The following is a 144,179-nucleotide window of genomic DNA, read 5'->3' on the forward strand; positions in this document are numbered from 1 at the left end:
CAATTCTGTCTGTCCCTGAGTATGAATTCTGTGGCCCTGAGTAACAATTCTGTCTGTGCGAGTAACAATTCTGTGTCTGTGCAAGTAACAATTTTGTGTCTGTGCGAGTAACAATTCTCTGGCACTCAGTAACAATTCTGTCTGTCCCTGAGTAACAATTCTCTGGCACTCAGTAACAATTCTGTCTGTCCCTGAGTAACAATTCTCTGGCACTCAGTAACAATTCTGTCTGTCCCTGAGTATGAATTCTGTGGCCCTGAGTAACAATTCTGTGTCTGTGCGAGTAACAATTCTGTGTCTGTGCAAGTAACAATTTTGTGTCTGTGCGAGTAACAATTCTCTGGCACTCAGTAACAATTCTGTCTGTCCCTGAGTAACAATTCTCTGGCACTCAGTAACAATTCTGTCTGTCCCTGAGTAACAATTCTCTGGCACTCAGTAACAATTCTGTCTGTCCCTGAGTAACAATTCTCTGGCACTCAGTAACAATTCTGTCTGTCCCTGAGTATGAATTCTGTGGCCCTGAGTAACAATTCTGTCTGTGCGAGTAACAATTCTGTGTCTGTGCAAGTAACAATTTTGTGTCTGTGCGAGTAACAATTCTCTGGCACTCAGTAACAATTCTGTCTGTCCCTGAGTAACAATTCTCTGGCACTCAGTAACAATTCTGTCTGTCCCTGAGTAACAATTCTCTGGCACTCAGTAACAATTCTGTCTGTCCCTGAGTATGAATTCTGTGGCCCTGAGTAACAATTCTGTGTCTGTGCGAGTAACAATTCTGTGTCTGTGCAAGTAACAATTTTGTGTCTGTGCGAGTAACAATTCTCTGGCACTCAGTAACAATTCTGTCTGTCCCTGAGTAACAATTCTCTGGCACTCAGTAACAATTCTGTCTGTCCCTGAGTAACAATTCTCTGGCACTCAGTAACAATTCTGTCTGTCCCTGAGTAACAATTCTCTGGCACTCAGTAACAATTCTGTCTGTCCCTGAGTATGAATTCTGTGGCCCTGAGTAACAATTCTGTCTGTGCGAGTAACAATTCTGTGTCTGTGCAAGTAACAATTTTGTGTCTGTGCGAGTAACAATTCTCTGGCACTCAGTAACAATTCTGTCTGTCCCTGAGTAACAATTCTCTGGCACTCAGTAACAATTCTGTCTGTCCCTGAGTAACAATTCTCTGGCACTCAGTAACAATTCTGTCTGTCCCTGAGTAACAATTCTGTCTGTCCCTGAGTATGAATTCTGTGGCCCTGAGTAAGAATTCTCTGGCACTCAGTAACAATTCTGTCTGTCCCTGAGTAACAATTCTCTGGCACTCAGTAACAATTCTGTCTGTCCCTGAGTAAAAATTCTGTGGCCCTAATAACGTTTCTGTGGCCCTAAGTAACAATTCTCTGGTACTGAGTGAAAATTCTGTCTGTCCCTGAGTATGAATTCTGTGGCCCTAACTAGCGTTTCTTTGTCCCTAAATAACGATTCTGTGGCCCTCATTAACAAGTCTGTGTCCCTGAGTAATGGTTCTCTGTCCCTAAGTAACTTCTCTCTGTCCCCAATTCTCGTTTCTGTGGCCCTAACTCTGTCCCTGTCCCTAGTACAGAGCGGTCTGCCTCTGTTCAATGACTGCAGGCAAATGAAGATTTCCAAAATGGCCGCTATATATACCTCGACCATTACACAGTGCTGGCTGGCTGGCTGCTGATTGGCTGATGCGATCACATGTCGTTGAGGAATGCATTATGGGGCAGCGCGCCTTGTCTGCGCGCCTTCCCCGACATCCCCGCTCCGTCGCCGCACATGTCAGCCGCCATTTTCGGAAAAATTTCGATTCGCGCGTCCGAATTAGGCTGTTTTTCGGATTCGGCACGAATCGAAATTTTTCCGATATTCGACTCGAATTCCACTTCGGATACTTCGATTCGCTCATCTCTAATTCAAAGTATTGAAACAAGTGGCAATTAGCATTCAAAGAATGATTCGCAATGGTAGCATCTTTGTTTTTTTCCAGAAAGGTGTCTTTTAGAAATAAATTCTACAATACAATCTGCTGTCATATTCGTGATACATGCTGATGACACTATGTCTAATAATTGTGGCATACTACAACCGTAATCTAGAATATTTTACTTATCTGCAGAGCCTGGTGGGCAGAATCAACCACTGTCTCATATGTGTCCAGGATACTTTAGCAGGGAGAACTGTAAATCATTCCTGATGTTGTTCATGTCCACTTGTATTTTAGAGACCGCCTTGTTATATTCCACTGTCTCCTGTTACATTCTCCAAAATACAATATAAAATATATAAATAACAAACAATCCAGAGTGAGAACCCATTTTAAGGCAATAGCAGACATGCAGTCCCAGGTACTGAAGCTCAGGTATCACCAAGAGTCCCCAGAAGAGAGAAGAAACTGTCATGTTTCCAACATCTAACTTCTAAAATCTAACATTCCAGCTCTCCAACATCTAACAAAAACTGAAATGACAGTACATGTTTTAAATCCATTTAAAAATAAAATAAAATTGAAGCCATACAATAACAAAAGTCGTTAAAAGTTTCCTTTTTTACCTTTCCTAAATAGCCCTTCAAGCAAAAATTAAACGTGAGAAGACAAAAATCACTTGGGAAAGTTTCCAGATAGGACTGCCTGTGGAAATTGGGGGCAGCTGGTAACTATGACTAAGTGACATTGCCAAGGGTGCTAGAAGGAATGTTTGAATGATAATTCCCAGCATGCTCCTCTTTAAATATTCCTAGCTATGGTTTGCAATTCTGGACTTGCCGCTCTGCAGTAGAGTCCTTAGAAGCCATCATCCTCACAAGCTGTGAAACATACCCAGAGATTAACAGTTTCCCATAGTCCAGGAGGTCACCAGAAAGCATCAATAGTTGGTGTCTCCAAATAGAGCCACACTCGGCATCCTGTGCAAAAGGCAGGCCCTGCCTGAGGTTACTGCAGGGACAGTGATCTGTGCGTGACATTCTCCTTCTGCCTGATTCCTTCCAAAAACAAACTGCATGTTAAGAAAACAAAGGGGAATTAGAAGGACTTTCCAACCCTCTGGGAGAAAGAACTTCTCTTGATATAACCATTTCAGATCCTCAGAGTCACCATGGGACCTGCTTCTAGTTATCTCCAGGGCTATAAATATGGAGGTGTCTGAGATACAGCAGTCATCCTATGTATACAGATGATAAAACATAGACATATAGTGAGGATTGTGAGCTATATAGATTCTGGTATTTTCTATGATACAAACTAGAAGACTTGTGGTCAAAGTAAAAAGCAAAATATTATTTTAAAAAAGCAGTTAATCAATTTACTAAATGCAGCCAATTACCAGCTTTCCATCCTTCCTTGTAAGTAGATGGTGGGTAGCTAAAGTACATATTATCGCTGACTATGTTCACCCTACAAAACAAGTCTTTATGTCTTCATGATGTAATGCAAAGGGCACTGGTTCACTTCCATGGACTCCAGATAGTGTGCCTTATGGCAGGTGCAGTCTGGACTCCTCACTGTTGGTGCCGCTCAACTGAAGCGGCAATACAGAAGGGAAAGGAAGTTGTGAAGAACTTGGTTCCTCTATGACTTCTTGTGGTCACCAGGAGAACAGCTGTTTGATCGGATGTTGGTGCTTCCCATAACCTCTGTGGCCATCTTCAGTGAGGGCAGAGCCTATTTAAGCCTCTGGCCCCCTGATTTGGCACACATTCTGTGAGTGGTTAGTGTAGGGACAGGTTCCCTGCCTGTCAGAGACAGCACTCATTGACAGGGATTGGTTCCAGAGGAGTAAGGAAAGTGTAGGGACTATGCTACCTCCACCCAGGAAGTCCCCCAGTTGGGTCGGACCAGCCAAGCAGCATTCCAGCTCTTCACTGCAGAAGTTTATGGCATCATTTCAGTTACAGAACTGCTTCTTCTGACTGTGTAAGTGGCTCCAGACGGATGTGCTTAGGCCACCAAAGTTTATAATCGTTTCACGGGTGCACACAATAAAGTAGAGGCAAAAACCTAACTAACTCTAAGCCTACTCTCATCCTCATTCCAACCTTATTAATCTAGCCTTGTAAAAATCTCTATACTTACCTGTTCTACAGCCGCTCCAGTCGGTCTCCAGTGGCGTCCTGTGTGCAGGAGAAAGCCGACAATGGTTGGGAAATGCTTGAGCAGTAATGTCACCTACAGAGTTACTATGGGGCTTCCATTGTCGGCTGTCTCTCCTACACACTCCTACACACTGAAGCCACCGCTGACAGCTCAGCCTGGGACCAGACTGGAGCGTAAGTGTATTTCTTTTATGTGTATGTCACATAAAAAATTTGAACTACTACAATTTTATTCTCCAGGGTCTCTGCTATATATTGTTATATATTCAGGCCTAAAATGATTTTTAAATGTGCCAAAAAATGCCAAATATTCTCTGTCAGTGAAAAGGTTAAAAGTCCAGCAAGAAAAGTGAGATTCTTTCCACTGGGGAGTTCTTTTGGCACTTTCAGAATGTGGAGTTGATTGGATCACCTGCATTAATGTTTTGTAAAGATCTATTTGGCACTTTCCATCACTAACTACCATCTGGCATATTAGCGCTTCATTATTGTTTGGTTATGGAAGACTTGTAAGGGGCTTTTCGGCAAGGATTATTAGTATACATTATACAGTATATAGCACTTTTCAAACGGGGACACCTTTTGCTATTGGACTGGGAAATGCTTTAATTTGAAGCATTGGAGTTGTTCTCTCATTTTCCATGCATTTTGTAAATATTTTTTAAGAAGTTTGAATTTAAATTGCTGTATAGCATGGCTGAAAATGTAGTTTAATTGAGGCACACATTTGGTTTATTGCCTGATTGTGTTTTTTTTTAGATAGGTTTAAATCTTTTCATATTGAGTTCAGGAACTGTGAAATTTAGAAATTTGCAAAAATAGAATTGTGGTCCCACGTTCCAGACATGTTTATTTTTATCTTAGCCAAGTGCAGGTTTATTTTTGTTTTTAATGGATTTTCAATCAATTAATTTGCAATTGGCTAGGTTTAAGTAGTTATATATGGTTCTAAGAAGGTGGTGTGGCTGCAACCAGAGATAAAATGTAAATGTTTGTGTGTATATGATAAGATTAAAGCGGTACACAACTCCCTACACCCCCCCCCCTTTTTTTTTCCCAGTTACCTGTAGTGTTGTAATGGTCTTCAAGGCACATACTCACATGCACAGCCAATTCAGCATTGGTCTGCTGTGATCAGCCATTCAGGTGCCACACAGTCAGTCTTGTGCCACCATCTTGGTCCTCTTCAGTTGGCTGCCTCTTATGGGTGCAGGCAGCCAGCTTCAAAGACTTTGCTGGAACTGCCCTCCGGACTATCCCCCCGGCCACTCTTTGCTGATCCTGCAGCCTCCTAGGAGATGTGATGTAAGTATCCCAGGAGTCTGCAGGAGCAGATACAGATCATTATGCTCTAGGTCTCAATGGTAGTGGTGGTCAGGCCTATAAATAAGAAATAGTTACTAAATAGTAAATAGTTACTGTACAGTTTTTCCTAACTTAATGTGCCATTCTAAGTCCTGGTCAAATAAAACCATATGTTAGGCAAGCTCCATTTTGCTCCTTGTAAAGATAGATCTAGTCTAGATTACCCCTTGGAGCTGCCGATGTACCTATGGAAAGACTTAGGAGGACTCCACTAGTGTGCTGCAAGCTGTCCTCTTACCTGGGTGGCCAATCTGTCCCTTTGGTGGTGTTAGAGCTATCAGTAGACACTGGAAGGAGGCATGTCAAAACTGAGGCTGTTTTCCAAGGTCCTAAAGAACCAGGGCCAATACTGACATACTGCGAGAACCAGATCAGGATACCTGTAGAGTTCCCTTTATTGGGAATATGAAGAATCAGCAATATCCTAATTACACCAAAAATTCTCATTCCCAGTGCACAGTAAATAGCACCATTAATGCTGTTTCCTATAACGTTTCATAGTTATACCTTATCAGGGTTGATCATTGTCTAGTTACTCCAGCATTGGCTACAGTCATTTGCAGCAGTAAACTGGATCTGTATTAAGGAAGCTAACGTAAACGTGGCATGTCTGGTCAATTCAAACTGCTAATGATGAACAAAACAGGTAGAAGCAGAGGTTGCCTACAGCTCTAGATTCTTCTTCAGAGGCTAGGAGCAAGGCTTTGTGGGCTGAAATGCTACTGGACCACTTGATTTTTAATAAACTCTGAGGATTCTGAAGATTATGTATGGACTCCATTATGTATGGACTTTTTTGAGCATCAAGTAAATGGGTCTGACAGAAGCCCAAATAGGAGAACAGCACCTTCTGCATGATGATAACAGCCAGGAGGTTGAGCTGAGCTCATTTGTTTGGCGAAACCTCACACGTCTGTTCAATTTTAACTGAGCTAATAATGAACAAAATAGGAATAAGTAGAGGTTACTTCTAGCTCTAGACTCCTCTTTACCACCAATTCTGGTGTTCAATGGCAAATGCCAGTTGAACTCTATGGTGCCGGGCAGTGAGCACAGAGCCCACTAGAGGACGTTGGGCCCTCAGGACACCCTCATGAAGTCTGTTTCTGATTGTTTGGTCAGAGACATTTACACCAGTGGTCTGCTGGAAGTCATTTTGTAGGGCTCTGGCAGTGCTCAGACTGTTCCTGCTTGCAAAAAAGGAGCAGATACTGGTTCCGCTGATGGGTTAAGGACCTTCTACTGCTCTGTCCATCTCTCCTAGAGTAATGGCCTATCTCCTGGAATCTCCTCCATGCTTTTGATACTGTGCTGGGAAACACATCAAACCTTCTGGCAATGGCATGTATTGATGTGCCATCCTGTCGGAGTTGGACTGCCTGTGCAACCTCTGTAGGGTCCAGGTATGGCCTCATGCTATCAGTAGTGACATTGACCCTAGCCAAATGCAAAGCTAGTGAAAAACAGTCAAAAACATGAATAGGGAAAAAAATGTCAGTAGCCTCTACCTGTAAAACCATTTCTGTTTTGGGGGTTGTCCATTGTTGCCCATCTAGTGCACCTCTTGTTAATTTCAGTAATACCAAAGCAGATGAAACTGATTACCAACCCCCACTGCTACTTAACTGACCAGATAAATGTCCAAGGAGTTTAACTGACTTGATGCTATAATCTGATTAAAAAGTATTCCTCTAATTTTTTGAGCAGTTTATAAATATATGTATACATACTGTAGAATACACAGTATATCTATACAATGTAACATTTATATATATATATATATATATATATATATATATATATATATTGCTTACAGAAGCAAAAAAAAAAGGAATTTGTAGATTTGGGAGAGGCTGAGAGAAATAGAAGGAACTTCTGAAAATACATACTTGTTTTTTAAACCAGAGTTTAGTGTCACTTACAAGTCCCTTCCCCAGCCTGTGACTTTACATTGAAAAGAGAAGTAGCTTTATGTCACTCTGCTCTCTCCCGCTATCAGCAAGCTCCTGAATGTACACAGACTCAAAGAGGATGACACTCAGATGCCTATGTGGCTTGTATTTAAAAAAATATATTTAATAATATATATGAATACAAAGCTGCATTAATTTATATCTTTTATATCTACCCGAAGTTCAGGACCTAAATATATAAATGCAATAGATGCAAAACCATTATAATTTCCCTGTACAGCAGAGCTTTCAAGATTTTGAGACACATACTTGTGGTGGCAAGGCAGCAACAATATGTCCCTACTGTACAGTGATAGAACAATGTAGTAGGTTGTATAAACAGATACCTACACATTCAACCTACAAACACATGTCTAGTGCTGTGGGAAATCCATGGGTGTCCTCATTATCTAATCTGAGCCTCCCTTGTGTCTGATGAGACTCTTGTGCAGTGCTGATCTTCTACATCTCTGCAGGAGCAGAATGAGTAAACAGGCACACAATGGCAGCCCAGTCTTCGGATAGACACACACTCAGCATTTGAATTATCCCCGATCCCAGACAGGGAACACTCATTAGAATACTCAGCCTCTGGGGACACTGGGCTTTGTTTTTTGTCTTAATATCCATTTCAATGTGGAATTCACATTTATTTTATATTACCTATTTACAGCCTTAGCAAATCACAGTCAATCAGATTAGGATCATCTCCTTGGTTAACTAGCTTTGTCACCCATTAACAACTCATTAGGAAGCAAGAGTACTGTAAAGAGAAGTATACTATGTCTCTAATAATAGTCTCTCTGTACAAAGAACACACTTCTGTTTGAAGAGACCCGCTCACCAACCTTCAAAACTGCAGGAGAAAGCCCCCCAAAAAAATCAAACATTTAATAGCTTACATGTATTTTTCCCCTTTTCTTAAGGTCCCTTTCAGATTGGCTTTCCGATCAGGTTTGCCTGTCAATTCTTCAGGTGGATCTGATCGGGAGGTCCAGTCATCCCTATGGACAGGTGAGTGTAAACCAGGGGCGGACTGACAACTCATGGGGCCCCCGGGCAATAGGAAATCATGGAGCCCCTGTGTCCTTGCCCACACTCAAACCACACCCAAAAAAGCCTATGAAAGGTACCAGGGGCATCTCATGGGGCCCTCTACTGACCCCGGGCCCTCAGGAAGTGCCCGAGTGGCTAAATGGTCAGTCCGCCCCTGGTGTATACATACTTGTGTCCGTTTACACCCAACTACCTCCAGGTCCGATTAGGCTCGCTAAAAATACAGGTAGAGGACAGTCTACTGGAGGACAGTCTGTTTACTCCAGGCTGCCCATAGAACAGAGCAGACTCTGTCCGTGTCCACTCTGCATAAACTGAGCTAACATAGATGTGTCATCTGCCCTCTCTGCTCCAATCAGCTGGGGATAAGCTTGTGGGGAGATGCAGTGTGGTGTGCAGTAAATACTGCACACTGTAAGTAGATGCAGTAAATACTCAGAGTCCGGTTGCAGTAAAACTTGTAATAAACAGAATGCCAACTTTGCAAACACCCTGGTGGGAGAGCACTGCAAGGGAAAAAACTCATCGTTCAAGGTAGTCAGATGTGGCGGACGAGAGGTGTCTGTTTCAGAGAGTGAAGTGCCGCCTGGCCAATCCGGTCCCGAGAGGGTAAACTCCTTTCCAGGATAGCCAGTAACTAATCTTTCCTACCTCATCAGGAACCTTTCCTTACACTAGCCACATGCAAGAACCGCAACAAAACCTGGGGGCAGGGACGTACACTCACTGGCCACTTTATTAGGTACACCTTTTCAATTGTTTGGTAATACAAATTGCTAATTGGCCAATCACATGGCAGCACATGTACATGCAGGGCACCTCATTGGCTCCTAGTACTGTCCCCTTCCTCAAGTCTGAGCTGTGCTGTACAGGATTTCAAGAGACTGAAATCAAAGTCAAATTCAGGTACTTTTTATATATACTGTGTGTGTATATATGTGTGTGTGTATATATATAAATATATATATATATATATATATATTTACACAGTATATATACACTCATGGCCACTTTATTAGGTGCGCCTGCTTGGTAACACAAATTGCTAATCAGCCAATCCCATGGCAGCAACTCAATGCATTTAGGCATTAAGACATGGTGCAGACAACTTGCTGAAGTTCAAACCGAGAATCAGAATGGGGTAGAAAGGGGATTTAAGTAACATTTAACGTGGCATGGTTGTTGGTTCTAGATGGGCTGGTCTGAGTATTTAAAAAACTGCTGATATACTGAGATTTTCATGCACAACCAGATGGCTGTACTATCTCTCTAGTAATAGTCTCTCTGTACAAAGAACACAACACTTCTGTTTTACATCTAGGTTTACAGAGAATGGTTCGAAAAAGAGAAAATATCCAGTGAGTGGCAGTTGTGTGGACAAAAATGTCTTGCTGATGTCAGAGGTCAGAGGAGAATGGGCAGACTGGTTTGAAATGATAGAATGGCAATAGTAACTCAAATAACCACTCATTACAACCAAGGTATGCAGAATACCATCCCTGAATGCACAACACATTGACCCTTGAAGCAGATGGGCTACAGTAGCAGAAGACCACATAGGGTAGCATTGTGTACCTAATAAGGTGGTCGGTGAGTGTAAATAGACCCTGCTGACCCAAGATGGCCACGGAGGGTCACATGACCACAGCGTAGCCAACTGAAACACTGCTCCATTGACCCATTAAACCATAGAGAAACATTGTTTCCTTTGGACTTTTTCTCCAGACTGTGGTACCACTTGGACTGAGTGCCATCTACAGTGGAGGAAACAGACTACACTTGCCTAGAAGCACACAGATCGTGTGAATGGGGCCTAAAGTGTGACTAAAGGGACAACTTTTTTTTTCATTTTGGATAGAGTAAGGGAAGGTTATAATCCCTGTCAGGTTTTGCCATCTGTGTCCCTTAGAGGAGATTTCCCTTCAGTTCCTGTCCCTTAGAAATATAGGAGGAAACCAGAACTAATGTCCCCTTTGGAAGATTTACCCTCTATTCCTGTTCTGATGTTAACTCAAAATTTGTGATTTTCTTTTTCTTTTACTTTCATGATATCAGTAAACAGGACAAATAGTGAGGGTGAATCTCACTAACAGGGGTACAGACAGCAATCAAATCTGACAGGTGGTCTGGTCCCTCTCCTCTCTGTTCAAAACTAAAAAAAGGTTTTGCTTTTAGTTATACTTGAAATTATTTTTTACTTTCTCATCTTTTAACTTTCTAGCAACTTACAGCACAGATGAACAGAGCTGAGGCTCTCAATCACAGGCTGTGTACTGGAGATCCCTGCCCTGTCAGCATTTTTCTCTTGGTGTCAGGAAAACTTGTCAGAATTGACTCATACAAATAGCAGAGGAATTAAGCAGCAGACAGAAATTACACTTAGTGCTTTTATCTGAGACAAGTTCACACTATAGAGGGATATGCTGATACCGATCACTCATTGTGTTCATTCAGGAAAGGAAAGGGCTGGTAAATGTGACATATTTCCAGGACCCTTCCCCCACTTTCCATCCTGAAGGATCCTATTGTGTGCTTGCAGCTACCGGAGGGAAGGAGAGGAGGGAAGCTGTCAGCACTGCGGGGGTGGGGACACATAGGGGGGCTTAGGCAGCAGGGGGAAAACGTATTGTACACAGGGAGGGTGATGGGTGCAGTAAGGGGGTCAGTTACTGAAATTGATCCTCTGTGTAACTCTGCAGCAGCTGAAAGCCTGCAAGATGGAGAGGAGAAATAGCCAGCTTTCAGCTGCTCCAGAGAGAACCATACAGGGGATTGGTTCCAGTAATTGACCCGCCCACCACCACCATTCCGATCACCCTTCCTGCCCACATCCGATTAACCCAGCTGCCTGGACCCCCCTGCTGGCTGGGCCCCGTACAGGAGGACTGGTGGTACCCCCTTATCCACAGCGCTGGCCACGGGTGCATCAGTACTAGACTACAGACCAATGGAAGAAGGTGGCCTGGTCTGATGAATCCAAGAATGGTTTAAGAGACACAGCAATGAGTTTAAGGTGTTGACTTGGCCAACAAAATCTACAGATCTCAATCCAATTGAGCATTCATGGGATGTGCTGGAAAAACAAGTCCGATTCCTGGAGGCCCCACCTCGCAACTTACAGGACTTAATGTGTAGTAAACCTTTTAAAAAGTAGTATGTATCACTAGTAGGCAATGCACACTGGCACTTCATAGCAAACGTACCTCTTAAACAAAGCATTCCAGCAGCATACTGGCACTACTGCTAGGGCTTTTATTTTCACCCAGTCTTTCATTTAGGTTTATGGACTCCAGCCGCTAGAATGGTCATGCCGTGATGATGTCACTCTCATGCATGCGCATGGGAGTCATGATCATGACACAAAGCTGTGAATTGATGGCACATTCAATGTGCCCTCAATGCAGAGCGTGGTGACGTCACTGAAATTGTGAATATCTCCTACATTTAGGAAATATTCACTGTGCCTATAGGTAAGGTATTATGAAAAAAATAGCGGCATTTACTTCTGCTGTAAAGGATCTTCTGCTACTGACAGCTTGGTGCAATATAGCAGCATGCCTGCAGAGGTCTCAAGGAGTTATGGTGGGTGTTCATAATGTTATGGCTGATCATTGTATGTATGTGTGTGTGTATATACTCAGGGGCTGTTAGAAACCACGGAGCCCCATAGAGCCAACCTGACAGCCCCCACCTAAGAAAAAAAAGAAAATTCCACAGTGCACTATGCTTCAGTTATAAACGAACACAGTGAGTGATAGGTATCGATCACTCATTGTGTTCATTCAGGAAAAGCCCAGTAAATGTGACATTTACCAGACTCTTCCCCCACTCTCCATCCTGAAGGATCCTATTGTGTGCTTGCAGCTGCTGGGGGGAAGGAAAGGAGGAAAGCTGGCAGCACTGTGATGGGATGGGGGCACACAGGGGGGCCTGGGCAATAGGGGGAAACATATGGTGCACAGGGAGGGTGATGAGTGCGATGGGGGGGAGGGGCAGTTACTTGAACCAATCCCCATTATACTGTAGCTCTCTTTGCAGCAGCTGAAACCAAAGGTAGAGAGAGGAAAAGAAGTCAGCTTTCAGCTGCTGCAGAGAGAGCCAGACAGGGGATTGGTTCCAGTAACTGCTCCCCCACCATGCTGATCACCCTCCCTGCCCACATCCGATTTACCCATCTGCCTGGGCCCCCCTGCTGGCCTGGGCCCCGTACAGGAGGACAGGTGGTACCAACTTATCCAGGGCCATATATATACTGTATGTATATATATATATATATATATATATATATACTACTTTTGTAATGAATTTAGGGATACAATAAAAAGTTGCTGTTATTGACCATACTATCTACCTTAGAGACAATGTATCTTTTTTTTTGCTTTGTTCGTTTACCACTTTCACTTTGATAGAATATGATACATGTGTATCTCTGCTGCAGGGAAGTCCCCCTCCTCCTGAGCAATTTTTAGCGTAAGAGGAACAAGAAAGAGCTTTTAGAAAGGAGAGACCTTGCATAAAGCTTACAACCTGCAGGCTGCAATTGGTAATTATGTTTCCGGTTGCAGAACTGAGAACACATTAGTCTATGAAGCTGTCAAAACAACATAAAGATAGTGCTGGGCTTTGTACACAGAAAGCCCAGCATCATACAATGTCATCAGGGCATTATGTTTATTTGTTAATGAAAAGATTTTAAACACATCTTCTTTCAGAAACAAATGAAAGTTCAGAAAAAGAATCAGAAAGTTCAGAAAAAGTTCAGAAATCATTATATTTTCCCCTTAGGAAATAAAAAAATTCACTAAACTCTAAGAAAAAATTATAACAGGCCTATCTTATAGAGCCCTCCAGTGTCACGCTGTCGCTGCTGCTGGTGCTTTCATTTTTACCCAGCCTTCCTTCTGGGTTTATGTCATCTGAAAGGCCAGGGTGTGATGACATCACTCCTGCACATGCTCACAGGAGTCACCATTGTGGCACTGTGCTCTCTGCCATCTGGGCACACTGTGCTTGCCTTAGGTACATCATTGGCTGGAGCTGATGTTCATGTCTACAATATGTCCCATGTTCAAGCCATTTACAAGGTACCTACAGGTAAAACGTTTTATAAGCTTTCCTGTAAGACAGTTTTAAAAATGTGGCTTAAATATCACTTTAACTGGGTTGTAAAGGATTTAGGTTTTTTACCTTCATGTATCCCATGCATGAAGGCAAAAAAAACTTCTCTGTGCAGCATCCCCTCCAGCCACTCCTTATACTCACCTAAGCTTCCGCTCAATCCAGCGATGTGCACTGGAGTCTCGGCTATCCCTCTCCTAATTGGTTGAAACAGCAGCAAGAGCCATTGGCTCCCGCTGTAGTCAATCACAGCCAGTGAGCCAATGAGAAGAGAGAGCTGGTGGGGCCAAACCACAGCTCTGTGCATGAATGGACACACGGAGCAGCGGCTGGGGAGTGCGCATGATTGGGTGTCCCCATAGCAAGCTGCTTGCTGTGGGGGTACCCGACAGGAGGCAGAGGCCAGCAGCGCCAGTGGGGGACTCAAGAAGAGGAGGATCCTAGCTACTCTGTGCAAAACCACTGCCTTTAGAATCACTTTGCCTACTGGCCACTTTTGCCCCCTTCCTGCACAGGCCAATTTTCAGCTTTAAGCGCTGTTGCACTTTGAATGACAATTGCGCGGCCATGCAACACTGTACCCATATGACATTTTTATCATTTTTTTTCACACAAATAGAGCTTTCTGTTTGTGGTATTTAATCGTCACCGGGGGGGTTATCTTTTGCACTATAAACAAAAAAAGAGCAAAAGATGTGGAAGAAAAAAGTTTTTTGTTGTTTCTATTATAAAAATTTGCAAACAGGTACATTTTCTTCTTCACTGATGTGCAATGATGAGGCTGCACTGATAGGCAGCACTGATGGGCTCTGATAGGCAGCACTGATGGGCTCTGAAAGGCTGCACTGATGGGCTCTGAAAGGCTGCACTGATGAGGCAGCACTGGTGGGAATTGGTGAGGAGGCATTGATGATGCTGCACTGATATGCAGCACTGATGGACACTGATAGGCGGCACTGATGGGCACTGATATGTGGCACTGATGGGCGCTGATAGGCAGCACTGATGGGAACTGACTGGCACACTGACTGACAGCAATGACTGGTGGCACTGACGGGCAGCACTGATGGGCACAGATGGGTGGCACGGATGGGTGGCACTGATAGATGGCACTGATGGGTGGCACTAATGTGCACTGATGGGTGCCACTGCTGGGCACTGATGGGTGGCACTGATGGGCGCTGATAGGCAGCACTGATGGGCTATGACTGGTGTCACTGACTGACAGCACTGACTGGTGGCACTGACAAGCGGTACTGACGGGTGGCACAGATAGACAGCACTGATGGGCTTGGATGGGTGGCACTTCTGGGCAGCACTGATGGGTGGCACTGATGTGCACTGATGGGCAGCACTGCTGGGCACTAATGGGTGGCACTGCTGGGCACTTTGGGGTCCTCTGTGACACTTGCCAGTTATTGGCAGTAGGAAGAAGGGTCAGCCGCACACCGGAGGATAGATGAATATAGTGTGTATGTATTAATCTATAGGACACACAAAACACCAGGACATGAATACAGGACTTGTTAACGCGTTTCACACGATCTCATGCTTAATCATAACTACTTTCACAGCGTGAGGAAAGTGCAACTGTATTTACTTTGTGATCAGCTGTGTCATTGGACACAGCTGATCACATGGTAAAAGGCTGCTGTGATTGGCCTTTTACCTTGTTGTGTGATCGGCTGTGCCCGTAATACATAGCAATCACAAAGAGAGCTGGGTGCGCGGTGCTGGGGTAGGAGGGGCGCGTTCTGGGAGGACATCATATGACACCCTCCCACAACTGGACAACCGTGCAGTAGCCATCATTCGACTATAGCCCAGGCTGTCAAGTGGTTAAAATAAATAATTGCCTAAAGGCTAGTTATTGAATCCTGAAACGTTCGCTGGAAGAATGAGCAAATACACATCATTTGAGAAAAAAAATGCTCTAAACGCAACCCTCATTGACACACAAAATGTATCTTGGAGTTATCGGCGTTCGTGATACAACCATTTTTATTGCATTGGTGAAAATGTGCTGAGTGTGTGAAACAGCTGGATTGTGAGTCACACAAAGTCATAGTCAAAGTAAGGAAACTGCATATCACCGAAACTTTATAAGCAGATAACTTGAGATAAAGATGACCTTTTAGAGTGGAGTGGTGAGATCAGCGCACATTAAAGGCTGTGTAGGAAGGCAGAACCACAGGAAGGATTTCAGACAAAGCATCTGACAAAGAATCACACAGACAGGCCGCAGCCCTCCCCGAGTACAAAAGGCCAGAGTCTCCCAGAAACAACTGTGCTCTGATATGTGGCATGTGTGCTTTCCCTTCTCTACAGAGGCCTGACAGAGTTCAAGTAGAGTCATGGTACAGTGTACTATACATCTCCATATGAAGGAAAGATCACTGCTATAGTTCATATCAGGGGCGGACTGACAACTCATGGGGCCCCTGGGCAATAGGGGATCATGGGGCCCCTGTGTCCTTGCCCAAACTCAAAAAAGCCTATGAAAAAGGTACAAGGGGCATCTCATAGGGCCCCCTACTGACCCCGGGCCCTCGGGCAGTGCCTGAGTTTCCAAATGGTCAGTCCGCCCCTGGTTCATATACATTGTTTTATTAGAGCTTTGCATTATGTTATTCCACCGGTGTAGAGAGTAAGGCTTCATGTACATGGTGTACAGTGCGCATGGCGTGTAAAAAGCTGGTATAATATAGTGGCTAAATGGTTAACACTTCCCCCTGGCAGTACTAGGGTTGGTAGTTCGAATCCCAACCACGTCACCACCTGCCTAGATTTTGCATGTTCTCCCTGTGCCTGCGTGGTTTTCCTTCAGTTTCCTCACACACTCCAAAGACATGCTGATAGGTGAATTGGCTCCTGTCTAAATTGGCCCTAGCATGTGTATGTATAAATGTGAGTTAAGGGCCTTAGATTGTACACCCCTTGAGGGTTAGGGACTGATGTGAATGTATAATATATATGTAAAGCACTTCATAAATTAACAGCACTATATAAGAACCTGTAACAAAATAAAAATCATATATATTATTATATGGGCTTTATATTCACACATGCTTGCTCTTTCCTGTATATGGGGTTGTATTAAAGGGACCCTGTCATGAAAATAAACATGCCAATGACCATGGCTTAGTGTTTAAGATTCTCGGTTTGAATCCCAAACAGAGCACAACCAGCATGGAGTTTGCGTGTTCTCCCTGTGCTTGTGTGGGATTCCTAGCACACTCTAATGACATGCTGGTAGGTTAATTGGTTTCTGTCTAAAAATCCCAACCACGGCACCACCTACCTGGAGTTTGCATGTTCTCTCTGTGCTTGAATGGGTTTCCTAACACACTCCAATAAAATGCTGGTAGGTTAATTTGTTTCTGTCTAAAAATCCCAACCACGGCACCACCTACCTGGAGTTTGCATGTTCTCCCTGTGCTTGAATGGGTTTCCTAACACACTCCAATAACATGCTGGTAGGTTAATTTGTTTCTGTCTAAAAATCCCAACCATGGCACCACCTACCTGGAGTTTGCATGTTCTCCCTGTGCCTGCGTGGGTTTCCTCCTACACTCCAAAAACATGCTGGTAGGTGAATTGGTTCCTGTCTAATGGCCCTAGTGTGTGTATGTATGAATGTGAGTTAGATTGTACACCCCTTGAGAGTTAGGGACTGATGTGAATGTACAATACAGTATATATGTAAAATTCTACATAGATTGGCAGCACTATATAAGTACCTGTAATAAATAAATAATAAAGTTAAAGGTGCAGAGTACAGCCTATCCTTGCATTGAATAGCAGTACACTGCTGTACAAGGGTTTTCACCAGTGCGTGCATAAACTCACGCATGCGCAGCAGCTTACAACTGTGGACGTGGGCAGTCTGTGGGCTGAAAAAGAGAAAATCCGTCAATTCCCTCATCCAAGAGAAACAGCATGGATGGATTCATTTCCACTGCCTATTGCATTCACATAGCCACAGCATTCGTGGCTGCCTGAATACCCAGACGATGACTGCCACAGATAGTACGCAGTCACTGTTTGGATGATAATCTTCTACCCGCCTCAGTCAATTTGTACATGAACTTTTTGTGCGCTGCTCAAACTTTAGCCGATTCAGCAGGAATCCAGCTAAATTTGAGCAGTCTATGACCAGCCAGTTTCTTCAAGATAAGCTATAGCATGTACCCAGCTAAGGGGCCAATAAAATAATTATCCCTTGCAGTGGGATTGCACCCACACTGCAAGTGTTAATAGCTTGTTTTGTCTAGGGGAGAGGAGGAAGGAACGTATCTGATCCTCCACTCCTCCAGCAGATGGTGCTCCCCCATGCTCCAGGAATGGACTGTCCTTAAGCATCCTCATGTCCAGTGCAGGGCTATGAACCCTGCTTTGGTCTTGATGACGGCAGGATCCTAGACTGCTGGAACATAGGGGAGAAGAAGCTGTGGTGCCATTCTAGCTGCAAGGGAGGAGCAGAGGATTGAGGAAGCAAATCTTTCTTTTTTGTTTTCCTAGAACAAAATTAGCAATTAACCCTTGCAGTGTAGCCACAGCCCCACTGCAAGAGATCATTTTTTAGTTGCCCGGGATTGGGCTTTAAAGCTGCTTTGCAGGTTTCCAGTGCTGCCATCTTCCACTCCACCTCTAATTAATTGCTGGCATAAAAATACCCAACCTAAACACCCCCTTTACTCAGGTCCCAGGTCTTTCCTCTTCTTGACTTTTGACTTTCCACTTGTTAGTGAGGTCAAATTGATGTTCGTTTTCGACTGCAGTGAGGAGGAAATCAATGGAAATACTGTACATGGTTTTAGTTCAGTAAAGTCTATCCATTCCAAAAGTGATTTTCAAATACCATTCATCATGAAGTCATCAAATGCACAGACAAATTTTATATAAAGGTTGCTATGAATTTTTTGTACGGACGTTCCTTCGAAAATATACTAATGTTCCTTTTCTGTTCCTACTGCAAGCCTTATCTATGCCAATAGAAGGGATGGGGGAGTCAAAGCAGGTACCTTGTCTAGGGAAGGCCATACATAATTCATTTTTTTCATTCAACCAATCGGTTGAACGAAAAAAAAGTGAACCTATTCCCCCGTCCACACATGTGCTGTAGATGGGAGAATCCTTCCTGCTGAGCTATTGTATCCTGACAGCGGGGAGCCTTCCCTACCAACAGAATACAATGATCAGTATTGACGGCTATAGCCGGCGACACTGATCATTCGGTAAAAACCAGACAGGTTGTACACAAGTTAATCGACTTGTGTACAACCAGCTATCCCATACATGTATTAAAATGTGGCTGGTCCTAGCAGAACTGGCTGAATTTCAATCCATCATCATCTCACGCCTTGACTATTGCAATTCCCTTCTCACTGGCCTACCCAAACGAACGCTATCCCCACTCCAGTCGATCCTAAACTCAGCGGCTAGACTCATCCACCTCACCAACCGCTCCACATCTGCCTCCCCCCTCTGCCAATCCCTTCACTGGCTCCCGATTGCCCAACGCATCAAATTCAAACTGCTAACCCTGGCCTACAAAGCCATTCACAACGCCGCCCCAAACTACATAACTGACCTGATACCCAAATACTACCCTACCCGTGCCCTCCGCTCCTCACAGGACTTCCTACTCTCTAGCTCCCTGGTCTCCTCCTCCCACGCCCAATTGCAGGACTTCTCTAGGACTTCCCCCATCCTCTGGAACTCCCTACCCCAATCCATCAGACTGTAACCCACCCTCCTCACCTTCAGGCGCACCCTGAAAACCCTCCTCTTCAGGGAAGCCTACCCCAACCTCACCTAACAACCTCCTCCACTCCTCCCACCACTCCATCCCCCACAGCCATCTCCTCCTGTATCACCTTCCCCTCCCTCCTAGATTGTAAGCTCAAAAGAGCAGGACCTCGAACCCCTCGTGTACTGTTTTGTCACTGTCTTGTCTCATGTTCTGTCCCCCTTGCTACTGTACAGCGCTATATAAATACTGTATAATAATAATAATGTATGTCCGACTTAAGGCCCCATTCTGTCTTAATCTATCACTAGGACAGAAATTAGGGGAAATCCAAAATTTTTAATTATCACTGGAACTGGAATAAAAAGGGACATTCGCTTCAGTGACAATTGTCTGCATAAATACGATTTTCCATTATTTTGGAGAACGGGAGAAGAATCAATGTTAGCTCTGCCAACTCGGACACATATAACAAAAAAAGGAAAAAAAAACGAATGGGTTTCCTTCACTACTCAATCCAAAACTATAAAAAAAATAAACATTTTGGCTTTAAATAATTCTCCCTGCAACTATCAAAAACTATATATACTAACAATTAGAGATGAGCGAATCGAAGTAGGTGAAGTGGAATTCGCTTCGAATATTAGAAAAAAATCGAAATTTTTCCTAAAATGGCGGCGACATGTGCGGCGACGGAGCGGGGATGTCTGGGAAGGCACGCAGACAAGGCGCGCTGACCCATAATGCATTCATTCATGACATGTGATCGCATTAGCCAATCAGCAGCCAGCCAGCCAGCACTGTGTAATGGTCGAGCTATAAATGGCGGCCATTTTAGAATTCTCCATTTGCCTCCAGTCATTCAACAGAGGCAGACCTGGCTGTATTCAGGGAGAGAGTTAGGGACACAGAAACGTTACTTAGGGACATAGAAACGTTAGTTAGGGACACAGAAACGTTACTTAGGGCCACAGAAACGTTACTTAGGGACACAGAAACGTTACTTAGGGACACAGAAACTTTACTTAGGGACACAGAAACGTTACTTAGGGACACAGAAACGTTACTTAGGGACACAGAATCGTTACTTAGGGCCACAGAAATGTTACTTAGGGCCACAGAAACGTTACTTAGGGCCACAGAATCGTTACTTAGGGCCACAGAAACGTTACTTAGGGCCACAGAAACGTTACTTAGGGCCACAGAATTGTTACTTAGGGACAGACACAGAATTGTTACTGAGGGACACAGAATTGTTACTGAGGGCCACAGAACTGTTACTTAGGGCCACAGAAACATTACTTAGGGCCACAGAATTGTTACTTAGGGACAGACACAGAATTGTTACTGAGGGACACAGAATTGTTACTGAGGGCAACAGAACTGTTACTTAGGGCCACAGAAACGTTACTTAGGGCCACAGAATTGTTACTTAGGGACAGACACAGAATTGTTACTGAGGGACACAGAATTGTTACTGAGGGCCACAGAACTGTTACTTAGAGCCACAGAAACGTTACTTAGGGCCACAGAATTGTTACTTAGGGACAGACACAGAATTGTTACTGAGGGACACAGAATTGTTACTGAGGGCCACAGAACTGTTACTTAGGGCCACAGAAACGTTACTTAGGGACACAGAATTGTTACTCAGGGACAGACACAGAATTGTTACTTAGGGACAGACACAGAATTGTTACTGAGGGACACAGAATAGTTACTTAGGGCCACAGAAACGTTACTTAGGGCCACAGAAACGTTACTTAGGGCCACAGAATTGTTACTTAGGGACAGACACAGAATTGTTACTGAGGGACACAGAATTGTTACTGAGGGCCACAGAACTGTTACTTAGGGCCACAGAAACGTTACTTAGGGACACAGAATTGTTACTCAGGGACAGACACAGAATTGTGACTTAGGGACAGACACAGAATTGTTACTGAGGGACACAGAATCGTTACTCAGGGCCACAGAAACGTTACTTAGGGCCACAGAATTGTTACTTAGGGACAGACACAGAATTGTTACTGAGGGACACAGATTTGTTACTGAGGGCCACAGAACCGTTACTTAGGGCCACAGAAACGTTACTTAGGGACACAGAATTGTTACTTAGGGACAGACACAGAATTGTTACTGAGGGACACAGAATTGTTACTGAGGGCCACAGAACTGTTACTTAGGGCCACAGAAACGTTACTTAGGGCCACAGAAACGTTACTTAGGGCTACAGAAACGTTGCTTAGGGCCACAGAATCGTTACTTAGGGCCACAGAAACTTTACTTAGGGCCACAGAAACGTTACTTAGTGCCACAGAATTGTTACTTAGGGACAGACACATAATTGTTACTGAGGGACACAGATTTGTTACTGAGGGCCACAGAATCATTACTTAGGGCCACAGAAACGTTACTTAGGGACACAGAATTGTTACTCAGGGACAGACACAGAATTGTTACTTAGGGACACAGAATTGTTACTCAGGGACAGACACAGAATTGTTACTGAGGGATACAGAATTGTTACTGAGGGACACAGAAACGTTACTTAGGGCCACAGAAACGTTACTTAGGGCCACAGAAACGTTACTTAGGGCTACAGAAACGTTACTTAGGGCCACAGAATCGTTACTTAGGGCCACAGAAACTTTACTTAGGGCCACAGAAACGTTACTTAGTGCCACAGAATTGTTACTTAGGGACAGACACAGAATTGTTACTGAGGGACACAGATTTGTTACTGAGGGCCACAGAACCGTTACTTAGGGCCACAGAAACGTTACTTAGGGACACAGAATTGTTACTCAGGGACAGACACAGAATTGTTACTGAGGGACACAGAATTGTTACTGAGGGACACAGAATTGTTACTCAGGGACACAGAATTGTTACTGAGGGACACAGAATTGTTACTGAGGGACACAGAATTGTTACTCAGCGACAGACACAGAATTGCTACTCAGGGACAGACACAGAATTGTTACTGAGGGACACAGAATTGTTACTGAGGGACACAGAATTGTTACTCAGGGACAGACACAGAATTGTTACTGAGGGACACAGAATTGTTACTGAGGGACACAGAATTGTTACTCAGGGACAGACACAGAATTGTTACTCAGGGACAGACACAGAATTGTTACTGAGGGACACAGAATTGTTACTGAGGGACACAGAATTGTTACTGAGGGACACAGAATTGTTACTCAGGGACACAGAATTGTTACTGAGGGACACAGAATTGTTACTCAGGGACAGACACAGAATTCTTCCTCAGGGACAGACACAGAATTGTTACTGAGGGACACAGAATTGTTACTGAGGGACACAGAATAGTTACTCAGCGACAGACACAGAATTGTTACTCAGGGACAGACACAGAATTGTTACTGAGGGACACAGAATTGTTACTGAGGGACACAGAATTGTTACTCAGGGACACATAATTGTTACTCAGGGACACAGAATTGTTACTGAGGGACACAGAATTGTTACTGAGGGACACAGAATTGTTACTCAGGGACAGACACAGAATTGTTACTGAGGGACACAGAATTGTTACTGAGGGACACAGAATTGTTACTCAGCGACAGACACAGAATTGTTACTCAGGGACAGACACAGAATTGTTACTGAGGGACACAGAATTGTTACTGAGGGACACAGAATTGTTACTCAGGGACACATAATTGTTACTCAGGGACACAGAATTGTTACTGAGGGACACAGAATTGTTACTGAGGGACACAGAATTGTTACTCAGGGACAGACACAGAATTGTTACTCAGGGACAGACACAGAATTGTTACTGAGGGACACAGAATTGTTACTCAGGGACAGACACAGAATTGTTACTCAGGGACAGACACAGAATTGTTACTGAGGGACACAGAATTGTTACTGAGGGACACAGAATTGTTACTCAGCGACAGACACAGAATTGTTACTCAGGGACAGACACAGAATTGTTACTGAGGGACACAGAATTGTTACTGAGGGACACAGAATTGTTACTCAGGGACACAGAATTGTTACTCAGGGACACAGAATTGTTACTGAGGGACACAGAATTTTTACTGAGGGACACAGAATTGTTACTGAAGGACACAGAATTGTTACTGAGGGACACAGAATTGTTACTCAGGGACACAGAATTGTTACTCAGGGACAGACACAGAATTTTTACTGAGGGACACAGAATTGTTACTGAGGGACACAGAATTGTTACTGAGGGACACAGAATTGTTACTGAGGGACACAGAATTGTTACTGAGGGACACAGAATTGTTACTCAGGGAAAGACACAGAATTGTTACTGAGGGACACAGAATTGTTACTGAGGGACACAGAATTGTTACTCAGCGACAGACACAGAATTGTTACTCAGGGACAGACACAGAATTGTTACTGAGGGACACAGAATTGTTACTGAGGGACACAGAATTGTTACTCAGGGACACATAATTGTTACTCAGGGACACAGAATTGTTACTGAGGGACACAGAATTGTTACTGAGGGACACAGAATTGTTACTCAGGGACAGACACAGAATTGTTACTCAGGGACAGACACAGAATTGTTACTGAGGGACACAGAATTGTTACTGAGGGACACAGAATTGTTACTCAGCGACAGACACAGAATTGTTACTCAGGGACAGACACAGAATTGTTACTGAGGGACACAGAATTGTTACTGAGGGACACAGAATTGTTACTCAGGGACACAGAATTGTTACTCAGGGACACAGAATTGTTACTGAGGGACACAGAATTGTTACTGAGGGACACAGAATTTTTACTGAGGGACACAGAATTGTTACTGAAGGACACAGAATTGTTACTGAGGGACACAGAATTGTTACTCAGGGACACAGAATTGTTACTCAGGGACAGACACAGAATTTTTACTGAGGGACACAGAATTGTTACTGAGGGACACAGAATTGTTACTGAGGGACACAGAACTTTTACTGAGGGACACAGAATTGTTACTGAGGGACACAGAATTGTTACTGAGGGACACAGAATTGTTACTCAGGGACACAGAATTGTTACTCAGGGACAGACACAGAATTGTTACTCAGGGACAGACACAGAATTGTTACTGAGGGACACAGAATTGTTACTGAGGGACACAGAATTGTTACTGAGGGACACAGAATTGTTACTGAGGGACACAGAATTGTTACTCAGGGACAGACACAGAATTGTTACTCAGGGACACAGAATCGTTTAATTAAAGAGTATGTCAGACAACATGCATAGGAGTGGCAGAGGAGGCAATGTTTTAGGAGCGAGCAGACGTGGCAGCAGAGGAAGGGGTCGAGGCAGCACTAGTCGCAGCCAGAGGCCAGTGCTCCCGGTGTCATCCAGCGGTCGTGTCTCCACCGACAACCCTGCCGTCATCGATTGGTTGGCTCGGTCGTCTTCCTCTTCCCAGGTCACCTCTGACACCTACAGCCAACGGTCGGTGGGTACGTCAGACACAACCGTTAGTTGGCATGGCCCGGGAGCAAGCCCACTGAAATCACGTGTCCTCGACCTGCCCCTCTCCTTTGGTGTTCCCTCACCAAGCGAAGTATCGTATGCTGTGGGCTCAGCCCCACTGTACAGTGAGGAAGAGCGACCAGAGGGCGGTCAGGAACGGGGGGAGACATCCGCCTCTTCAGCAGCCAGGCGAAGAAGTAGTGGCGAGGAGAGTGGCTCGGTAGCCGGTCTAGAGACAGGTCTGTCTCCTGACCCACACGCAGCCGAGGGGGCTAGTAGTGAGGCGGAGACCCTAATTGATGATGATGAGGCTGATCGCACTTGGCAGCCTCGTCGTCATCATGCTATTGCTTCCGCATCATCAGGAGAAGAGGGTGGCAGCTTGGCAGCGAGCAAAACAGTCGGTGGGTTGCCCAGGAGGCAGCAGGGTCGCAGCAGTGTCAGTGGAGGCAAACGGCCACGGAGTACAGCACCAGCTCCACTGCAGCCTACCACCACGGCCAGTAGTGGTGCCGGTGTGCACGGAGGAAGCAGCAGTCAGCCAGTGAGGAGTATCGGGGGCAAAGTTTCCTACTCGGCGGTGGTGGCCTGGGAAAACCGTGATAAAGATACGGCGGTTCTGCCCGCCCCAGCCCCCACTCCATCACCTGCTCCGTTACTTGCTCCGTCACCCGACGTCAATCGCCCTCTATCAGCCAGTCAAGGCTCCAACACCTCTGCTGAGGGGAGTTCTCGCTCGTTGGCATCTTCCGCTCGTTCTGATGCTCCTTCTCCTGCTACTCCTCTTCACGGATTCCGTCAGCAGTCTTTCTTGGAATCCGTTTCCAAGAGACAACAGTTTGCGAGCACGCACCCGACGGTGCAAAAGCTGAACGTCCTCCTGTCCAAGTTGCTGGTGCTGCAGTCCCTCCCTTTCCAAGTGGTGGACTCAGCACCTTTCCGAGAAATGATGGCTTGTGTCGCGCCGCGGTGGAGAGTGCCAAGCCGTCATTTCTTCGCCAAAAAGGCAGTGCCAGCCCTGCATTCACATGTAGAAGAGATGGTGGGCCAGTCTTTGAGCATGTCGGTCTCTGCCAAAGTGCACGGCAGCGCCGACGTATGGAGCTGTAACTACGGTCAGGGACAGTACATGTCATTTACGGCCCACTGGGTGAACGTGGTGCCGTCACAGCCACACCAGCAACTTGGACAGGTCACGCCGCTTTTGCCTCCACGTTTGTACGTCCTTGGTCCGGCAAAGATGTCCGCCTCTACCACCTCTTCTTCCGCCGTGTCCTCAGCCGCCACCCCCGTGCCAAGTCCCATTACCCGACCGGCATATCACATGTGCAGGGCGCAACGGTGTCACGCTGTGCTGCACCTGGTATGCCTTGGCGAACGTAGTCACACAGGGGAGGAATTTCTCAGTGTAATGAACAGAGAAATCGACAGATGGCTGTCTCCGCGCAAACTTAAAATCGGAACCATGTTGACCGACAACGGAAAGAACATGGTGTCTGCTCTGCGTCAAGGAAGGTTGTGCCATGCGCCATGCATGGCTCACGTGTTCAATCTGGTTGTCAAGCGGTTCCTAAAATCCACCATCCCACTGCAAGACATCCTTAAAATGTCACGTAAACTTTGCATGCATTTCAGCCATTCCTACACCGCAAAGCACACCCTCCTTGAGCTGCAGCGGCAGAACGGAATTCCACAGCATCGCCTGATCTGCGACGTTGCAACAAGGTGGAATTCAACCCTACACATGTTAGACCGCCTTTACGAACAGCGAAAGGCCATCACCGATTTCCTGATGTTACAAGCGGATAAAGGTACTCCCCTGTGTAACTTTGATGTCAGCCATTGGCAGCTCATGCGTGACACCTGCCGCTTGCTCAGGCCCTTTGAGGAGGCCACGCTATTCGTGAGTCGGCAGGACTATGGGATGAACGATGTCATTCCTCTGTTGCACGTCCTGGAACAAATGCTGTTAACAATGGCTGGTCAGGGTGCGGTAGACGTGGCGCACAGATCTCAACGCCACATGACCCCTGTGGGGGCAGGACAGGAAGAAGAGGAGGAGGTAGAGGAGGACATTTGTGCTCAGGAATTATTGAGTGAAATGGGTGGTTTTTCCACTCAGCAGACAGGAGTGGAGGAGCAGGAGCATCTGGTAGAGGAGGAGGAGGAGGAGACAGAGGACCCAGATGCACCGTGGCAGCATGCTGTGGAGATGGAGGCAGGGAGTCCCTCGCATTCCTTGGCACAAATGGCCCATAGCATGCTCGGTTGCTTGCGTAGCGACAGCCGAATAATAACCATCAGACAGAGGGATGACTTTTGGCTGTCCACCTTGTTGGACCCTCGCTACCGTTCAAAAATGGTGGCCTTTTTCACACCTGCTGAGAGGGAGGCCAAAATAACGTACTATAAAAACCACCTATGTAGTCAGTTGGTCTCTGCCTTTCTGCGCCAACGTCCATCCTCAGACACTGTGGGCCCTGTGCGCTCTCGTTCCGCTGCCATGGCAGCAGGGGAGGGGTGGGGTGGTAGGAGCAGTGGCAGCTCCACCAGCAGCGGCTGCCTCAGTCTGCAGTCGATGATGAGTAGCTTTCTTCACCAGCGCAGTGAGGAAACTACTAACCAGCCACAGCAGCAGCAGCAGCATCAGGTGGACCTGGAGCAGGACCTCAAACAACAGGCTTGGGCCTACTTGGACAGCACCCTGCCAACCGAGGTAGACAATCCCCTTGACTACTGGGCAACGAAACTTGACCTTTGGCCCCAACTAGCTGAATTTGCCCTTGAAAGGCTGTCATGCCCGGCCAGTAGCGTGGCATCGGAGCGCGTGTTTAGTGCGGCAGGAGGTATTGTAACTCCGCGGAGGACACGACTGTCCACCCAAAGTGTGGAGAGACTCACGTTTGTGAAAATGAATCAGGCGTGGATTAGTCTGGATTTCAAACCACCAGTTCCTGACACAACTGACTAAATCCGCCATGAATCATGCCCCAAACATGTGCCACTTTCAGGTCTCCTCACACTGCTGGTGTGTCCCATTTTTTGTCATAGGGTGCTGGCAGATTACGGGCCTCCCATAGCTGCTGCCAGGCTCCTAATCTGCCATGGGCCCCTGTACCACCTCCTCATGCTGCTGCAAGGTCCAGAGTCTCTCATGGGTCCCTGTACGGCCTCCCATTGCTGCTGTCTCCATCGCCACACTCTGCCATGTGCCACTTTCAGGTCTCCTCACACTGCTGGTGTGTTCCATTTTTTGTCATAGGGTGCTGGCAGATTACGGGCCTCCTATAGCTGCTGCCAGGCCCCTAATCTGCCATGGGCCCCTATACCACCTCCTCATGCTGCTGCCAAGTCCAGAGTCTCTCATGGGTCCCTGTACGGCCTCCCATTGCTGCTGTCTCCATCGCCACACTCTGCCATGTGCCACTTTCAGGTCTCCTCACACTGCTGGTGTGTTCCATTTTTTGTCAGAGGGTGCTGGCAGATTACGGGCCTCCCATAGCTGCTGCCAGGCCCCTAATCTGCCATGGGCCCCTATACCACCTCCTCATGCTGCTGCCAGGTCCAGAGTCTCTCATGGGTCCCTGTACGGCCTCCCATTGCTGCTGTCTCCATCGCCACACTCTGCCATGTGCCACTTTCAGGTCTCCTCACACTGCTGGTGTGTTCCATTTTTTGTCATAGGGTGCTGGCAGATTACGGGCCTCCCATAGCTGCTGCCAGGCCCCTAATCTGCCATGGGCCCCTGTACCGCCTCCTCATGCTGCTGCCAGGTCCACAGTGTCTCATGCCATGTGCCACTTTCAGGTCTCCTCACACTGCTGGTGTGTTCCATTTTTTGTCATAGGGTGCTGGCAGATTACGGGCCTCCCATAGCTGCTGCCAGGCCCCTAATCTGCCATGGGCCCCTATACCGCCTCCTCATGCTGCTGCCAGGTCCAGAGTCTCTCATGGGTCCCTGTACGGCCTCCCATTGCTGCTGTCTCCATCGCCACACTCTGCCATGTGCCACTTTCAGGTCTCCTCACACTGCTGGTGTGTTCCATTTTTTGTCATAGGGTGCTGGCAGATTACGGGCCTCCCATAGCTGCTGCCAGGCCCCTAATCTGCCATGGGCCCCTGTACCGCCTCCTCATGCTGCTGCCAGGTCCACAGTGTCTCATGCCATGTGCCACTTTCAGGTCTCCTCACACTGCTGGTGTGTTCCATTTTTTGTCATAGGGTGCTGGCAGATTACGGGCCTCCTATAGCTGCTGCCAGGCCCCTAATCTGCCATGGGCCCCTATACCGCCTCCTCATGCTGCTGCCAGGTCCAGAGTCTCTCATGGGTCCCTGTACGGCCTCTCATTGCTGCTGTCTCCATCGCCACACTCTGCCATGTGCCACTTTCAGGTCTCCTCACACTGCTGGTGTGTTCCATTTTTTGTCATAGGGTGCTGGCAGATTACGGGCCTCCCATAGCTGCTGCCAGGCCCCTAATCTGCCATGGGCCCCTATACCGCCTCTTCATGCTGCTGCCAGGTCCAGAGTCTCTCATGGGTCCCTGTACGGCCTCCCATTGCTGCTGTCTCCATCGCCACACTCTGCCATGTGCCACTTTCAGGTCTCCTCACACTGCTGGTGTGTTCCATTTTTTGTCATAGGGTGCTGGCAGATTACGGGCCTCCCATAGCTGCTGCCAGGCCCCTAATCTGCCATGGGCCCCTGTACCGCCTCCTCATGCTGCTGCCAGGTCCACAGTGTCTCATGCCATGTGCCACTTTCAGGTCTCCTCACACTGCTGGTGTGTTCCATTTTTTGTCATAGGGTGCTGGCAGATTACGGGCCTCCCATAGCTGCTGCCAGGCCCCTAATCTGCCATGGGCCCCTATACCGCCTCCTCATGCTGCTGCCAGGTCCAGAGTCTCTCATGGGTCCCTGTACGGCCTCCCATTGCTGCTGTCTCCATCGCCACACTCTGCCATGTGCCACTTTCAGGTCTCCTCACACTGCTGGTGTGTTCCATTTTTTGTCATAGGGTGCTGGCAGATTACGGGCCTCCCATAGCTGCTGCCAGGCCCCTAATCTGCCATGGGCCCCTGTACCGCCTCCTCATGCTGCTGCCAGGTCCACAGTGTCTCATGCCATGTGCCACTTTCAGGTCTCCTCACACTGCTGGTGTGTTCCATTTTTTGTCATAGGGTGCTGGCAGATTACGGGCCTCCTATAGCTGCTGCCAGGCCCCTAATCTGCCATGGGCCCCTATACCGCCTCCTCATGCTGCTGCCAGGTCCAGAGTCTCTCATGGGTCCCTGTACGGCCTCCCATTGCTGCTGTCTCCATCGCCACACTCTGCCATGTGCCACTTTCAGGTCTCCTCACACTGCTGGTGTGTTCCATTTTTTGTCATAGGGTGCTGGCAGATTACGGGCCTCCCATAGCTGCTGCCAGGCCCCTAATCTGCCATGGGCCCCTATACCGCCTCCTCATGCTGCTCCCAGGTCCAGAGTCTCTCATGGGTCCCTGTACAGCCTCCCATTGCTGCTGTCTCCATCGCCACACTCTGCCATGTGCCACTTTCAGGTCTCCTCACACTGCTGGTGTGTTCCATTTTTTGTCATAGGGTGCTGGCAGATTACGGGCCTCCCATAGCTGCTGCCAGGCCCCTAACCTGCCATGGGCCCCTGTACCGCCTCCTCATGCTGCTGCCAGGTCCACAGTGTCTCATGCCATGTGCCACTTTCAGGTCTCCTCACACTGCTGGTGTGTTCCATTTTTTGTCATAGGGTGCTGGCAGATTACGGGCCTCCTATAGCTGCTGCCAGGCCCCTAATCTGCCATGGGCCCCTATACCGCCTCCTCATGCTGCTGCCAGGTCCAGAGTCTCTCATGGGTCCCTGTACGGCCTCCCATTGCTGCTGTCTACATCACCACACTCTGCCATGTGCCACTTTCAGATCTCCTCACACTGCTGGTGTGTTACATTTTTTGTCATAGGGTGCTGGCAGATTACGGGCCTCCCATTGCTGCTGCCAGGCCCGTAATCTGCCATGGGCCCCCGTACCGACTCCTCATGCTTTGACGTTGCAACAAGGTGGAATTCAACCCTACATATGTTAGACCGCCTTTACGAACAGCGAAAGGCCATCACAGATTTCCTGATGTTAAAAGCGGATAAAGGTACTCCCTGTGTAACTTAGATGTCAGCCATTGGCAGCTCATGCGTGACACCTGCGCTTGCTCAGGCCCTTTGAGGAGGCCACGCTATTCGTGAGTCGGCAGGACTATGGGATGAACGACGTCATTCCTCTGTTGCACGTCCTGGAACAAATGCTGTTAACAATGGCTGGTCAGGGTGCGGTAGACGTGGCGCACAGATCTCAACGCCACATGACCCCTGTGGGGGCAGGACAGGAAGAAGAGGAGGAGGTAGAGAAGGACATTGGTGCTCAGGAATTATTGAGTGAAATGGGTGGTTTTTCCACTCAGCGGACAGGAGTGGAGGAGCAGGAGCATCTGGTAGAGGAGGAGGAGGAGGAGACAGAGGACCCAGACGCACCGTGGCAGTATGCTGTGGAGATGGAGGCAGGGAGTCCCTCGCATTCCTTGGCACAAATGGCCCATAGCATGCTCGCTTGCTTGCGTAGCGACAGCCGAATAATAACCATCAGACAGAGGGATGACTTTTGGCTGTCCACCTTGTTGGACCCTCGCTACCGTTCAAAAATGGTGGCCTTTTTCACACCTGCTGAGAGGGAGGCCAAAATAACGTACTATAAAAACCACCTATGTAGTCAGCTGGTCTCTGCCTTTCTGCGCCAACGTCCATCCTCAGACACTGTGGGCCCTGTGCGCTCTCGTTCCGCTGCCATGGCAGCAGGGGAGGGGTTGGGTGGTAGGAGCAGTGGCAGCTCCACCAGCAGCAGCTGCCTCAGTCTGCAGTCGATGATGAGTAGCTTTCTTCACCAGCGCAGTGAGGAAACTACTAACCAGCCGCAGCCGCAGCAGCAGCAGCATCAGGTGGACCTGGAGCAGGACCTCAAACAACAGGCTTAGGCCTACTTGGACAGCACCCTGCCAACCGAGGTAGACAATCCCCTTGACTACTGGGCAACGAAACTTAAACTTTGGCCCCAACTAGCTGAATTTGCCCTTGAAAGGCTGTCATGCCCGGCCAGTAGCGTGGCATCGGAGTGCGTGTTTAGTGCGGCAGGAGGTATTGTAACTCCGCGGAGGACACGACTGTCCACCCAAAGTGTGGAGAGACTCACGTTTGTGAAAATGAATCAGGCGTGGATTAGTCTGGATTTCAAACCACCAGTTCCTGACACAACTGACTAAATCCGCCATGAATCATGCCCCAAACATGTGCCACTTTCAGGTCTCCTCACACTGCTGGTGTGTTCCATTTTTTGGCATAGGGTGCTGGCAGATTACGGGCCTCCCATTGCTGCTGCCAGGCCCGTAATCTGCCATGGGCCCCTGTACCGCCTCCTCATGCTGCTGCCAGGTCCAGAGTGTGTCATGGTTCCCTGTACGGCCTCCCATTGCTGCTGTCTCCATCGCCACACTCTGCCATGTGCCACTTTCAGGTCTCCTCACACACTGCTGGTGTGTTCCATTTTTTGTCATAGGGTGCTGGCAGATTATGGGCCTCCCATAGCTGCTGCCAGGCCCCTAATCTGCCATGGGCCCCTGTACCGCCTCCTCATGCTGCTGCCAGGTCCACAGTGTCTCATGCCATGTGCCACTTTCAGGTCTCCTCACACACTGCTGGTGTGTTCCATTTTTTGTCATAGGGTGCTGGCAGATTACGGGCCTCCCATTGCTGCTGCCAGGCCCGTAATCTGCCATGGGCCCCAGTACCGCCTCCTCATGCTGCTGCCAGGTCCACAGTCTCTCATGGGTCCCTGTACGGCCTCCCATTGCTGCTGTCTCCATCGCCACACTCTGCCATGTGCCACTTTCAGGTCTCCTCACACTGCTGGTGTGTTCCATTTTTTGTCATAGGGTGCTGGCAGATTACGGGCCTCCCATAGCTGCTGCCAGGCCCCTAATCTGCCATGGGCCCCTGTACCGCCTCCTCATGCTGCTGCCAGGTCCAGAGTCTCTCATGGGTCCCTGTACGGCCTCCCATTGCTGCTGTCTCCATCGCCACACTCTGCCATGTGCCACTTTCAGGTCTCCTCACACACTGCTGGTGTGTTCCATTTTTTGTCATAGGGTGCTGGCAGATTACGGGCCTCCCATTGCTGCTGCCAGGCCCCTAATCTGCCATGGGCCCCAGTACCGCCTCCTCATGCTGCTGCCAGGTCCACAGTCTTTCATGGGTCCCTGTACGGCCTCCCATTGCTGCTGTCTCCATCGCCACACTCTGCCATGTGCCACTTTCAGGTCTCCTCACACACTGCTGGTGTGTTCCATTTTTTGTCATAGGGTGCTGGCAGATTACGGGCCTCCCATTGCTGCTGCCAGGCCCGTAATCTGCCATGGGCCCCCGTACCGACTCCTCATGCTGCTGCCAGGCCCGTAATCTGTCATGGGCCCCTGTTGTCGCTTGTTGCCATATTCCGCTCGTTCAGATGCTCCTTCTCCTGCTACTCCTCTTCACGGATTCCGTCAGCAGTCTTTCTTGGAATCCGTTTCCAAGAGACAACAGTTTGCGAGCACGCACCCAACGGTGCAGAAGCTGAACGTCCTCCTGTCCAAGTTGCTGCTGCCAGGCTCGTAATCTGTCATGCGCCCCTGTACCGCCTCCTCATGCTGCTGCCAGGTCCAGAGTGTGTCATGGGCCCCCGTACCGACTCCTCATGCTGCTGCCAGGCCCGTAATCTGTCATGGGCCCCTGTACCGCCTCCTCATGCTGCTGCCAGGTCCAGAGTGTGTCATGGGTCCCTGTACGGCCTCCCATTGCTGCTGCCAGGCCCGTAATCTGCCATGGGCCCCCATACCAACTCCTCATGCTGCTGCCAGGCCCGTAATCTGTCATGGGCCCCTGTACCGCCTCCTCATGCTGCTGCCAGGTCCAGAGTGTGTCATGGGTCCCTGTACAGCCTCCCATTGCTGCTGTCTCCATCGCCACACTCTGCCATGTGCCACTTTCAGGTCTCCTCACACTGCTGGTGGTTTCCATTTTTGTCATAGGGTGCTGTATGGCCTCCCATTGCTGCTGCCTCCACCGCCACACTGTGGCTCCACACTCTGGTTTTGGCCCCGTGACTGCCCATATGAGTGAAGTGTGCGGTGATTCTAAGATCGACGGCACTCATCTGCATGTCATACTGACTGTCAGTATTATATCTCTTCCCCAGCAGACTCCAAGGGCATTTAAATTAAAGGTACAGTGTTCTGCACTAATATAAAGGCTCTCTGAAGCCTAGAAACACCCTTTTATAAGTTAAATTCTCAGCGAATATATTCGACTCGAATCAAAATTTTTTCACGAATTCGCCGAATCAGTCGAATCGAATTTTTGAATAATTCGCTCATCTCTACTAACAATCCATGACATTGATGAAACAAATCCTTCTAATTTATGTAAAACAGTAAAATAAATGCCTTCATTATTAGCTTTAACAGGATGAGAAATCCGTGATCAGATGGTAATACTCCATATTATGTAATATGTGTTCCTTTAATATAGATATTAGACTGATGACCCCACTCCACCCTCTCCTTGCTATAACATCGCAGCTGTGCATTATCAGGGGCTGCACACTGCTGGGTGGGCACAAGCAGCCGTGATAAAGGCTCCCATTGTTTAGTCTTGAATAGGAGCCATGTGTTCTGCCAAAGCCCCACTTGCTGCTAACAGGCCCACCACACAGTGCACACTGAGCATGAGATTAGAGTTGCTATCACCTCAGATTTAGCTATGGACCATTTCCCCTGTCCCCACTACATGCTGCTGGATGGTGGGAAAACCTGCTGATGGAAGCTTGCACCTCCAGCCCCAGGCCACAGAGTTCCACAAGGCTCTGCGACAGGCTAATCGGATTCCCAGCTACTGACTGAGCTGTACCGCATGGACCATGTGACCACAAGAAATGTTTAGAGAGATTCTGGGAAAATGTCAAGGCTTAGCACTTGGAAATATGAGGCGCTAATGGCTTTACAGTAATCACATTTCATTGTCACAGAATAAAGCAAAGGCTGAGAGGGGTAGACAGTCAGCAATGTACTTACAAAGGTGACTACATACTGTAGATGGTAGGTCTTCGGGACAGCTGTGATAAGAACAAGCAAAAACGGATCTGAGAAGACAATGCCATCCAAGCCTTTCCTCAGATAAACCATAGTCCTCTTGTATTAAAAGAGGTATGGACTCCAGAGAGTGAGCCATAATCTTGCCCCTGTACAAATCATTAGCAACACCTCATCTGGAATATGCAGTTCAGTTTTGGACACCAGTTAAAAAAAAAAAAGATACCAAAGAACTGGAGAAAGTGTAGAGAAGGGCAACCAAACTGATGAGAGGCATGGAGGAGCTCAACTATGATAAAAGATTAGCTGAAATTAATTATTCTCTCCTGGGAAGAGGCAATTAAAGGAGAATATGATTGCCATCCTCTGGAACTTTCTACCCCAATTTATTAGACTATCGCCTACTCTGCTCACTTTTAGGCAATCTCTGAAAACTTATCTCTACAGGGAAGCCTATCCTGCCCTCAGCTAATAATGGAATCTTCTACTCCTCCTACCAGTCCATCCCCCACAGTTACTATCTCTTGTACCACTAGCCCCTCCCTCTTAGATTGTAAACTCCAAGGAGCAGGGCCCTCCTAACCCTCTTGTATTGAACTGTATTGTGGCTGTATTGTCTCCCGTTATATTGTAAAGCGCTGAGCAAACTGTTGGCGCTATATAAATCCTGTATAATAATAATAACCATGTACTGTATAAATATTTAATGGGCCCATATAATTATTATTATAATACAGGATTCATAAAGCGCCATCAGTTACAACACAATTCAATACAGGAGGAATGAGAGAGTCTTGCTTGTTAGAGTTTACAATCTAAAAAGGAGGGTCAAGTGATACAAAAGGTAATAACTGCGGGGGAATGAGCTGAAGAAAGGTCTTCATGGATCCCCTAAAAGTGGACGGAGTTAGGGATAGCAGACAGATTGTGGTAGGGAGTTCCACAGGATGGGAGAGACTCGGAAAATGTCCTGGAGGTGAGAATGGGAGGTGGTGAAAAAGGAAGCTAGAGAGCAGGAGGTTTTTGGTGAAATAAAAAGAACGATTTGATTGATATTTTGAGACCAGATTGGTGATGCTGCTGGGGGCCAAGTTGTGGATGGCTTTGTCAGTTATTGTTAGTATTTTGAATTTAATTTGTTGAGTAAGTGGAAGCCAATGAAGGGTTTGGCAGAGAGGGGTAGCAGACACTGAACAGTTGGTAAGGTGGATGAGTTCGGCAACAGCATTCATGATGGACTGAAGGAAGGATAGTCTATGTAAATGTAATCCAATGAGGAGAGAGTAGCAGTAGGTGAGGAGAGAGATGACCAGGGAGTGAATTAGAAACTTTGTGGTGTCATTGGTTAGGAAGGAGTGTATTCTGGAGATGCTGTGGGAGTTGAGGTGGAAAGGTTGGAGGGACAGGTTGATGAATGTGCCACTGATCATGACAAAGAAGTCAGGGGAGGGGTATGTGGGGGAGCAAATATTATGAACTCGGTTTTGGATTGAGTTTGAGGAAGTGGTGTGACATCCAGACTGATATGTCAGTCAGTAAGCTAGTAATGCATGAGGAGACTGATATTGTGAGTTGAGGGTTAGAGAGATAGATTTGGGTGCCGTCAGCGTAGAAATTATATTGAAAGCCATAGGAGGCTATTAGCTGACCCAGAAAGGAGCTGGATTTGGTGTAGAGTTAGTCACTTTGAGGTCATTACAAAGGACAAGGGGGCATTCTTTACATCTGGAGGAAAAGAGGATTAATCTCTAGGTACAGAAAGGCTTCTTGACAGTAAAAGCTGTAAAAATGTGGAATAAAATGCCTCAGCTGGTTCTGGCCAGCTCAGTAAATTGGATACATTCCTAAATGCACAAAATGTAACTGGAAATTAAAGTGGAGCTCCAGTTGCACTGTGAAAAAAAATAAAAGTCAGCAGCTACTAAAACTGTAGCTGCTGACTTTTAAAAAACAGAAACTCAGCTGTCCCTCAATCCCGCGGTGTCCTCCTCGCAGCCTGTTTCACCAGCCGCCTAATGTTCCAGGCGCAGGCATCTTCAGCTTGCGGCTTCACCACCATGTGCCCATTGCGCATGTGCGAGTAGCACTGTGCTTCATTAATGGTCCCGTAATCTTCTGGGACCTGTCACGTGTCCCAGAAGACTACAGGGAGGGAGGATAGGAGGACAAGTTCCGCTTCCGATCGCCTAGGCAATCGCAGCGGAAGTGGAAGCGGGTACCTGTCAAATTCTGGTACCCGCTCCCCAAAGGTGCCAATCCTTAATGGGGAGTGGGGGACCAGTCTTTTAAGCAGAACTTCCCCTCTTGGGTGGAGCTCCACTTTAACATTTATAGGTAATAACACCAGGGATTGTTGATCCAAGGAATATCTGATTGACTTTAGGAAGGACAGAGCTGAAAATGTGTACTGCTGATATTCTCAAAGATATAACAGATTATTCAACCAATCAATGCAAGGGGGAAAGACCTGTGTTTTCCAGACCTTCACCCTTGATCACACAGGGTCTCAAACATAGGTACAGCATTCAGCCCAATCCAGCCGCAGCCTGCCATAGATTTTGATAAGCTGAAAACAGCAGGGCTGGATGCTACATTTGTCCCTCATGGGCACACTATTACACCAGGAGGTACACGCTGCATTTAAACATCCCTGTGTGCAGGGGGCATAACTTGTTTTTAGCAAATAAGAAGAACCCCAGTTCACAAGGTCTTTGTTCATAGGACCAGGGGCGGACTGACAACTCATGGGGCTCCCGGGCAATAGGGGATCATGGGGCCCCTGTGTCCTCGCCCACACTCAAACCACACCCAAAAAAGCCTATGAAAGGTACCAGTGACATCTCATGGGGCCCCCTACTGACCCCGGGCCCTCAGGCAATGCCCGAGTTCCCCAATGGTCAGTCCGCCCCTGCATAGGACCATAGCATAAAACCAACAAAACATCTACTCGTCCAAGAAACTAACCAAACTCAGTTCCTCACTAACAGGCTATCCCCCCATTAGGTACCCCAAAACAATTGAGCAGCTCTTCTACCCTTTTTAGTGTTCTTTCAGTACTCAGTCTTTACACCCAGCAGCAGGATCTCATAGCAAGGAGAGCAAAAGAGCCCTGAAAAAATGGTCAGTTCAGATACAGTATGTATAAAGGCCTGTGGACAGCCAAGACTAATAATGACACCTGGCTACCAGGTAAGGTGTGGCCCTTGGAATGGAGGCTTTATCCCTTTCAAGCTTTAAAAGCCTCTGGGCTCCAGAAACTAGAGCAGAACTTGAGATTCTGAGAAAACAAAACATCTGTTTTATCCAAATCATTCATAAACCCTGGAGCCTCTCACCAAGTGTTGTGAAAAAGTTAGGTGGCACATATACGCCATCCACAAACCAGATAACTATCCAAGGTTTTCAAATACTTGACTGGGTGAATTTTTGAACCAAGGAGGTTGTGCATTAATAAATACCTATTTAGGCAGGAGCTAATTAACTTACAAGCTTGTCTTTGGAGTGTGGGAGGAAACCCACACATACACAGGGAGAACATGCAAACTCCATGCAGGTAGTGTCTTGATTGGGCTTTAAACCAAGGACCCTAGTACCACTACCACAAGGCAGATGTGCTAACCACCAAGCCACTATGCTACAGTATGTGTGTTTTAATTTAACAATAGGGTCCCTTTACTACAACACCATATACAGGAAGGAGCAAGCATGCACATATTTAAAAATTGTATAATAATTACTTTACAGTCAATGAAAAAAATAAGATTATGTTCTCACTGAAAATATACTATACTTTCCCATTAAGTCATTTCAATAAATTGAAATCTTTTGCTTACTGAAGGTAGCCATCTGGTATAATAATAGACATACAGCAAGTTCTGTAGATAGTCTCTGACCCACTCATACAAAAGGGATAATAGATCGTCCCTGAAACGCAATGTTGTTTACACAATTAGGCTGGCATCTGAGATACTGGCACATAGTATAACCAAAAATATTGTGCTATGTTTATAGAAAGATATATTGAATGGTGGCCAAGACTTGAGATCCTTGTCCAATTTGGCAACCTCTAATCTACTGGAAGGGAAAATATCTATTTATGTCCTGACTTCAAAGCTCAGACATGTATCCATGGTCCGTTTGTCTAAAAATGATTCTATATGACAGCACTTAAAGTGGAAGTGAAGTTTATTTTTTAACAAAGTGTTGATAGGCAGACCTTATGGGGTTTATTTACTAAAGCTGGAGAGTCCAAAATCAGCTTCTAACCTCAGCTTGTTCAATGAAGCTTTGGCAATGAAACCTGGAAGCTAATTGGTTTCTATGCAGAAGGGAGTCTGATTTTGCACTCTCCAGCTTTAGTAAATAAACCCCTATATGACAGAAGAAAATGTGTATCTCTTCTGTCATACTGTAGATACAGTACTTCTACCTGCCTATAGGTTACACCTGAATGCATTTGTGGGGGGTATGTACATGCTTATTTTCATTATGTTTGGGACCCCATGAGACCCCAAAATGTTGGTTTCTTATGACTTATGTGATGCTGTCTATACAACATTTATTTGGAGTACTGGCAAAGTTGTATCTGGTTTTGGCAAGACATCAATGAGATCCCACCCATTATGTAAAGGTCAAGTACTGTGAGTAATGCAGCTTCTATTTGAATTTTATTGTGTTTCTATATGTGTACATTGAGGTTCAGTTGCTGTACAGTCTTGGTACAATTCTGTGCCAGGATGAAGTAGATCCCATGCACATGTGTGGAAGTTACGTCATCTGTACCAATCAATCAAGAGGTCAAAGACTCCAAACCTAGAAGACCAGAAGAGGATGGAAGAACTGGTAATGAAACAGAGCAGTGACATCACAGCACAGGAGGGGATCTACCATAATGTGCAAATATGTTGTTCATACTTATACATTATCACAAAAAAAACCCTGATAGACCAAAAGATTTCATTTAGTATGACCGTTTACTTCTGCATTAAAGATAGAACAATTTTAAGAAAATCATGTTGGCAAGCGGGTCTTTCAATAGCCATCTTGGATCTTTGGCTAGTCTAACAAACCAATCTAATAGTGTGTTGGTGGATTACGCTGTAACAAAAAATAAAAGAAGAAACTGTGATTTCAATTAAAACAGAGACTGTACACAAAACACCCCATTTGGCATTGATCTAAATGATAACACGTGCATATATGAATACAGAGCAGTGTACTTTTTTCACAGGCACTATTCATTATGGGAAAAAATGCAAGCAAGGATCAGTAGCCTTGAAAACCATTAATTGGCAGCTCTATGCAAGCCTACTGTGTTTTGGCTCCAGAGAACAGGTGTGCTTGCTAAGCCTAGGGACCGGAATTCATTCCTACAGCTGATCGAAGCATCTGGCACCGCATATACAGCCCTTTAACAAAGCCAAGGGATCTTCCTGGGTCTCCCAGGAGCAGCTGGTCCCCGGTTACACTCTACGGATGAGAAAGCCAGTCTGGGAAGGTTCACGTCTCAGCCAAGTCGCCTGTCCGCTGCATTGAGTATCATGTGGTGTATTCATTAGGATGCTTTCCCCTAGAAGGAGTTAAAAGCTGCATCTGGCACTGACAATATCTGCCTGCAGGGAAGATCTCAATTAACTGCCATGTAAAAGGTGCAAGTTCTAAAGAGATGCTTGTTATGGGGAGAGAACAAAGGTACAAGCAGCTCATAATTAAACTAAAGCTTTTTTAGGATTAGTTAACAGGCCCATTGTGAATAAACTAGTTAATTAATCAATAGCCAGTGCAATGGTCAGTGGTTGATCAAAATATCATGAAAGCTATGAAAATAGAGAAATGTAAAACACTACAATTCAATACATTTTTATGATTCTTAACTGCCTATTTAGAGACATTGGGAAATCAATAATGATCTATAATTGCAACGTGATCATTGAACAGAGAAATAATTACTTCTTAGTAGACCAAAACACAGATGTTAATGTAAAGGGTGAGAAAATCTGCCTTTTGTGGTGCCATGCACAGAGAGTTGGAGTGGACAAACAGTCTATTGTGTGGTCAGTAGTAGATTTTTTTATGTTTCGATGCACTGCATTAACATTGGCTTTATGGTATATTTTTGATGGGGGAGATAATGGCTTTGATCATTATAATTGGGCACTTGTACCAATATGAATCTCCCCTTTTAAGGCTCCTTTCACACTGATGGTCCGACCATCTATAGACCTCTATGGACCGGCTGGTGTCAGCGGACATGTGTCCACTGACACCCGACGGCATCCATCCAAAAACAGACAAATGGGGATCCGTTCCCCATCCATCCAATGGATCAGATGACAGGTGGAAAAAGACAAGTGGTCCATTTCCATCCGACTGCCCCATAGAAGTTAGTGGGCTGTGTCTGCTCTGCAGCAGCAGAGCGGACACAGACCTGTCATCCACCTGCTCAGCAGGGATCAGCGGAGAGATCCCCTACTGAGCAGGCAGATCCGCTGACATCTGAAAGGGGCGTAAATCAGTAGAACGATACAGCCTTACTTTTAGGAATTGATTTTATTAATCAAGTGTCAGGTTTGCTTTAGCTCATTGCTGATAATATACTCTTATATAACAAAGGATCTGTTAGGATTCAAAAATAAATAAATGCCTTGTTAATTAAAAGTTTTACCTTTCTGATTTAGAACAGAAATTTGAGTCCCTGAGTTCTTGTAGGAAACAAGTCAGCCTCCGTGGAGGCCTTACAGCCTGACACTGATCTGCCAATAATTCTTTGATAGGGAGAGAATACAACTAAATAACAGCTCAAACACCGATTCCAGCGACGTAAGGCTGCACTATTAGAACAGAGGAGCGGGCATTCTAATTTTCTCAGTGCTTAGATCTACTGCAGTTTAAGTGAAACCGGTACTCAGGTAAAATGGAGGCTGCCAGGCTTCCATCGCTGGTCTCCTCCCAACTAGCCTAATTGCCTGTGTATTTCTGGCTTCAATGCATCTAATGTCCCATACACACGATAAGAAAATCGTTTGAAAAATTTTACGGAACCACTGATCGAACGATTTTCTCTTCGTTGATGAGCAGGATGTTATAACCGATAACGATATTGTGAACGAAAAAAATCCGGTTGAACAACAGTGAAAAATTTAGTTGTTTCGCATACGAATGACCGATTTTCTATGCGGCGGTATGACGGTCGTACGAAAAAAATCTATCAAGCGCTATCACATATGAGCGCAACAAAAGATGACTCGGATGTTTGTGTCCAAGGAATCTTGTAAACATGAACAAAAAATACAAATGTTAAAAGTAGATTGGCCTAATGAGATAATGAAAGCAGAATTCTGCAGATTATATTTTCTGTATCACTATTTATGTATATAGATCATGTAATAAACAATATTATACTCATTGCTGGGAATTGTGTATATCGCTCGTTCTGGCCGGAAGGGCGTGGCTACAAGGTCACACGCACACCGCATCACTTCCACTTGTACAGAAGACGTCAACACTACATATTGGCCGACGAATTATTTTTTGGTTAATGTGGGCCACGATTTCAACCAAAGAACGAACGCCTCTCGGTTGTCGGATGACCGATTGGAGATTTTCTAATCGTGTATTCCCACCTTTAGTCACCGACATGGAAAAAGTATGAAGACCCTAAAAGTTGCAATAAAGTCAGAACTCCAGATCTTCATACTTATTCCAGTTCAAGGACTCAGAGAGTATTTAATGATTAGCAGCTTTATTAGTCCTCAGTATAGGTTTCCATTAAGGTTAAGATTTCTTTTGTTAAACCATGCATTTGATTGGCTACAGTTACTGTTCAGCTGAGAATTTTGTGTTTGGCTTCCTCAATTTTGTCTGCCCAGGAGGTGCTGACTGTGCCACCCGCAGCTCAAATTTTGGTAAATTCAGTAGAACTGACCGAAATTCCAGCCATGTCTGGCCAGCATAAGGATAAAGATTAGAGGCGGACTGACAACTCATAGGGCCCCCGGGCAATAGGGGATCATGGGGCCCCTGTGTCCTTGCCCAAACTCAAAAAAGCCTATGAAAAAGGTACCAGGGGCATCTCATGGGGCCCCCTACTGACCCCGGGCCCTTGGGAAGTGCCCGAGTTTCCAAATGGTCAGTCCGCCCCTGATAAAGACTACGTTTGAGGTTTAGGAATAGGCCTAGGGATTAGGCTGAATTTAAGGTTTAGGGTTAGCGGTTACATTGGATTTAGGGTACTGGTTCAGTTAGTATTGGCCCTTCAGGTGCTCAACTTTTTTAAAAGTTAAACTTTAGACACACATCTAAACATACAGATGAAATACATATTTGGCAGCTATTTAACCCGTAAAAAGAATTGTATTTCTGTCCATCTAGTTCTGAGATTTACACAGCTCTGCCCCACAGCACAGCCCTGTCTAGAAAGAGAGGAGAACTGCTCTTTTTCTGCTACAGTTTCACTTTCACTTCTCTACCCCTGCAGTGTGACTGGACAGTGAAAGCAGAAGCAGCAGACCTATGAGCTGATCTCTGTCATTTTGCTCTCTCTTTCTATCAGCATGTTTCAATGCACTTTAGCATGGAAAAGAGATCCCGTGCTAGAAGTCTGGTGTCCCCCTGAGTGGATTTTTGGCAAAGTCCCAACTTGTAGGAGCTCTATGTCCCCTAAATGGCAAAATACCAGTCCACCTGGCCACGTTATCTGCTCCCAAGGCAAGGGATTGGGTAAACACTAAACTGTCCCCTGAAGACTTGCCAAGAACTTGCATCTAGCAGACTTCTCCCTTATAGGCCCTGGCGGTGTAGAGGTACTCGCACTGTTCTTATCCTGCAGCTATGGATAGAACTGCTTTCAGGACTTCTGCTGGGTTGGTTCTTTTTCAGGCTGTCCTTCCCTGGTGGATTCCTGGGCAGTGAAGCTTTCTCTTTCAGCATTCCTCCTTCCTCCAGCCTGGAGGCAGAACCCCCCCTTCCCTAGGCCCACCCCCTTGCAGGCTACATGGCAGCACGTCAATCCTTCATCTTCCACCTTACTCCCCTTGCTAGCCAGCCTCTTTCATATTTATGGGCCAGTCTGCAACACTGCCAGGCCTTTTGCCTGGGATTAGCAAGACTCCTCCTCACCTCTGTCTACTGACTTCTAGAAGCTTCTCCATGCATTCATGCGACTTCATGCATTGTTCATTTTTGGTTTTAGTCAATGAGGATGAATTTCCTGTAGTGACATCATGAGGTTGAGCATATGTCAGGTATTCAGGGGAGGTTCTTGGATCCATGGGATGACAAGCTGCCATGTTCACACCCACAGCAAGCTGAAAATGCATTAAAGTGGTTGTAAACCTCAGACATGAAATATGAACAAAGCATATATTTCTGTAGTGTTTACTTGCCTCACTCCAAAACATTGTGTTTCATTTCTCTTTGCTGTTTCATTCCTCTGCTATTTCTGACACCAAGAGCTAAAAAGGTGACAGGGGAGGGATCTCCAGCACACAGCCTGTGATTGACAGCCTCATCTCTGTTCCTGTGTGCTGTGTGAAGGGGAGTGTGTCCCTTCCCTCCAATCAGTTCTCAGAGCTCTTGTACAGTGTGTAATTGCAGCTCTTCGCCCCCTGCTTTGTGAGTCAGTGAAAAATCGTTTTACAAGGCTGTACAGTACACATGGCAGCAGATAAACAGGTACAACTTATATAGGAGGATTTGTTTCCTCTCTGTGTATCAGCTTAGCCTAGTCACTTCACTTCAATGGGGATAGGCATAGGTTTACAACCACTTTAAGAAAACATGAAAATGCACAACACTCACATTTTCATGCACTTCAACAGACATCAATAGGCCAGAAAATGCTTCTAAATGCATCTAAAATCAGACATGCCTTATTTTTAACAACGCAGCAGGATGCAGCACACATATTTTATGATACATGCGTTCTAATGCATTGCAAAATACACAATGCTTAGTAGCCATGTGCAGAACAAAAAAATTTGTTTAGTTTCGGATCGATTTGTTTAGTTACTAATTTTGTTTTGATGCATTTGTAACACAATTTGTTTCATTTTTTTTATTTAATTTTGTTTATTCATTTTCTACCAGATTTGAATTTTTCCAATGGATTCAAAGTATTCCAATCAAATTAGAACTGAAAATATCGAATCAATCCAAATTCATTGTGAAGAATAGCTGAATCTATTCTATTCGAAAATTCGAATTTTGGAAGATTCTATATTCTTTCTATTTTATTCTATTCTGTTTTTTTCTATTCTATTCTTTTATTGTCTATTCTGGTCTATTCCTTTCTATTAAATACTTTCATTTTATATTCTACTCTATTCTATTCTTTTCTATTCTATTCCTTTCTATTCCATTCTATTTTTTTCTATTCTATTCTTTCCATTCCTTTATTTTCTATTATATTATTTTATTTTATTTTCTATTCTATTGTATTCTGTTTTATTCTATTCTATTTGTTTTGAAATTTGAATTCCAGAAGACAGCTGTATTTTAGAACACACAGTCATTGAAGGAAATCCGCAATAGTCAGCAATATGTTTACAGTTCGATTTAAGTTTTGTTTACAAATTCATTTTGAATTTGATTAATATAATTAATTATTTCTGAAAAAATTGCGTTTCATTATTTCAGATTATTTTAAATTTGTTACTTTGTAATTCAGAAATTTTAATTCATCTGAATCTCTGAATAATGAAAATTTTATACGAATTTTGATTCGGAATGAAACGAACCACACGTCAAATGCTATGGTCACCCTTAAATGTAGTTCATGGTCACAGCATACACGTTCCGGGGTAAAACATCAGCATTGTAATAACAATACAAACAACAGTTATTTTTGACAATCCAATACAAGCATACTTGAAAAATTTGCTTTCATGTTGTGAGCTCTGCTCACCATTTATTTCCTGAATTCCCAGCATTCTTTTTACTTTCAATTTCTAAGGACTACCATGGTACCTTGCTGCCTGCAAGCAGTGATTTCTGTACAGACTCCGCCTCCTGAAACTCCTCCTCTCATCACCTCTGTATTTCAGAAGGCAGGCTCTGTGAAATGTGTGACACAAGCAGTGGCTACTCACAAGGGATCTTTTATCTTTTAATCTTTTATCGTTTAGAATACGCATTTAGCACAGTGGCTAAATGGTTAGCACTTCTGCCTGACAGTACTAGGGTTATTGGTTCAAATCCCAACCATGGCACCACCTGCCTGGAGTTTGCATGTTCTCCCTGTGACTGTGTGGGTTTCCTCTGGATACTCCAGTTTCCTCCCACACTCAAAACACATGCTGGTAGGTGAATTGGTCCCTGTCTAAATTGGCCCTAGTATATGTATGTATGAATGTGAGTTAATGACCTTAGATATGTTTTAATAAAAATTACAAATTGACTTGTATATTAACCACGTCCCGCCCACCATATAGTAATATGACAGACGCAAGGTGGTTCTCTCGTTCTGTGAGTACGTCATATGACGTCCTACCATTCTCACTGCGCATGCGTGGCTCAGGGAGCGTGCAGCGTGGCGATCGGCAGTGCGTTGTGTCCCCCGGACACAGAGGATCACCGATCACAGAAAGAGCCGAAGATGTCGGCTCGGTCATGTGATCAGCTGTGTCCAATCACAGCTGATCACATGTAAGCAGGGAAATGCCGGTTATCGGCATTTCTCTCCTCTCCAGCTGTCACGCTGACAGCTCGAGAGGAGAGGAGAGCCGGTAATCGGCTTTCCGCAGAGGGGACATGTACACTGATCATCAGGGCACTGATGATCAGTGTGCCCTGATGATCAGTGTAGCCCCAGCAGCGCCACCTGTCAGTGTCCATCAGTGTCTTGTGTCAGTGCTCATCAGTACCTCATGCCAGTGCCCATCAGTGCCACATCAATGCCACATATCAGTGCCTACCAGTGCACATCAATGCCACATATCAGCGCTCCATCTGAGCTGCCTTTCAGTGTCACCCATCAGTGCCAGTCAGTGCCACCTATCAATGCCAATCAGTGCCACCTATCAGTGCTGCCAATCAGTGCCACCTATCAGTGCCAGTCAGTGCCACCTATCAGTGCACATCAGTGCAGCCTATCAGTGCCAGTCAGTGCCACCTATCAGTGCTGCCTATCAGTGCCATATATCAGTGCCATGTATCAGTGCTGCCTTTCAGTGCCCATCGGTGATGCCTGTCAATGCCCATCAGTAACACCTACCAGTGCCTCCTCATCAGTGTCCATCAGTGCCTCCTATCAGTGTCCATCAGTGCAGCCTATCAGTGCCCATCACTGCAGCCTCATTAGCGCATATCAGTGAAGGAGAAAAATCACTTATTTACAAAATTTTATGACAAAAACTAAGAAAAAACTTTTATTTTCAAAATTTTCAGTGGTTTTTGGTTTGTTTAAGAAAAAATTAAAAACCCCGAGGTGATTAAATACCACCAAAATAAAGTTCTATCTGTCACAAAAAATGATAAAAATTTCATATGGGTACAGTGTTGCATGACCGCGCAATTGTCACTCAAAGTGCAACAGCACTGAAAGCTGGAAATTGACCTGGGCAGGAAGGGGGTATAAGTGCCCTCTAGGCTTGTGGTTAATTTTATTGTGTAGGTTTTGTCAATTTTGTAAACAAAAATAGAGATTTCATATGTGACACCTAGAACCGGCACACAAATGTTTTACCCGGATCACAATGTTTTTACAGGGTCAGGCTGGCAATAACAAATATTTCTTGTTGTTTGTGTTCACATGTAGCAAACAGCTACAAAGAGAACACCTGATCGCATTTTAATATGTGACATGCTAACACAGAAAATAATTCTGAGACATGCAGACAAGCCTACATTAAGGATGTAATAATGATCTGTCTCCCAGCTGTGAGAAATGTATGGATTTAATAAAAAAAAGGAAATGCCTGACATATAAAGGAATTTAACATGAGGTTTATGTTGCCTTCAGGGTCTGCACAATGTCTCATAATAAGTGTTTTATGAAGATTATTTACTAACAAAGTGCAAATGTCCAGAATCCCATAGTGTGCAATCAGCAACGACTCTCTGCCATCATAGTATTAGTCTTACAACATCGCACAATCTGACCGACCGTACAAGCTTTGTAATCAACCTTAGGTCTACTAAAACTAGGTAATATAAGGACCTACCTAAACTATCCAATCAACCTCTATACAATCAGGCAGGTCCTTGTGCTACATACTTGGCGGTAGATCTAACAAATATTGTACAACCAGACTGTAAAATCTGTAGCGAGCTTAAAGTATAACTAAAGGCAAAACTTTTTTTATAGCTTTGGCTAGAATGGAGATGGATTAGAACACCTGTCAGTTTGTATTGCTGTCAATGGCCTTGTTAAGTAGATTGACCATCTCAATTTGTCCTGTTTATCATCTTGATCGAAAGTTAAAGTAAAAGAAAATCCCAAATGTTGGGTTGTCCCCAGAACATTAATAGAGGGAGAAATCTTCCTAGGGGGACACTAGTTTTGGGGACCTGGGAGTCCCCAAGGAATTCCCATAAACTGCAGGGATTTCATAGTTACATAGTTAGTCTGGCTGAAAAAAAGATAAAAGTCCATCCACTTCAACCATAAAAAAAAAAAAAAAAAGTTATAATTCTACTCCCACAGTTGATGCAGAGGAAGGCAAAAAAACCCAGCAAAGCACGATCCAATTTGCGTCTACAGTGGAAAGGTGTCTTTTAAGCTGGAATTACGTCATCTGGATGCCATTCTGAACCATTATTGATTTTCTGAATTATACATAAACCTGTTGTGCTAATTCATAAAAAGAAATGTGCTAAGAAGAAACAGACCAGTGCAATACAATATATTCAATAAAGTCCCAAAGGCTGGAACAGTAATGGATAGTATGATAATCCAAATGACAACTGTAGGATGGGAGTATCTCCCAGAAAGCCAGAAAGATCCTCCACCAAGCAACACCATGCAAGGATTAGCAGAAATGTGTGACCTTCTGGTGAATTCTGATCATTAGAGGGTAGAAGACACCATATTCATCTCAGAAGGTGTTTGGAGAAGGTTCCTCAATTACATGTCCATCCCAATATTGACATATTGAAGAAAAACAAAAGCTCCACATAGTGTCTACCCAGTGGTGTATTTAGGTTTTGTGCTGCCCTAGGCCCCCCCGCTCCCACCCAGAGAGAGCCTGACATTGATCAACAACACCCCTGCCCCCCCCCCACCCATGACAGCCGTCCATTACCATAGCTCCCACACACTGGCCACTGCCCTCCGAGCTAGAGCGAGAAAGACACTCACTTTCACAGCTCTGGACATCCCCAGAAACGAGCGTCAAGCAGCCCACAGCCTTTCTCAGATCCCACCTGGTCCCCAAGCCGCATGTGTCCCTTCTTCCGGGGGGGGGCAGTGTTGCCACCCTGAAAAATGCCACCCTAGGCAAATGCCTTGTTTACCTTGTGGTAAATATGCCCCTATGTCTACTGTTCAAATTTACCCTTTATTTATAAAAGTAAACCACTTACATTAAAATGGATCATCAGTCATTTACAAGCATGTTTCCTTCATTTTATTGTGAGTGGTTTACTTTTATAAATAAAGGGATAAACTTGAACTGTGCACACTATGTGGAGTTTTTTGCTTTAACTTTGGTATGTCAATATCGTGATCAACACGTAAATGAAGGACCTTCTCCAAGCACCTTCTGAGATGAATATGATGTCTTCTACCCTCTTCTGATCACTATTAAGATCTGTGAATTATGCATAGTGAGACATGAGCAGAATTGATCACAAGGGCAAAGGGTAGTTGTGCATGAATTTCTGCTCACTATGTGATAGTTTTATGCTCACAAGCTTGGTGCTAGAATACAGATGTCACTCAAAGGACCTAGCAGAGCTGTTGAGACCAGACACTGTTTTGTTAAGCTACTGAGATAAACAGATGTAATCCTAGTACTATTTAAAACCTGTGGTTAAAACGGCTATCACACATCAGAAGGTCCCCACTGACCCATTGACATCCACCTTGCCAGTGTTCCCCTCTGCTCCCTCTGCTACCAAAAGTTGGTCATACATGTAAAAATCTCCATAGGTTCCCCCATTCTTGCAAAACAGCGAAGATGGATGAATCTGCTGCTTCCAACTATTGATTGACTGCAATCACTGTTTGTCTGACGTGTTTCCGTCTGACACCTTGATCACTTATTCAAAGCTTGTCAAGCTGGATAGTATTGGCAGAACCACCTAAGGCTTGAATTTGACTGATTCACAAATTTGAGCAGAGTATAGCCATCTTTAGTTAGGGAAAATAACCTGCTATGGCAGAACATGTGCCCTCTTCCTGTGTGGTCTAGTAGCTAGGTCTACTAGCCAGCATGTCGTTGCCAATCACATGACTGAAGGTGTCTTCCTCTAGCATCTGACACCATCCAACACTAGGGATTTTATCGGTGGCTGAGGAGAGAAAGGAGAAGGGGAGCACTGGTAAGATGAGTATTAGTGGGTCAAGGTGTGGGGCCCTTTGCGCAGACACCGTCACTGTCCCTGAATGAACAAGATGACAGTGTCCCTTTAGGCTCTAATTTATTCATTGACAATAAAAACAAGAGCCTGTGGGAGGGGCACATTATGAACCAATCAGGATCTGCTGCTTTGCACATTTAGAGTCCATCTAAAGCTGATCATATATGAAGTAAATTTTGTCCAGTTACTGCCAAAGGTGGCCCAAATGGCATCCTCATTCAGCTACCCAACATTCTTCCAATCTAAGGATCAAAGAAGCCAGATGGAAAATTTTCGGCAGAACAGAGGCTGCATCCAATCAAATTCAGTCACTGTTCAGACATCAGAATATAATAGCCAGCAGTGGATAGTCCTCCTTCCACTCTGTCTAGCAAGGTAATCAATAGATTTCTCTTGTTCAGCATGCAACCTTTAGCCTACATAAACCTTTTCTAGATATATCAAACTAATTAGCCATTTAGGCTGAAGTGACCCCTTCAGTCTGTTCTCTTCTCTATCCACAGAAACAACTACCACCTGTACAGATACAGTGACCATGTAATGACCATATAACCAAATATGTGATGAGATCATTGGCTTCTTTGGCAACTCAAGAAGGAAAACATATAAAAAAATAAAATGTTAAGAACTTCTTTGTCCAAGGAGCATAAAGGATTCACATTGGCATTTGCCCAACTGGCATAAACAGCTTTTTTTTGCAATGAAATATAATGTGTGTTTACCAAACTCGCCTATGCATTGAAGAGCATCTTAGAGTCTGGGCAGTTTTCCGTTTCCATGGAAACAGGATGTTGCACAATGGCTCCAGTGCTGAGTGCCTCATTAGCATGCATTTATGTATCTCTGTCCCATCCTGGATTATTCAGCAGTTCCCAGCATTCATGTCTATTGCCCCAATACTTTTTCAAAGAAGACTGGCAAATCATTTCACTGCTGCCTTGCTCTGATGTCTACTAAAAGCCCACTTTAATTGGGTTTTGCACCAGTGATAGCCGGTTCCATTGTCCGGGGCATTCCTGAGTGTTGTCCAGAAGTTCTATAAGACCATTCATAAACAAAGAGCCTAGTGTAGCCCTGGAACGCACATCTCCAACTTTTCTTTCTTTTCTTTTCTCATTAACATGCTGAAACTTTCAGGTTCCATCCAAAATTCCAGGACATGAAAATAACATGAGGGGAAGCACTAAACAAAAGATTTGGCCTTGTTTTAATCAATGGCTACGAGTAATTCATTGTTGAGGAGCCAACACTTGACTTAAAGAATCAAATATACTTCCCTTTTTTATAGTGCTTTTAAAGGTTTTTTCTTGATAATAATATGATCAGGTTAAAGTGACCCTTTCACCACAAAAAAATAACACCTATCCAGAAAAAGAAGAGAGGCTATACTTACCTTTTCAGTGGTCCATGGCTTGGAATGCCATCACTTCACTGCATTCCAGCCACTGCAGGTACCGTATCTGACCATTGGTTGAATATCTACTCCCTCTGCCACACAAAACGGTTCCTTCTGGTGGTTTGTACATCCTTTAGAGCTTGTGTCGACAGATGCTGTTTTCTTGGGCCAAATGCACCTCAAATGCACAAAAACTGTATAACGTGAGTGCTAAGAGAAAAAACTGGGAGCAGCAAATGGTGAACCCACTCCATATCACAATAAAACATAACAAAAGTGCTGCGCTATGTGAAATAATAATGACAAGTGTATATACCTAAAAATCAAACAACAATCAACCCATATAAATGAAATGTAATACAGTAGGCCATGAATGTTGCTACATATCAAAATATACACAAAATATTGTATTATGAAACGTGCAATTATAAATAATTGTGACTCAACAAATAGTCCAAATGAGTAAAAGAAAAAATCCTTGAACCAATAATATTCAGTGCAAAAGTAACTCAGTGGCATAAAGGGCTGCACCTACAATTAATATGAACTGCAGTACTGAATGAAGTGAAGTAACATCCCAATGTGGAAATAAGACATCCGTGAAATCCTTCACCACTATGCACTCACCAGAACGTAAGTATAACAGGCTTGTAGTAAAAATCCTCCAAGGTATGCATATCTCCTCCTCTCAAGGGCTGATACGTGGCCTTCAATAATGTGTCCTAAAAAAGGAGAGATCACCACAGAGAGCCAAAGATGTAGGTATGTAGTGTAGTATTCAGGGGCGGACTGACCATTTGGAAACTCGGGCACTGCCCGAGGGCCCAGGGTCAGTAGGGGGCCCCATGAGGTGCCCCAGGTACCTTTTTCATAGGCTTTTTTGAGTTTAGGCAAGGACACAGGGGCCCCATGATCCCCTATTGCCCGGGGGCCCCAAGAGTTGTCAGTCCGCCCCTGGTAGTATTTATTAAAATTTGTTGCAAACAAGGAAGATGGCCGTCAGCCCAAAAGCATGGACTCCGCTTCGTGATGTCAGCATGTAGGCGCCTCCCTGACGTATTTTGTGCACACGCACTTTTTTAAAGGGACCCTCCTTCTGCTGACACCATACATTCCTCCCTTTAAGTAGCCCACAGGCACGCGCTTAAACGGGCACCATTTCCTTGTGGATCATTTTGTCATATCAATGTAAGACTAGTTCATGTAAATTTGGACACATTTGTTTGTGGATTGCTCCACCAAAAGAGCAAAAACAGTTGCAGAACGCTCCAAAAAAAGAGAGAGCACACAGCGAACAGTGGAATGACCCTTGAATAGAATAATGAATAAAAAATATAAAAAAATAATAAAAATGATACGTTAAAGTAAATAAAAAAAAGATGGGGGATAGATAAATTCAAATCACCCCAAAATTTAATGAAGATGAAATAATATTAATAAAAAGAAAAAAGAAAAAAAGAAGGAAAAAAGAAAAAAAGGAAAAAAGCAGGCTAATTAAGGGATAATCTAAAAAAACTATTGATAAATTACATATATTAAAAACATTAAAAACATACACCTAAAAACAAAGCAAAAAATAAATAAAAAACATACCCATGAAGCAAACATGAATAAATATCACATACTGTATCAACCTTATGGGTATGCAATGAAATGAAAAGCGTGGTAAAATATTAACAGACAGTCATATAGTGCCAAACATAGATAGCTAATGTAGAAACACCAATGTACATTAACTATTATCAATAAATCAATTAATATCAATGTTGATGTTTAACCCTAAAGGGGACAAAGTCTGCATTTCATAAATCCACTTGGTTTCAAGCATAGATACTGCCCTACATTTATTGTTCCACTCCAATGAGGGCGAATAAGATCTATCACTGCATATTTTATACCATGCAGGTCAGCAAAATCCTATTGACAATAACTAAGCAGTAAACATGACAGCTCAGAGACTGCTTTTAAGCAAGGCAAGTAAAATGCTCAATGGGGGATCTGTTCGCTGATCCCCCGCAGTTCAGAGCAGAGTGGGCGGATGACAGGCCCTTTTCACCGCCCGCTTTGCTTTATGGGTGATCAGATATAAATGGATCGGCCGTCCATTTACACCTGACTGCTCCCTAATCCGATCCACCCAGATGGAGAGGAAGCATCCACTTTAGTTTTTTTAGCTGAGTGGATCAGATTGGAGTCTGTTTACTTCCACTGTTCCATAGAGGTAAATGGGGGGTCTGATCGGGTTTGCCTGAAAAACGGACAGGCAGACACTATCAGACCAATCATGTGAAAGGGGCCTTAGCAAAAACCACTACGCACAGTGGGGGAATCAGGTATTTACACATCCAGAAGTGTCAAAATACTGCACTTTGCTGCTTGCACTGGTAAATAGGGCCAATACATCACTGAGTTTGTGGACAACTGCCCATCACGTCTATATGAGCTTTAGATTGAGTAGGCAAAATTTTCCATAAAAACATTTCAAAATCTTGTAGGAAGCCGCCCCGATAAAAGTGGATGCTATTACAGCCACAAAGATTGGATAGGGGCAACTCCATATTAATGTCCGTAGTTCTGGAAAGGGATGTCCAGCAAGCTCATAGGTGTAATGAACCATCATACGTGATATACAGAAAACTTTTAATTTTGAGCATTTCAATATTTTTTTGTGGTTTTAAATACATTTTGAATAAAAGTTAATGAGCTTATGGTGAGGTAGGTAAAAGATTTTGAGGCTTGGCATACTTGAAATCTCTTTGACACAATATACTAAAAACTGGGTATTATATTGTGTTTGTGTGCAAAAAAAATTATAATTTGAATGTATTTTTTACTAAAAATGTAAATATGATAAGCAGTAGCACAAATAGCATGTACAAAAGAATTACAACTGGCAGCATTTTATTCTTTCAGAGAATATATAATGTTTTTGGTGTTTTAAAGTAACCCTCAGGCCTAAAATGTGCATTTTTGGTTGAATATTTCTTAATTAACATTTTCATCAAAACAATAGATTCTACATCACAGTGGCATGAAGGTATCTGAATACAAGTAAGGCAGTATTTAGTAACAAAGATATTAAAGTACATCCTGAGAGGTAGAGGTGTATGAGAGCCCCCACAGACCCCCATATGAGGGAAACAATAACAGAATATGAATATATTACATAAAGGGGCATCAATGATGAACCTAAGTATAGAAAACATCTTAAACAAAAGCAATAAAAGGAGCAAAGGAAAAGAGGGGAGGGAAAGGGGGTGAGGATAAAAGGTTGGAGCTGGACATCCTGAGGATTCACTGTATGTATACAAGAATATGGTAAAATAAGCCTCATGTTAGAGAGGCAAGATGAAGAATGAAATCCAAGACAAAAAAAGCTGGGAAACAGAAGTGATGACCTATCCACTATGGCAGTGGCGCTTGACTGGGAACTGGCCTCCCAGTAAACTTATGGGCCCCTTAGGGATTAGGTGTGTCTGAAGTAGAGTAATGCACCCAAGCATACCATAAGTTTTTAAATTTATCCCAAGTATCCGTCTCTTGCGTCTGTAGCTCCTCCATCAACATAAATGTTGTTCACAATGTCCAGGGGTGGGGCAGTAGTGGACTTCCTGAATATAGCTATGAGCTCCTCTGGTGGCTGAGAGGAAAAGTCAGAAAAGGCAAGCTTTTTGTGATCTAATTGATCCCGGTAAGATAGACAACGGGGTGATTTTAGGTGGTGGGATGAGAGACTCATCTTAGATATCATTATAAATCTGAAATATTTTACTCCAAAGAAAATAAATCCATAGCACTACCCTCTTAAGAGTTGCAAAGTGTTTGGGTCTCCCTATAGTCCTACACAGCCAGACAACACACATTTTTCACAAACTTGCATCCAGGAGTCAGCAACCAGTTCTTGAGCTTGTTTTGATGTTTTATTAGGGGGATTTCAACTTGGATAGGGTAAGGGGTGTATGGGATGACCAATGGAACTGATTAACCGAGGACAACTTCCTGAACTATATACAGTGGTTACAGCAAACAGTCTCTTTTGAAGATCTAGCCAACATTTCCTGTAGTACCACCCCAGAACCCAGATAAATCTTCTTCTTTATCCAGCTGTCTGGAGGAATCCCTGAACAGGGGATCTGGTGCCTGCCACATAAATAGTGACACAGTCCTGGGTGGCAGGTTAATCCAGCTTCCCACTAGAGTGCCTCCTTCCCCTTTTCGGCCCGGTGGGTGCAGTCTACTCACTCAGTCCTTCTTCTATGTGGCTGGTGGGTTGCTGGCTGCTACCAGGCCTTCTAGCTGGGCAACTCCTTCCCTGCTACACAGTTGGTCCTCGCTCTGGGGGCCAGTGAAGGTCTGAGATTTCCTCCTTCCAAGCTCCACTGCCTGAAGGTAAGCCCCTCTCCATCTGGGCCCCCTCCCAAGCTCCTATCTCCAGCCTTACTCTATCTCCAGCTTCACAACACTCTGTGCTCTCCCCATCCTCTGCTGATGGGCAGGCTCAGTTACTCCTAAAGGTTGTCCTGGCCCGATGCCAAGCCTCCTGTTGGGGATTGGAAAGGATCCTCTAAGTGTACAGACCTGCCACTCCTCAGATTCACCCACTGCTTCTAGATATTTCTCCATAGTTCTAGAGCAGGGGGAAATTCCAGAGGCCTGGTCTGCAGAGCCTCTCAGCTCTGACCGCAATTTGACCCCTGCTAGCTATCACACCCAGGCTGCTACTCATCCCTCCCTGCTAACAACTGTAGTCTAGCTCTCTCTAGCTGACTAGGAGGGTGCAACAAATCAAATCACATTCCCACCATATGTGCAAATACATTCCCTGGCTCTTGTCTGAGATTGCACGGAGAATGCAGTGTAAGAAGGCAAGATCCCTATACTATCTAGAGATCAATTTGTAGTTTTTTCTCTGGGCAAAGCAGGAGATAGAGGACTTACAAGTAAAGGTGAAAGCAGTTTGTCATTCCTTGGGAGAAATCTCATCTACAAAGTCCCTAGACCATACTTTAGTAAAGGTAGGTAAAGTCCCATGAGAATGGAGTAAAATGGATTTAAACACAGTGGAGAGAGCGTGTGTGGGACCTCCGAAAGGAGAAAAAATTTAAAAATTTGCTTTGGCAACGAAGGGGTTGATGGAAACATCAGAAATCAATGATTTAGAGGGGTAGCCACATACTGTTGGCCATATAGTATTCTCTGTTAGCAATAAGAGTGCTGAACTATTGCTCTGATTTCTCACAAGCAATGCCAATAGCTGGGAAGTGTCATTATTAACAGCTGGTATAAAATAATTGAGTGCTTCGTTATTCCTCTCATTTCAGAAAAACATAATCAACTTACTGGAAAACTAATGTGAAGCAGACGGCCTGAAACACAGGAAATATTGGGAATCTCGTACATGGGAAGGCTACAATATGCTGGGAGATGTGTCTGGTGTTGTGTTTTTCCAACAGTTATCCTGTGATTAGAAGCCAGAAGTTTGACCACAAACATGCGGTATTAAACTTAACTCTACTGGGTACTATGGGAACCAGGCTGGTGGTGATATAATGATACGGTGGGCTGTAAGCAGAATGTTTGCCCACAAATGTCATCATTTAGAGTTTAAACTAGGCTGTGGCTTGCAAAAGGCTTGTAAATCCCTGCAACCAATACAGGTCAGCTATATAATATGAAAGATTTGGTTGTTTTAGACTAAACTGACCAATTAAGTTAGTTTCATCCCTAAAGTACCCATAAAACCCTGCCCATGAATAGCTTTCAGATCATTATTTATTTTTTATAGGTATTTTATAACGCCAATAATTGACACAGTGCTTTACATACTGTACATCAGTAATTGCCTTCAAGGAACTTACAATATATGGTCCCTATCTCATGCAGTACCCTCATGTAGTAGTTTTGCTAGGGGGAGCTAGATCCTATTGGTTAGACGGGGGCTGGTAAGCAGCTCAGGTGTAATTGTCAGGGGGGTCAAATTGTGGTCAGGCCTGAGAGACTCTGCAGGCCAGCCCCTTTGGATTTTCCCCCTGCTCTGAAGCATTTGGAGGAGGGTCTTGGAAGCAGGTGTTGCATCTGAGGAGTGGCTGGCTTCACTCTTGAGGGACCTCAGTCAATCCCCAACAGAAGGCTTGGCAAGGGACTCCCTTAAAAGTGTTGGAGCCTGCTCAGTAGGGGAGAGTCAGATGGAAGAGTGAGAAAGGCAGATGTGAGGCTGTGAGGAGGGAGGCTGCCAGGAGGCGTAGTGGGATGGGGCCTGCCTGTGAGTCTGGAGCAGGAAAGGTGAAAAACTCAGAGCTCACTGGCCCCCTGAGCAAGAATCATCTGTATGGCAGGGATGGAGCAGCCCAGCTGATAGGCCTGGTAGCAGCAGTCAACTCGCAAGCGGTACAGGAGAGTATCTGAGTGAGCACACCTGCACCCTGTGGGCAGATATGGGAAAGGAGTAGTCTGGTGGGAAACCAGATTAGCCCCCTGCTAGTGACGGTTCTCTTATTCAATGGGAGAGGAGCCAGATCCACTGCTCAAGAAGAGTCTCCAGATTGCTGGGTAAAGAGGAATTCATCCAGGGTCAGGAGTGGTACAACAAGGAGACGCTGGCTAGCTCTCCAGCAGAAAAGAGAAGCTTGTGAATAGTTTCAGGAAGTTTGTCCTCAGTTATCAGTTCCCTTGGGCATCCTATACCCCCCTTACATTATCCTGGTACGAAATCTCCTCAATAAACAACAAAACAAAAGCTCAAGGACTGGTTTCTGACTCTGAAATAAGCTTGTGTGGAAAATGCTGACTGCCTGGCTATGCAGGACTATATGGGGACCCAAATCAACAGCAACCCCTACGGGGGTAATGCTACACTCACATACATACACATACTAAATTTAAGCAGGATGGCAAGTAGAAGGAGACCAGGGAACATCCATTCTCTTCTGCTAAGTGTGAAACCAGAAGTGCTCATCTTTGAGCATTTCCGGTTCACAGCTTTCAAATCCCCGAATGAATAGCCAGGTAATAAGAGTATCAAGCATAGTCCTGTGTTTAATCTACTGGAGTAGAGGGCAGGAAAGACATTAGGAGTCTCATAAACCCCTGATATCTCCATAAAGTGGACCTGTCACCTACCCAATGCTATCACCTTTGTAATATCAATATAGTTTAATGGAAAAAAATAAAAGTGTTAAAATGTTACTAAACCCCGGACCCTGCATTCACTATATCTGGTCTCCCACAGTACACAGAACATGGAAATGCAATTATTTCAGTAAATATAAACTGCTAAATACATTTTCTCATCAGCAGTTAAAGTAATCTTGTGACTTCTATCAATGTCCAGCAGAGCACTGGTTAAAGCTTCTAGGAGGAGTATTCATTCTCCCCTGATTGTCTTATGAAGCTGCATAACCCCGACCCTCTGTCTGGACAGCGCTGATTGGACCTGTGCTGATCACATGCACTCTCCCAAGAAAAAAAAACTATCTAGCAATACACAGCAAACTGAGCATGTGCAGCTTGCCCCCAAGGCTCTGTTCTATCAGCAGATGGATTAGGGACATTAGAAGAAGGGGAGGAATAGAGAAGACAGGAACAAACAGCCTTTTTATACAATGCAGAGGATTAACCTCTTAGGTTCCACAGTGAGTATAACAAGCATTTTTTGATTTCACTGTTGTGGGTTTAGTAACACTTCAACATTTCCAATATAATAAAATAAATAAAAATAAGAAAAACTTTAAAAGCACCTTCATCATCCTGTGTACACACTAATGCACGCAAATGTGCACATAGGGCATGCACACCTATGTAAATGAATGCACAATGCATGTTGGGTATCAGATCAGTAATTCCATCCTTTATGGCAACTCTAAACTGATGACTTGTAAAGGCATTTTAAAGTATCACCTTTTCATAATTGTAGGTACTGTAATTTTTTGTCATTTTGTGGTTGCACACAATTTTCTGCCATGACAGCTTGTGCAAAAAAAACTGAGGATTAAATTGTGTTTCTGTGCACTAAAATTAATTTAGTGAACTTTTCCTGAAAGTATAGATTTGATAAACAGTCGTAAAAATATCCTGTGACATATAAAAATTTAATCTACCAGGTTTTTATTGCATGGGTTCTCTTCATTCAGAAAATATATAATGTTCTGGGGGGGTGGGGGGGGGGGGTAGCCAAAAATGCAGATTTTAACATATGTGGGAAAAACCAAAAAATTCTCCAAAGGAGAAAGTTACACTAACGTGTTTACAGCAATTGTTCCAATATATCAAGTGTACAATGGGTATAAAAAAAGAATGACAATTCCCCCCCCCCCCTTTTAAAATAATCACATTTTGTTGCTTTGCAGTCTGAAATGACAGACACAGTTTTTGTTTTATCCAGCTGTATTTACTCAATGGAACTTATAACATCCAAATAAAAGATATAACACCAACATGTCTGAAAAAAATAAAAGAAATTCAAAACCTGAATCACTGAGTTGAAAAAAAAGGATCACCACCAGTATTTTGTTGAACCACCTTTTGCTTTAGTTACAGTCTTTAGTCTGTTGGGATATGTCTCTACTAACTTTGCACATCTAGAGTTTGCAATATTTGCCCAGTTTTTTTTCAGAACTGTTCAGTTAAATTTAATAGTGACCATTTGTGGACTGCAGTCTTCAAGTCATTCTACAGATTCTCAATGGGGTTTAAGTCTGAGCTCTGACTAGGCCATGCAAGGATATTCAGCCTTTTCTCCTTCAACCACTGTGTGCTCATTTTTGCTGTGTTCTTCGGGTCTTTATCATGTTGGAAGGTAAACCTTCTTCCCATTGACAACCTTCTGGCAGAGGGCAGAAGATTTTCCTTAAGAATTTGATGGTATTTTGGGGCAGACCGGGGGTGGGGTTGGGGGCGGACCTGGGCAAGGTTGGATGGGGCAATGATGGAGAGTAAGTTTTGTGACCGGCTAGTAGGTCTGGACTCTAAAATTTTAACCCCTGGTGTAGTCCATTCTTGGAGGGTGAGCAGAAAAGGGTGGCTATGTTCACAGGAGGGGCATGAAGAAATATAATAGCTTAAAGCAGGTCATACATAGTTTGTTTTATTTCACTCATCCAGCAGGTTGAATGAAAAAATTACTCGATTTCCCCATCTGCACTCTTGATGTGGACAGGGGAATCACTCCTGCTGAGGTATTGTATTCTGACAGCGGGGGGACTTCTCCGCCATCAGAACACACTGATCAGCTCTGCCGGCTATAGCCGGCAACGCAGATTGTGCGAAAGTTTTACAACTAGCCTGCCCATACATGGATTGAAATTCAGCTGGACCCTTCTGAACCAGACTAATTTTGATCCATGTATGGCTGGCTTTAGAACAGGAGTTCTGGGAACAACAGAAAAAAATCCTGCATCTGAGACATGATACAAAGGAAAAGAAAGATACTGTAGAAGGTACAGTATATTCTACTGATACATATTACATTTATTTTATTTTATAAAAAAACTGTTTTCATGGCTCTCTAAACAAAAAGGGTTTAGCTGGGGTTCTACTTTAAATCCTGAGCGATGTATTATGTTTAATCCTGGGTTGAAGTGTGTCTCAGTGCGCAGAGATGAACATGGGGTACATTGTTACAGAGTGGAAGAACATTTGCATTTCCCTTGCTGATGTTCATTCTAATTACCCGTTCTTATCACTCCAGTCTCCAGCCCAGCTTCTGTACTCTGAATAGAGAGCAGTTCAAGTTTCTTGCCAAGGATTAAAAGGGTCTCATCATATTACGTCATTTACATGTCCTAAGAAAACCCAACCCGCTCGCAGAACCCAGGGGCTGGAGAACCAGTCTGTCTGGCTCTGCTCTTCAGAAAACGAGAACGCAAGGCCTGTGCTATTTCTGCTTTGAGCAAGTCTGAAGTTTAAAATTGATACAATTCTTCATAACAGGTTAAAAAAAATGCGAATAACTTTGGGCGATATATGATTTGTAGAGCTGCTTTTGAAGTTAGATCAAGTGTAGGTAGATTGATTACCAACAGGACTGCATTCATTCCTGCGACTTATTAATAAATGCATCCCAGTATGACATCTACAAAGCAATAAATCTGCAAAGAAAAAAACACAAATGGGGTTTTGTGTAAAAGTTGTAAGTAAGGAAAAGAAAGTATTGTCTATAAGACTGCGATTTTAATTTTTTTAACCTGCAGTAGAAAAATAACAACTGGTATCTGATTGGTTGCCATGAGGGATTAGCTTGGGTTCAGTGTGAACTGGGTTCAGTCCAAATTCAGATGTTAGCTGTCATTGCTGGGCCAGTGAGCTGGGGGTGACAGATTCCCCACCCTGTAGGTGTGGACAAGCAACTGCAAAGCCAATACAATATTTGTATTTGTAAAAAAGCAGATAAAAAACAAATGATTTTTTAAGTGCAGTCAACTCGGGTCCGAGTCCTAGGGACAGGATGAATGAGAGATCTAAAAAAGAAGTCGGCTTTGTGCTAGTCTGGTGAGATTCCAGTGTCATCCCCACAGCTGTAGTCAATGTGTCCAACCATCTAGTAGCTGGTTTCACTATTTGCCTAGTGCCTTTGATCTTCCGAAACAATTTTTTCTTCTCCAGTGATCTTTCTCTTCCAACAATGTGACCAAAATAGGACTGTCGTAACTTTATTATTTGAGCTTCTAATGACACAGTCAGTTTGATCTTTCAAAACTGACCTATTAATTCTATGGGCAGTCCACAGCACACATAGAAAAAACACGAGGCTTATCTATAAATTACTGTAAAACCTGTGTATGGCCACATCTTCAGTTGTCAGGCTTAGAGGGTAACAACATGCACTTATATGGCCTCAAACAGAGAACTAGTAGCCAGCAGTCTACAGTCTACAGTCTTGTAGATAAATAAAGCTGGATCCATGAAGACCATGATTTTTGTTTTCAAAGAGATCATTCTGTCCTTTATCTTACTGTTTAGAATCATCCAGAAATATTCTGGATTTGACCTCTTGGAGGTTAGTATTTGTGGATTTCCATGTCTTTGCTATGGTCTGTTTGGTTGCTGTGTGGAGCACAGGCCACTTACCACTGGTCATGTCCACCATATATGGTGAAAGATGCCAACATCAGTACACCCCCTAAAGCCCTTTGGTGCCGAGGATGAAGTGAATTTGGCTAAGTACCATCTGGAAAACAATTTATGATTAGTCTCAAGGGCGCAAATGTTTGGAGAGTTAGACTTCATTGGTTGCCAAATTTGGGACCAGTTCTTCACTTCCAAACATATTCACAGTGGCTCTTTCGACTTGGAGGTGTATATCTGTAGCGTGGAGGATCTCAGATTTAAAACAGAGGAACACAAGAGTGGTACCATACCTCTCAGGGGTGGATTATTCAAATGTTTGGATTCAAATAAGTTGAATGGTGTAGAAAGAGAAAAGATCATTTTGATCATCTGCATTATATACTATTTGACTTGAAAGTAGTGAAAAAGCTCAGAACTGGGGAATATCAATTTCTCCTGGAGGAATGGTGTAACTTCCGATTCCAGATCCAAAACACAGTTGGTATAAGCAAATGATGCCCAAATAAAACCAGACCTAAAACTTTGTAGGTTCCCCAGACCTTGAGTGAAGTATGGGTTGTAAAGAAGAGATTGTAAGTGAGAGGAAATAAGGGCCTGTGTATTTAATGTCATTCCAGATTTTAAGGAAAGATGGGGTCGATGCTGTCCTGCCTGTTTGAGCTTATTCATTTTCACTTTGCAGTGGCAATTTCCTCTTATGTAACTGCATGAGGTAAAACGAAATTATTTCACTTACCAAAGAATATTCAATCATGTGCAAAGAATATTTAAAAAAAAAAAACATAAATTTTGTTTGCACATGATAGGATGAATGAATTACACGCAGCTTCATTTCACACATACTGTACATTTATTAGCTAAGTCGATAAGGTGAAGTTGTGTGGACTTAAATCTTCCATGTGCGAGAAAAAATGCTGTTTTTATGTATTTTCCCTGCACATGATTGAATACTCATTGCAAAGTGAATTTTCACATTGTTTCATTTCCCTCACTAAGTGATAATTATTTTTGAAAGTGAACATGCTTTTCTCATTTAGTAAATTAAGGCCTGTGTTATTCTTTACATGGTAGCCACAGTAATGGTCATTAAAGGATAGTTTGGTCATTCAAGGAATTTGTCTCAACCTTGTGGGGTCAACAGAGAAATACATTTTCTTCTCTCTAGGGAAGGATTGGTGATGAGATTTTTTTTATGCCTTTTGACTAACAAAGCTGGATTCTGAAAGATGAACTTCATGGACTTCAGCTTAATTAACTATGTATCTTTGATCATATGTCCCATCTATGTAGTCCCTCTTTGGCAAGACAATTCAACTTGAGTGGAGCTCTACAAGTGAGGGGCCCAGAAGAATGGTTCTAATGCAGGAGATATTTGACTTTTAAACTTTGGCGGTTATTGAAAACCATAGACCAATATAGTTATCTAACTCCACATCCATAGACCAATGAACCATTCTTAAGTCCTAACCCACTGGTGGTAAACTTTCTTGATATGGGAGACCTCAATTGCACCCCGAAAATCACCAAAGGGCAGCATATAAAATTCAGTGAATATTCAGTATCAGAGACAGAAGACGCAGAACAGGATTTAGTCAAAGACTATGGGCATGATACAAGAGAGACTTTGGATAAAATACAGAAGATGGTCAAAGACTGTGGACAGGACACAAGAGATGGTTAGAGACTGCAGACATGGTAAAGGAGATGGTCAGAGACTGCAAACATGATTTAACATTGGTCACTGACTGCAGACACATACCAGGATATGGCCAAAGACTATGAACATGATAAAAGAGAGACTTTGGACATAATACAGAAGATGGTCAGAGACTGGACAGGACACAAGAGATGTTCAGAGACTACAAACACGATACAGGAGATGGACAGAGACTGCAGACATTTTTTAACTTTGGTAAGAGACTGCAGACATGATACGAGAGATGGTCAGAGACTGCAGACATGATACAGGAGATGGTCAGAGGCTGTAGATATGGTGCAGGAGATAGTCAGAGGTTGCAGATATGGTACAATAGATGGTTATGGACTGCAGACATGATACAAGAGATTGTCATAGACTGTAGAGATGATATAAGAAATGTTATAGACTGCAGACATGATATAAGAAATGTTATAGACTGCAGACATGATACAAGAGATGGTCAGACACTGTAGACATGCTGCAGGAGTTAGACCAAGAACATGCTATAGGAGTTGATGGAAACTGGAGACATATTTCAGAAGACACTCATAGAGTATATACATATTACATGAGACTTTTAAAAATTACTGCTATAACAGGGCAATAGGGAAACACAGATTAATGCCTGCAGGGGCCCCAATGGCCATACAAATATTACCAAAGGCCTTGGGCAGCAGGTTGAGCACCAAAGCCCTAAACATATGTGTCCTAATTGGGAATTAACCTGGATGTTTTTGAACTGACCTTAGTTGACAGTTCAGAATTTTTTAATGAGGATATGGGAAATAATCAATTATCACAAGTCCAATAACCCACATCAACCAAGAGGATTTCAGATTTTTAGAATGAATGCGTTAAGGATATATTGATAAATTTTGATTACTAAGGAAACTGTCTCTTGCCCTTTATCTTATCACAACCAATCCCAGTTCCTCCAGTCTCCTGACATCTAATATGCACTGACACTGATTATCATGGCTCAGCAGACTGCAGAAGCCAGGTCAGCTATGATCTAACAGGCTGAGTCACCTGTGCCTGGTGTAAATATTTTCCAGCCTTGGGGGCCCAAACATAAACAATGAACAGGACGGGCGGGGAGCACCAGGTGAGTATCAGGAACGTGGCAGATCGACTTGTTATGGTAAGGCTTAAGTTCCCCAGAGTTCCTGGGGCAAAAAAGACAGGGGTTCCCAAAAGAAGGCTCTCCTATTATTCGTGGACAAGTATGGGAGGTGCATTTCAAAAGTATTTTACACTCAGTGAGTTTGTCCTTTAAAGAGTAGACTGGATGAGCAGAAAATCCAATATTAAATGTACTTCCGTAACTATCTATTTACCTGTTTTTTTCTAGGCTCTTTTGTCAGAAACAATATTCTATCTCAGTTTTACACCTTCATAACCTTTAAAGATGAGACACATAAATGAAAGCTGTTTTTTTTACAAAGGTTTATATTTCTATCTGTTCTGTCTCCATATTTTCACAGCCTAGTTTGAGTTGAGGAGAGTATAAAAATGGTGCGCCGCACCGCACAGCCATCCATATAAGTAAGTCGGATATGACGAAATGCGTCAGAGCGTAGCTGTGCGGCGACCGGATGTGATGTGACTGGAACCGGAAGTGGCGCAGGAACGTCAGTGATCGAGTATCCAGTGGAGATGACAGCACTGGCTCGGTTTATACTTTTGCACATACCTAGTGCAACATCTTTGGGCTTTTTACCTTTATTTATCCTGTAAGTGGTAGTCTATTTTTGGCAATAAAGGAGCTGCTGTCAGGAATGGATTCACCACTGTTGGTGGGACTCACCTGCCGTATGGGCTGCAGTACCAGGGCTGGCCAGCGGGTGCTCTCAGCAACCAGAAGCTCACTCCTGCAGTCAGCCATCAGCTGGAGCTGATTGCAGGAGGTGTATTTTGGCAGGACCAGGCCTGTGATCAGGGCTTTTAGTGTATGTTTCCCGTGAGCCCCTGTACCTGGTATCCTGTGTTCCTGCTTATCTGCCTAGTTGCTGACCCTGCTTTGATCCTGACCTCTGCTGACCGTCTCCTGTTGAACCCCTGGCTTGCCTGACCATCCTTCTGCCTGATCCTCTGTACCGCGCTGCCCGTGAGTTACTGAACCCGGCTTGTGACCCTGACTATTCTCTGCCTGCTCCTCCGGTACCTCACTGCCCGCACGTTGCTGACCGGGCCTGCCTGACTACGCCTGACGCTACCCAGATGATCCATCCATCCCGCACGGATCCAGTTACTACTGTCCAAACCTGCCAGCCCCTTCACATCAGGCTTTCCCCCGGTACATACCCTCGGCGGACCCCTCTACCACAGTTGGGTGCACTCAAGGGCCGCGACCTGGTCTCAGTCCTGCGCCAAGTCCATCCCCACCATCAGGGGCTCTGGTGAAAAGGCAGACTGGGGCTTAGACTCCGCGCCCTGGGGAATCCTGTTCTGTGGGTTACTAGAGATCCCGCCGGGCGGTGCCTGACAGTACCTTACGGCCCGCCTGACCATTCCACCTCTCCAGCCCTGACTACGCCTGTGTTCCTGAAGCCTGCTACTTCCCTGTGTCAGTCCACACATTTCTGGTCATACCCGGATTCCTAACAGCTGCTTTTTGTACTGCACCATTGGGGCTTTTTCTTGTTTTCTTTTACATGACCATTTATCTGAGTATTGAGTATTAAGAGGAGGGAGGGACTCCTGTGTGCTACCCTAAGTGCCACCATATTGGAAATCCATTATCACTTGAAAAGATTGCCTGCCTTTTTTGGGGATAGGCGATTATGGAGAGTGGAGGAGAGGAAGCATATCGGCACTGATTGACCCTTCATCCCACCGAGAGCTATTTATTGAGCTATTTTTGCCAACCATGAGAGTGGGAGGCAATACTTTCTGGTGAATGTATACCTGATAGGAGGAACACCATTTTCTTTTCTTACGTTGTGGTTACTTTGAAGAGATTGAAGAATCGTTTGGTGGATAAGGATTGTTCTTTGGACTTTTCTTGGGACTGTACACCTACTTTTATTTATTTTTTATTTTCACTTTTACACATATTCTTTCACTTATATATTTATGCGCACCTGGATCACTTTTCAGTGTTCATTTATGTGTTAGTTACACAGCATATCCAGGTTAATAGCACTAGTAGTTAACTCCAGACACATATAAAAGACACAAATTAACACAGCTTTGTATTTATTAATACATCATTATTATTTTTTTTTAATGTGAACTGAATAAGTACAATATCTGAATTTAACCTGGTATTAGTATCTTGCTATGCCCTGTACAGCAGAGATCAGACTAGGAGTGGGAGAAGTAGCACAGGAAGCCAGTAGGAGGATAGAGCACTAAAACAGGGAGATTAGCTATCCTTTAACCCTTACATCAGAAGCAGTGGGGTATTTATGCACACTACCAACTGCATACACACATTTCTGGGATCTGCTGTCCCACCTATGAGCCCAGGGTGGGCATGAAGGGTGTTGTTGGGTAGAGTGAAATAATCTCAAAGGTGACAGGTATTATTTTTTTGTTCAGAGCTGTCATTCCTTGGCTGCTATGGCCAGAGAAGAATCTGATCGAGCATAGTCTCTGCTTTATCAGCTTCGTTGAGGTTCATAGGTGACCCCTGATATCTCCTTAAAGTGGTTGTAAATGCAGAAGGTTTTTTACCTTCATGCATTCCATGCATGAAGGTAAAAAACCTTCTGTGTGCTTCTCCCCCCCTCTGGCCCCCCAACATCACCTGAGCCTCCTCTTGATACAGCGTTGTGCATGGGAGCCTCGGCTGTCCTGGATCTCTCTCTCCTCATTGGCTGTGGAGACTTTAGTTTCTAGCCAGTCTATTAGCTAGAATGAGGAGGAAGGGAGGAGCAAGGGAATGCCTTTCTAGCCTAGGCTATGGGGCTGTGTGTTTCTCCTGATACACACAATGTAGGGGGGAACAGTTCTAGACCCTGCATGCAGGGGTGACTCCATAGGATACTGCAAGGAAAAGGAGCCACCCTGAAACATGAAACCTGGGACTGCAGTCATGGCACCAGCTTAAACAGGAACATAGCCATTGATTAAAAGATAAAGAAGCTGCATACTCAGTAAGGGCCCATTCACACTAGAAACTGCAAGTAACTGCGTTTTTTACTTGTACCTATGCATACAGTTGATGCGCGTTTTACATGCAGTTGACACACATTTACATGCAGTTGATGTGCGCTTTTCTAACTGCATTTGACCTGAGAGGCCATTCCCGTCTTCTTTCCTTGAGCTTCAATGTGCACTGTGATACATTGCAGTGCTTTTGCAAAAATGCAGTATGCTGTACTTTACTGCACTGCATTGAACTGCAACGGTGTGAACTATGTCCATAGGATTTCCTGGATTTTGGACTGTCTATGCAGTTGGAGTGCAGTTCAAAAAGCAACCAACTGCATCCAACTGTGTTCGGTGTGAAAGGGCCCTAAAGGTGGCCATAGAAGGATTGAAATTTGTCCGGTTCATCAGGGACCAGCTGAATGTCATGTCCATGTGTGGCCACTGCAGTTGAACAGAAATCGATCTATCAATCAATTTCTGTTCAACTGCCCTGTGGGATCAAAGCACTCATTCAGTGTCCCCCTGTTGTCAAAATTTAATAGCACAATGGGGGAGGATTCTCCAATCCACATTGATTGTGAGGTTGGGGATATCGGTTCAGTTTTTTTGTTCAACACGCTGGACCATGTATGGCCAGCTTAAAGCAGAACTTCTCCCAAAAAAGGAGGTTCCACTTTATGTCCTCCTCCCCGCCTCCTCTACTACATTTGGCACATTTTTTTTGGGGGGTAGGGGGGGTACCTAGTTTTGATAGGTACCTGCTCCTACTTTGCCCCCCCCCCCAGCCTGGAGCCTCTTGAGACACATCACAGGTCCCAAAAGGCTGCGGGACCATACACAAAGCACAGCACAGATTGCGCATGTGCAGTGGGAAGCTGTTTGTGAAGGAGTCACAACCTGTTTCTCACATTAAACATGCCAGGTACGGGGGACCTGATGACTGGCAAAGAACTGGCCTGCTAAATACTGGATCCCGGGACAGGTAAGTGCTCTTTTATTAAAATTCACCAGCTACAATATTTGTAGCTGCGGATGTTTAATTTTTTTTTCTAGGGTGAAGATCCTCTTTAAAACAGTATTGAACCTAAAAATTTAATTTCTTGTAGCATTCCTATCATTTGATGTGTTGGCAACATTAGTTTTCTCTTCTTTGGCTTTTTTCCCCTCTGTTTTCACATGGTGATCTGATCAGTAACACACCTCAAGAGTGCTCCCACTCTGGATGAAGGAGCACAGGGGGCACTTTTGGACAGCAGCATTGGCAGTCTGGAGGGAGGGGAGTGTTAGATGTTTTAGCAGAGTTAAATATACTCACGCCCCCTGGTCCCCGCTGTACTTACCTCCATGGGTGATGAGCTGTCCTTGTCCACACAACTGGTGCAACAGTCCAAGTAATGGAAATCCCCGCTCTTCTGACTCTTCTTCCAGCAGCACTTCCACAATGGATTACAGTGATGCTTTGTGTCTGTGCTGACCAATCAGAATCGCTCTTCTCTGTCTCGGAAGCACTGCCAAAAGAGGAGGGAAGAGAGCAAGGATTTCAAATTCCGACACCACTACACCAGCTGCATGGGCACTGGCAGCTCATCACCCATGGAGGTAAGTACAGCGAGCACCAGGGGAGTAGAGAGGGTGTGGAGTCTAGTTCGTCCTTTCATTTTTTCTGAAAAGGTGAACTTACACTTTAAGGACAAGCAGACTAGGCAGTTACAGAGAATACATTAAACACAAAAAGTGCAGTAAAGTAGGTCACCTTTCAGAATGACAGCAGCAAATGGCACAGAGACCCGTGTCAGCTAGCAGGTAGATATGATGTGATAAAGCCATTTGAATACATTTCAGACGTTTGAGTGCAGAAACATGAAAATAAAAGGCCCGAGCAAAAACGAGAGCCGCAGACACAAAAAAGGGCTCCTGATAAGCAGAATAAGCTGCTATTTGGCAGGTTCAGACCCTAATTTAGCCTGCGACTATTGTGACTTGTTGAACAAAAGCCGCAGGTTCCATTCCCACAGAGCTGCCTTACAATGAAGACACAACAGCTCTCTCTTGGGGCCTAAAAGTATCCGAGAGCTATCAAACTTGTAAAAAGCTTGTTGCAGAAAGGAGTGCTGACAAAGTGAGACTCTAGCTGGCTTAGAGGACACCTGATCTCTGTGCCTGTGGTAATACTGTGCTGCGGCCATTGTCTGCGCTCTGTCTGCCCTCTCCTCCCTAATGTAACTGTACATGTAACAGAGCTCAGTACAAGGCCTGCCTCTGGATAATACTGGGGAAGAGACCTGTCTCTGATACACTGGCCAACCAGCATTTCTGAGCTCTCTTTGTGGTTAAGGTCCAATTAATTAAAAATAATCGTCCCTCTGGGGCATAGGCCCTGTATCCAACTAACACTAAAAGTAGGTGTTCTATGTATCTATCTACTATCACCAAAAGTGGATGCTCCATGTATCTATCTACTATCACCACAAGTGGGGGCTCTATGTATCTATCTACTATCACCAAAAGTGGGTGCACCATGTATCTATCTACTATCACCAAAAGTGGGGCCTCTATGTATCTATCTACTATCACCAAAAGTGGGTGCACTATGTATCTATCTACTATCACCAAAAGTGGGTGCACCATGTATCTATCTACTCTCACCAAAAGTGGGGCCTCTATGTATCTATCTACTATCACCAAAAGTGGATGCACTATGTATCTATTTACTATCACCAAATGTGGGGGCTCTATGTATCTATCTACTATCACCAAAAGTGGGGGCTCTATGTATCTATCTACTATCACCAAAAGTGGATGCACTATGTATCTATCTACTATCACCAAAAGTAGGTGCTCTATATATCTGTCTACTATCACCAAAAGTGGGTGCTCTATGTATCTATCTACTATCACCAAAAGTGGATGCACTATGTATCTATCTACTATCACCAAAAGTGGATGCTACATGTATCTATCTACTATCACCAAAAGTGGATGCACCATGTTTCTATCTACTATCACCAAACGTGGATACACCATGTCTCTATCTACTATCACCAAAAGTGGATGCTACATGTATCTATCTACTATCACCAAAAGTGGATGCTACATGTATGTATCTACTATCACCAAAAGTGGATGCACCATGTTTCTATCTACTATCACCAAACGTGGATACACCATGTCTCTATCTACTATCACCAAAAGTGGATGCTCCATGTATCTATTTACTATCACCAAAAGTGGATGCTCCATGTATCTATCTACTATCACCAAAAGTAGGTGCTCCATGTATCTTTCTACTAGTACCAAACATTAGTGCTCCATGAATATATATACTAGCACCAAATGTGGGTGCTCCATGTATCTATTTACTAGCATCAAGAGTGGGTGCTCCATGTTTCTATCTACTAGCCCCAAAAGTGGGTGCTCCATGTATCTATCATCTAGCACCAAACGTGGGTGCTGCATGTATCTATCTACTAGCACCAAAAGTGGGTGCTCCATGTATCTATCATCTAGCACCAAAAGTGGGAGCTCCATGTATCTATCTACTATCACCAAAAGTGGATGCTCCATGTATCTATCTACTATCACCAAAAGTGGGTGCTCTATGTATCTATCTACTATCACCAAAAGTGGATGCACCATGTAACTATCTACTATCACCAAAAGTGGATGCTCTATGTATCTATCTACTATCACCAAAAGTGGGTGCTCTACGTATCTATCTACTATCACCAAAAGTGGATGCTCCATGTATCTATCTACTATCACCAAAAGTGGATGTTCTATGTATCTATCTACTATCACCAAAAGTGGATGCACTATGTATCTATCTACTATCACCAAAAGTAGGTGCTCTATATATCTGTCTACTATCACCAAAAGTGGGTGCTCTATGTATCTATCTACTATCACCAAAAGTGGATGCACTATGTATCTATCTACTATCACCAAAAGTGGATGCTACATGTATCTATCTACTATCACCAAAAGTGGATGCACCATGTTTCTATCTACTATCACCAAACGTGGATACACCATGTCTCTATCTACTATCACCAAAAGTGGATGCTCCATGTATCTATTTACTATCACCAAAAGTGGATGCTCCATGTATCTATCTACTATCACCAAAAGTAGGTGCTCCATGTATCTTTCTACTAGTACCAAACATTAGTGCTCCATGAATATATATACTAGCACCAAATGTGGGTGCTCCATGTATCTATTTACTAGCATCAAGAGTGGGTGCTCCATGTTTCTATCTACTAGCCCCAAAAGTGGGTGCTCCATGTATCTATCATCTAGCACCAAACGTGGGTGCTGCATGTATCTATCTACTAGCACCAAAAGTGGGTGCTCCATGTATCTATCATCTAGCACCAAAAGTGGGAGCTCCATGTATCTATCTACTATCACCAAAAGTGGATGCTCCATGTATCTATCTACTATCACCAAAAGTGGGTGCTCTATGTATCTATCTACTATCACCAAAAGTGGATGCACCATGTAACTATCTACTATCACCAAAAGTGGATGCTCTATGTATCTATCTACTATCACCAAAAGTGGGTGCTCTACGTATCTATCTACTATCACCAAAAGTGGATGCTCCATGTATCTATCTACTATCACCAAAAGTGGATGTTCTATGTATCTATTTACTATCACCAAAAGTGGATGCTCTATGTATCTATCTACTATCACCAAAAGTAGGTGCTCCATGTATCTTTCTACTATCACCAAAAGTGGGGGCTCTATGTATTATTCTACTAGTACCAAACGTTAGTGCTCCATGTATATATATATACTAGCACCAAAAGTGGGTGCTCCATGTATCTCTTTACTAGCATCAAGAGTGGGTGCTCCATGTATCTATCTACTAGCCCCAAAAGTAGGTGCTCCATGTATCTATCATCTAGCACCAAACGTGGGTGCTGCATGTATCTATCTACTAGCACCAAAAGTGGGTGCTGCATGTATCTATCATCTAGCACCAAACGTGGGTGCTGCATGTATCTATCATCTAGCACCAAACGTGGGTGCTGCATGTATTTATCTACTAGCACCAAAAGTGGGTGCTCCATGTATCTATCATCTAGCACCAAACATGGGTGCTGCATGTATCTATCATCTAGCACCAAACGTGGGTGCTGCATGTATCTATCTACTAGCACCAAAAGTGGGTGCTCCATGTATCTATCATCGAGCACCAAAAGTGGGAGCTCCATGTATCTATTTACTAGCACCAAAAGTGGGTGCTCCATATATCTTTATACTAACACCAAAAGTTGATGCTTTGCGTATCTATCTAGTAGCACCAAAGGTTGATGCTCTATGTATCTATCTACTAGCACCAAAATGGGTGCTTCATGGAAGCTGGATAATGACAGGGTCCCACCCTGATTGATATCTAAATAATGAAGTATCTGCATTCTGGGCCCACCTAACCAACAAATCTTTGTAGTGTGGCAAGGCCCAAGATGCAGAAACTGGTGTATTATAGAACTTGCAGAACAGTCACAACAACCTGGAGTGGAGAATGCCCATTCAGGGAGTCAGTCAATACAGTGGAGAGTCAGTGGTAGTAGGCCCAAGCTGCTGACAGCGCCTGGTGTCCAACCCAAGAGGGAGCTTGCAGAATTGTAGATGTAGACCCTATGCTGTCCCTGCTCCTCTGGAACTTATTCCTATCACTAGTGCTGTCCCTGTCAGACGGAGTATCCTTCCCTAAACTAGCCACTTCACAAATGTGGGGGCAGGGACCTAAAATAGCTCTGCTTGAACCAAGATGGTCACCTGGATGCAATGTAGCCAACCACAATGCTGCTCCTGGGGGATGGATCATAGAGAAACCAAGTTTCTCTTGACTTCCTCTCCAGCTGCTGTACTGCTCCAGTTAAGCGCCACCTGCAGTGGGGAAAGCAGACCACATCTGTCTACAAAGAAGAGCATAGAGCCATGCTTTCCCGTCTCCTTCACGTCAGTTCTGGGTTGCTAAAACGTACTAGTCGATGGAGTCCAGTGTTGTCTTCCTTGCAGCTATGGTTCTCCAGGCACCAGTCAGCTTCCACTCAGTCATCTTGAAAGTGCTGTTCCTAGTTTTCTATCCCGATCAGACACAGATAGCCTCAGGTCTCTGTTAGGTCTTTGGAATATAGTCTAATTTTGCTGCACGTCTGCGAATGCATTGGAAATTCTATGTGTGCACATACGCTGCAAAAGGCCCTGCAAGGTCCCATAGACCTATCAGAAATCTGCAGAGTATCTGCACATATGCAGACAGGTTGCAAGTCTCTGCCAGGTCCAAGACATGGGAGAAATTTGTAGTATATCTGCACATCCATGGCAATGAAATCGCTCAATACTTCATCCCACGGTCTCCTGGGATTTATGATGTGGTATAAGAAATCCAGAAATGAGGGCCTGCAAGCAAGAAAAAAGGTATTTAGGATGTAAAACAAAAATCTGCAAATGCATAAGGCTAGGGGTGGTTGAGCCATGTTTTTGCCACTCCACCTTAAAGAATATGTAAACCCAACATTTCATATTCTTGATATGTGTTTGCTGTGCCATGTACAGCAGACACATACCATTGTATGAAAAGGTATCCTGTTCTCTTTGTATTGTTTCCCTTGTTTAAAAACCCTGGTGTTCCTGCCTGATTTGCTATTAAAAACTGACCACACTGGGCATTAGAATGTGGTAAATTTTCTGGTTGTGCTGGGAGCTAATCCAGCGGATAGAGTTATGCTGACATGCCCCCCTGCACAGCCTTTAACTGGAAAGATCAGTGTCTGCTGTTTCTCCTACCCCAGCTCCGTATGCAGCTGAGAACAGAGGGAATGTGATCACTTATTAAAAAGGGGAAAAAAGGTATTTATAATGTTTTTTTTATATCTATACACAAAATGTTTCACCTTTCATTTCTATTTGAAGCTGAATGGGTTGTTTTACAAGGTGAGGGTTTACATACACATTAACCTGCAAAGGCAGTGAACAGGATATACACATGCCTCCGCTGTGAAGCTTTCCTTCATAATTGTGTAAACAAGTATCCCCCCCCCCCAGTTCAGTAGGCAGTACCACCCAGGGGCGGACTGACCATTTGGAAACTTGGGCACTGCCCGAGGGCCCAGGGTCAGTAGGGGGCCCCATGAGATGCAGATCAACAAAGAGATTGGTCTCTTTGTTGGTCTGCATATTTTTTGGCTACTGGATGGAAGCCATATATTGGGTGATACAGTAATTTATATTTGAACCTCTAAACTTATTTTTTACTAATTGGCCCCATGAGATGCCCCTGGTACCTGTTTCATAGGCTTTTTTGAGTTTGGGCAAGGACACAGGGGCCCCATGATCCCCGATTGCCCAGGGGCCCCATGAGTTGTCAGTCTGCCCCTGGTACCACCCACCAAAAGTGACCCATTCCACTAAATGGGGCTGTGCGGCAACCACCCCTGCATGCATGGCAGGCAATTGCGGCACAGTGGTGTGGGTTTTTAGAGGTTAAAACAGGCGGTGAGGTGAATTAATTAAGTGAAAGTCTGATTTATGAAAAAAAAAACCTTTTCAATGTAAAACTTTTTTTATGGCAATATTTCTGACATCAGATGTGCAAACATTCAGTTTATAGCTCCTGTGCTTGTCCACTATCTTCTCCAGAAGCCTCCTTTGTCCCATTCAACAAAATATTCTGATTACATAACATAGAGAAGATTGGACTATGATTTGTTAAATCTGATCTGCTGCGTATACCTGATTGCTATAGCACTTTCCTGTTAATGGGTTGTAGTGGCTTCATTCTGGGCTCAGAGCCAAGAAAAGAGATTACTATGTAAGATATGTGTCTACGTATAAAACATTAAAACATTTTTCTCATATTACTGTCACATGTACTGCTGGATGTGTAAATATGAAAAGATAGTAAAATAACAAAATATTAGCTGCAGACTTTAAAGTATATAAGTGCTGGAGGTTCCCAGAGCGTTGTGATGTCTGCACAGTTAGCTTATGCTCCCTACAGGTTTGATACGTGTTTTGTTGGCCGATGACTAGCAGAATCATGGAAAGGTTTGGCCAGGCTACACTTGGTTCTGCCCATACTTGGTAAGGTTGGATGCTGAAACACAACTTGAACCGAGATTTCACACAAAAAGTAAAAAGAGACAGTGCTCATGTTATCCTGGAAATGTCATGGTTGTGCTTAAAGTGGTCCTTCCAGTAATTTTACAATTCTGCATTAAAAAATTCCTGGCATGGCTTAATATATACCAGGGGTCTCCAAACTGCGGCTTGTGGGCAAATCCAGCCTGCTGCAAAATTGTATGAGGCTCTCTTGTATAAGAGAAGACTCAGATGTAAGGAGGGACTGTGATTGGGATTCTCACATAACGGGGATAACAGGGGGGGGGGGGGGGGCTCTGATGGGGACTATCACATAAGGGGGGGATTTTATGGGGTCTCTCATGTAAGGGGGGACTCTGATGGGGATTCTCACATAAGGGGAGGACTCTGATGGGGACTCTCACATAACGGTGATAACGGGGGGGGGGCTCTGATGGGGACTCTCACATAAGGGGAGCTCTGATGTGGACTATCACATAAGGGGGGGCTTTTATGGGGTCTCTCATGTAAGGACGGAGTCTCACATAAGGGGGACTCAGATGTAACAGCAATTCCAATGTAACCGGGCAGCACAGTGGCTAAGTGGTTAGCACTTCCGCCTGGCAGTACTAGGGTCGTTGGTTTGAATCCCAACCACAGCGCCACCTGCCTGCAGTTTGCATGTTCTCCCTTTGCCTGCGTGGATTTCCTCCCACACTCCAAAGACATGCTGGTAGGTTAATTGGCTGCTGTCTAAATTGGCCCTAGTATGTGTATATGGGAGTTAGGGACCTTAGATTGTACGCCACTTGAGGGTTAGGGACTGATGTGAATGTACAATATATATGTAAAGTGCTGCGTAAATTGATGACCTGAAATAAATAAATAAATAAATGATGGGGGCTTTGAAGGGGACTCTCATATTAGGAAGGACTCCAAGGCTCCATTCAGATATCGCGTTGAGGCAAGAGACATTCTGAAAATATGGTTTACACGTGTAGCACTACTTCCTTAGGAGTTGCTGAAGATTTGGGTCCCCCTATAGCCCTGCACAGCCAGGCAACATGCATTTTCTTCAGACCCTGCACACAGGAGACAGTAAACAGTCCTTGAGCCTGTTTTTTGGGTTTTATTAAGAGCTTGGATGGGGATGAGTTAAAAAATGTTGAGGTCGTAGGAACTGCAAGCCGGTGTCATCCCTTAGAGTAATGCATGTAGGGAAATCTTCTCCCCTGGAGATGGGACTTTAAAGGGCAGCACTGATCATTGAGCCAAATATCAGAGACAAAAACATTATCTTAAAAGCACAATAGGTTATTGAGAGAAAAAAAATTAAAAATGAACAATAGTATTCAACAAGTGTGGGGATGAGGGGTATAAAAGATGTCCAAGGGAACTGAGGACAAACTCATAGCAACAAGTCTGTTAGACAGCAAAGTCTCTTTGATGGAAGAGCTCTCCAGCCCTCCAGGTGTACCACCTCAGACCCCAGATGAATTCTCCTCTTCACCCAGCAGTCCCAGATGGGGGCTAGTCAGGTTTCCCAACAGAATGCCCTCTCCCCTTATCTGCGGAATTACTCGGTCCTCTCCTGAAAGCTTGTGGGTTGGTGGCTGCCTTCAGGACTTAGACTGGGCTGACTCCTTCCTTGCTTCCCAGGCTGTCCTCTCTCGGGGAACGGCTGAGACTGAGAGATCCTCCCTTCCAGCTCCTCTGCCTGTAGGTAGGTCTCTCTCCTTGGCCCCCTCCCAGGCTCCTTACTCCAGCCTGCTCACTCAAATCTTCCACCCGAACTCTCCTGCTGCTGAGCAGGCTGTAGTACATTTAAAGTTTGTCCTGGCTCCATGTCATGCTTACTGCTTGGGTATTGGCCAGGATCCCTTAAGTATGCAGGCCAGCTTCTCCTCACTCCCACCCACTGCTTCTAGAATCTTCTCTAAGATTCTAGAGCAGGGGGAGGTATCAAGGACCTGACCTGCATAGCCTTACAGCCCTGATGTAAAATAAGCCTCTAACACAGCCCAGACTGCTTTTTAGCCTTTCTAGCTGAAAAACCTAATCTAGCTCCCGCTAGCTACCTAGGAGGGTGCTACACATGTGTTTCTGCGTGTTGCACATAGGGCAGCCCGTTCACTTCAATGGGCTGCCCTATGAATGTTTGTTGCCCAAAAGAAGCTCCTGCTCCTTTTTTTGGGCAACAAGCTTAGTATGATTTTTAAACTCACATTTTCCTACAATTGATGCATGTATATGTCACATAACAATCGTGGCAGAATCTCACCATGTTTGGGTTGCCCCTAAAAATAATGACTTCCAAAGACGTGTTGCACATTTTGCTGAGATTTGGAAATTGGGGCAGAAATTTGGGAAATTTGCGCAGAATCAAAGTGATTCTGTCTGAAATTCCAAACTGCCTGTTTAGTTGGAATTTCTTTGCTTTGTTTTACTGTTGTCCAATGCTGGTTACAAAAGAAGACTCAAATTAAAATGAATTAATTTGTTTGAATTTGATTAGTTCATCTATAAAACTGATTTATATATTTGTAAAATATACGAGGTGGCCCTCAAACTGGGAAGGTTGGAGAACCCAAATATATATCAAGAGTATAATTTTTCAAAACAGTTCCACCTTTTAATATTAAAAATCACCCTTGTTGTGTTACCCTGCTCCTGCCTCTCTTGACTACCTCCATTTTTAAAAAATCCAGCACGTGTGCAGACCTGACAGAGTCCTACAGCATGTCTGTGCATTTCTCTGCATGCATTGGAATATTTACGCATGTACACAGATGCTGTTAATAACTGGTATCTGGCACATTTAAGTGGGGTGGCTAAGCATGTCCCTCCTAATTGCAAGACAGTGATGAAGGTATACATAGGCACAGGAACCCAAGAGTTAACTGGAGGACAGTTAGAGTGAAGGCCTCAGCCTTATTCTGAGGCATTGATAAAAATGCCACAGCGTGAAGGTATCCCATGAGAAAAAGTCAAGTGATCCTGTTATAGATGACTAGCATAGCCCAGAAGAACCCACCCCATGGTAGGCCTTTTAATGTTAACCGCACTTGGTGCCCAACAAGGAGGGGAACGTTGAGGAACGTGGGGTTACACCTACTGCATGCACTCAAAGACCACCACTAAAGGGACCATGGCATAATTAGCTAGCTCAAATCGTTCAGGCTTGCACAGTGATAAAGAACGTGCTTGGTTATGTCTAAAACCTGATTGACTCCAGCACAAGGTACTCACACTGGATTGGCAGATGTCCTGATAACGGGGCGTATATAGCAACCGTATCCAGAAGACATGCAGACTGCTCCATGTATGTTGCTAGCCGACACTATGGCCAAGTGGACTCTGCCTTGGAAGAAGGCCCCACTTCTGACTGACACTGGAGTCTGGTATGTTCCTGCACTGGGGTTTGCCCTCTGCGAATTTGGTTTCTGGTAGGAGTGGCGGAGGCGCTTTGTAACCACTGTCCTTAGATTGTTAGCTCTTAAAGACAGGGACTGATGCAGGGGCGGACTGACCATTTGGAAACTCGGGCACTGCCCGAGGGCCCGGGGTCAGTAGGGGGCCCCATGAGATGCCCCTGGTACCTTTTTCATAGGCTTTTTTGAGTTTGGGCAAGGACACAGGGGCCCCATGATCCCCTATTGCCTGGGGGCCCCATGAGTTGTCAGTCCGCCCCTGGACTGATGTGTATTTACTTTATGTAAAGTATTACGTAAACTGCCTTCCCTACATAAATAACTGTAATTAATAAATATAGATGCTGGTGCTTGAGGCAAAGGGCTAGTCTTTTTTTTTCCCCAGCTGGTTTATTTCAGCCTACCATAGTCCGTTCAAATTTCAAACAGTACAATGTGTGTAATACCATTACAATACATGTCTCAAACAGTACATGTAGTACTATGATCGTTAATACATAGGATGCTTAGAACTGACATCAAATTATATTTAAAAAAACAAAAATTAACAAATACATTACAATGGAATGAACAAGAAAAACAGATTTCCTGTATGATTATTCCTGAAACTGAAGTGACCACAAGCCCACCCTGGGTGAGTGCTAACAACAAAAGATTTAATTGGCTTTTTGTCATATTCCCACGATTCCCGAGGCTTTTAGCTAAACTGCAAGCTGATCATGTGGATTTAATTTAACAAACGTACTTAATGCATTCAAACAAAAGTTTATCCTACTACATATAAAATTCCAGTGGGGACTTCCTGTAGTGGGCTGTACAATCACTACGAATTCCACCATTTGGCATTTTTCAGCCCTGCTCTTCTTGACTTCCGAATCTCCTGTTTTTCTTACTGACCTCTTTCATTTCCTCACCCGTAGCCTCTGACCTCCGGCAGCAGTGGGTGTAAAATGATGAAAAATACATGTGTGCTTTGTTGACAGTGGGAAGAATGAAACATAAAAATAATCTCTTTTTCTGTGGATAGTGAACATCCTTCACGCTCCCTCACCCTAAAATGATGCTAGCTTGCTCTTGCATCCCTGCACATATTTGTGCACTTTTGCATGGGTGAACATAGCATGTTTAGAGTTTGCATAGATGGACATAGCATGCTTAGAGTTTGCATAGGTGGACATAGCATGCTTAGAGTTTGCATAGGTGGACATAGCATGCTTAGTTTTCACATGGATGAGCATAGCCATGCTTAGTGTAGTGGCTGGAATTTAGTTAGCTTGCTGTGAGTGATCAATTAAAGGGTCAGTGCACCCAAAAGTAATGATTTAGTTGAAGGTGATGTCTGGTAAGCTGAGACTCTTAAGCCTAGTACACATGCCAGTCTCACAGAAAATGATAAGGTTACTAAAGTTACAAAAATTCTCGTAAGACAGAATACAACTTCGGAAGTGATGTAATCTATTGTAATGTATTCTTTCATTTCCAAACATGTTCGGTCTTGGTTACTCATTTGTAAGTAGGGGACTTACTGTACAGGCAACAGCTTCCTGGCAGACTTGCTTAGTTTGGTTTGGACTAGGATCTGAATGCGCCTGAGATCATCACTAGTGTGGGGGAACTTAACCCCTTGGCGCCGGCGCCTCCCGGCTCTTTAAGGGTTTCAGAAGACGGGAGGCGGGCGGGGTTTTAGGGACATGTAACCACTGTGATTCGCTGTCGGGAAAGGTCCCGAACACAAGAGGAGATCAGGACTTTTCCGTGAGTACCGGACATGTGTGCTGGGAGAGCGCAGGGTGCGCGCTCTCAGCACATATGTTTTTTTAATTGCATGCAAATGTGCGGCCACTCGGCGTCAAGGCCCAGACACTGAGAGGCCGCACATTGGCGTGCGCTTGGCGTGAAGAGGTTAAGTGGGCTGCACAGAGCCCTGACCCCAAACCTGAACTTTGGGATGAATTAAAACACCTATTGTGGGCCCAGTTGTAGGTGGGGTGCAGCGTGGTGCGATGGCAATAATACACACAGTACAAGTGCAATATAAGAACATGTAATGAAGCAATGCAAACAGTCACAACAAACCCGGTGGGAAGACAGCCCAGTGAGGAATACTCACGGATCTCAACAGCAAGTAAAGAGTAGGCTTCAGCCAAACCAACAGCGCCCGTGAGGAAGAGCAGAGTGGGGCCAGGCCAGGTCTTGTACGCAAGCAAGAAGATGTTCAGAGAAGTTGCGAGCCCTACACCTTCCCTCCTCATCACGAACCTTTTCCTGCCACTACTTCTGTCTCTAACAGACGTGGTACCTGACCCTTCTCTACCCACTCTCAAATGCATGCCAAAACCTGGGGGCAGGGACTATCAAGCCTCTGCTGACCCAAGATGGCCAACAAGGGTCAACTAGATGCAGTGCGGCCAAGTGGGACACTACCTTTAGGGACCAAGAAAATACATGCTGACAGCTGGAGAGGAGAGGAGAGCCGGTAATCAGCTTTCCGCGGAGGGGACATGTACACTCATCATCAGGGCACTGATGATCAGTGTGGCCCCAAAAGTGCCACCTGTCAGTGTCCATCAGTGCCAGCAGTCAGCGCTCATCAGTGCCACGTGCCAGTGCCCATCAGTGCCACATCAATGCTACATATCAGTGCATACCAGTGCACATCAATGCCACATATCAGTGCCCATCTGAGCTGCCTTTAAATGTCACCCATCAGTGCCAGTCAGTGCCACCTATCAATGCCAATCAGTGCCACCTATCAGTGCTGCCAATCAGTGCCAGTCAGTGTCACCTATTAGTGCGCATCAGTGCCGCCTATCAGTGCAAGTCAGTGCCGCATATCAGTGCCAGTCAGTGCCGTCTAACTGCCAGTCAGTGCTGCCTAACAGTGCCAGTCAGTGCCGCTTATCAGTGCCAGTCAGTGCTGCCTATCAGTGCCATATATCAGTGTCATGTATCAGTGCTGCCTTTCAGTGCCCATCAGTGATGCCTGTCAATGCCCATCAGTGCAACCTACCAGTGCCTCCTCATCAGTGCCACCTATCAGTGTCCATCAGTGCAGCTTCATTAGCGCACATCAGTGAAGGAGAAAAATCACTTATTTACAAATTGTATAACAAAAACTAAGAAAAAACTTTTTTTTTTTTCCAAAATTTTCAGTGGTTTTTGGTTTGTTTAAGAAAAAATAAAAATCCCAGAGGTGATTAAATACCACCAAAATAAAGCTCTATCTGTCTCAAAAAAAGATAAAAATTTCATATGGGTCCAGTGTTGCATGACCGTGCAATTGTCATTCAAAGTGTGACAGCACTGAAAGCTGGAAATTGGCCTGGGCAGGAAGGGGGTATAAGTGCCCTGTAGGCTAGTGGTTAAATAATGTTAATTGCCTTGATGTGGCTGGCTTGGGTATTTTAGACAATGCACATGAAGTAGGTGTGTGGTCATCCTACAAGTTTACCTACAGGTTTAGCTCAATATCCTGTTTGGGGGGGGTATTTCTCCCAAAAGAGGGCTAACACATATGAAATAGAAGCCTTAGATTGTGAGCTCTTGAGGGCAGGGACTAATGTGAATGCATAGTACATTAAGCCTTGTTGAAATTCATGCTGTGTGCAATAAATACCTGTAATAAATAAGACACAGACTGCCAGAATGATATGTGTACAGCATTTCTTTTTTTACAGGAAGGCTTTACCTTCATTTTGATCCCGAAGTCTCTTTAAAAACCGGTTGAAGATTTCATTGGCCTTATTAATCAGATTTACATGATCATCGTCTGCTACAGACTAGACCATCGCTAAAAAGTTTGGCCACTGTGATCTTCATATATATGGTAATTCCTACTTAGGTTGTATCAAAACTATAGAAGAAGCTGGGAATCAGAGGCCCTTACAGGTTCCCATCAATTTACGGTCATGTACTGCCATGAAAACACCATTCCTTTACAAGACAAGCCTTATACAACACAAAGCCACATATCATAGCTCCCAACTGATTTCAAAGGACTGTCCCTGATTTCGAACAAAGTCCCCTTGTCCCTTATTCCTCCTAATTTGTCCCTCATTGTGGTCTCATACATATAGTTGTAAATAAAACTAATTTTGTATCATTCAAAAAGTGTTTCCCAGTGCTAAACCTTTCATCCAATTTCTAAATTGCTGCATTCATAAATTTCAAAAGCAAGTATAAAGGAAGAGTAGTGGTGAAAAAAAAGGCAATTGTGTATTTAACTAACCATTTTTTTTTTTAGAAATCTCCTTTAAGGGGGCATGGCAGAGGGGGTGTCCTATGCCTATGTACTTTTGCTAAAAGGTGTCCCTCATTCCCATCTCAAAAAGTTGGGAGGTATGTATATACTCCATGTAACTGTCCATAGAACAACAAGGAAACATTTCCAAGAAGAAATAAGAGAGGAGAGAAATCCAAAATAGCTGGGAACTAGGGAGCCATCAGCATGATGGATCGGCTGGATGCTGAAGCTGGTCCAAGATGTTCTGGTAGCTGGGGATCAGTTTATCCAGGAGTTCTGTGTGACATCCGGCCTAATTTCTGACAGTAGAAACCATATTCCTTAGTAGAGTTGGATCCAACTTTATGGAATATTGCACAGATCATATTAATTATTTGGAAAGGCAATCTTATGCATATTTTTTTCTTTTGTTGGAGTCTGGGGCTTATGCAACAAAAATGTATATTGGAAGAGCAGTACAGTGTACACTCATAAATCTGTATAATAATGCTCTGGGGTATATGATGTATTTTTCTTTGCATAGCAAGGGGACAACACACACTCATAAACATACTACTTGTTTCTTTGAGTTTAAAAGAAAAAAAATTTACATTTTCTGCTACAGTTTTTTGCAGGTATGGGTAATATTATGCAGCTTCTAAGCAATTTTTCTATTAAAAAAGAAAAAGAACTAAAAATGTTGATTTTTGAGAAAAGAATACAAAATACTCCAAACATCCCACAAACTGGCAGGAACACGCTTACCATACACATTTGTTTTTATTTTGTCATATGTCCAATTTTCAGCAACTGCATGACACCAGCATTGACACCAGCATCACAGGAACTTGTCAGGAGAGCAGATTGTGCATAGCAAAGAATACATTAATAGTACAATATAGTTAACTATTTGATATAAAGTTGGAACTACATTGGCTTTATTCTGACATGTTTTGGGCTAGGCACAGCGCTTTTTCAAAGGATAGGGTGGCTGAACTTTCAGTGTTTCAGGAACGTTTCTCTCTTTGACAGCTGCTGGTCTTATTCCAGCATCCCGGTTTTAGCTATGATGCATCCCTGTCTGTCTATCCACCCTCAAGGTGATTGATGTGGCCCATCTCTGGGTGGAGACCAAACCTGATTTAAAATGGTAGTAAACCGCCAGAAAAAAAACAATGGACACCACATATTAGTACATTATGACAGACTTACCTTTACACATAGCCTTCCAGCACAGTGCTGTCATGGCTCCCCAGCACTGCCATCTTCATCCAGTCTTCCTTCTGGGTTTGCAGGCTCCAGCCGCATGAATGGTCAGAGACGAGATGATGTACCCTTGGCTGCGGCATGGGCTCTGAAGGTCCAGCACAGCTATGCCGTTCCTTCAGAGTTCATGCGCCAGTGACATAACCAGCTGCATGCTGTGTGAATATCTCCTAAACAGTGCAAGTTTAGGAGGTATTCACAGTACCTACAGGTAAGCCTTATTATAGGCTTACCTATAGGTACAACTTAAACAAAAGACTTTACTACCACTTTAAGCCAGCCAAGCCTGCAGTCTTATGCTTTGTAAACTGTACTGCAAGCTCCCTGTCTGTCTGTCCTACTCTGCTGTTTTGCTTCCCTGGTTGGTGACCTTGGATCAGATATCGGACTTCTCTCTGAACTCTGCCTGTCTTTTGACTATAGATCTGACTCTGACTACCCTGAACCTTGCCTGTCTTGTACCTGGATTGTCATTGAACAACTCTGCCTGTTTGCCAACTGCAAGTACCTGTTTGCTGTGCTCAGTTCATGACTGCCTTGGCATGGTGGCCAGGCACTACAGAATTGGGCACAGCCAGATCTAGCCTATATGACCTGGGGGTACAGTTAAAAAAAAGTCAGGCGGGATAATGTTACCATTGTGTGTAAGTCACTGACAGTCTATCACAAAGTCTCATGACCTGGGAAACACTATTATGAATTTGGTTTTCATTAGATTAGGGTAATTATAAAAAACTTGTTCCCCCTTATATCAGATGTCTCTATGACACCCCATCAGTGTCAACATCAAAGTGCCCTCTTACATCAGTGCTCCTAATAAAGTCCCCTCCTTACATCAATTGTCTTCATCAGAGTGTCCCCTTACATATGATTAATCATCCCCATCAGAGTGCCCCCTTACATCAGGTGTCCATATCAGAGTGCCTCTTTACATCAGGGTCCCCATCAGAGTGCCCTCCTACATCACTTGTCCCCATCAGAGCACCCCCTTACATCAGTGCTCCTAATAGATTCCCCCCTTATATCAACTGTCTTCATCAGAGTGTCCCCTTATATTTGATCAGTTATCCCCATCAGAGTGCCCCCTTACATCCAGTGTCTTTGTCAGAATGCCCCCTTACATGTATTGTCCCCATTAGAGCGCTTCCTTACATCAACTGTCTACATAAGATGGGCTCATAGATCAGTGGCAACATTCTTAGAGACCTGAGGGCACAGCTAAAATCTGGAGAGGTATAGCCCACCCCAGCACTCCCCAAGGTCCGGCCCTGGCAATGTGTATGAGTCCTGGAGGCAACCAAGTACTGGTAGGTCTGCTTGCCTTATTGAAAAGGGGGCTGCTATAAATGAAGAACACAGAAGCTAGCTATAGTGTCTGACCACCTGCATTAGGGGTAAGTGTAACACAGTGCCTGTCGGTAACTCTAAAATCAGAGCAATAGAGAATGGAACACCAGACCAAAAACAGATGAAAGAGTCCAAGATGATTTTAACTGTTGCTAAATAAGTCATAAAAATAATCTCAAAGCATTTCAGGGGCAACACTACTCTACCTTCATCAGGGCTACAAGAATAAACAAAAAACATAATTATAATAAATAACGTATAAAAATACGCATGCATACCACAAATTCTAAAGCATCACATAATAACAAATCGTCATATGACTTCCAGTTGTCTCCCATATATATCACATATAATACTGTATATACAGGGTGCAGCAACATAACTTCCTTTTTTCAAAACGCAATAAAACCCATTTTATGAATCAGAATTGTTTTTATTGTCTTTAATAATGTAGGTACATATCTAAAGTTCTGTTTTACACAGTTTTGAAAATCATATCAGGTAGGTGACGCCCCCCATTGTCCATACACTGAATAAGCCAATTTCTGGCGTTTTTCATGACCCTTACCAGCATAGCAGCGGGTATGTTGGCAATTTCTGCGCGGATGTTGGCCTTCAGGTCTTGTAGGGTCCTTGGACGGTTTACATAAACGCGGGATTTCAAAAAACCCCATAAAAAAAAGTCGCAAGGGGCCAAATCGGGGGAGCGGGCTGGCCACTCCAAATTGCCCCTTATTGAGATGAGGCGCTCCGGGAAGTGTTCCCTTAAAACAGCCATTGATGCTCTTGAAGTGTGAGCCGTTGCTCCGTCCTGTTGGAACCAAATGTCCCCTAAGTCCAATTCATCAAGTCATGGAAAAACAAATTCCTCCAGCATGTTCACATACCGGTCTGAATTCACTTATTCAGTGTATGGACAATGGGGGGCGTCACCTACCTGATATGATTTTCAAAACTGTGTAAAACAGAACTTTAGATATGTACCTACATTATTAAAGACAATAAAAACAATTCTGATTCATAAAATGGGTTTTATTGCGTTTTGAAAAAAGGAAGTTATGTTGCTGCACCCTGTATAATATATTTATCTATATATATCTATAATAATACTGTGGGCTTACTTTTTTCAAGAACAGTTTGTGTGTTACAAATTCTACACTGAAAATAAGACTTATCTCTTCCTAAAGACAGATTTAAAAAAAAAACACATTAAAAGTGCACTCTAAAAATTCCAGCAATAGATACAGTATATACTAAGTCCACATACATGCCTCAGTCTGACTACTCCGCATACAGTCTAGAAGAAGGGGCCTCTTCTCTCTTCTCCTCTAGCCTATAGAGATGACCCTGTGTCCTCCATGCTGCTAATCAGATAGAATGTATTTAGTGATTGTTACATAAGCCATGTATTCGTATGTTTATATTACCATATCCCACCCTATTTGTCTGCTTTTTAGTATAAACAACTCATGTTCAGCTAGCATTTTCTCATATATATTGTCCAGTCCCCCTTGGTCTATTGCTGCTTGGTCTGCGGGCATTACCTAACTCTAAATTGTCATAGTTTTGAGTACCACAATTAATTTAGACGTCTTACCATTGAGATAAATGATGATACTGAGTTCTTGTAGTGTGATTAGGTAGATGGAAAAGCAAACTAGTATTGGCCACTGTGAGGAGCAGTGAGCTGGGGGGGCGATGTGACACCATGCACCCCAAGATTTATAGTTACACCCTTGCAATTGAATTTCAGTTAACTTTACAACTGGTTACAGCTGGTGAGTTTGCCAAATTATTAGCAGAGGTATATGACATTTGAAAAGAAGGCTTAACTAATTTTGGTTTTGAACCCTTACTTGCTGCTTGGTCTTGGCACGACCTACTTTGCGAAGGTCTCTGAAAAGGTCTCTGTAGTAGTTGGAGAGGGTGTTGGTCATGGCTTATATCACCTGCTGAATGTATAACCAAAGACCTTAGGGTTTACTGGACTGGCAGCTTAACTGGCCCAGTTTGCCATGCAGGTGTTCTTCTGTCCACCCTAGAGACTGAACCAGCAGCTACCCCTTCCCCCTAAATCCTCAGAACACCATAAAACCTTACTTTGGTGATTTGCATATTTTACAGTTTGAATATACAGCGGTGAGGTTGGCTTTGGGCCAGGGGCGGACTGACAACTCATGGGGCCCCTGGGCAATAGGGGATCATGGGGCCCTGTGTCCTAGCCCACACTCAAACCACACCAAAAAAAGCCTATGAAAGGTACCAGGGGCATCTCATGGGGCCCCTTACTGACCCCGGGCCGTCGGGCAGTACCCAAGTTTCTGAATGGTCAGTCCGCCCCTGCTTTGGGCATGAACTTGAGGTGGAGCAAATTTTTCGATAGTTAATTTATGCCTAATCAGTTCACCTTATAATTGCTGAGAGGTAGACATATTTGACACAGTATTTTAAAATACAATATTTTAGTACTTATATAGTAATTATCTTACAAATGTAATATAATATAATCATATATATGGTTAGCACTTCCGCCTGTCAGCACTAGGGTCATTGGTTTGAACCCCAACCACGGGGCACTATCTGCCTTAAGTTTGCATGTTCTCCCTGTGCTTGCATGGATATTCTCCATGTACTCTGGTTTCCTCCCACACTCCAAAAGACATGCTGGTAGGTTGATTGGGTCCTCTCTAAATTGGCCCTAGTATGTGCATGTATGAATGTGAGTTATGGATATTAAATTGTATGCTCCTTGAGGGTTAGGAAATTATGTGAATGTACTGTATATGTAAAGCACTTAATAAATTTACAGCGCTATATAAGTACCTGTAATAAATAAATAAAATAAAAATCATATATATTATTATATGGGCTTTACATTCGCACATGCTTGCTCTTTCCTGTATATGGGATTGTATTAAAGGGACCCTGTCATGAAAATAAAATATGCCAATAACCGTTGCTTAGTGGTTAGCACTTCTGCCTAGGATTCTCAGTTTGAACCCCAAACAGAGCACTACCAGCATGGAGTTTGCATGTTCTCCCTGTGCTTGTGTGGGATTCCTAGAACACTCTAATGACATGCTGGTAGGTTAATTGGTTACTGTCTAAAAATTGGCCTTTTTATTTCAGACAGGGATCTTACATTGTTAGCCCATTGAAGACAAGGACTGATGTGAATATAATATGTAAAGCTCTGTGTAAAGTGTTGGCTTTATAAATATACCCATAATAAATCAAATACAGCTGGGATTGAAAATGATGCCGTAAAGTGAAAGTTCAGTTAAACACTAACTATACTTAAATCTACTCCCATCGCCATTCTAAGCCTTTTCTATCTATCATGTAAAGGAAAGATCTATATACTTTTCTATACTGAAGGTGCTCCAGTTCAGTCACATGATCGGGGCCCACTGCTGGCTTCAGTGAATAGGAGAGATTGCCAACAATGGCTGCAGAGCTTGGTTGATAACGTAACTTATTGGCTTACTATAGGACATCCGCTGTTGACTGTCCCTCCTCTACACTGAAGCCAGCGTTGGAAGCCAATCATGTTAGCGGACTGGAGCACCCTCAAAATAGGTAAGTATACAGATCTTTCCTTTCACAGGGTAGATAGAATAGACTTAGAATGGGGGTGGGAGTAAATTTAAGTATAGTTAGTGTTTTATAGGACTTGCACCTTAGGGCCCTAGAATACTTCCAGGTACTCTAGATGTAGGAGGATGCTAGTGAATTGGCATTTGCCTTAACTCCTGCTGAGTGGGAAATGTAGAAAGGATGAGAGAACCATGAAACTAGTATGAGTGCATTGGGTATTCATTGTGCATGACAACAGTATAAAGCTTTATTCTGTTGTCATGTACAATAAAAACTCTACTGGACTCATATTATTTTCATGGCTTTCAAATCCTTTCTACATTTCTCATTCTGTTCTAGGGAGCTTCAAGGATACCATATGTTATAGAGAGCAGCCCTATACATTTTCAAGCCTTTGGTCCAGCGCTCTACTAAGACATTTTCTATTGATATCCTGCAGAAGGGAGTGAAGATGTTCTCCAATCATAAGGACCCATTATTGTATTTGTGAGTATTGAGTTTATTTTAAAGAGGTGTGACTGTTGTAGCAAAAGCTTGTCCTTAAATTGTAACTGTTAGTGCAAATAAAAAAAGTATGACAGACAGTACTCTACTCTGTTGTAGCTAAGTAGATAATTCGGTGGCTGTACGGAAAGAGCCATGTCATCTGCCACACCAGAGGCAGTCAAAGGGTTAATTGTTGCAATATATAGATTACATGGGAGAAAGAGACACAAGAGCAAGAACTTTAACTCACAAAATGTGATGATCTGACACCAATTGATTTATAATGCTGCAATAAAGAACAGATTTTCCTGCAAATCACCAACAAACACTCCAGAGCCCCAAACCTGGAACATCTCACAATTTTTGTGTCAAATCTTCATCCCCATCTGCTGTTGTGATTTTCTTTATACATGTAAACAATAATCCCCAAGGACAGGAGGCATAATGTAAAAAGGCTGAGGCTATCCCCCCTTTTCCTGTCCCTCCTAGTCTATAAAGTCAAGTATCACATGTGGGCTTTATTCCCTGACAAAGCAAATTCTTACCGGATTATAATTTAATATCTGCAAAGTCTCAACTTTAAAAGACAAACAAATGGAAAATCGGGTCACAATTTTCCTTTGAGTGAGAGAAGAGAAACAGACTGTGATCCTCTGGAGAGTGTTCATGGGATCGGGTCCAATACAGCGAGCAGCTAAGAGCCCCTAGCTCCTGGCTTGTGATGATAGTGGACAACTATGAGAAGGAAATGTTAGTAATAAAACTCTACTATATAGATATCTATTGCTTTGGAAATCCCAACATAGGGAACACACCTACTGTGGGAAACCTAGCTACTAAGTTGGGGACCACTGAGGGCTTGACCTATGAAAAGCATACTAAAGGTATATTTTGGTATCATTTTAGTAGGGCATAGCAACCACTCAGTTCCTAACTGTCACAAATGTTTACAAGGCATATCACTGAAGGGGACTGCTTGCTGTGGATCCAAAAAAAGTAGCCCTTAGCTCACATTTCATACATCTAGCACCAAATGCTCCTACCGCTGTAGGAACAAAGGGCATCATATCCAGAGAAAAGCCATGCTCTTATCACCTCTAATTTTTCCCTCTACATTAGAAACATCTGGTTAGTTCTCAACAAGAGCGAAAATAGACTGATATTCTGCCGCAATACCCCAAGGGTCAGGGGAGCAATTAGCAAAACACTAAAGCTGAGAATAGATGGATCATTCATTTTTTTGATCAGCCAACTGGCTGATAAAAAAAAAAAAAAATCGACTCCCCCAATACGCAATCAAGGTGGAAGGGGTATCCTCCTCACTTTGCTATTGTATTCTAACAGCGGTGACTCCTCCGCTATCACAACACACTAATTAGTGCTGCAGATGATTGGCTGCACACTATGATCGAGTGGTAATTTTCCACAATTCCCGCTGGAGAGAAGCCAATCCTTAGATCGACTTTTCTCTAATGAGAACAGCCATAAATGAATCAAAATTCAAATTTGTATCCATCTATGGTCAACGTAAGACAAGCTTTTCCTTAAAGTGTATCTATGGTTAACATTCTTTTTTTTTAGTTTTGATTAGAGTGGTAAGGGGGTAGATGAATGTATTGCTGTCTACTCCTTTTTCTAGTTATTTGAGTTGTCACCAAAACATTTTTTCAATTAGTATACTTGTTACTGCTACAACAACTGTTACAGGGCCCATTCACACCAGCAACTGCGTTAAAATGCATCTGCTGGTATGAGGTGTGATGACAGTGAGGTCAAAGCATCACAAAGATCACACTGTTTACTTTTTTGTGCAAACTTTATTGAAATGTAAAAAAGTGACATTTCATTAAGTTCTATTCTCCGCAGTATGAGGCAAGATGGTAGATTGCGTGCTGAAAAAAAGGACTGCAAGCTGTTCTCAAGGCTTTTTGCTTTGTATCATGTTGGGACTGCACCAGGTAAGTCTCCTGGCCTCACCAGGTCCTAAAAAGGCATTCCACTCATAATGGAGAGCTTTCAGCTCACTTCCTGCTGTGTCTACAGGGGAAATCTCCCCAATGGGAAAGAGATGATCAAAAAGCATGCAGGAGTTTTTTACCTCCTTCCCTCCTTCTACCTATCCTGCTTACCCTGTATAAAAAATGTCTGTGTACTTACCTATTTTTACTCTGATCTGCTCTGGTCACATGATCCTGCGATCTTGTATAACAGAGAGCACTTAACAACAGCTGTGAACCCTGGGAACCATGATGTCACCCAATAGGCTCCCTTGGCCCAGCCATTGTCAGTGTTCCCTCCTCTGCCTCTTCCCCCTTGCAGCAGCTGCTTTCTTACACAAGAGAGCCAGAGCTGCAGGATCACTGGACCAGACCAGAGGGGATTAAAAATAGTTAAGTACACAGGTTAGGCAGTATAAGTAGGAAGAGGGGGAGGGAACATTTTTAAGAGTAGTTATAGCTACATTATTCTTCCACTTTAGTGCTGTAGATAGCCATAGGTGTGACAATTTGGTCAAGCATTGAAACGGTTGATTCCATTTTTGCAAAAATCACAAGGCATTCAAAAACAACAAATGTTAGTTCTGATTGACCACAAAGAAATGGAATCAAAATTACTCCTATTAAATGCAGCAGTAAAAATCTGATAGGTAATTGTATTTTTCATTTTCAGTACCATTTTAATCCTTTTGGAATTTTCCTTCAATCTTTCATTCATTAAAATTTATTGACCTAGTCATTCCAACTGTATAAATAGCAATGTTTGTGCTAATTGAGTTTGACTTTGTTGCAAGTTATTCCAGCATTGTGCCATGTAACACTGAACAACCTTATAAAAATGCAAATTGCAAACCTGAATATAATAAATGAATATTCAAAATACGATGAACTCGAAAGGTGCTTTGGACCAATACAAGCCCAATTTTGACTTCACAATGGACTAAATCTGGCAGTTGTTCTAATAGGTTCCTTCATGCACATTAAACAGCATGGATGGAGGAATCTTCCTGCTGACTGGCACCTGTGGCTGTCACAAAACCCAAACAGTGACTGCATCTGATTGGTTGCAAATACTGTTCAACTGACAATTTTCAACCTAAAGTTGGGTACACACTATGAGAAAATTGGAGGAAAAATTCCATAAGAGGCACGAGCATTCGATTTTCATATAGTGTGTACACAACTTTCGACACCCGGTTTAGACTTTCCAAACGAAAATTTACGAAGAGACAAAATTTTTCTCGTAGGAGAACAGAACTAACGATGTTCGTTTAATGTGTATGGTTTTCATACGAGAAAAATTGGGTATGAAAGACTGTGCATGATTACAAACAATAAACATAAAAAAAAGCCTTTGTTATACGAGAATTGTCGTACAATTAGTACCCTCCTCAGTTTTGGCCTGCTGTGAAACATCGAGGAAAACTGGATGACGTTCATCTGATTTTATAGTGTGTGCTGGGCTTAACTCCTTTGACTTTTCAATTGAACTTTGTCAAGTCAGGTGGTGTCCAATGGGCCACCCATGGCTTAAATTTCTGCTGATTCAGTAGGAATCGACAAAAATTCAAAAAATGTATGGCAGGCTTTAGTTTCTTGTAATTACTTTCAATCACATTTGTGATTCCTGATGGATTGAAAGTGATGGAAATTGAATGAAAATTGTGACCTGTATGGTCAGCTTTGGACTCTTGCCTTGAAGGTGCCCAGTGTTTAAATCCTATTGGGAATGCTATGTAGAGTTCCTATGTTTTTCTGTGTTTTCTGTGTTTTATCCAAAAAGCCAACTGATAGGTTACGAGGTACTTCACAAAATTGGTTCATGAGTTGGGTAAAGATGTAAGCTCATGAGCTCATTCAATTGCAGAGTTATAATTTTTCTTCCTCACCCGTAATGTACAGTATAATAAATTGTCCCTATAAGCAGTGGTATATTTAGGTTTTGTGCTGCCCTAGGCAACACAAAAATTGCCGTGCCCCCCCTTCCGCAGAAAGAGCCTGATATGGACCAAGAGTAACCCTGCCCTCCACCCGAGACTTCCACTACTACTGCCCCCCATAAACCAGCCACCATCCCCCATGGCAAGAGAGAGAAAGACACTCACCTTCACAGCTCCGGACATCCCCAGGAACGAGAGTTGGGCTGTGCATACATCGTCATGAAACCTACAGAATCTCTCAGAACCCATCAGGTCCCCATACCGTGTGTCCCTTCTTTTGTTCCTTCTTACAATGGGCAGTGCTGCCCTCCCTGAAAAATGCCACCCTAGGCAAATGCCTTGTTTGCCTTGTGGTAAATACACCCCTGCCTATAAGGCCTGTATAAGAGCTGTGTGAACAGCAAGCTTTTATGAAACTCTCAGCAAGCTTTTGCAAAGCCTTCACCAGGCTTCAAGCAGTTTTCTCTAAGCCTTTAAGTTGTCCTTTATCTCCTGTTTAGAAATGTTATATGTAGATCTTAATGGAAGTGCTGATTGTAACTTTAAACAAACTGCTAGCAGGCTTAAGCAGGCTTCAACAAGCTTCAAGTAGATTTAAAAAAAAATAAAAAAAATGTTACTGTACAACAAAGTGTTAAAATCCCAAACCTTTAGCAGCCCAGACCCACTGTAAAACACATACAGAACTAATGAACAAAATATGTATGTATAATGGGTGCCGCTCTGATACACTAAACTAAATCATATCTTAATATAACATATAATGTGCTCATTATAACACAAACTTATATCCCATGCATATACTGGGCATAAACATTTTTTAAAAAGCAAATAGAGCTTATATATCAACTCAATCATATGTAAAAAAAATAATAATGAGAATATTCCAGTGTATTTTAATATAAAATTCAGCAATAAAGTGAAATAAATGGTGCATCATTCTTGCACAAATTCTTCAGTGACCACTGACCTCTTCTGTGTACCACTACACTACCTTGATACAAAATTGCTCACCTCGGTAAGGACTTCTGAATATAGGAAGTCTAAATGGGTCCAATGGCAAACAAAAATAAGATGTTGCTATACACCTGTCAGGGCAGGAGCGGTGGAATGGACGGGCAGGCCTAATGGTAGGGTCACCGAATGACGACAGCCACCACCCACAGACCGGAGTCCCTCAGGGCGCGGAGTCTAAGCCCCAGGCTGCCTTTCACCAGGGCCCCTGATGGTGGGGATGGACTTGACGCAGCCAGGGACCAGGTCGCGGCCCCCGAGTAACCCCAGCTGCGGTAATGGTCGCCGTCAGTGGCGTATAGCTGGTGGGAACCAGATGGGAAACGATAGCGTGGTCGGACAGGCCGGGTCGATAACAGCGGGACAGACAGTACAAGACGGTAGGCAAGAATACACAGGTCACGAGCCGGGTTCAGCAACGGGAGGTCAGATAAAGGGATAAGGCAGAGAATAGTCTTAGTCAAAGCTGAGTCGGTTTCCAGGAGAACAACGAGAGTAGAACCAGAGCTTGTTGCAACACAATCATACAGGACACGAATGCAAAGAGCAAGTGCAGGCAACAGGCTTAAATGTGATCAACCACACCCGTCTGGAGGAGGGACCTCAGAGGCCTGAACGCCTAAAAGGCTCCCACCATGCTTTGCAGAAACCTAAGATGGATGCCAGCACATGGAACAGCACCAACTCTGAGGAAAGGTAGGACCTTGACAACACCTCTGTATCCAGCAATTATCAGTACATGGAATTCACAGTAATCTCTTCACAAAGCCTCATACTGCAAATCCCACGATAGAATAAAACCCAATCTAGTGCTCTCTGTTTAAAAGGAATTTATTATAGAAGACACTCCAGATACTCACATTTCTACAATGAACACACTGGCATTTAAAGAGTTGAAATCATCTCATCCCTGAAGAGGAGAATCAGCTCAGGAGCAAGCCACACACCCACCTTTGACACTGCCAATGTCAAATGGTTGTTCTGATAAGTTTGATGATGTTACTCAGGAGGCTCCGACCTTATATGTTACGTCCCTGGGAAAGGACTCCATCAAAGGCTTGCTAGCACCTTGTGTAAAGTGACAAACAGCACTCCTATCAGGATCTGTAATCGAGATATACAAACTGGAGCTGAATGGTACTTTAAAAGCTTTAACAAAGCTGAAAGTTCTGCAGGTGCTTTGTAAAGCTTGCTATTCACACTGCTCTTATTCAAGCTGTAGTTCATGTGAAACAGGTCTAAGAGTAAAGGGATTAAAAATAATTACGAGTGACTAGCCACCAACTTTTTGATAGGGTCAGTACTTCTACATATTCAGTTCAGATACAAATTGGTGTACAGCTGAACCAGGCAGATCTAAAGGACAAACAAACAATGTGGCTCTGTATGCCTTTTATATGCAAGCAGTGTAAGTATTTTCATTTGACCTATTATCAGCCTCCTGTGCTTTACTGTACAGCACAGCTCGGAGAAGCGGGGAGGTAGCATCACAAGCAGCCTATCAAGTGTGTAGCATTGCAAAGGGTGTGCTGATAGGTTCAGAACGTACAACATTTGCATATTATACGTTTATACTGCTGGGACTCATGACAAGTTTCCTTTAATAAAAGAAGCACAAAAAACATATCCATGTCTATCTGAAAAGGCACCAGTGACAACCCTTCCATTATTTTCATTATATTTTAACTCACTTGCCCTAAGCTTGGTTGGTCTGAATATAAAACCCTTGATCTAAGCATTGCTATTTTGGTTGCTTTAAAAAAACAAACTTTGCTTTGTCAATGGGTATTTAAAACTGCAATTTGCAATTTTTAGAAAGAAAAGGAATTTCCAGAGTGAATCAAGTAACATTCTCAATAAAAAACCTACATTTTCTCAGGCTTGTGTCTGTATTTTACTGATTCGTGGGTTGTCTTCTACGATTTAGTTATAGGACTATGGAAGATTAAAGGAAGATATTTATACAGTTGTGTCACGGGGTTTCTGAAAATACATATCTTTATGTCAACACAGCTTGGTGCTGGTAGTAACAGACCACAAAGCTATCATTGCATTGCCATATAATGTATACCATGGAACTGGGCGACAGTATCACACAACCTCATCATTGGCACAACGTGTGGGAAGATCATTTCTAGTGTTACACTTGCTCGTGGTTTTCAATAAATAGCTTTCCTAAACATCACTTCTATGAAAATGGTTGCTTATCATAACATTGTAATAATTTGTTTTTTCTTTTTTTTTTTACCACTTCAGCCTTACGCCTTTTCCACTCTGTACCACCCTTGAGTCCCAGAGCATTTTCCTTATTTTGGAGACGTCTTGGTTCCGCACCGAACCAAAGCTACGTTTAGCTTTTCGAATTTACCCTAACATATTATGTGCAACGTACAAAAGACACAGTTTAACCAAAATATCAATATACTGTATGTATTGATGTACGTGGAAAAAATAAGTACACAGAAGCTAGTGTTTTTCCGTCTATCAGAAATGTAGGCATTTTGAATAACTGCATTAACCTGGTGACATTTTTTACCACTTTGCCATGCAAAAGTCCTTAGGTTGCAGGATGTTTGTTGGTTTCATTGCATGAACTGCCCATTTTAAACCACCCCATGACATTTCAATGAAATTCAAATCAGGGCTTTGACTGGACCAGTCCTTAACCCTCCATTTCTTTTTTTTAGCCTCTCCTTGATGGGTTTGCTAGCATACTTTGGTTGATTATCAATTTTAAAAAAATCCCACTTCTGGTCCAGCTTCACGTTTTGGACAGGTGGCCTCACATTCTTATCAATCACACTATTATATGATGCAAAAGGCTATGGGCTGCCCAGGCCCTGAAGCAGCAAGGAAATCCCAAACCATACCATTTCTACCACCACGCTTCACATTAGGTATGAGGTTCATCTCCTGGAACTCTGTCAGCTGTTACTGTTATCAGGCAACTCTATCTTTTGATGTATCATTCCATAACACATTATCCAGAAGGCCTGCCATAAGCCTACACTGTATGTTCAAAAGCAGGTTGTAGCCTTGTTCTAATGTTCTTTTTGGACAGCAAATACCTTTTCTTGGCATACCTCCTATGAAAGTTAAATTGGTACAATTTTTTTCTTATTGTAGATTCATGCACATTAATGCCAACTTTACCCACAGATCCTGCCATCAGATCTTGAATGAACACATTTCTAACAGTGTATGTTTTCGTTTGGTAAATTCAATTCATTCCAAAATCAAATGTTGAAAGCAAACAAAATCTTCCAAACAACATTTGAATGTTCTGAGAATGTTCAGAGAATGTTCATACGAATTTTCCTAAAGCCGGCCATAGATGGGTTCAACAGGGATCGGCTGAGATTCAGTCCATCTATGGGCAGGTTGATTGTAATGAAGTCAATCTATCGATTGACATCAGTAAAACCAACCTGTTGGATTATTTTCATGTGATCACTGCCGGTGGGGAAGGCATCTTGCTGGCAGAACACAATAGCACTGCGGGAGGGATTCCCCTATCAACACTAACTGTGTTGATTGGGGAATCAAGCAATTTTCTTTCCTTCCACCTGTGGTGAATAGAAAGAAAATTCTATAATCTATGGGCTGCTTAAGAATTTTTGTTCAAATTTCTATCCATCTATGGTCAGCTTTAGTTTGTTGTAGCTAGGACTTTGTTAAAACCCCGTACACACAATGAGAATATTGGACAAATGATCGTCTATTTTTTTTGCATGCTAGTCTCCATATTGAAAACAAATAGGTTACTAAAGTTGGAAAAATTCTTTTACGACATTATGAAAATTTGGAAGTGACATAATGTATTGTATTGTATTTTTTAGACAAAAATTGTGCTGATTAAATGAAACTCATACGATTGTACCTGCTTGTCCCTTCAAACAATTTTGGACGAAAGCTGTGTACTAAGGATTAGAATATCGTACAATCACTTCGAAAGTGGTATTTTTTGTATGATTTTCTGATCGTGTGTACTAGGCTTTAGTCATTTTAATAGAGAACTTCCCCAATCTCCCTAAACATCCCAAACTATCACTTTGTAACAGTTTCATCATTCACATAAAAGCATCTGCTCCTTTGGATTCACAGGAGACAATGCTGTACGCAGAAATGTTTGTGCACAAGCAAAAAAACAAGAGTAGAAGACTGTCACCTTTCCTCCTAGATTCCTAGATAAAGCCAAACAATGGTGAAGACAGTTGGAGTTTACAATGAGAGAGGAGGTTCCTGAGAGGTCAGCTTAGAAAATGAGAAGGTACATCAGATAATTCAGAAGCTGACAGTTATTGATCACCATAATGGAGCATTTAAAGGGACACATAACCTTTTTACCTGCATTATTTGGTAAATATAGTGGTAATATGGTAAATTTAGTGGTAAGCCAAAAACTCTTCAAAGTAGACCTTCACTCTAAAATACTTCAATCCATTATTCTAATCTTTCCCTTTCCTTAGCCTAACATAGCTGACAATTTTATTTTTGTTTGCCTTTTTTTTTAGTTCTACGGTTCAGCCTACCCCCACACCTCAAGTGGTAAATGTTGATTATATTTCATTATTTCTAGGGGTATTGGAAGAGGTTGTATTATTTACCGTACTCCCTGCTCAGACCGGCTGTCCCCTTTTCTCTTCTACTTTGCGCTCCGAGCTATGGGCAGTACCTTGGCACCACAGGTTAGAGGGCCGTGGAGAGGCAGCAGTGCTGGACCGGTCGCAAGGATGGAGAAAACGTGCTGTAGCAAGGAATAAGGTAAGTATAACTCTTTATTCCTGTGCCCACTAGACTTAATGAGTGTTTAACCCTTGCAGTGTGGAACATCCCACTGCAAAGGTATTTTTTTTCTTTTCAGTAGTTCAGCTTCAAAGAGTACAAAAGCTACATCAGTACCTGCAGAGGAGCAGTGGGGACCAAACATGATAAGAAATCAGTAAATAGAATGGTATTGGCTGCAGGGTGAAAGCCAAAACACCTAGAAAAAACTTATCGGACTCCACCATATGCAACTACTCCACCTCAAGTAAGATCACTAAGGGCTAGCCTGTGTACCACCATGCTGCCTCCCTTCAATTAAATAAATAATACAATTATTTCTTGAATTAAAAACCTCAGGTTTTTTCACTGAATTTGTAGGACATTACAGATGGCCTCATCATTGACCTTTCTGGAATCAATGGGCTTATTTGCAACCACACTGCCCTCAGCAATCCTTCAATTATGAATATTATGAGGTTTGTGCGGAGATCTTTGAGCAGCTGTTCAATGTGCCACTGTGCTCTGTCCTGACATATATCTCTGCCAATTAAATGTCCATTGGATATCTCTTCTGAAAAATTTTACTGACTGAAGAACATAGTTGACGGACTGTTTTTCTGTTTTTCCAAGCCTGTTAATATAATTACAAGCCATGCAATTGAATTATACAAGGGCGGCATGTACAGAAAGATAGATTCTAACTGTAAAGAGAAGACATGCTATGGCTTAGAACAGACCCTGATTGTGTGGGGTGCGTTTTATGAGCGTACAAGCTGGCTCTGGATTCTTACAGCACTCTACGAGGATTTTGGCAGTCATAGTGGAATTTCATTTGGTGACCCTGTGATTTTAATGTTGCTCTGTCTCGTGGCTGTCAAGTTTTAAGATATAGTAGAAGAAAGGGGGGGGGGAGTGTAGAGGGAATGTGGGAAGAGGGTGCAGCTGTCAGCATGCTCTGGATAATAATTGTGTAAAGAGGGAATACAAGACACAAAAACCACTATCCAATCCCATAATGCATTGCTCAACTGTAGACAAAAAACAGACGTCAATAGCCATGTTGTATCCAAGTAACAAAGTACTGCATTAGCTCTTATAAGATGCACCATTGTCCATCTTTAATGATTTTATTGAATACTTTTTTTAACGCAAATCTGGTGCACCTGATAGAAGTAAAAAAATAGCAAACGCAATGAAAACAGCTAAATATTCAACTGAAATACATCTGTCTTATTTGGGTAAGGACATGTATTCTTGTCAGACCATTTTTGTGACTCATACAATTCTTCCAGATCAAAAAGATAGCAGGATGATACCAATTTCTATTGTTAAGCTGACCATATACATAGATTTTTTCAAACAGATTCCTCTATGCATGCTGCACAGCACAGATGGATAAATCTGACACAGCGGCTATTGTATTTTGACAGCTGGCCCTGCCAGCTGTCAAAATTCCCGAACAATGCATGCATGGAATGTGGAATGTCGGGCGAAAGGCAGCCAATAGGGCTATCCACTGAGCAAATTTTGGCTAGTTGATGAAATTTGCACCCTGTATGGCCAGCTTTAGATTTAAGTTGGTCATACACTGCTAAAGATTTGGCCAATTCCTGCTGAGGGTATGAGCATGATTCAGGCTGTGGGTAGCCCTATTGCCAAAAGCTGACAATGCCAAATGACTTTTGTCTAAAGGAGGCAGTCCCACAGTTCTTGGCCAAAAAGCACTCACATCCAATCAAAACATACCTAAATTTGAGCCTAAAGTTATTGGTATCCTCCCCTTTCTGAAAATCAAAGGAGCCGAGCAGAAAACTGTTGGCCAAATATCCAATCAGATGCAGCCATTGGTTGGGTATTCTGACAGCTGCAGGTGCTGGCTGTGAAACAATAATAGCTGTCAGGAGATTGTTGGTAAATTGAGTGATTGAGCCCCACAGGGCTAAACTAGAACAATCTTACAGTGTATGGCCAGCTTTAGAGTACAACTCTGGGCACAAGAAAAAAAAAATACCTCTCTCCCACACTGCAGGGGTTATATGCTCATTAGGTACAGAGATGGAGTAATAAGTTGTAATACCTTATTCCCCACTTCACCAGGCTCTCTCTGTCTGTGTAACCAGTTCCCTGGCCTAAGGCAAGCCGTAGATGAATAGATTTTCTTTCCTTCCACCTTGGGTGCAAGATCAGAAAATCGTCGGATTCTCCCATCAACACATTCAGTGTTGAAAGAGGGATGCCTGCTGACGGGGGGGGGGGGGGGTACAGGGAGTTTTCCCAGCCCACTAAATACAATGATTATTGCTAGCGGCTATAGCCATGGACAGTAATCGAATGCTAAAAATGACTGACTTGGGTACAATCAGCCTGCCCATAGATGGATTGGCCTGGTGCCTGCTAAACCAGCCTAGATTTGATCCATCTATGGCCAACTTAAGGCACTTCTGACCATGGTCTCATGTGTACCTCCTCTCGTGCAATTCTGGACTGACAGACTGGGGCTTCAGGGAGAAGGGAAGAGCGCCTTTTAGAGTGCATTTTAGTACAGACATTATCGTGCTGTGTCACTGGACTTTTGTCAGCTTGGATATCCTGTAATCCAGCAGTCCAGAACTAACTCAAATTGGCTATGGTTCACCTACCCTGGAACTGGTGGTTTCACCACTTAGAATGAGATAGAAAAAGGAATCTTGACTTACTACTAATTTTGTTTAGTATCTTCTTGGAAGAAACAAAGTTCTATCCTCTGCATCACCTCTGGCCTAGCCTGCATTTTCCTACCTCCCGGGCATAAACTGAGTATAAATAGATATACAGGATGTGGCCACTAACCAAAGGTCAAGCAGCAGACGACGTCCAGGAAGGATGTCATATTGATCTGTAATTGTCAAGTTTGCTTTTATTTATTAGTAATTCTTACATCTATTATTTAGGAAATGCGCCTATTCAATTCAACTCAGTTCCAGTACTGCCGTTGAAAGTAGACTGACAAGCAAACTGTGCGAAATAAAATTTGTGTTTGTATCATCCTTAGGCCATATGCAGCTGGCAAGGCATTCTGTAAGGCTGCATGCAAGATCAACAGATCTGGGCAAATACAGCAAGGAGAAGATATAGTCTGTATCTGTCATTGTATAGTTGTCTACATAGTGAGTTCTTTTTACATACAACTAAATATCAGATCTTCGCTAAAATATTAAATATCTTTCCATTAATTTCTGGCAGAACAGGCATCTTAAATTAAGGGTAATCCCACAGAATTTGCTACTACAAATTTAGATTAAGCTAAACTTCAGGTAAACAACTAAATACATATAATAAAACATACTGCCTAAGGGAGCTGTTTTACCTACCAATGTATTTGTAATTTCTTTCCACTCAGTCCTTAGATTGACACGGCCCCATTATACGGCCAGGTACATGACACTGCATACAGTCAGGGATACACACCAAACAGTGAAAGATGAACAGAAGATTAATGTCTCTGCTCACTCTGCTTTCTCCTCCTATCAGCATGTTCCTAGTAAGCACATTTGCATGAAAAATACCCGATTTGCTCCTAGACCTGCTTATCCTTCTCCCAGGGAGCTGCAGTATAGGGTACTGCAAGAGACCGATATCAAGTCGAATTCAGGTATTAATTAATTTTTTTCTAGTTCCATAAGAATTTTATTTTTTTTATTAATACATATTTACATTAATCTGTCTTTTATAACTGCTTAATGCACATTTTCTCATACATACATATCTAATTTTCTTGCTTAGTATAGTTGTAGCCCAACCCTCTAAGGAGCCGCTGGATAGATGGGATCTCCTGTCGCTCCCTGTGATGACACGCCCTGCACCCAATCACCAATACACCAGTAACAGTTGAATGGCCTTTAGTGAGACAGGAAAAATGCAATGCCACCAAAGTCAGAGCAATCATCAATGCTGGCACAAGCAATTTCATGGTAACAGCACAGGAAACAATTGTCTCTGCAGAAGAATGACCTATGTATCAATATCAGATGCCAACTAAGCCACTGGCCAGTGGAGGATTAGCTACAGACCTGCTAGTGTTGGGGCCCTTTACTGCTCGGTGGTGTGCTCGCTCTCCAGTGACAGCATGGAGGGAAGGCCCTTTGGGCAGAACTCCTCACAGTGGCAAATAGCAAATATCAGCCAATTAAACACTCAGTGGTGGCCAATAGGTCTCTCACCACCCTTACACTCTGTAGATGTGTTCTTATATGTGGTTTGTTCTTCTTCCTAGGGTCAGGTTGGATGGGGATTGAAGATAAGCCACAGTACTTCTAAATGGGAAAATGCCTCTGCAATGCCAGAAACTGGATGGGATCAAGCAAAGGCAGCCCAGCAGGGCCTCCCTCTCAAGCCTACATCTAACTTATAGTCCATGGAACTCTCTTCTTGTGGCTCTGCCATTTTATTTTTGTCTGCCACAGTAGCTCTGTCCACAGAACAGTAGCAGTCTTGGTATTCTGTAGGCCCCATCATAACCTTGAAAGGCAGAATCAATGCCAACGACTATGTACGAATTGTGGCCGACCATGTGCACCCGATGGTGCAGACATTGGGGTTGATTTACTAAAGGCAAATAGACTGTGCTCCAGAGCTTAGTAAATGAGGTAAGCTTTCGCTTTCCAAAGAATACCCAAACACATGCAAGGAAAATTTATATTCAAATAATTTTTATTGAAATTTAAACATACATAAGTAATATTAGATAGTCGAACATTTTGGTTCACATCGAGAATAACATTATATAAGAAATAATGACAAAAGATAAGCGAAGAATCCCCACCAAGTGGCCGGGGAACTTGTATTCCTGTAGATTAGTTACATGAGAGGTATGCTCTGTATGTTGTGAACCATTCTAGAAGACTAGTGAGGCATAATAGTGGGGAGAACATGAGGGTAGTGGAAGAACAGGGAAGGAAGTGGGGGGAAGGGAGGGTAAGCACCAATTCAGTATGGGTAGAGAATAATGCGTTCCTTTTGAATAGTAATCATTTAATTGAGCAACTGGGATTATTTAACCATCGTGACCAATTGGTTTTAAATTTATGGTAGGAGGAATTATAGAGTGCGGTTCTTCTTTCCATCTCGCATTGGAAATTGAGATCGGAAATGAGGCGGGATAATAAAGGGGTTGTAGTGGATCACCATAGTCTGGTGATGTTAAGTTTTGCAGCTGCTAGAATGTGGATGATAATAGTGCGTACCTTTACAGGGAATATGTCTATTCCGATGTGGAGGAGAGCTAGGGCGGGATTTGGAGTAATTGGAGTTCCTGTGAGTGATGAGATGATCTGGAAAACCTTGTTCCAATAAGATTTAAGAGATTTACAGTCTCAAAGTATGTGAAGGAGAGATCCCTTTTCTCCACAATGTCTCCAGCAGAGTTGTGAATGTTGAGGGTAAAATTGGGATAATTTAGTTGGTGTCAGATACCAATGGTGTAGGATTTTCAGATAATTCTCCCAATGGGAGCTACATTTAGAAGCTTTAAATGTGATATTGAATGTCTTTTCCCACAAGGAAAATTTAAAGAAACAGCATTTTTGCTTGCACATAACTGGATGATGATACCAACAGATCTTCTGCTCATTTACTAAGCTCTGGAGGAATTGTACTTGCAGAGTGCAACTGCGCTTTTCAAAGTGCACAGCCTGTTTGCCGTTAGTAAATCAACCCCATTGTTTCCTGAAGATAGTGCCATTTATCAAGATGACAATGCTTTGATTCATACAGCTGGAGTTGTCAAATCGTGGTTTGATGGACATGCAGATGAAGTCGCGTAGCTTCCCTGAGCTCTGCAGTCGTCTGATGGTTCGGGCTTGTTTTCCGCCTCCCGGCATCTCTGCAAGGACTGGAATGATTTTTTCCATCTTGGATGCCTGTTTCCATAATTTTGTCCAATGCCTGTATAAATATATATATGTATCAGCTGCACTTCATTTGATACCCCTTCATCCAACCTGTGCACCCAATACTTCTCTCCCTACTTTTCAGCTATAACAGCCTACGTTCTTCTGGAAAGGCTCTCTACAAGATTCTGGAGTGTGGCTCTGGGAATTTATGCCCATTCAGCCAAAAGAGCTTTAACCACTTGGTAATTGCACTATAGCTAAATGACAGCTACAGCACGGTTACCCAGTTCTGGGAGGGTGTCATATGACATCCTCCCAGAACACATCCTCCTGACCACCCTCAGGGGCGCACACCCAGCAGTTTCCTATTAGTGGGAGACATAACTTCTGCCATTGACACCAACAATGGGGCACTATTCCCCCCCAAAAATACCAAATAAGGAACACTATTTACTCCCACCAATGCCAGAAAAAAAATGTATTCCCACTGGCCACAGTCCGGGCCCCTAAATTCTGAAAAACAGGTAAACTTTGTTTAGAAAGTTTGGAGACCCCTGCTCTAGCAGATTTAGATGAACATGACTGTACGTTGTAAGAAATTAAAGCCAAATTCCAGATAATACTTTTAATCAGTTAAAGCAGAAGTTGTTTTTTTTTTGGCTAACAGTTTTACATAAGTAAAGCGCTGCGTAAATTGACAGCGCTTTATAAGTACCTGAAATAAATAAATAAAAGCTAACCATTGTAAGCACCCCTGTCAATGGCAAATTATTTGTCTCAACCCTTAAACTGTCACTTTTGCTGGGCAGCTTGGCCTGGTAATGGAAGTTGAAAAATAGCAGACTTACTGGCCGGATTAACAGGTGAAAATAAAACTTAAAAAAAGCCTACAAAAAATGAATGTAGGCACCACATCTAAGGACTGGTAAATTACAATATAATACATTTATTTTGGTGGGGGGGGTTATTATTGCTTTAACCTTCTTTACCTTTCTGTTGCCTGCAAAAGGTGATAGAAATATTTGTATGAAACATGACGTTAAATCTAACTTTCTTCTACTTATCGCACTGCAAATTTTTTTCCTTCAAACCTACAGCGTGTGGCTGATTCTAGGCCATCAGCATTCAGGCAATAGACAGTTAACTTTTAATTCATTTATGGAGGACATAATCATGCTTGTAACATAATCCGGTGTTGAGCATCACGTTGTCTAAATAAGGCTCATTTGACTTGCTTTCTAATGCAGCCTGTAGGTGTTTCTCAGCTCCCACACCGAGACACTGTGAGAATGTTACAGTTTCCCGTGACATCTTTTAACGCCAAGTTAATTGGTGCCTGATCGTATGAACCGGACCATAAAGAGTTTAGGGTAAAGATTAGTGAACTGTTATTGTTGCTCTTCTTCACAGACCCGGCACAGTGGACAAACCTGTCCAGTTGGGCTGACTTACAATGAATGCATACAAGCTGACAAGATGTTTTCTTTGCCCTTGACTTCAAAAACAGTAAGCTCCACTCGATCTCAAGCAGCATTATATTCTATTGAAGGAGGTGTAAAATTCCACTATAAGCACAAAGGGAATGAAAAAGTGAAACATTCGGCATGTATGTAGACCAGGGTTTCTCAACCAGAGTTCCATGGAGCCCTAGTGTTCCTCCAGAGGTTGTTAGGGGTTCCTTGAGCAATGAGCAATATTTGCCTCCCAGATAAGTTCCCACTGACACCATTGATATTTTTAACTATCTATAAGGCTAGGTTCACATGTGCAGGTCACGTTTGAGCAGTTTCTGCGTTGCGTTTTGCGTTCTTGCACCTGCGTTTTTGCTGCATTTTTGCCACGTTTTTGATGCATTTTGCATTTTCTTCTTTTTAATTTTTCTTGCTGCTAGGCAGATTTAAAAGGCAAAACGCATCAAAAATGCAGCAAAAACGCAATGCATGTTTTTCTGCAGGGTTTCCATTGAAGTCTATAGAACCAAAAACGCAACTTTTTGCGTTCAAAAAAGTCCCTGACCCTTTCCAAAAAACGCAGCAGGTGAAAACGTGGAGATGTGAATATATCCCATAGGAAATCATGTTAAACACGAAACGCTGCAGAAAACACTTGGGTGTGAATCTAGGGTAAGAGGGTAATTCTTCTCAATGACCACAAGTGTAACGAGCTTTCTTCCCACCAACCATCACACAAATGTATCATGAGCTGTAGATACAGTAATTTTTAGCAGGGGTTTCCCGTGACCAAAAAGTCATTTCAAGGGCTCCTCTGTGTTGAAAAGGTTGAGGCAGGCTGATGTAGACCAAGACCTTTGTATAGCCAGGTAGTTCCGGAGCTCAAACCCAGAGAGAGGTTTACCAACACTATTACCAGAGTCAAGCAGATCATTAAAACTGAACTGCAGGCAAACAGCTAAACACGCAATTAAACTTTACTAACTGACAAATAATTTGTACTTATGTCTAGCCGCCTTTGTGGTTCAATCACCACTGCCAGGATGGCACCACTTTATCTGTGTTAAAGTAGATGTAACCCTAATCACCAAACTCTGATATCATGTGCATCTAAGTTTAACTTCATTTTTACTATCTTTAAATCTGAATCTTTCATTTTAATAATACCCAGCCATCCTACCATGAAGATCCTTGTTCAGGTGCTTCTTGTTATGGGGTGATAATGCTGTGTCCCAATTTCACCCCTGTGTTGCCACCCCATCACCTATGCTGCCAGTACCATCAAGATCCTTGTTCAGGTGCTTCTTGCTATGGGGTGATAACGCCGTGTCCCAATTTCTCAATTTCATCCCTGTGTTGCCGCCCCATCACCTATGCTGTCAGTACCATGAAGATCCTTGTTCAGGTGCTTCTTGTTATGGGGTGATAACGCTGTGTCCCAATTTCACCCCTGTGTTGACACCCCATCACCTATGCTGTCAGTACCATGAAGATCCTTGTTCAGGTGCTTCTTGTTATGGGGTGATAACGCTGTGTCCCAATTTCCCAATTTTACCCCTGTGTTGACACCCCATCACCTATGCTGTCAGTACCATGAAGATCCTTGTTCAGGTGCTTCTTGTTATGGGGTGATAACGCTGTGTCCCAATTTCCCAATTTCACCCCTGTGTTGCCACTCCATCACCTATGCTGCCAGCACCATGAAGATCCTTGTTCAGGTGCTTCTTGTTATGGGGTGATAATGCTGTGTCCCAATTTCCCAATTTCACCCCTGTGTTGCCACCCCGTCACCTATGCTGTCAGTACCATGAAGATCCTTGTTCAGGTGCTTCTTGTTATGGGGTGATAATGCTGTGTCCCAATTTCCCAATTTCACCCCTGCGTTGCCACCCCATCACCTATGCTGTCAGTACCATGAAGATCCTTGTTCAGGTGCTTCTTGTTATGGGGTGATAACGCTGTGTCCCAATTTCCCAATTTTACCCCTGTGTTGACACCCCATCACCTATGCTGTCAGTACCATGAAGATCCTTGTTCAGGTGCTTCTTGTTATGGGGTGATAACGCTGTGTCCCAATTTCACCCCTGTGTTGCCACTCCATCACCTATGCTGCCAGTACCATGAAGATCCTTGTTCAGGTGCTTCTTGTTATGGGGTGATAACGCTGTGTCCCAATTTCCCAATTTTACCCCTGTGTTGACACCCCATCACCTATGCTGTCAGTACCATGAAGATCCTTGTTCAGGTGCTTCTTGCTATGGGGTGATAACGCTGTGTCCCAATTTCCCAATTTCACCCCTGTGTTGCCACTCTATCACCTATGCTGCCAGCACCATGAAGATCCTTGTTCAGGTGCTTCTTGTTATGGGGTGATAATGCTGTGTCCCAATTTCCCAATTTCACCCCTGTGTTGCCACCCCGTCACCTATGCTGTCAGTACCATGAAGATCCTTGTTCAGGTGCTTCTTGTTATGGGGTGATAATGCTGTGTCCCAATTTCCCAATTTCACCCCTGCGTTGCCACCCCATCACCTATGCTGTCAGTACCATGAAGATCCTTGTTCAGGTGCTTCTTGTTATGGGGTGATAACGCTGTGTCCCAATTTCCCAATTTTACCCCTGTGTTGACACCCCATCACCTATGCTGTCAGTACCATGAAGATCCTTGTTCAGGTGCTTCTTGTTATGGGGTGATAACGCTGTGTCCCAATTTCACCCCTGTGTTGCCACTCCATCACCTATGCTGCCAGTACCATGAAGATCCTTGTTCAGGTGCTTCTTGTTATGGGGTGATAACGCTGTGTCCCAATTTCCCAATTTTACCCCTGTGTTGACACCCCATCACCTATGCTGTCAGTACCATGAAGATCCTTGTTCAGGTGCTTCTTGCTATGGGGTGATAACGCTGTGTCCCAATTTCCCAATTTCACCCCTGTGTTGCCACTCTATCACCTATGCTGCCAGCACCATGAAGATTCTTGTTCAGGTGCTTCTTGTTATGGGGTGATAATGCTGTGTCCCAATTTCCCAATTTCACCCCTGTGTTGCCACCCCGTCACCTATGCTGTCAGTACCATGAAGATCCTTGTTCAGGTGCTTCTTGTTATGGGGTGATAATGCTGTGCCCCAATTTCCCAATTTCACCCCTGTGTTGCCACCCCATCACCTATGCTGCCAGTACCATGAAGATCCTTGTTCAGGTGCTTCTTGTTATGGGGTGATAACGCTGTGTCCCAATTTCCCAATTTTACCCCTGTGTTGACACCCCATCACCTATTCTGTCAGTACCATGAAGATCCTTGTTCAGGTGCTTCTTGTTATGGGGTGATAACGCTGTGTCCCAATTTCACCCCTGTGTTGCCACTCCATCACCTATGCTGCCAGTACCATGAAGATCCTTGTTTAGGTGCTTCTTGTTATGGGGTGATAACGCTGTGTCCCAATTTCCCAATTTCACCCCTGTGTTGCCACTCCATCACCTATGCTGCCAGCACCATGAAGATCCTTGTTCAGGTGCTTCTTGTTATGGGGTGATAATGCTGTGTCCCAATTTCACCCCTTGTGTTGCCACCCCATCACCTATGCTGCCAGTACCATGAAGATCCTTGTTCAGGTGCTTCTTGTTATGGGGTGATAACGCTGTGTCCCAATTTCACCCGTGTGTTGCCACCCCATCACCTATGCTGCCAGTGGACACTATGGGGTGGATTTACTAAAGGCAACTAGGCGGTTCACTTTGAAAGGCAATTTGCCCCAGAGAATAGTGAATGAGGAGAAGCTTTGCTGACTTTCATCATCCAATCATGTGCAAGAAAAAAATATTTTATTTTTATATATTTTTTTATATGTTCCTTGCATGTGACACTAATCATGCTGCAGGTCACTGGCCCTGAAATGTCCCTCATTTTAAAGTTCTAGAGTTGGGAGACTTGCAGAGCTACTGAAGAGTCCAGTTGTACAATGAACATTTCCAGCTATAGCCTGGCTCTTCCAGTGATGAGAGACACAAATTGGGTGCACGCCATTTAACCCATGGTTGGAGACTGTAGAGGAGGCTGGAGCAGTTGCCTTAGAATATATATGTGCTCAATTTGACCATTCAATAACATGGCAGTCAAATTTATCTGGTAAGCCTCCCTTGAGCACTGAGTGGGGGGACATGTTTCATTTGAATACGGTTGATCATCTAAATAATTGAAGATTTGTGATTGCAGTCAAGGACATTTTTTAGTGTCCTTTGACACTGGGACTTTTTGTATTCACTTCCACATATATTTTCTATATTATTTGTCACGTTTATATTATCTGTACTTTGTATTTGCACTTTTAGTGCAGCACTTTTATATGTATGTTTTGCCAGTTCTTTGTATCAGAATTTAGTGCTGGCAGCTTATCTTTTTGTGAACCAGCGCAGATTCTGATGCTATTTTTAAACTCACATATCATGTTAATCTAAGTTTAACGTAATCTTTACTATCTTTAAATCAGAATCTTTAATTTTAATAATACCCAGCCATCCTACCATGAAGATCCTTGTTCAGGTGCTTCTAGCTATGGGGTGATAAAGTTGTGTCCCAATTTCACCCCCATGTTGCCACCCCATCACCTATGCTGCCAGTGGACACTATGGGGTGGATTTACTAAAGGCAAATAGGCGGTTCACTTTGAAAGGGAATTTGCCCCAGAGCGTAGTGAATGAGGTGAAGCTTTTTTGGCCATCCATCATCCAATCATGTGCAAGAAAAAATATTTTATTTTTATAAATTTTTTATATTTTCCTTGCATGTGATTGGGTATTCTTTGCCGAGTGAAATGTCACTGCATTCATTATACCTAGGGCCAAAATTCCTTGCAAAGTGCAACTTCCCTTGCAAAGTGAACTGCCTATTTGCTTTTACTAAATAAAACCCCTAGAAGTGGACACCCCCTCACAATTGTGCTCTGGTGTTGTCACTCTGTCACACAGGCTTCCAGTAAAGACTAGAAGTGGCCATTTCAACACACATTGCACATGCATGGTACATTGTTGTCACCATCAGGAAACTCACCCTGAGAAATACCATGCGGCCATTGCTGGAGCACATGTAGACAGGAGTTGGCTTCAGCGAAGTTGCAGGTGATCAGAAGCAGGGGCGGACTGACCATTTGGAAACTCGGGCACTGCCCGAGGGCCCAGGGTCAGTAGGGGGCCCCATGAGATGCCCCTGGTACCTTTTATAGGCTTTTTTGGGTGTGGTTTGAGTGTGGACGAGGACACAGGGGCCCCAAGATCCCCTATTGCCCGGGGAACCCACGAGTTTTTAGTCCACCCCTGATCAGAAGCATCAAGATGCAAGAAAGGAAGGTAAAAACCACAGTTCTTTAGCAAACAAATATCTGGATTAAATCTATTTTCAGGGACGCTCTAAGACAACCTTTCTCAACCTTGTTCACATGGAGAAACCAGGCCTTCCCGTCCGACATTAGTGCCTGCCCTCACAAATGCGACCTCACAAATACGCTTCTGTAAGAATGGTCAAACCTTCCCATAGACACACTCCTAAACCTTACGGATGGCCTTCCCAGAAGAGTTGAAGCTGTTATAGCTGCAAAGGGTGGGCCAACTCAATATTGAACCCGACAGACTAAGACTGGGATGCCATTAAAGTTCATGTGCGTGTAAAGGAAGGCGTCCCAATACTTTTGGCAATATAGTGTATAGTGAATGCAGAGTCCTTGGTTTAGTAACACTTTAATCAATACATAACTAGATTAAGCCCCTGTTCACACCAATGTGATTTTTCATGTGATTTGACAGTTCAAAATCGCATGACAAGTCGCAGCCTATTTGTGCCTATGGAACCGTTCAAATTGGTGCGACTTCAACTTTGTGGTGTGGCACCGATTTTGAAAAAAGGTTCCTGCACTATTTTTGGCAATTTCATGTGCAAATTGCATAGACATCTGTGTATGGAGTCTCACAGATGTCAGGCAAGCCGCACATGAAATTGCACTGACCGGTGATTTTGAAATCACGCTACTTCAAGTAAAGCAGCGCGATTCCAAAGCCGCATTTAGCATGAACCAGGGCTAATGTTGTTTTCATAAAAGTGCGGTGTTTGACTGTACACCAGATAGCCAAAACAAAACATTCGTTCATGTTCACGAATATAGAATTTGGGTCAAACAATGAATGTTTATAGCTTAAATCATTAGACAGTGGACATAAAACTCTAGAAACAAAAAAAATGCACATACATAAAGAAGGCACTTTGCTTCTCCTCAAAACAATATTTCTAGTAACCTGTATTGGTCAATGACTATTTCTATGCACGTTTTCTCAAAGGTATAATGTACAGTATGTAATATGTAGAAGCCGTACAATTCTCTAAACCTCAAATTAAATTATACAAAATATGTTCTAGCAATAAAACAAAAACATTGGAGATAAACAGATGACAGAAAAGTTTTCAAATTGAGATTATTTCTTACAGAACATTTACGCAACAAAAGATTTCAATCAGGGTGTAAAAGGAGGAATGTATCAATCATGGTTAGCTTACATAGGTGAGTGTAGCTAAGGACAAATTTCAAAAGAAGGCAATTGACAAGGAGATTCGAAATAGACTCATCTATTCAATGCTGAATAAAAAATTAAGGTTGAAAAGTACAAGCAAAGGTTCAAAAAACACTAAACGATATCCATATTCTCCAAATACACTGCTCAAAAAAATTAAAGGAACACTTTGAAAACACATCAGATCTCAATGGGGAAAAATATCATGTGGGATATCTATACTGATATGGATTGGGTAATGTGTTAGAAACGTAAGGATGCCCCATCGTTTGATGGAAATGAAATCTATCAATCTACAGAGGACTGAATTTAAAGACACCCCCAAAATCAAAGTGAAAAAATGGTGCAACAGGCTAGTCCATTTTGCTGAAATTTCATTGCAGCAACTCAGAATGGAATTCAATAATTTGTATGGCCCCCACATGCTTGTATGCATGCCTGGCAATGTTGGGGCATGCTCCTAATGAGACGATGGATGGTGTCCTGGGGTATTTCCTCCCAGATCTGGACCAGGGCATCACTGAGCTCCTGGATAGTCTGGGGTGCTACCTGGTGGCATCCGATGGACCAAAATATGATATCCCAGAGGTGTTCTATTGGATTTAGGTCAGGCGAGCATGGAGGCCATTCAGTGGTATCAATTCCTTCATCCCCCAGGAACTGTCTGCATACTCTCACCACATGAGGCCGGGCATTGTTGTGCACCAGGAGGAACCCAGGACCCACTGCACCAATGTAGGGTCTGACAATGGGTCCAAGGATTTCATCCCGATACCTAAGGCAGTCAGGGTGCCGTTGTCTAGCCTGTAGAGGTCTGTGCGTCCTTCCATGGATATGCCTCCCCAGACCATCACTGACCCATCACCAAACTGGTCATGCTGAACGATGTTACAGGCAGCAGAATGTTCTCCACGGCTTCTCCAGACCCTTTTCACAGATGCTCTCATCTGTGAAAAGCACAGGGCGCCAGTGGTGGACCTGCCAATTCTGGTGTTCAATGGCAAATGCCAATAGAGCTCTATAGTGCTGGGCAGTGAGCACAGGGCCCACTAGAGGACGTTGGGCCCTCAGGACACCCTCATGAAGTCTGTTTCTGATTGGTCAGAGACATTCACAGCAGTAGCCTGCTGGAGGTAATTTTGTAGGGTTCTGGCAGTGGTCATCATGTTCCTCCTTGCACGAAGGAGCAGATACAGGACCTACTGATGTGTTAAGGACCTTCTACCACCCTGTCCAGCTCTCCTAGAGTAACTGCCTGTCTCCTGGAATCTCTTCCATGCTCTTGAGACTGTGCTGGGAGACACAGCAAACCTTCTGGCAATGGCAGGTATTGATGTGCCATCCTGGAGGAGTTGGACTGCTTGTGCAACCTCTGTAGGGTCCAGCTATGGCCTCATGCTATCAGTAGTGACACTGACCCCAGTCAAATGCAAAACTAGTGGAAAACAGTCAGAAAAGATGAGTAGGGAAACAAATGTCAGTGGGGGTCATCTAATTATTGCCCATCCAATGCACCTGTTGTTAATTTCAGTAACACCAAAGCAGCTGAAACTGATTAACAACCCCCTCTGCTACTTAACTGACCAGATCAATATCCCATGAGTTTAATTGACTTGATGTTATATTAAAAAGTTTGTATTCATTTTTTTGAGCAGTGTATAATGCATACACATTCTCTGCTTAAAGCAGTATTAAACCCAAACCAAAAATATAATATATTGCAGCTCACCAATGTGGTGTCTGAATTAGTTTTTTTCCTTTTTTTGGGGATTCCTTCTGTTTTCACCAGGTGATCTGGCAAGCAACACACCGCCTGTATAAGAATGCCTCCACTCTGGATGAAAGAGCACAGGTGGCACAGCAGGCAGCAGCATTGTCAGTCTGGGGGGGAGGGGAATGCTAGATGTACTAGCAGATTTAGACACTAAGTAATCAAAGACAAACTCTAGCACATATTGCAGTTACACAATCAGGGATAAAAATTTATATGAATATATAAATAAATGCTCATCATTGTAACCACAACTGTCAGTAGTAAATGATTTGTCTTATCTCTCTAACTGCAACATCTACAGGGGAGCTTGTTCTGTTGAAAAACAACTGACTTACTGGCCAGATCACCACGTGAGCATAAAGGAAAGAAAGCTTAAAAAAGAAAACTAATGCAGCCATCACATCTAAGAATTGGTAAACTGCAATATAATAAATGTTTGCTATTGAGTTTAATACTGCTTTAATGACCCTGTAATCTATTTTTCATAAAATTGTTTCTTACTGTGTTTATCTGCCTTCTTGTACCGTCCTCTGTGATCTCCTGAAATCTTCCTTTTCCCCTCACTTCATTTAGTATGGAATTAGCAATGCTCATTTGTTGCAGTCATGTGCACTGCTCTATGCACACTACACATCCCATAGTCAATAGTCCATCTCAGGAGCAAGCAAGAGAAGGTGACTACATTCCTGTATACAGGAACCAAGAGTCCCTGGAGAACAAACGTAGCCACCCTCTAACAGTAAGTCAGATCACAGCAGCAAACAAAAATTATATGAAGATTTGGAGGAGGCTGAGCACAATAGAAGGGATTTTTTTTAAATTAAGAATGCATACTTGAATTAATTTTTTTTTAAACCAGAGTTCAGTGTCACTGTAGCGCTCTTCTAGTTAGCTAGTGGGAGCTAGTATCCTGATTGTTAGAAAGTAGGGCTGAGTGGCAGCCTGGGTGGAATAGTCAGGAGGTCAAATTGCGGTCAGGAGCTGAGAGGCTCTGCAGGCCAGCCTCTCTGGAATTTCCCCCTGCTCTAGAGCTTTGGAGGAAGGTCTAGAGGCACTGGGTGGATATGAGGAGTGGCTGGCTTGTAATCTTAGAGGATTCTGGCCAATCTCCAACAGGAGGCTTAGCAAAGGGGCCCACAACACCCTTAAAAGTAAGAGAGCCTGCTCAGCAGCAGAGGAGTTGAGGGGAGAGGTGGAAGAGAGAGAAGGATGTGAGGAGTGGATGCAGGAGCCTGGGAGGGGGCCCAGATGAAGAGGGACTCACCTGCAGGCAGAGGACCTTGGAAGGTGGAAAACACAGACTTCACTAGCCCCCTGAGAGAGGACCACCTATGTGGCATGGAAGAAGAGGCCCACCTAGAAGGCCTGGTAGCAGCCACTGACCCACCAGCAGCACAGGAGAGGCACCAAGTGAGTAAACCTGCACCCCCTGGGCCAGTAAGGGGAAATGAGCACTCTAGTGGGAAACTGGATTAGCTTTTTACCTGGGACTGTTTCACACTGCAGTGGCAGGCACTGTATTCCCTGCCCAGGGATTCACTCTATACAGCTGGATGAGGAGAGAAGTCATCTGGGGTCTGGGGTGGCACTACAGGAGATGCTGGCTGGTCTACAGAAGGGCAACTTTGCTGTAGAGGCTTGTACATAGTTGGTAAGGTGTTTGCCTTCAGTTGCCATTTCCTCTGGGCATCCCATACATCCCCTTACCCCATCCAAGTTCCAAAACCCCTAATAAAATGTCAAAAGAAGCTCAAGAACTGGTTTCTGTCACCTTCCAGAGCAGCCCTTCTCAACCTTTTTAAAATGGAAGATCCCTTGCAATAACCTTTTAGACTCAGGGAGACCTTGCTAGTAATTACTACAAAGAGTCTTCAAGCAGTTTCCGCACTTTTATATGTATAATAGAGTTTTAAAAGGTTCAGAAACTTTTTGAAGAACCCTCTTACAGTATATCTACAGCTCAGTGGGAAGAATGCTCCTTCAATTTGTTGTTATTGGAAAGAATCTCCCACTTACAGAGAGCTTAAAAGGTCATTGTGATTATTCATCTGAGAGGAAGAAATCGGTCATTGCTCAATAAACCCCCAGCAACCGCTGGATGAACCTTAGAGTTCCATGGAACCCTGTTGGGAAAGGCTGGTCTAGACTCACAGAAAGGGGAAGTGGTTAGCTTTAGAACAGTGTCAGTGTTTTATATTAGCACTGATCACTGTACTGGTATCACTGGGGATGTCAGTGACATCAAGTCAGTTCCCCCCCAGTGTCAGAATGCCCACCGCAGTCCCACTATAACTCGCTGAGCGCCCCCACTACTAGTAAAAATAAAATAAAAAATCTCAGTATATATACTGGCCATTTTTTGACAGAGACAGGTCAGGGAAATTAGTAATGATGAGCCTTTGGCTTTAGCAGGCTGGTTGTTAAGCTGGCCCTACACTAGTATACTTTTGAGCAAATGCCCATACAATAATTCTCAGAGCATTCAGTGACTTGGCAAATGTACTGTAATTCGAAAGTACTTCAAAATTTACTTGCTTTCAAAGTGGAACTTTACCCATGACAACTTGATAAAAAATAATGTTCATTAACGAGGAACATACATTCCACATTAATAATTATACTACCAAAATTAGTGTGTGTTGTAAATTGCCTCCAGCATTGCTCCTGTTTCTTCTGGAGGCTGCCACTTTGCTGAAGCCCAGAACCCCCGAGCAGCAGTAAATCTTTAGACTCTCATCTGGGAGGCTCCTAGTGGCTCGGATTTTAGGCACAGTTACGAAAAACAGATAACAAATGAGCATGTGCAGAGCAGGGTGAAACAGTGTATTACTGGATTTTAAACAGTATAGGCACTTATCTTTAAGCTATACCTGCCAAAGGGCCAGCCTGAATTGATCCAGCAGAACTTTATTTTTTGACTAAAGTTACACTTTAAAGGAGACGTACAGCCAAAGCTCTTTTAACCACTTGAGCTCCAGAGGATTTACCCCCTTTAATGACCAGGCCTCTTTTTGCTACTCGGTGCTGCACTAATTCAACTGATAATTGCGCGGTCATGCAATGCTGCACCCAAACAAAATTTACGTCCTTTTTTTCACACAAATAGAGCTTTCTTTTGGTGTAATTTGATCACCTGTGCGCTTTTTATTTTTCACGCTATAAACAAAAACAGGCCAAAAATTTTGAAGAAAAACAATATTTTTTATTTTCAGCTATAAGAAATATATAGTAAACTCAAAGTTGGTTATAAATTTAGGCCAAAATGTATTCTGCTCCATGTTTTTGGTAAAAAAATCCCAATAAGTGTATATTGATTGCTTTGTGTGGAAGTTATAGCGTCTACAATCTATGGTATAAATACTGCAATTTACACCATTTTTCTGCTATACAGCGCTGCGCTAGTTTAACGGACAATTGCGTGGTCATGCAATACGGTACATGAATGAAATTTACATCCTTTTTTTCCCCACAAATTGAACTTTCTTTTGGTGGTATTTGATCGCCTGTGCGGTTTTTATTTTTTGCACTATAAAAAAAGGCTGACAATTTTGAGGGAAAAAAAACTATATTTTGGACTTTTTGCTATAAAACATGTCCAGTAAAAAAAATGCAAAAATCAAATTTAGTCATAAATTTCTGCCAAAATGCATTCTGCGACATGTCTTTGCTAAAAAAAAACCCAATACATGTAAATTGGTTTACGTGAAAGTTATAGCGTTTACAAATGGCGGGAAAGATACTGGGATTTTTAGGGGGTTTTTTTATACTAATAATGGCGGCGATCAGCGAATTATGGCGGCGATCAGGGACTTATGGCAGTGACCAGCGACTTATGGCGGGACTAGAAAATTGAACAAACAATCAAAGTGAAAATTTTCAAATTAAATTTTATTAGTGTATAGCAAGCTTTACTGAGCTGCACTGAGGACAGAGTGTCCAGTAAGACTTTGGCCTCAATGCCAGCCCCCACCATGCCTCCATGAGTGTCACCTAAGACAGCCATCTCAATTGACCTCATGAGTGGCCTTGCCCCGACTCCAAGCAATTTTTTATTGCAAGACTTTGGTTCCACCTTAAAGCGCATCTAAAAAATGTTTTATATATTTCATCATAACAAACCTTCAATGTGGTGGCTGCATTAGTTTCCTTTTATTTAGGATTGTTTTTATCTAATGATCCTGCCAGCAACACACTTACTGTCCTAGGGTAACAACACTCACTCACTGAACTGTATCTATGGAGGAGCGCTGATGTCCACAGAGATTGCAGGGAACAATGTAACTGATAAGAGTGCAGCAAAGGCAGAGAACACAGGAAGTTATCAAAAATATAAAAAAAAATGAAAGTGCAATGCTACCAAAGTACTAGTGTGTATAAACTAGGGATGCACTGAAATTTAGGTGGCCGAAAACACCCTATTCGGCCATTGGCCAAAATGAAAAAAAGCATACAGGTGCCAAAAAACCTGCCCCTCGCTGCTGTCCTCCATCGCCGCCCACCCCCTCGCCCCCACCAGCTGCCACTCGGTAGTTCTCAGCCTTACCTGAGAAACCATCGATCCCAGCACTGGGCATAGAGATGAGTGAAGGAAAGATGGCCGCCACTCATCTGTATGCCCTTGAAGGACCAAAGCGATGTCACTTCCAATTCCTGCCATTTATTTTTTTTAAAGTACTAAATCAATGCTTTTTTTTGATCCAATGCTTTATATTTCGTTATTGACCCCACATCTCTCCATAAAGAGAACCTGTCACTAATTATTTCTATCACAAGGGATGCATGCATTTCTTGTGATAAGAATAAAAGTGATAATTTATTTTTAAAGGTACAGTTCAAAAAAACAAAACAAAAAATAAATGTTAAATACATTTAAAAGAAAAAGTTTAAAGTGCCACCGTCCCCCTGTGCTCACACGCAGTGGTGAACGCATACTTAGGCCATGCCCACATATGGAAACAGTATTCAAACCACACACGTGAGGTATTGCCACGAACTTTAGAGCAAGAGCAATAATTCTGGCACTAGACCTCCTCTGTAACTTTACACTGCTAACCTGTAGACATTTTTAAAGTATCACCCATGGAGATTTTTAAGTACCGCAGTTTCACGCCATTCCATAAGCGTGTACAATTTTAAAGCATGACATGTTGGGTATCTATTTACTCACTGTAACATCCTCTTTCATATTTTTAAGAAATTGGGGTATATATTGGGTTTTTTTTTTTATAATCAGTGCATTTTCTTTAACAAAAAAATATATATATTCATTTTTAAAATTTCAGTTTCGGTTTCGGTTTTTTGCCCAAGTGCATTTTTAATTTTCGGTTTTGGCACCAGAATTTTCATTTCAGTGCACCACTAGTATAAACATATGATAAAAGATAAAAAAACACAAGCGCTAGGTAAAACAAGTCACTAGCATTAAGGTGAAACCTCAGACCCTTTAAATAAATATATATATTCTGGATTATGCACTTCTGTATTATATACTAGTATAAACATAAATGTGATCCAAAAAATTCTCCAAAATAAAAATAAAAATACAAAACGCAGTTCACATAAATGAAATTAAGTCCCAGTGATAAAAAAATTAATCCACCACCATAACAGTTGTGATTTCTCTTCATATAGTGTATTCAGAGGTCCGCCACCGCATTCCTGTGAATCCAAAACTGACCGGAACAGATGGCTGCCATTACAATAGCATGTGTCATATCAAACACCAATATTTATACTATGTTGCCCAGTAACTGCATCCGTAGGCACCTCTCAATAGAAATGGGCTGCGATAAATAAAGCTCCTCAGGAGCAAATAAGTCTCCAATAGTGTAGTATTTATTAAAATTATATGTAAAAACCCTCCAAAAGAACAAAGAATGGAAATTGCTTACATGTGAAGCCACTGCAGCCCTGGGATCACACAGAGGCGTAATGTCAGCACTAGAAACCCCTCTCCGATGCGTTTCGTCCACTAGGACATTATCAAGGGGTCTTTGATTTTACAGGAAGTTATCAGCTCACTAGATTTCTGGCATGGTTAACAGGTGTTTTTGCATGTTTTGAACAGCTATAAAAACACTCTCAACTGTTTATTTAACAAGAAAATAAGAGAAATTCATTGTTACATACGTTTTAACTAAAGACAAGGGAGAACACATGGTTACGGGAATGTGTTGAATCAAAGGTGAGTATTCAGTTTACTTCCCTCTGTGGGGGGATAAGGAAAGATAAACCTGAAGCATGATACACAAAAGATTTTAGATTTTTTTGGGGGAACGGACAGATGTAGAGTCAACTGAGAAAAAAATGGAAGAGAAATACACGAGGATGCAAAAGGAAAAAACATTTACAGGAAATGAATATAATGATATAATACAGATTATAATGATATTTAATCTGAATGTCCTACTTTCCTCTCATCTCTCTTCTGAGAAAAAAAAAAGATTTATTGTTTTGTTCCACTATGGTAGTCATGATTTTGTTATTAGGATGTGCCGTTGTTTTTCAGAAATGTTTTCTTAAAGGTACACTCAGAAATAAAAATTAACCTTGAGATGCATACTGGAAGATCAGTCTTAACCTGTCCATACGCTTACAGATTCTTCGGCTCAGCCTGCGGGCTGAAGGAAAGAAATCTAATAGATCCTCCATCCACTCTATACAGCGTAGGTGGATAAATCTACCTCTGTAGCTTTTGTATTCTGACAGCCAGTGCTGTCTAGGCAAAATTGTGAAATTTTGGCATTGATATTGAAAATATGACTGATCATGCCAAAAAATGCACTTTTATTAAAGGAAGATGATCATATGCAGTCATTTATTATATCAAATGTTTGGCTTCTTTTTAAATCATAATGATAACAGAAATCACCCAAATGGCCCGGATCAAAAGTTTACATCCCCTGGAATGTTTGGCCTTGGTACAGACACACAAGGAGACACACACGGGTTAAAATGCCAATTAGAGGTTAATGTCCCACATCTGTGGCTTTTTAAATTGCAATTAGTGTCAGTGTAGTCAATGAGTGTATTAGCTCTTATGTGGAAGCACTGACTAGGCTAGATACTGAGCCATGGGGATCAGAAAAGAACTGTCAAAAGTCCTGTGTAACAAGGTAATGGAACTTTATAAAGATGGAAAAGGATAATGCACCCTATAAATGGAGAAGGTGGACCTTTCATTCATCCACCTGTCCTCCATTCATAGAGCACGTCATGACAGGTCCAGTGGTTTGTGGTAACCCTAGCAGCACTGGAAGATTACTTCTCCAGTGTGGAGGAAAGAGGGGCAGAGGACAAAAGATTTCAACTAGAGCAGCCACCAGCACAAGGGTCACTTCTCATTCAAAGTACAATCACTTGTGCTGATTTTTTTCTTTAACTAAACTTGGGTTTTAATACCCTCAAAATTAAATAAATATCCCATGCACACATATTTATAAGTTGGGATGTTGTGTCTTTTTCATATTGCTGTGTTAAAGTAATTATATACGCTGTCATATCTATTTTATCTCTTCCCAGCATGCAAGGTCATGCGATTCTAGTTTTGGGTATTCTGTATGCTGATTTTTTGAACTTAAGACCTCATGCACGCTGGATGTCTGTTTTTGCCCCAGTGAATGCCAGAACTCATTGCAGGAAAAAAACTGCTTTAAAAATGTGTATAAAGGATTTCCTACTCATTTAGGCTGGCGTTTGAGAGTTAAGGCATTCCATTGGTTAGAATATTGATTTAATGAAGTTATTGAAATGCTCAGACACTAGATGATGCATTTGTCCTGCTCTTTAGCTCTTCTCCTGAACGCATCTTTTGTGGGGGATGTTTTCAGCCTATAAACACTCCTCTTCTAATATGCCTGTAAACATTTTTAAAAAATTTATTAAAAAAAAAAATATACCGTATTTTTCGCTCCATAAGACGCACCTGACCATAAGACGCACCTAGCTTTTAGAGGCAGAAAACAGGGGAAAAAAATTCTGAACTAATGGACTGCAGACATAGTACAGGAGATGACCAGAGACTGCGGACACAGTACAGGAGATGACCAGAGACTGCGGACAGTACAGGGATGACCAGAGACTGCGGACACAGTACAGGAGATGACCAGAGACTGCGGACACAGTACAGGAGATGACCAGAGACTGCGGACACAGTACAGGGGATGACCAGAGACTGCGGACACAGTACAGGAGATGACCAGAGACTGCGGACACAGTACAGGAGATGACCAGAGACTGCGGACACAGTACAGGGGATGACCAGAGACTGCGGACACAGTGCAGGAGATGACCAGAGACTGCGGACACAGTGCAGGAGATGACCAGAGACTGCGGACACAGTACAGGAGATGACCAGAGACTGCGGACAAACTACAGGAGACGACCAGAGACTGCAGACACAGTGCAGGAGATGACCAGAGACTGCGGACACAGTGCAGGAGATGACCAGAGACTGCGGACACAGTACAGGAGATGACCAGAGACTGCGGACACAGTGCAGGAGAGGACCAGAGACTGCGGACACAGTACAGGAGATGACCAGAGACTGCGGACACAGTGCAGGAGATGACCAGAGACTGCGGACACAGTGCAGGAGATGACCAGAGACTGCGGACACAGTGCAGGAGATGACCAGAGACTGCGGACACAGTACAGGAGATGACCAGAGACTGCGGACACAGTACAGGAGATGACCAGAGACTGCGGACACAGTACAAGAGATGACCAGAGACTGCGGACACAGTATAGGAGATGACCAGAGACTGCGGACACAGTGCAGGGGATGACCAGAGACTGCGGACACAGTACAGGGATGACCAGAGACTGCGGACAGTACAGGGATGACCAGAGACTGCGGACACAGTACAGGGATGACCAGAGACTGCGGACAGCACAGGGATGACCAGAGACTGCGGACAGCACAGGGATGACCAGAGACTGTGGATAGTACAGGGGATGACTGCTGACCTTTGGGGAGGGGGGGGGAGCAGGTACCTGAATTTGACAGATACCCGCTCCCACTTCCGCGGAGTTGTTCTTTCATCTTACCTGTTCCTCTATCAAGCCGCGCGCTGTCTTCCCGGCTTCTGTAATGGCGCTCGGCATGACAGCCGGGTGCCCAGTGCGCATGAGCGAGAAGCACTTGCGCTTTGTGATTGGTCCGGCGGCTTCTGGGATCTGTCATGTGTCCCAGGTGCCGCCTTACCATTCACAAAAAGCACCGCTTCCTGCTCATGCGCACTTGGCACCCGGCTGTCATGCCCACACTACAGAAGCCGGGAAGACCGCGCCGCTGGATAGAGGAACGGGTAAGATGAAAGAACAACTCCATGGAAGTGGGAGAGGGTATCTGTCAAATTCAGGTACCCGCTCCCCACCTCCCCAAAGGTCAGCAGTCATCTCTATAAGGTCCCGCTGTAGAGCTGAGCGGCCGGCCCGGTATTCTGACACGGCGGCAGTGGAAATACCGGACCGGCCGCTCCATATTCGCTCCATAAGACGCACTGACATTTTCCCCCCTTTTTTGAGGGGAAAAAAGTGCGTCTTATGGTGCGAAAAATACGGTATATATACTTTTTTATTTTTTTTTTACATACTGTCACCAGTCAGTGTCGTGATCACCACCATACCTGTTATATGATGGCACTGTACTGCGCTGGTGACAGTATGTAAAATAAAATTGAGAAAAAAACAATTATTTTTTTATTTCTTAATTTTCCAAAAAAGATGAGACAAAAAATTACAATTTCAAAAAACTCTCCATCCCTCCTACTCAATATCTTGGACTGTCTGCTTTCCAAAAAGGGGGATATTGGTACTGTCCTGACATTTTTGGGCCTCCAGAAATGAGATAGGCCATCAGTACATCAGGACTGATCCAGATTCAGATATGCAGTATATACCATAGTTTATAGACTCTATAGCTTTCTTACAGACTAAATAATAAACACCGCTTTGGAATACATTTTAGCCTAAATGTATGAAGAAACTTTATTTGCAAAGTGTTATACCAGACATGAAGAAAAATGTGTTTGTTTTTTTTATTTTGGTCTTTTTTCATTTATTTAGCAAAAAAATAAAACACCCAGTGGTAATTAAACACTACCAAAAGAAAGCTGTATTTGTGTGAACAAAATGATAAAAATTTCATTTGAGTACAGTGTTGCATGATCGCGCACTTCTGAAAGCTGAAAATTGGCATGGGCAGGAAGGGGGTGAAAGTGCCCTGTATTATTATTATTATTATTAATATTATTATTATTAATATTGAAGTGGTTAATGATAAATGTTTTAGATTTAAAGTGTTACCAAACCCAGGACCCTGCATTCACTATATCTGGTCTCCCAAAGTACACACAACATGGAAATGCAATTATTTTAGTAAATCTAAACTGCTAAACACCTTTTCTCATCAGCAGTTTGAACAGTCTTGTGACTTCTATCAGTGTCCAGCAGAGCACTGGTTAAAGCTTGTAAAAAGAGTTTTAATTTTGCTCTAGGAGGGTGCAGAAACCCTGGCCTCCCTCTGAACAGTGTTGATTGGCCCTGTGCTGATCACATGCACACTCCCAAGAAAAGAAAAAAACCCTCTAGCAATAAACACCAAACTGAGCATGTGCAGAGTGTCTCCACATGATATGTCTTATCAGGAGATAAGAGGGGGGCACTGGAAGAAGGGGAGGATCGGAGAAGTCAGGATCAAACAGCCTTTTTATACAATGGGGAGGATTAACCCCTTAGGTTCCACAGTGAGTATAACAAGCATGCTTTACTGCATTTACAGACTGATTTTACTGCTGTGGGTTTAGTAACACTTTCAATTGTGAGTCCCAAATCCTGTAATAATAAATAAAATAAACAAGAACAAAGAGTGTAGATAGCATTTTGACTTTTTGATCAGATTTTGGATAGGTAAAATAGATGAAAACAAATTACTTACAACTTTACTACCAGCTGATACAGAAGATTATGAAATATACAGGGGGAGATTTACTAAAACTGGAGAGTGCAAAATCTGGAGCAGCTCTGCATAGAAACCAATCAGCATCCAACTTTTATTGTCAAAGCTTAATTGAACAAGCTGAAGTGAAAAGCTGATTGGTTCCCATGCACAGCTGCACCAGATTTTGCACTCTCCAGTTTTAGTAAGTCAACCCCTTTGGAAAGATCTGGAAGATGCAGCCTTCCCGTCCTTGAAAATACACCCAACTCATGATAAAATGTTCCACTCATCACAATTACAGTTTGTTTTTTCATATGGCCATTGGGCTTATGATAAGATGGCTTTTGCCATAAATATTCCAGCTGCACCAGATTCTGAGTGCTCCAGTTTTAGTAAATCTAACCCACTGCATGTTCCATTGAATTGCTTGAAGATATGAGATTACAATCATGTTTTCTCTCTCATATTGTGAGTAAGGAATATAATATGCATAAAAGCGTTGGTGGCTGATGATCTAAGGAAATGTGATGAAAGTGAATTTTAGAGAACAAGGCCAATCCTGCCATAAATCTGGATAGAACATGTGGCTGTGGTCATGTAGTATTAGATGATTAATATGCCCTTCACCACCTTATATGTCACAGTAATCTTGCCATTCTAACTTCACAGCTTACAATAATGACTTAAAAGATGGTCTACGGTGCAGCTCTTACAACCACAACAATAAGGATCTTGTACAATTTAATACCAGGTTTTAGATGTATACCCAGACAGGCTGATGGTACAATACCAATAAAACCAGAACAATATACATGCGTGGATTTAGAGTAGGGATAGGCAACCTTTCAGAGGTGGAGAACTACATTAACAACATGAAAGAGATCAAAGATCACCTAGGTTTGGTGTTTTTTTTTTAAGAAATTAACTAGCAATGTCTAACTAAATAGTAATGAATACTTACAAATGTCACTGTAAAAAATGTAAACTTAGCCTGTTAAAAGTGGGTATTGTTAGTCAGCAGTGAATAGCATCAGTAGGGCAGTGGATGATGCATGGACAGTATCAGTAGGGCAGTGGACGGTATCAGTAGGGCAGTGGATGGTATCAGGGGTGGACTGACAACTCATGGGGCCCCCGGGCAATAGGGGATCATGGGGCCCCTGTGTCCTTGCCCACACTCAAAGCACACCCAAAAAAGCCTATAAAAAGGTACCAGGGGCATTTCATGGGGCCCCCTACTGACCCTGGGCCCTCGGGCAGTGCCTGAGTGCTCGAATGGTCAGTCTGCCCCTGGATGGTATCAGTAGGGCAGTGGATGGTATCAATAGGGCAGTGGATGGTGTCAATAGTGTAGTGGACGGTGTCAGTAGGACAGTGGATGGTGTTAGTAGAGTAGTAGATGGTGTTGGTAGGGCAGTGGACAGTGTTAGTAGAGCAGTGAATGGTGTGAGCAGGGCAGTGCATGGTGTCAGTAGGGAAGTGGATTGTGTCAGTAGGGCAGTGGACTATGTCAGAAGGGCATTGGACAGTGTCATTAGAGCAGTAGATGGAGTTAGTAGGGCAGTGGACTATGTCAGTAGGGCATTGGACAGTGTCGTTAGAGTAGTAGATGGAGTCAGTAGGGCAGTGGATGGTGTCAGTAGAGGAGCGGACATGTCAGTAGGGCAATGGATTTTGTCAGTAGGGCAGAATAGGGTAGTTTCAGTAGGGTAGTGGGTGGTGCTGATAGAGTAGTTTTTTATTTTTATTATTTTATATGATTTTTATTTTTTAATATGATTTACTGTACAATGTTTTAGCAGCCCTGTTTGGGGGCTTTGGTGAAATATTGTCTGTTTAGACCCCTGATGGCTCACTTTTCAGACAGAGAAATGGGATTGAAGATGTAGTCCTCAATCTCTATCTCTGCAGCCTCAGCTGCATAGAATGAATGAACAAGAAGAGCTCTACACAATCTCCTTGTTCATTCACTAGTTTATTCATAGTAAGCACGGTACCGGATCACTCACTGTGTTCATTCAGAAAAGGAGGGAACCGGTAAATTACATATTAACTAGCCCCTTCCCCCACTCTCCATCCTGAAGTGATCCCCCGTAGCAGCAGATGGTTGAAGAAAGGAGGGGAAGGTGGCAGCACTGTGAGGGGGGCCAGGGGAGCATGCAGGGTGGCCCAAGCAGCAGAAGGAAGAGGAATCCGGACAGGAGGGGCAGAAGGGGCAGCATTTACTGGAACCGATCCCCTGTGTTTTCCTCCTGCAGCAGCTGTGTGTGTGAGAATAGATGTGAGTAAAAATCAGCGAGGAGTCCCGGTGATTAGCTGTAGGAGGCACCCCCATTGTAAGCACTGGGAGGCTGCTGACTTCCTCAGCTAATAGCGGCCATTCACATGCAATGACTTATGCAGTGATCACATGTGAGTGATCGGCCCTGGACACAGGCCGTCTGCAACTAGGGCCGATCACTCACATGTGATCACTGCAGAGTGATTACATGCAAATGGCCATGAATAGCCTATATTCCAGCTGGCCTATAGCCAGCCGTTGCTCTCAATGGAGCTGCCTCCTGTAGCTAATCACTGGGAACCCCCGCTGGGGTTCCCAATTGTAATCAGCATCAGGTGCACTTGCAGGTGTGAATGCATCTTCAGTTAATTATGGCGTTTTAGCAAGGAGGGGGGGGCGCACAATAAATAAGCAGACCTCGCTCAGAGTGCAAGGTCTGCTTTAACATGTCAATGTATTTTATAGTAATTTGTACTCTTTATACATCTACATGTTTTGATTAATACATTGTGATCCTGTTCTGAACATCCTTGTTCAGGCACTTATTGTTATGGGGTGACAACATTCTTTTATTTTTTCCCAATTGCTTTCCTGCACTGTCAGCATCAATGCTTTAACAAACTAAATGTCATCCAGATTGGGTTTAGCTCTGCTTTAAAAAGCTTTAAAACATGTCTAAACTGGCTAGTGGGGTTTAAGAATTATTGGCAGGAAATTTTTTTAAAGGTTTAGTCTACCTTTTAGAAAAAAATAATAAACGCACATAAACTTGTAGGAAAAAATGCACATTTATATATTTTTTTTGCATAGGAGTCTGCAAAGCATCGTACCTGCGATCTTAGGATCATGGGCGCAGTGACAAGTTCCTGCAGACTCTTACTCCAGCTCTATGCCTGTACTAAGGTATGGGCTTTCATTTGGAGAGCTGGAGGAGTGTCAATGGACTACGAGGGAACCCATTCTAATAATTATTATACTTACAGCTCATGATATCATCAGTTGCTAAAGACGTGTTAGGTGGACCACACAGCTTTCTGTTTTGTCAGCAATAATACAGATAGCAGCAGAGAGGAGGAGAGAGCCAGGAGGAGGTGCGGGCTGTGCTCTCTCTCTCTTCTCTGTGCACAGGAGTTGGCACAGGGTTGCATTCACATTCAAATGTACAGGGTTTGATTACTACCCCTATCTCATCCCCACATTGCTCCTGTTCAGGCAGCAAACATTGAGAGTGGGGGGAAGTAATCAAACCCTGTACAGTCGGATCTGAGAGCAATCCCATGTTAACTCCTTTATACAGAGAGGAGCTGGGGAGGGGGGAAGAGAGCATAGCCCACACCCCCTCCCCATTCTCTCCTCCTTTCTTTTGCAGTCACTATTACTATAGTAATGAGATACTAGTAGGGGGGTTGTGCTAGGAAGGCAGATCAGGGGGTTTGTGCTGAGGGGGTTGTGCTAGGAGGGTTTTTTTACTAGGAGGGGGGATTGGGGGGTGGGAGCAGTGGTTTGTGCTAGGAATGGGGATTTGGGAGCAGGAGGATTGTGCTATGAGGGGATATTTGGGAGGCATTTGTACTAGGAGGGGGGATTTGGGGGTTGTGATAGGAGAGGGAATTTGGGGGGTTTATTTTGGGAGGGAGAATTCAGGGGTGATTTGTGCTTGAAGGGGGGATTTTATGGGGAAAATAGTTACAACCTAAGACCACCGAATTCTGCCTCACAGACTACATTTTAGGGCTTGTTCATACTAGGTGCAGTGCGATAACACATGCAAAATCACGTGTATTCTCATACCACATAAAATTGTGCTGCCTTTTGCAGACGTGCATGGGTGTCATTAATTTTTAATGACACCCCCATGCATGTAGAAATTGTGTGTACATTCGTGTGCATTAAAAAATGTGACATGCGGGAACATGCAAAAAAGCACACGCACTAAGAAGCCCCTTCTGGTATGAATGAACCCTCAGATGGTGTGCCCTGAGATTGTGCACAATTCTAAAGGGTGTCTTAACTGAAAAAATTTGAAAAACACTGGTGTGACTTCTTCAAATTATATCATGAGTTTGGCATTACAGTTCAGTACACATGGCAATAACAGTTCTAAAATAATGGTAGCTCAGAGTCCATGATGCATGATGAAAAACGTCCACATCATGGCTGTAACAAGTCTCAAAGTCCCACTAAACAACACAGAAGGGCTCGCTGCGGTGCTCACTCAGCTTCAGAAAGTGTTCCATATGTTCCTCTTCAGGCCCTAGGCTTCATGGCACTCCTTGCCCCAAAGGTGGACGCTCTCCCACTCTATGCTATCTTCATAGTTGATTGTTCTCCATACCAATCCAAATCCTGCTCTTCCTCCTGGTTTTGATAGTGAGAGTGCCATACTACTAAACACCACAGAGGTGACATGACTATACATTAAATAGAGCTCCCCTCCTTACAAGATTGTAGCTTCACTGGATTTGGGTGTGGGGATGACTGTTAGGGGGTAAAGCCTGTATTGTCTCAAATTTCCCCCCTCCAGTCCATCATGAATACTGCTGCCAGGCTCATCCACCTTACCGACCATTCAGTGTCTGCTACCCCTCTCTACCAATCCCTCCACTGGCTTCCACTCGCTCAACGAATAAAATTCAAAATACTAACAACAACTTACAAGGCCATCCACAACTCTGCCCCCAGCTACATCACCAACCTGGTCTCAAAATATCAACCAAACCGCTCTCTTCGATCCTCCCAAGACCTTCTGCTCTCTAGTTCCCGTTTCACCTCCTCCCATGCTCACCTCCAGGACTTCTCCCAAGCTTCTCCCATCCTATGAAACTCCCTACCCCAATCTATTCGGCTGTCTCCCAATCTATCCATTTTTAGATGATCCCTGAAAACCTTTCTCTTTAAAGAAGCCTATCTTGCTTCTACCTAGTAAACTGCCATTTATTTCCTCCATCAGCTCATCCCCCCACAGCTATTACCTTTTGTATCACTCAACCCTTCCTCCTAGATTGTAAGCTCTAAGGGTCTTCTGTTTCCTCTTGTACCAAATTGTATTGTAACTGTAGTGTCTACCTTCATTTTGTAAAATGCTGAGCAAACTGTTGGCGCTATATAAATCCTGTATAATAATAATAATAAAAAAAATTTAGGGTTGGAAATTTGTTTCCCACAAGCTAATGTTCAGGGGTGCGAGTATTAGTTTTAATTTCAGTCCCTGCTGCTTATTTCACACACATTAAACATATTGGTAGCTTCCAACTTGTTTTCATATTTTGAAATTAAAACTGCGTACTGTAGAACAATAATTGGCAGAAGGATTCTGAAGCTTTGTGCTCCCTGATTGGTTTTAATTGACTTCACATGTACAACAGGTTTCAAAATGAATGTGAAAATTTACTTGCATATGAAATTGGTTTAATGCACATTGGATTGCACAATAATATGGTTACTTAAACCTCAGGATGCAATTTAAATGTCAAATGTTGGTAATATTTAATAGCGTACTTCAATGCAGAACAGAAAGGCTGTACTTGAATGCTATATTTATTTATGGGAAAGGCCCACAAGTAAAGTTACAATTTCACAATACTATGGTTGCATTTCAACAGAACAATTGCATACAGCATGGAGCAAATTTTGTAAAGTTCTTTATTTTGTAGTATTATTTGCTATTCATTTTCACAAAGGTTGAAGCATTCTGATGACATTTCCACATGACCATTGTTATACTTTGAATGTGTACTGTGCTTGGCCTTTTTTCAATAAAAACAAAATGAAAGACACATTTTTCAATGCCTCCCCATCTTCTTGGATTAATGTAGATCAGGGTTTCTCAAACAGGGTTCCATGAAACCCCAGGGTTCCTCCAGAGGTTGCTATGGGTTGCTTGAGCGATTAGCAATTTCTTCTTCTCAGGTAAATTCACACTGACACCAATGGTCTTTTTAGCTATCTGTCAGGGAGTAATGCTTCTTAAAGACCACAAGTATAAGCAGCATTCTTCCCACTGACCATCACATTGATGTATCATGAGATAGTCAATTTTAGCATGGGTTCCATGAGACCAGAAAGTTATTTCAAGGGTGCCTCTCTGTTGAGAAAGGCTGGTGTAGATTCTGTATAACATACCTTGTATATACTTACCAAATGACAGTACATAAAATATAAAGCTCCCCACACACGTTACAACCTGATAGTACAATCTCCTTTAGGTCTTCGAATAAGTATGTAGTGCAAGGGCCTTTCTGATTGGATACAAATTGATTGGACAGATTAGGCTTATCTTCATATTACATAGATTTAATATATCTACAGGTGATTGTACAAAGAGGATATGGCTCAATTGTGATGTATATAGTGACCATTAGTGTTGGATCATAGGCAGCGAGTTGTGAAGACCACTGCATGTCTATATTATGCTCACAGCATGTTTTTGGATCCTTTTCAATACCTATTAATGAAAAAAATCAACTATTTTAACAGAAACAAGACTTTAATTAATTATTTATGTACTTCAAAAGTCCCATAGGGTATTCCAAATCTGTATATATTTTGATTAACTGCTACATGTTGTTCATTCATGGATTCTTGCAGTCATATTATATAAATTTTTTTGGGATATATAGTGCTGTTTAAAGAATATTTTTTTACTGTTTTGCATGACATTTTTGAGAAAAAATTCAGAATACGTGTTCTGCTATCATCTAAAACAGGGTTTCTCAACAAGGGTTCCTCCAGAGGTCGCTAGGGGTTCCTTGAGCAATGAGCAGTTTCTGCCTCTCAGAGAAGTTCCCACTGACACCATTGATCTTTTTTGCTATCTGTAAGGGGGTCATTCTTCCCAATGACCACAAGTGTAAGGAGCATTCTTCTCACTGACCATCACGCTAATGTATCATGAGCTGTCGATGTAGTACATTTTAGCAGGGTTTACCTGAGACAGGTAAGTTACTTCAAGGGTTCCTCTGTGTTGAAAAGGTTGAGAAAGGCTGATCTAGAACTACTGGTTATGTTTATGTTCTTGTACTTCTAAATCAGCGTTCTTCTTCCTTGAAACACTGAAAGACCATGAAATGCTGGATTATGGGGTCTTCACAGTTGCCCTCTGCCTTTTTTTCATGAAAACATGGTTCTGCCCCCACTGTGTCCTGACTTTCAACATACAAGCCACTGTCTCTCAGAGAACCAGCTTTGGCATTTCACAGAAATCAGAGTTTATGCATGGTGTCTTAAACTGTATTGTTAATTAGAGGTAGACTTATGCTGAAGGTCGTGAAAGGATTTGAGGATTCTTAAAAGTCGCAAATCTTTGGCATTGTTGCACTATGATTTATAATTTTCCTGGATCCAATGACTTAAAGGAAGATCTGTGAATTTCAGGTCAAGCACTGGAATTACAATTTCATAGTTATAATTTACTTGACTTGTATTCTTTTTCTAGGGTGATGATACATTTTTAGTTGGCTTAGGCCATAACATAAACTATAGCAATATAAGTAGGACACATAGCTTCTATGTTGTCCAAAGCAACATAATAGGCAATAATTGGTTTCTTTTTTTTCCTATTGCTTTCACTGAAGACAGCAAGCAACATGCTCTATGTGCTCATAGTGGAATCTTCAAAATCAAATGCCCTCTTGCAACATAAGAACTTATTAAAGCACTATATGGATTCCATACCATATATCAAATAAGATGCAGTCAATGTGGGAGCATTCAAGTAGCCGCAAAGCCTGCTGGAAGAGGTGACAATGATTCCTCTATCACACTCCAGCCTCCAAAATGTACAAAACAGGATTAATATTCCTTTATTGTACATGATGTCTAGAGCTTCAGGTGCAGGAAGAAAGCGCTGGAGATAGCTGGAGCAGGAAGACAGGTAATATAGTCTGTTCTGTCCCTTGACATGATGAGTAATCAAACATTGCAGTGCTCTGGGCCCAACTTCAAAGGCAGATGTTTTTAATTTCCTGGAGGTGGGATTTAACCCCTTGTTTGTATTTTCACCTTTCTGTACAGGGTTATTTGTAGCAAAGGCTAAGGCAGGCCATAGATTATGCAATTTTCTTTCCTGAAACCATAATTTTCCCGAAAGAAAAACGCTTGATTCCCCCATCAACACAATCAGTGTTGAAAGAGGAATGCCTCCAGCTGAGCTATAGTGTTCTCCGGTTGGGGGGGCATAGGGAGCCGGACCCTGCTGGGAGAGCACAGTAATTATTGCTAGCGGCTATGGCCCCTGGCAATAATCGCATGCTAAAAAGCCAACATGATAGTCTGCAGTTAATGCGGTCTTGCCGCTATATAGGATACCCTATGAAAGTAGAAAGTGCCCCCCAAAAATGTATAAAATATGGTCAGCCTGGATTGATGCAGATGGAGCAGACAACAATGTGTTGGTTTGATCATGGAAGCTTGATGTAGCAGTTTTAGATTTTCTTTGTCCTTGCGCTACTTTTCTAAGCCTTCCCTTGCCTTCCCCTGCCTCCTTTCCCTCCCCCATATCTTCCCCCTCCATCTTCCTCCCTTCTCTTTCCTCCCCCTTTTCCACTCTCTATATCCCCCCCCCCCCCCCGTATGAAGAGGTAGCTTTGTTTGGGTGCAATTGTGTTTACATACTTCTGTGGCTCTTTCTGTCAATTGGAATGCCTGTATTATGTTTGGCATTTTTGTTGCTGACTTTCACTGGAAATCTGTTTATGTTCAGATGTTTCTATGCTAACGTGTCAGTTATTTTTGTACCTGTCTGTTCATTATACAATAAATCTATTCCTGTTAAAAAAAATCCAACATACTGGTTGTACCTGAGTCGATCAATGGATTGACTTGGGTAAAATAAGACTGCCCATAGAAGGTTTGAATCTCAGCCGGTCCCAGCAGGGTTTCGATCCATCTATGGCCAACTTAAGACCTCGTTCCCATGGGCCATTTTTTAAGCAGGGTATAAACCTCCAGGTGAATCGCGCAGGCAGCCCATTGAAGTCTATTAGGAAGCAGCAGGTACTGGTCAAATATGACATGCGTGTGGATAAGAGTGAGTGGCCCCAAACGCACACTGTCTGTGTTTGGTGCCTTTTCTAGTAGACTTCAGTGCATACAGCACCTTGAAGTTGAGACGCTGCAAAAAATATCCTGTTCATACTATACTGGCATCATTGCTCATGATGAGGCCTAAAGTTGGACATACATGGGTCGAATGTTGAATGATTTCTTCAGAATTGGCCACAATTCAAGCTGACCTCTGTCAACATCAGTTGGAGAATTGTCAGGCGAACTGTCAGGGCTCCAGGTATGACCAGAGGTGTGTGGACTGACACAGGGAAACGCAGGCTTCAGATATGGTATAAACAATATAATTTATTAAGACTAACAATACAAAATGCAGTGCAAAACTAAACATAAACACAGTGCAAACAAACCAAACCACCCACCGATAACAATACATACAATACAAAGAGTAGTCAGGCAGGCCGGGTCAGTAGCAAACGGGCAAATGGAGTACCAGGAACAGGCGGGAGAGTGGTCGGGGTCACAAGCTGAGTTCAGTAACTCACAGGCAGCGCGGTACAGAGGGCCAGGCAGAGAATGGTCAGGGTCACAAGCCAAGGATCAAGCAGGAGAAGTCAGCAGAGGTCAGGATCAGGCAGGGTCGGCAACAAGTCAGACAGAAACAGGAATACAGGATACAAGGTACAGGGGCCCATGGATAAACACACACCAAGGCCCTGACTGTGAGGCTGGCCATTCCTTAAATACAACCCCTGAAATCAGCTTCAGGTGTTTGGCTGATTGCAGGGGTGAGTCTCTGATTGCTGAGAGCACCCGCTGGCCAGCCCTGGTACTGTAGCCCACAAGGCAGGTGAGTCCCACCATAATTGGCAAGTCCATTCCTGACACGAACAGTGACTTTGGAGATTCCTCCATCCACGCTGTTTAGCATGGAATCTATTAGATCTCTCTCCTTCAGCCCACAGGCTGAACAAGAGAAAACTATAGGTGAATTGCTAGCCTAACCGTACTGGACAGTCAAGAAAGCACAGCTATTTAGATTTCAAAGACCCAGCAAAGTCCAATAATGCTGTGCACAGAGGAGCAGCCATGAGCTTGACCTCAGGAGGTAAAGTCAAACTTTGCTCCCTAGGCACTCTGCAATGTATCCATAACTAAGCATATCATAAATAAGAGATCTATGGGGCATCGAGTCCTACATTACAATAAACTTCTACATCATTTTGAAGGCAGTTTTCCAAATATTAAAGCACAGCATTCTAAAATGTCAACTTGCTGTCAAAACACTATTATTAGAGCTGATGGATAGACTTTGAAAAAGTAAAAGTAAAGCAAAGACAAACGTTTTAGTTCTGATGCAATGCTTGTTTCATTATAGGTTGGCTGGAGTTTCCTGGCTTGCCTGCCATTTTCGCTGTACGATTGACAGGAGGGAATGATAAGGAAGAACTCCAATTACAAAGCATCCTCTAGAAAATACAGAGTGATGGGGATTTGGCTGCAGATGTGTGTGTGTTGTTAATGGAGGTCAGACATGAACTGCACAGGGACTCGCTTAGATTGCAGAGGCTCACAGCTGTTTCTCTGTGAATCATTATCGGATGTGATGTAGTCCTGCTGGCTGCGGTACAGCCGCATATTCTCATGTCACAAAGGAGAGGTGAAATACAACAAAATCACATCCAGGATTTGCACAAAACATTAAGTTTCCCCTTTTTCATTTTTTTTTCTATTAGTGAGGTGTATGTTGTAATAAAACAGAGACAATGGGCACACCATGCGCAGCCCTAGAGCCAGCAGAGTATCTGGAGAGGTCCAAAGCATGTATGGATGAGAAATGCCTTCATTAGAAATGCAGGGTGATATTACGTTGTACATGTGAAACATTGTAGGCCGCATACGTGTTTCTGTATGTGAGAACTAGAGATGACCACTCACATGAGTTTAGGTTTATTCCTCTGTTAACACAAAAACAGTGCCTAGAGGCCCTGCATTTGCAGTTTCCATATGGGGAGAGAGGTGGTTCCCCTCTCCGGTTCATTCACCAGAGGGAGGATCTTCGAACACATGTTCACTGGTCTCCCTCTAGTCTACCTGGTGACACCTGCTATGCTGGTTCCTGGACCACAGGAGGGACACATTCAACATATTTTTGCATATTATTTACCTGTAAATCTCACTTGTTTAGACTTTTAATAGCCCTGAGCCTACTGCTGGTTACTGCTATCTTGAATGTGAGGCCAGCAGCCTCAGCAGATTCAGAGCTATCTGTTGAGTGATACTCTATAGCAGAGGTGCTCAACCTTTTAAAAAGCGATGGCCAATTAAGTGATTTGGTAACCAATCGCAGGCCACAATTAAGTTAAATGGTTCCGAATTTTGTATTTTTATTTTGAATAGCATAATAAACATTTTCTTCCTGCAGCCGCTTAATACCGGCGGGAGGGAGAAAGGAGGAAAAGCCAACTTTCAGCGGTTACAGGAGAAAATGGAGAGGATCGGTTTCTATATATCCTGCCCCTCTTGTCCAAGTGTAAAACAAAATGTGACAGGGAGGCAACATGGGCCCCCTGCAGTATGGGGCAGGGTCACCATTGCGACCCCTGCCGCTACACCAGTGGTTGGTTAATTATAAGGTTTCACCTATCCCAAACCACAGATGTAAACAAGCATTTACTCTCCTGAACCCCCTAAAAGACTGTTTTCACACTGATGCGCTGCCATTTATCAGCACTGTGGGCAACTACGGCTTTCCTGCGAGTTAGCTGCACTTTGCAATGGACTTCTATTATATCTTATGGATGTGGAGCACTTTTTGAAAGTGCACTAAATCTCCTGAAATCAAAAGGTTTAGTGCGCATTCAGAAAGCGCACCAAACATGCGCTTCCCTAGTTTGAGGTCGAAGGCCACATCAAAGGGCTCTGAGGGCCACATGTGGACCGCAGGTCAAAGGTTGAACACCCCTGCTCTATAGTATTCCCCTTTTCTCCTATCCCAGCAGCTAAAAAAAGCTTATGTATTTAGGGACAGAGGAGCTTGGACAGCACAGACAGTAATTAGACACTTCCAGAAGAGAAGAGTAGAGGTCTAAGACATGCAAGGATGGAGGGGACCATACTAGGGAATTGACACTTTTTGATGTATCAATCCCCTAGGACAGTGATGGCGAACCCGTGGCACGCGTGCCACAGCCAGCACGCCGAGCCTTATCTGTGGGCACGCCAGGAGAATCCAGCGGCGCGCTGTCTTCCCGGCTGTAGTGTGCATGACAGCCGGGTCCCAAGTGCGCATGCACAAGAAGCAGTGCTCTTTGTGAATGGTAAGGCGGTACCTGGGACACATGACAGATCCCAGAAGCCGCCGGACCAATCACAAAGCACAGCGCTTCTCGCGCATGCGCACTGGGCATCCGGCTGTCCGCCCACACTACAGAAGCCGGGAAGACAACGCGCGGCTGGATAAAGGAACAGGTACGATAAAAAAAAAAAACTCTGCGGAAGTAAGAGCAGGTACCTGTCAAATTCAGGTACCCGCTCCCCCTCCCTCCCCAAAGGTCAGCAGTCATCCCTGTGCTGTCCGCAGTCTCTGGTCATCCCTGTGCTGTCCGCAGTCTCTGGTCATCCCTGTGCTGTCCGCAGTCTCTGGTCATCCCTGTGCTGTCCGCAGTCTCTGGTGATCTCCTGTACTGTCCGCAGTCTCTGGTCATCTCCTGTACTGTCCGCAGTCTCTGGTCATCTCCTGTACTGTGTCCGCAGTCTCTGGTCATCCCTGTACTATGTCCGCAGTCTCTGGTCATCCCTGTACTGTGTCCGCAGTCTCTGGTAATCCCTGTACTGTCCGCAGTCTCTGGTCATCCCTGTACTGTGTCCGCAGTCTCTGGTCATCCCTGTACTGTCCGCAGTCACTGGTCATCCCTGTACTTTCCGCAGTCTCTGGTCATCCCTGTACTGTCTGCAGTCTCTGGTCATCCCTGTACTGTGTCCGCAGTCTCTGGCCATCCCTGTACTGTCCGCAGTCTCTGGTCATCCCTGTACTGTGTCCGCAGTCTCTGGTCATCCCTGTACTGTGTCCGCAGTCTCTGGTCATCCCTGTACTGTGTCCGCAGTCTCTGGTCATCCCTGTACTGTCCGCAGTCTCTGGTCATCTCCTGTACTGTCCGCAGTCTCTGGTCATCTCCTGTACTGTTCGCAGTCTCTGGTCATCTCCTGTACTGTGTCCGCAGTCTCTGGTCAGCTCCTGTACTGTCCGCAGTCTCTGGTCATCTTCTGTACTGTTCGCAGTCTCTGGTCATCTCCTGTACTGTGTCCGCAGTCTCTGGTCATCTCCTGTACTGTGTCCGCAGTCTCTGGTCATCTCCTGTACTGTCCGCAGTCTCTGGTCATCTCCTGTACTGTCCACAGTCTCTGGTCATCTCCTGTACTTTCCGCAGTCTCTGGTCATCCCTGTACTGTCCGCAGTCACTGGTCATCCCTGTACTGTGTCCGCAGTCTCTGGTCATCTCCTGTACTATGTCCGCAGTCTCTGGTCATCCCTGTACTGTCCGCAGTCTCTGGTCATCTCCTGTACTTTCCGCAGTCTCTGGTCATCCCTGTACTGTGTCCGCAGTCTCTGGTCATCCCTGTACTGTGTCCGCAGTCTCTGGTCATCCCTGTACTGTCCGCAGTCTCTGGTCATCCCTGTACTGTCCGCAGTCTCTGGTCATCCCTGTACTGTGTCCGCAGTCTCTGGTCATCCCTGTACTGTCCGCAGTCTCTGGTCATCTCCTGTACTGTCCGCAGTCTCTGGTCATCTCCTGTACTGTGTCCGCAGTCTCTGGTCATCTCCTGTACTGTGTCCGCAGTCTCTGGTCATCTCCTGTACTGTCCGCAGTCTTTGGTCATCCCTGTACTGTGTCCGCAGTCTCTGGTCATCCCTGTACTGTGTCCGCAGTCTCTGGTCATCTCCTGTACTGTCCGCAGTCTTTGGTCATCCCTGTACTGTGTCCGCAGTCTCTGGTCATCTCCTGTACTGTGTCCGCAGTCTCTGGTCATCCCTGTACTGTGTCTGCAGTCTCTGGTCATCCCTGTACTGTGTCTGCAGTCTCTGGTCATCCCTGTACTGTGTCTGCAGTCTCTGGTCATCTCCTGTACTTTCCGCAGTCTCTGGTCATCCCTGTACTGTGTCCGCAGTCTCTGGTCATCCCTGTACTGTGTCCGCAGTCTCTGGTCATCTCCTGTACTGTGTCCGCAGTCTCTGGTCATCCCTGTACTGTCCGCAGTCTCTGGTCATCCCTGTACTGTGTCCGCTGTCTCTGGTCATCCCTGTACTGTCCGCAGTCTCTGGTCATCCCCTGTACTGTCCGCAGTCTCTGGTCATCTTCTGTACTGTTCGCAGTCTCTGGTCATCTCCTGTACTGTGTCCGCAGTCTCTGGTCATCTCCTGTACTGTGTCCGCAGTCTCTGGTCATCTCCTGTACTGTCCGCAGTCTCTGGTCATCTCCTGTACTGTGTCCACAGTCTCTGGTCATCCCTGTACTGTGTCTGCAGTCTCTGGTCATCCCTGTACTGTGTCCGCAGTCTCTGGTCATCTCCTGTACTGTGTCCGCAGTCTCTGGTCATCCCTGTACTGTGTCCGCAGTCTCTGGTTATCCCTGTACTGTGTCCGCAATCTCTGGTCATCCCTGTACTGTCCGCAGTCTCTGGTCATCCCTGTACTGTCCGCAGTCTCTGGTCATCCCTGTACTGTCCGCAGTCTCTGGTCATCCCTGTACTGTCCGCAGTCTCTGGTCATCCCTGTACTGTGTCCGCAGTCTCTGGTCATCCCTGCACTGTGTCCGCAGTCTCTGGTCATCCCTGTACTGTGTCCGCAGTCTCTGGTCATCCCTGTACTGTTAATTAGTTTGCACTACTGTACGAGTTGTTTTTTCTAAACCAAAAGCTCGATATTCAGGTTTCATTGCAGTGTTGGCACTTTGAAAGAAATAAGTTGGTTTTGGGTTGCAGTTTGGGCACTCGGGCTCAAAAAGGTTCGCCATCACTGCCCTAGGACATTCAGAAGTACATGCAGGACAGTAAAAAACATACTTGTGTTATCTATACTTTTACCAGGAAATTTTTAAGTTGGTGACAGGTTTTCTTTAACACCTATAATAAAATCAATTTCTAGCCTGTCTTATGTTCAATATACCCTGAGATTTAGCTGCTGGAGATGTCTGCTGCTCTCCATAGACCAAACTGGGAGATGATTATCTCACATCTATGGCCAGTTTTGTACCCAGATAGCCATGGAGTGCTAATACATACAATGGAATCACAATGTGATATTTGGCCAAACTGTTGTCCCTCCAGGAACACCTTTGGGGGTTCAGTCAAGGCTGTGGTATTTTATCCCTAGAAGGGTCTATAAGCAACGTAAACTAGCTGGGCTATAGACTCCCTTGTTATGAGCAGGGCTCACCTAACCCTCTTGTCTTGAATTGTATTGTAACTGAACTGTCTCCCTTTATTTATAAAGCTCTTTGCAAACTGTTGGATCTATATAAATCCTGTATAATCATATGATAATAATTTTGTATCTTGGCACTGCTCTCTCTAATCTTGCTGCCCCAGCCATTGGCCCCAACTACACTTAAAGTAAATACTGCCCTGCCAGACAGTAATAAAGAATCTTAAATAAAGAGACTCAAAAGGATATTGTTCAAGACTGCACATAACCACTCTGCAGTCTCTCTGAGAGTGGGAAGAAGTTGGGATATAAATATATATAAATATGAGAGGGCAGTTGGGTGTGTAAGACTGAACAGATCCTCCCCACCCCAGCAACGTTATCATGAGGCACCCAAATAAACACAAATGTTTGGTTTGACCGAGTGCTCAGGTTTAGTGCTATGGAAAGGAGGCCTAAACTTCGTATATGAGACAGCCAATAGGATTGGAACCTGTTTTCCAACCTTTGAAAGATGGCCAGTTGACATATGCCTTACCTAATGATATAAGATTGGGTGACCATAGACTTTGAGAAAATTCTCCATCCCCAGGGAAAGGGAAAAATGCTCTTTTGCAGTGGGGCTGCCCTCACACTGCAGGGTTTCAACATTAATTTAGCTCTAGTGGGCCATAAAAAGCGGTTTTACTTACCTGATCCTCAGCTCCACCAGCAGCCAGTGCTCTCCTTACCCTCCCTACACTCTAAAGCAGGGATCTCCAAACTTTTTAAACAAAGGGCCAGTGTACTGTCCTTAAGACTTAAGAGGGGCTGTACTGTGACCATCTGGATTAGAAAATATCCCAGCATCAGTTGGAGTAAACAATGTCCCCTCCTTGGTATCATTTGGAGAAATTGTGCCTCATCACTG

This window comes from Staurois parvus, unplaced genomic scaffold (assembly GCF_062004578.1).
Source record: "Staurois parvus isolate SC_StPar_1 unplaced genomic scaffold, SC_StPar_1.0 ptg000018l, whole genome shotgun sequence".
In the NCBI taxonomy this organism is placed as follows: Eukaryota; Metazoa; Chordata; class Amphibia; order Anura; family Ranidae; genus Staurois; species Staurois parvus.